At 38.1% G+C, this 144179-nt stretch overlaps 4 protein-coding genes across 8 annotated transcripts; 2 read left to right on the top strand and 2 right to left on the bottom strand.

Moving 5' to 3' along the window:
- The first annotated feature begins 637 nt into the window (after positions 1–637).
- LOC127809406 (uncharacterized) lies at positions 638–2551 on the top strand. Its single transcript, XM_052348168.1, has 3 exons — positions 638–790; positions 923–1594; positions 1706–2551. The coding sequence occupies exons 1-3, from the start codon at positions 638–640 to the stop codon at positions 2549–2551; spliced, it is 1671 nt and encodes a 556-aa protein (XP_052204128.1).
- A 2101-nt stretch (positions 2552–4652) lies between these two features.
- LOC127809891 (oligopeptide transporter 4) lies at positions 4653–14314 on the bottom strand. Its single transcript, XM_052349048.1, has 6 exons — positions 13657–14314; positions 13364–13461; positions 11693–12256; positions 10615–10867; positions 5927–6109; positions 4653–5544 (listed from the first exon to the last, which is right to left on the bottom strand). Exons 1-6 carry the CDS (start codon positions 14212–14214, stop codon positions 4930–4932), a joined length of 2271 nt encoding a protein of 756 aa, XP_052205008.1. The 5' UTR covers positions 14215–14314; the 3' UTR covers positions 4653–4929.
- An 18552-nt stretch (positions 14315–32866) lies between these two features.
- LOC127809205 (phosphoglycerate mutase-like protein 1) lies at positions 32867–76565 on the top strand. 2 transcript variants are annotated; one of them, XM_052347965.1, is made up of 10 exons: positions 32867–33063; positions 34119–34186; positions 34347–34454; positions 34607–34686; positions 61124–61286; positions 63393–63467; positions 63585–63673; positions 70702–70821; positions 75841–75885; positions 75971–76565. In XM_052347965.1, exons 2-10 carry the CDS (start codon positions 34127–34129, stop codon positions 76125–76127), a joined length of 897 nt encoding a protein of 298 aa, XP_052203925.1. In that variant the 5' UTR covers positions 32867–33063; positions 34119–34126; the 3' UTR covers positions 76128–76565. The 2 variants fall into 2 exon arrangements, with proteins under 2 accessions (XP_052203925.1, XP_052203924.1); XM_052347964.1 differs by lacking the exons at positions 32867–33063; positions 34119–34186; positions 34347–34454; ... (3 more) ...; positions 63585–63673; positions 70702–70821 and adding an exon at positions 72619–73346.
- A 2782-nt stretch (positions 76566–79347) lies between these two features.
- On the bottom strand, positions 79348–142445 carry LOC127810135 (fatty acid amide hydrolase). Of its 4 annotated transcripts, XM_052349411.1 has the most exons (21): positions 142312–142445; positions 142127–142239; positions 141880–141989; positions 141681–141741; positions 140868–141058; positions 140668–140797; positions 140450–140527; positions 140229–140376; positions 119365–119477; positions 119198–119273; positions 117398–117469; positions 112156–112207; positions 109163–109243; positions 108994–109077; positions 108499–108602; positions 108154–108246; positions 85110–85178; positions 84657–84721; positions 81714–81775; positions 79745–79840; positions 79348–79654 (listed from the first exon to the last, which is right to left on the bottom strand). In XM_052349411.1, exons 2-21 carry the CDS (start codon positions 142203–142205, stop codon positions 79592–79594), a joined length of 1827 nt encoding a protein of 608 aa, XP_052205371.1. In that variant the 5' UTR covers positions 142206–142239; positions 142312–142445; the 3' UTR covers positions 79348–79591. The 4 variants fall into 4 exon arrangements, 2 of the variants coding, with proteins under 2 accessions (XP_052205371.1, XP_052205372.1); XR_008025371.1 differs by lacking the exons at positions 79348–79654; positions 79745–79840; positions 81714–81775 and adding an exon at positions 100041–100151 and having other exon boundaries at positions 84666–84721; XR_008025372.1 differs by lacking the exons at positions 79348–79654; positions 79745–79840; positions 81714–81775 and adding an exon at positions 86360–86479 and having other exon boundaries at positions 84673–84721.
- Positions 142446–144179: the final 1734 nt, after the last annotated feature.

Raw genomic sequence — 144179 nt, 5'->3', positions numbered from 1 at the left:
ATTTATATGAGAAAAAAATTATAGTATTTTCATGAAATTTAATAATTTAAAATAATTTTATCCAAAAAAAATAATTAATAATTGATGAGGAGAACGCCCTCGGTCCCATAATTACGCAAGACGAATATCTAACAGCGGTCAAAAGATACACAGCAGACAAGCATCGCCACGTCAATCAGATAAGCACCCAATAGAGAAACCCCCGAGACCTCAGGAACAGGCTAACCCACCGAAGATCACGGAGGTAACAGTTATCTCGAACTCCTCGGAGACGGAGGCTATCGCGAAACCCTTATCGGGAAAGTCCCGAAGAAGGCGGGAGGAAGATCCCGAAGATCCCTCATGATCCCTATCCCAAGAAAAGGTAAGAGAAGAAGGTGGGGGATTCTTCTCATTATCATCAATTAACATAGTTTAAAAGGGACAAGGAACCCTAGATCAAAGGACTAACTTAATCATCGGAGATCGACCGGGGAGCAAGCCCCGTCTCCATTGCAGGTACATTCAAGTGGCAAGAAGGGAACGTGCGGCTACCACTTCCGAAAATCCTTCATCAATTGGTGCCCACCGTGGGGCGACATTCTTCCCTTCTGTCTTTCCAGTGTAGCGGACAATCTTGCCTTTTTCTCAACCATGAATGGCAACCAGAAGACAGCCGTCTAGGGCCGCGGGGGGCAACCCCGTTCCAAAACCGAGTCAGCAGAACCCTCCCCGAAGCCCGCCGGGGAGGGCTCGGAGTCCGGAGGGCCCTCCGCCTCCTCCTGATCGAATAGCACTTCTGGAGGGTCAAGTACAACGATTGACGGAGTTACTCATGGGTTTTCTAGATGGCCAGCATCAGCAAGCCCAGCACTCTCGGGCGGAAGAAAGGCGCGAGCCCCCAAGAGAAGAGGAATCCTATTGACGGGACGAGAATCCGCAGAGGCCAGGGCCAGATGACGGCGAGGCGGCCGAGTCTCTTGACTTGTCGTTTGTGCAGCAACGGCAAGAAAGAAGATTGCGGCAGTTGGAGGAGGAGATGGCCGCCCTAAAGCCAAGGACCGGAGAGGCTCAGGGACCAAGGATAAATCAGCCCCTTGGCCCAGAGATCATGGCGGCCATACCACCAGAACGTCTCCGTATCCCGGCCATTAAGCCCTACGCAGGGACCTCCGACCCGATGGATCACCTGGATCTCTTTACCTCGCATATGATGGTACAGGACGCCTCAAACGCGATGTGGTGTAGAGTTTTCTTGGCCACTCTGGAGGGGCACGCACGGGCGTGGTACTCAAACCTGGCTCATCACTCCATCGTAAGTTTTGCGCAACTCCGGAGCAGCTTTCTGGCGCACTTTGCACCTCTCCGAAGACACCGAAGGTCCACCATGGCCTTGGTGAGTATGAAGCAAAACCAAGGAGAGCCCTTGAAGGATTTCGTTTCACGATTTAATATGGAAGCCCTGAGCATTGAGAACTTTGACCACAATGTTGCTATGGTGGCATTCCAGAACGCCCTGAGGCCCGGCCCTTTCGCCCAATCATTAGCCAAAACGCCTCCGAGCGCGTTCACGGACATATTGGGCCGAGCCACGAAGTACATAAATGCCGAGGAGGTCATGCAGGCTAAGAGGGCGGAGCATGTGGAGAAGAAGGATAAAAAGAAGCATCCTGAGGAAAGGAGGAGTGACGACCGAAGGGAAAAACATCGCCCTCGGTGGGATTAGGCGGGTTTCACTCCTCTGAACGCCCTGAGGGCAGAAATCCTGGCTACTATTGAGGGAAAAGATTATTTGAAAAAGCCTCGACCGATGAAGGCACCATCTGACAAAAGGAACAGAAGTAAATATTGCCGATTCCACCGAGATCATGGTCATGACACGGAGGAGTGTCACCAATTAAAGGAGGAGATTCAGGAACTTATCAATCGGGGTTTCCTGAGGAGCTACGTGGCAAAAACAGGTGATTCTCAGGGGAGAAAGGATCGACGGTCGCGATCGAGAAGCCCCCCCAAGAGAGACCGCATGGAGGATCGAAATCGGGCCCAGCGGGAGAGATCACAGCGAAGAGAAGATGATCATCCTCAGCCTTCGATATTCCACACACTCGCAGCAGGGGAGGTCCTAGTCATGAAGGACGAAAAAAGTAATGCGACCCGGCTGAAAAGATTGAGGAACGTGGATCCAATCTCTTTTTCAGATAGCGACCTCCCGGGGTACCCGACTCGAAATGACCCACTGGTGATAACAGCTGAACTCGGGAAGTGGGAACTTCGGCGGATCCTTGTGGATCCAGGAAGCTCTTCAGAAATCTTGTATCGGCAAGCCTTCTTAGGCATGGGGTATGAAATGACACAGTTAAGGGCAGCGAGGGTCCCTTTGGTGGGATTTGATGGTGAAGCCGTATATTCAGAAGGGATTATTCAACTCCCGTTGACGGTAGGGAGAGGTTCCCGAACTTCTCGTGTTATGCTAGATATCCTGGTAGCAGACGTGCCTTCGGCTTACAACATGATTCTGGGAAGATCGGGTCTCAATGCCCTTCGAGCCATCCCAAACACACATTATCTCTGACTGCGGATGTAGGCATCAAGACCGAACCGCGGAGACAAAATATGAACATTATTTCTAATTGCGGACGTAGGCATTTCGCCGAACCGCGAAAATAAAATATGGATATTCTTTAAAATCTTGTCATCAACTACAAATCCAAGCCAGCATGTGCAAACGAAGACCAAAGGGGACCACCCCTACTAATTAAGGCACCAGTTCGGAGGCTACGAACCTTCGCCAAATGAAGACCAAAAGGCATCAGTTCGGAGGCTACGAACCTCCGCCAAATGAAGACCAAAGGGGACCACCCCTACTAATTAAGGTACCAGTTCAGAGGCTACGAACCTCCGCCAAATGAAGACCAGAGAGGACCACCCCTACTAATTAAGGTACCAGTTCGGAGGCTACGAACCTCCGTCAAATGAAGACCAAAGGGGACCACCCCTACTAATTAAGGCACCAGTTCGAAGATTACGAACCTCCGCCAAACGAAGACCAAAGGGGACCATAGCCTCGGCCAATGGCCCCGAAGGCAAGGCACGCGGCCTCGACTAACACAGCTTCGGCCAATGGCCCCGAAGGCAAGGCACGCAGCCTCGAACAACACAGCTTCGGCCAAACGGCCCCGAAGATAAGGCAAGCGGCCTCGGCCCCCACAGCCTTAGCCAGCGGCCCCCGAAGATGAGGAATGCGGCCTCGACTAGCATAGCCTCGGTCCTAGGCCAAAAATAACAATAAAAATATATATATGTACTAATTTAAGAGCTGGCCCCTTTTCTACTACAGGAAAATTCTCGAACGTCACTATCACCTCGAGCGACCTAATCACCCTTTGCATGGGAAGACTGAAAAGGCATCGGGAGACTTAAGAAGCGAATTCAACATCCAAGACTGCTAACCCAAATTTTTAGCAGAATTTTTTTACAGAGGCTCAGAAAAACAATGATGACTACTCCTTCAGCTACTCAAACTCCTCGCTCGATCAGCTCAAGGAGTGAGGGGCAAGTGATGAGGGAATATTTATAGGGGGCAATTTTACTGTGCTACCCCTAGAGGTTACTATTAACTTGGAGCCATGTGTGCTAGTAAAGGCCAATGGGCGATCGCCACGTGTCAAGACTTAGGAGCTCCTCTTATCTTTATAATATTTATTATGATTTTGAACTGGAAAGAGATAAAGAGGAAGATTAAGTCAACCAATGATATCTTTAAATATCTCAAGAATTATCTCTATTAGGGAAGATTATCTTTTCTCCCCATGGAAAGGGGATCGACATCTCTTTTTGAAATATATCTTATCTCCTAAGGGAAAGGCTAACGGACATCTATAAATAGAGGACAACCTCTACAGGTATGGGATCTAACTCCGAAGGGACTCATATATTATTTTTCCATTACTATTATACTCCTCAAAAATCCTATGAACTGACTTGAGCGTCGGAGGGATCACGGGGAGCAAGTCCCCACCATTTTTGCAGGTACTTGGTTCAAGACAGAAGAAGGTGATCGGCTCCGCATCATCACATATAGCTTTCTTACTTTCTACTGTATTGGTTTCAAGGAATACAGTACAATCCACATGCCAAGGATGCATCTAATAATCTGTTGATGCATGCATCTAAGCATCTGCAAGAATGCAAAAGAGCTGAGCCAAGTTGGGCACATAAAAGTTCAGATTTGTTTACTAAGAATTTTATAGAATTCAAAATCAAGTCGAAGCTTGAGTTGAGTTCAAAAAATGAGGCTTGACCTTCTTTTTTTGAAAAACTTGTTGAGCTGGAGATCAAGTTCAAGGTCAACTTATTTACATTAAACAAGATTTAAATAAATTTCAAACAGAATTTAAGTGAGTTTCATATAAGTTTTTTTTATAAATTTTAAATTTAGAGGTCATTATACACTTCATTTTAAGCTTGTTTATATTGAACATATAAAATTAGTGTGTTTTAATATATCTTTAAACCTTGAATAATATATGTAATACAACAAAAAATTTTAATTATAAAAAATACACATTATTTTAAAATATATTCCAAACGAGCTTTTAAACGGGTTTGTAAACAAGCTTATAAGAGAGCTTATAAATAAGTTATGAATGAATTTGTTCACAAGTCCAAAGGCGTCAAGCATTTTGAAGTTTAACATATTAATTTAATTAAATAAGCAAGCTTAGAGTAGTCTAAGCTTTAAGCAGTTTCACTTGAAGACTTACCCACAAACAGTCATTTGTGGCAGCATTCATGACTGGAACGACGAGAAGCCTAAATCCCATTTGTGGTGAAATTCATATGAAATACACACCACTCTAATGCAGTGCCCTTTTTTCCAGCCGTCACATACTTGCTTCCTTGTCCTGTGCAAATTTTGAACTGGGGAATATATATCATACAATCATTTCATCATTCCACTGGGCAACTGTCTACGACTATGTCCTTGGCTATTGGACAGGTTGCTAAGTCACAATGTTCGCCATTTGTACCCCACCAAGTTAATCCTTTATTCTCCATGCCAAGTGAGAAATACAGCAATACAGCCGTGAAAGCCACCCCTGCATCAAGAGCTGCTGAGAGTATATAATTGTACCTCTGCCACCAGTGTTTCCGGTAACGGAAAATGAAAAAATTGAAAATTGTTCCGACTATGACCCAGGCATTGTAATTTAATGGGGTTGCTGCTGGCATGTAAGCTGTTGCTCCCAAAAGGACTGGAAGGTTAACAAGTGGAATCCAGTTCTGGTTGGGAAATGCCTTATGGAAAAGCCAAACTATAATTGGTCCCACAGCACCACCAAGAAAAAACCAATTCATAGCACCGTAGTTTCCCAGTCTTCCAAAAATCCGTTGAGGCCCTACCAGACCCCATATAACAGATGCATCAAAGAAGACCCGATCACCAGGGCACGTCCAAGGACTGTCGGGTGGAAGCAAAGTGTCCTGACATATGTTCTTAACAGAGTTGAGCAGCCACCATGCCACCGCGATGTTTATAGTACCGGCAATAATGGTTCCTATGAACTATAAATTAGATGTGCAAAACAAGAAATATCAGACCTGAACTGAAAGAAAAGTCAGGACTGGCTTTTGAAAGAACAATAGTAAAACAGACATGTTAAATTTGGCCAGTATGCATGCCTCTGCCATAATAACTTTTCAGGGGCAAAGTATTTCTGTTAGGCCCACACTATTTCTTGATCTAAGACTAAGAGGATGTCAATTATTATGTATCTATTTGGTCCTCTCTGGACACACATGAAGGTGAATTATGAACAAATAATTTGTACTTTGCTTTTTTTTTTTCCCTAGAAAAACATAGATATGGGTAGATCTCAGTTTTAGGAAAAATGTGTGCATTAACTGAATTCATACTTACCAAAGAATAAAAGGAAAATTAATTTACCTGAACCAAGAACATTGATCTTGGAGGGATCTTCATGTAATGTCCCAGCTTGAAATCACTGAGGAAAGAGACAGCCTGAGCCATGCTCATACAACCATAGGTTTTGAAGCATACGTTAGCTATTGGTCTTCCTGGATATATGATGCCCATAACATACTCGGTGACTATGTTCAGCCCTGGTGTCTGTATAGCACATTAGAGCAGAAGGGGATAGGACATCAAAGTTACATTGATGATAGGAAAACTCTGCTAAAGATTTGAAGGATAAAAGAAAATGGTGCGATAACATGAACTTCAAATTTTGAAGACAAATCACGGAGTTTTTGAAGAACAACCACCTAAAACAAATTAGGATTTAAGTTTATTTTACATTTTCCTGTATAAATATACGATGATGGAGAGAAATGCTCTTGGTTGATGATATTGATTGTACAAACATATTGATTTTGTCCTCTTCTCTCATGCAGTACCTGTCTGTTGTTTCTTTGCCTCTCCTTTGTCGCTCTTCTTTTTCTCTTCTCCCTTGGTTACTTTTTTTCCCTCATCATTTTCTTCTTCTTTTGTCAAATTTCAGAGAAGAAAGGGATTTAAATTTGCTTATGTACAAGTCAAGCATCTACATTAAGTCCCTGGTGCATGTTACTTGCAGATGATATTATTTTAATGGATAAGACAAAATAATACTTGAATATCAAGCTCAAATTATGGAAGGCTCCTTAGAATCTAAATGCTTTAAGTTGAGTAGGTCGAAAACTAAATATTTAGAATATAAATTTAGTAAAAATAGAAGTATGGGTGATATTGTTATGAGACTTAAAGATTAATTAATTATTTTTAAAATAAAATAAATATAGATATATCAAATCAATTTGTTTGAAAAAGAGGAGTTTATTCAGAATATTACACATAAATGATTAAATTGAAAAGTGCATAAGTATTTTACACAATCACAGAATTCCTTCAAAGCTAAAAGGCAGTTTAGCTTTTGCGCAATCATAAAATTCCTTCAGGGCAGTTTTATTGGATAACAATATGACTATCTTTGTGTACCTCTCAAAATGTTGCGAATTAAATATTAATAGATGCAAAATATAAATTTAAATAAGATGAAATGATGACTATAAGATCATATAAAAAAATAAAATTAGATACGAGATTATATGTAATAATATTATAGTGATACTCATAAATATAAGATATGCATGAAATGATTAAGATAGTTTATACATACGAAGAAAAGACTAATAAATGGACATGTGAGACAAGAGGATAGAATAAAAGCTATTTGTAATAGAAGAGGTCATGAAAAATAAATAACATGATGCCAAGCATTGCATGAATAATAGCTTTCTATTTATTTGATCTTCTATAAAGCCTATATGATTAATAACAAATATAAGCATCTCCCACTAAGTTATTTTGAGCCCCCAAATGATTTTTTTTTTATATGATCATACCATGTTAATCACATCTCACATGTCTTTTCTTTAATTAGAGTCATTCCTATCTTTTTACGAATAACATGATAATTAATTTTAACATGATAATTATGTCTCACATGTCTTTTCTTGTATTATCACATATCTATCTTAATATTATTGTCACAGTTACACTTATAGTTTGCACATATTAATGTTTCATTACACATCAATATGTACCATACAACAAAGTTGGCTTATAACCATTATAAATTTTTCTTTTAGATTTAGTGAAATCTTGGGATTTATGTCTCCTTGTAGACGTTCCACACCATCAAGCCCCAACGGAGGTTGCAGGAGGTAAATCAAAGAACTTGATAGTCCTTGGTTTCGATCCCAGAACAACACTCTAATCATGATAGAATAGAAAGAGAATCGCCAAGACCTCTAGGCTATGCCCTTGGGGGTAGCTTTAGTGAAATCTTACTACTACACAAAACGCCAAAAGCTATTTTTCATGTTAATCATCTTGCCTTTAGTTGATTAATCTAATATATTTAGACTGATTTTTTTCTTAGTATAACTTGATCTTCTAATTTTTCCATAAATTAGCCACACTTATATTTTTACTAAATATGCATTTCATATATTCATTTTTTACTCTTTTATTTAAAAACCTTTAAATTTTAAAGTATTCCTCTATATTTCAAACATTCATGTTTTCTTTTATCCCTTTCACCAGTAATATGTCATCTACAAATAACATATACTATGCCACATTTGCTTGATGAATCTGTTCAATGAGTTCATCATTTTTAGGGCTAATAGGTAAGAACTTAATGTAAATCTTTGATATAATCATAAGGAAAACGCCTCAATATCTCCCCACATTTTAACACATATTTACTCCACAATACATGTCATTAGTAACTTGTATATAAGCAATTCGACAATTCAAACTCATTTCTTCTCTAAAACTCTCTTTTAAGATTTCTTTAAAAACTTTGTTACAATGTCTTTCTAAGATCTACAAACATTATATGTAAATTATTTTTTTTATCTTTATATATTTCTGTAGGTGTTTCACACATATATAGCTTTTGTGGTTGACTTACCACACACATAATTATCAAAGGCGCACCTAAACGCAAGGTTCCAAAGAGGGCACCTCAGCATGGCTCGAGTGAGGCGCATGCCTCCACCATGTAGGTACCTTGTGAGCCTATATGCTGTCAGTTTTTTTTAAGTTTATTAATCAATTTTTTGTTATAATAAGGAAAAAATACTTAATATCAGAGAAGGTTAAATATAAAGTCTGAACATAAAACCCTAATATAAACCCAAATGCTAACCTCTTTCTCTTCTCATAAACTCCATTAAAATAATCACCCCAAATGTCATCTCATAACCTCTTCTCATAGAACCCTAAACCCAAAACTTGAGAAAAACACTGAAGGAGAAGGGAGAAATGGAAAAGGGATTGAAACCCCATCAAATATCAGCATACTTGGTGTATGCGCAGCACATCTAAAATTTTGAAAGAATGCTTTACGTTAAATATTACTTGTGATTTTGACATAGACTATGTTTTGTTATGTTGGACTATGATTTAACAATTCTTTATGTTAAGACTATGATTTGTTATGTTTGCAAATTCTCTCATTTTATTTGCTCGTCATTTTATAAATTTGTCTCTTGTTTTGAAGCTTGCATTTGACATGGTGCTCCATGTTGATGTTGACTGTCGATGTCTAGATTTGTAGTGCTTTTTTAAAATAATATTAGTTTTTTTTTTTAAAGAAAAATGCATTAGAAATGAAAAAAAAAATTAATGTGCAATTATAGTTATTAGTTTAGTTGTTATTATACTAATATAGTAGTAGTTATTTGTTATTTATGATTTTATTGATTTGTATTTATCTCTTTATAGGTAAATAGTGAAAAAAATGATGTATGAATATTTTTATACAAATTTGAAATTAACGTGCACCTCACATCTAAAAAGTCCATGCCTCACACCTCAGGCTCAAAGCCCCTTTGCACTAAGGTGCGCCTTGCACCTTTGACAGCCATGACCACAAATGAAACCAAATTGTTCTTCCAACGCCTTGATTTCTCTTCTCAATATTTGTTTAATCACTTGCACCCAAAATTTCATAATGTGACTCATTAATTTGATTTATTCATAATTTCTACAACTTTGAACATCTTTATCCTTGTAAATGGATACACACTAAAGTATTCATACTCCACTCGTATGTCATCCTATTTTATTTAAGTACCACATTAAATAGTTTTATTAACCAAGAAATACCCTCTTCTTCCATGCACCTCATGAGTTCTATTGTTATATTATCTAGTTTAGTTGTTTTATTATTTTTCAAGTTTTTTAATACTTATTTTATTTTGTTTGGACATATGTCTATGGATCATGTAATTTCTATTTTTTTAAAAGTTATTAAGATGACTCAACATAATACTTATTCTCTACCTACATTAAATAACTTTGAGAAATATTTTTTCCATCTCTTCTTGCTAGCCCCCACGTTTACTAGTACCTTTTGTTTTGGGTTTTTGTGCACTACACTTGACTTATATCCCTTGTTTTTCTCTCTATTGCTTTAGGTAGTTAATATACATCTCTTTCTTCATCTTTTATATATTGTTAGTATAAATTTTCTTCAACTTTTAGGTATGGTTATTTAGGTTTTCTTTATTGCCACATACATGTAAAGTCTTGTAGCAAACCTCTATTAGTTTCGATTTTCTATTACACCTCTTCATTTTGCCATCAAGGATCTTTTTGATTTGAGACTTCTCCTTTTGACTCTCTTCGAGCCATTTTTGTTGTATTTGAATGACAGCCATTTCAGCCTCTATTTGGTTAAGTCTCTCCCATACATATTTTGATTCTGTCCTCCTCTCTCAGAACCTGCCTGCCTCCCTTTTGTCACTCTTTGTTTCTCTTCTTCCTCCCTGTTTCTGTTTTTTTCCTTCCATATTCTCTCCAAATCTCTTCTTCTTCTTTGTCGATTTTCTTCTTGTCTCTTGTTTTAGTTTTACTGTTGGATTATTCCTACCTGGAATGGTAATTTTTAGTTCTTGACAAAGGTGCCTGGAATGTTCACTAATAGAAATGAGCTCATGTTCAGCTGCTGCATGTGAACATGGCGGTTCAAATGTTGACTAGTAAATGAGCCCACATGTACTTCTCATGCTGCAAAATAAGTATAGACAAGGAGGAGCAACAAATGCCTGCTCAAGGTATACCTGATTTGTTGTAGCAGTTATGATGCTAACTGGAAGTGTGAAGATAAGGGCGATAAGGCAAGCAAATAGGAGTCCCCACCATGGCATCTGAACCTGATTGTTCAAGAAAATGCAGAGGATGAGGGAGACCACAACTGTCACTCCTAGCATCATATAAAACCACCAGGAAGGTATGTCCTCGTATTTCCTCATCAATCTTGTATGGATATCCTCCTTACCCTTGTATGAAGCCCTGAATCGGTCACAGATCTCCCTGTAGAGAGTATGATTACCTGAGTGTATTTCTTATACAATTTGCAAGACATGCAGAAATTGGATATCAAGGTGCTCTTTTTCTTCAATGATGATATGTAGGCACAAATGCATTTGTGTATAAATAGATAAAGTTTTTCTAATTTTCTTGTTAGTTTAGAGAGCATTCTAAGCATGTTCCTTTTTAGTCAAAAATAAGTGACTAATGGAAGCCTCTGTTTGTTTTGACATAAAATATTTTACATTAAAAATGAGTTTAAACGCGATATATTTTACAGAATTATTTTTCATTTATTTTTTAGTGTCTGGTTTGCTGTAAAAATAATTTTTGTTATTTGCATAAATAAATATTGTTAAAAAATGAGCTATAATTATGTATGTATGTATGTATGTATGTATATGTGTGTGTGCGCGCGCGTGCGCGCGCATGTGCATATGTGATCGAGCATGTTTTGATGGAAGGAAAAAACATTTCAGTTTTGATGTTTAAAAAATAAAAAAAAAGTCAGTCTTACTGGAATTCATTTGGTCTCATTTTTCCTCTCTTTGTGTAAAACCTTATACTTTACATAGTTTTTGTCATCCAAACACCAGAAAACATGTAAAATATATGAATTGCACCAGACAGTACACAGACATTTTCTACGTTCTTATTATCATTTTTTTAAAAAGTAGATTTTGTGATAATAATAATAATAATAATAATAATAATAATAATAATAATAATAATAATAATATATTATTAATAATATATTATTATTATTATTATTATTATTATTATTATTATTATTATTATTATTATATCTTTGGGTAAGGAATATTTTACCTTCCATAGAAGAAGCCAACATGTGTAAGAGTAGCTGCGATTGTAGCAAAACCAAAACCATAAAAGAGAGCAAAAAACGTGCTTAGATGGATCCTCCCTTGCTCCACATACCGAACTAAATCTATCTCAAACTTGTCATTCACAATAGCTGATATGTTGTACGTCTGACCCTGAGCTGTGAACAAGTGGGAGGAGAAGATGGGAAACCTTTGAGCACCAAACAAATCTAGGCCCCAGTAGGCCATGGGTGTCACAATGTAGATGATCAAAGCATAGCCGATGAAAACATTGACAATGGCAAAGAAAGGGCATGTGAGGGGGCTGAGCAAGAAGGAAGCAACGGCAGTCCAGTCAAGTGTAATGGCTCCAAGTCCAAGACCCCTCATTCCTGATCCAATTTGCTGGGCCGTAACCGACTTGGAGAAAGCCCAGCAGACCCACGAGATGCTTGTGAGTGTTGAGAAGAGGTACCCCGGGACCAGATACCAGGAAAAGCTGCAAACGAGGGCAATTAGGAAGAACTTTGCTCTTGACATGCGCTCCTCATCTTTTTCATGCAAGGCCCTGCAAAATTCACGTAAAACATTTCTCTTTTTTGGTAAGTAACCGATAGTGAAGGTCGACATGTACCACCAGTACTACCTTGGTGCCGTAGTTATACCGCGATTCAGGAAGTTTGTTAATGGAAGGTTTGTCCTTAAGTGAATGATAGCCTCTGGTGCATGATGTTCTAATCTAATTGCTGTGATCTAAGGTTGTGATTTGTGAATATACCCGTTCCTTACTACTTAAGGTTAAGGCAGAGCAGGCCATAAAACAGAACGCACTGATTGGAAGAATTCTTAGCCCCACCGATCGACACAATTTTGGAATTAGGACTTATGGAAGGAAAGGAAAAAGATAATAAAATGAATGTTACTTTTATGAAATCCTAGTTCTAAAATGGAGGGTTAGTTGTTGGGCACGTAATCTGTACTTCTAGAAGAACTCTAACGCAAACATTTTAAGCCTTCAGGATTGAGTTTGTTGCCGTTAGAATTGCCTACCAATGTTCTTCACACTGCATAAATAAACAAAATTTGATGTAGTATGAAGAAATCAGTGGTTCAAACAAGGGCGGACTAAAGAATCTGTCGCTTTATTTTTGTCTAGGTAATAGGAGATAAAATTTCAAATAATTAATGAATTTTAAATAATTTACATCTCATACACAATTTAATATTTTTCATAAAAAAATTATATTTCATGCGCTAAAAACTATAATCACCTTAAAAAATGCTAAATATATAAACAAATATATATCTCATACTATAATCGTTGGAGTTTAAATTTGAAATATTAAGTAATTTTAATTTAATAATTTTTATCTATTTATAAAATTTAATATGACTTTTAAATGTGAAGTTGAAATTAAACTATTAAAAGTTTTAGTTTTTAAATTTTTAATAAAATTTTATTTTACAAGTGGAATTTACATATTTAAAAATATTTTTATATCTTAAATATTAATTAATTAAAATACTTTTAACGTCTAGATTCTATGTTTCTATGTAAGTCTCCTCCTCTTAAATCGGGTCTTCCGTCGAGGAAAAATCATATTAGGTGGGTGCCAAGCGCGCGCAGAGTACATGTGATACGTCATGTATTATCTCGGCGGAGATGGTGGCTTACCGGAAAAGAGAGACCTGAACAAGAGTGCTCGGCCACCACATGTGCGCCGGCTCCACCACAAACTTCCTCAACAGCCCCGCCCAGCCATATCCCAAGACCTACAAACGCAATATTGATATATTAAATTCCTAGTACTCACCTCGCTTAATTGCTGGATAGCTAGGTCATTAATTCAAAACAATTTCTTTCTTGCCAGTGCAGTGCCACAACAAATGATTTATTAAATTAAAACTTCAAATAATTAAGAATATATAATTTTTAACAAATTAAAAGGAGGCTCCTTGATTAATTACCTGGGTAGTGATGATGAGAAGCCAACCGGCCAGAAACGAGATGTTCCTGCGATAAAAAGCTTTGACGATGGTGACGATACCGACGGCATAGGCAGAGCCACCGCCAAAAGCACTTCCGGCATTAGCAAATACAGAGATGAGTACATGCTCCTTCATGTTAAAGGGTCCAGGGTTGAGAGTGAGAGAGGTGGATCCGAAGCCAGGTAGCCGGAACCTGGCTGCAGGAAGGACGGCGTGCAAGAAGTGGCCCACGGGGAGGGCGGCTACTTGGACGGTGATTTGGGTAATAATCAGTGGTTCCGTCCGGTAAAAGAAGAATTGGTTGAGGAAAGAAAGGAGGGCACAGGATAGGATGCCCAGGAACCACATCCGGAAGGTCCATACGGGTAGGCTGGGGTCGTCGGTGTTCGTCACAGTGAGCCGGACTTGTTCGATGGGCGACAAGTCTTGCTCCTCCTCCACCTCCACCTCCAAGTCGCCGCCGCAAGCGGTGGAGCATGGCCGAGTTTTTATGATCTCATTCTCTGGACCCATACCCATATGGGAGGGAGGGGGCATAGGAGAGACAAATTAAGGATAAGCTGATGAGAACTCAACTGAGTGTAGCGTACAGGGTGTAACTGGTACCATGGTCTTGATAGGTGAGAAAGATTCGACGGCCCCCCATCTCTCCGTCGTCTATATATGATTATGATTGTGATGATCTGTGCCTTTAGATTTCCTATCATTTTTTAATTGGCCAACCAGCCTCCCTGATGTGATGGGTTATCGGTGCGGTTGGATAGACCACACGAAAATATCCTTCAAATCTTAAAGTCTCTGCTTCGATGTAGTAAAGATATATAATTCATTAAAATAAATAATAGAAGAAATTATTTTTATGAATAAATATCTTCTTCTTGTAAGAAATAATTCAATGAAAAAATCTCAGAGCGTCTAAAACTTTATTTAGGGTATATATCAAGCATCACAAAAGAAACCCGAATAAAAAACAAACATCTTAATCTAAATTTCCAATTAAGATAATACATTCCTCTCAATGTAATGAATAAATAAACATGCTAGAGGAAACTTTCAATAAATTCACACTTTCAATCTTAAAATCATGAATCACACTTTGTCTCACCTCTCTTGGCATTATTAGGCTTTTTTACATTAATGTCAACATTTTATGATATATGAGCACAAGAAATTGGGTAGTCATCTCGACGGCAACATGCATGTCATTAGCGATGGCAGGTTAGGTGGGCTGATTTGTCAGAAGATAATGATAAGTTGTTGGAACAAGTTATGTGTCCTCAATCTCTCATGCTGAAGATTGATGTCAGTGTATAACTCCAAAAGTATGAGGCATGGACAAGTGATCTGCATGGACAAGTGATCTGTTCTCTTAAGTAGTGGGTGCAAATAATCGAGTCAATGCTCACCCTATCCCAAAAGGTGAATTGCTCACCCCAGGTAAGTCAATGCTCACCTTACTCAAGCAACAGGTTATCCTAGGCGAGTAAACTCCCAATTTGTTCCCTTGAATAGTTTGAGAAATAAATCAAACTACTCGAGCACTGAAAGATTACAGTCAAGGAAAAATGCAAAATGTTCATTCAAATGAAGACATTAGTCAGATGGACAAATGAAGACATTAATTAGATGGACATTCGTCAGATGTACATAAAGCATTTACAGAGCAAAACGAAGGAATCCCCCAAAACTCTTGGTCGATCGAGACACTCTCTCTTCTTCCTCTTTTACTCATCTGTCACTTCAATTCCCGATGTGAGAAATAAATAACAGATCTAGATGGCTGGGATTCAATTCCATAAAAGTAAGATGAGTGACCAAGATTTGGCCGTGCAACACGATTAATATTCCAATAGAAAGTCAACCAGGAACCTAATGGAGAAAGGGAATGGTTGTCGCGTTGCCATCTTGCAGGTGCCACATGGCAGCCTGTGGTTGCCAAACATGGCCATCCAATCCCTTAATCCAAACGGCTTCATTTGATGCTTCACCAAATAACAATCTCCACCAAGCATCAAACTACAGGTGAACTCACACTCTCATATTCGTGCAACATACTTCAATTCTCACATTCACTACTCGTGTTAGTTGTTTGATTAACCAACTTCGACATGCAGCAAGTCCAAGCAATGCTTGAACTTGGTTGCAGTCAGTACCTTTGTTCCCATATCAGTTGGGTTATCTTTTGTAGGCACCTTCTGAATATTCACAATGTCATTAGTTATCAAATCTCTTACATAATGATACCTTACATCTACATGTTTTGTTCATTCAAGATACGCCATATTCTTGGATAGATGAATTGCACTTTGGTTGTCTAAAAATACCACCACTTTGCTTTGAAGCAAATGGATCTCTTTTAAAAGGCCTTGAAGCCACACGATCTCTTTGAAAGCGTTAGTCACGACCACATATTTTGCCTCAGTGGAAGACAGAGTAATCAGAGGCTGCAACTGGGACTTTCAGCTAATATAATTTTCACCCAAGGTGAAAAAGAAGGCAGTAATAGACTTCCTTGAATCTTTATCCCTTGCAAAATTAGAGTCTATAAATCCCACAAGATCAAGTGTATCATGTCTCTTCTTATAACTCAAACCAATATTTACTAAACCATTAATATATCTTAGCAAATATTTCAATACATCCCAATGAAATATTTGACATAAACTTACTAAGTAAAGAAATTGAATATGCTAGATCAGGCCTGGTACTAATCATGAAGTACATAATGGTTCAAATTGCATTAGCATATGGGATATTTTTCATTTTGATAATTTCTAAGTTAGATGTGGAGCATTAAGATTTAGTCAAGACAAAATGTCCAACTAAGGGAATACTTACAAGTTTGCAGTTATGCATGCCAAATTTGTGAACAGCTTTTATAAGATAGTCATACTGTTGAATTTTCAAATTGAATTTACTTCTATCTCTTTTTATTGTCATTCATAAAATTTTCTTAACAGACTCTAAGTCTTTCATATCAAAGTTTATGTTTAGCTTTGATTTTAATTCACTATTTTTTTATTTAGACTTGCTAATTAACAGAATATCATCTACATACTATAATAGATAAACAAGAACATCAGAGAACATGAAATAAAAACAGTTATCATATTGACTTCTAATAAAACTGTTGGTCTCTTAAGGTATGGCCACTCAAGAAGGGGATGAATTGAGTGATTAAAATTTTTTTCAATTTTAATAAATATTTTTTATTAATGATATTATTAAAAAATATATATTTGATAAATATAATAAATTATATTTGAGATTAATAATAAATGTAAGCAACAAAATATAACAAAAATAAATACAATGAGGCACAAAATAATTTATAGTGATTCGGTGTCTTCACATACACCCAGTCCACTCTCTCAAGGTCTAACCACCATTGGGGTTCCACTAAATCAAAATAACCAAGATTTCCACACTAGCTCACCTTGAAAACTAGATATACACTTATATTACAATGGGTTCTAGGAAACCACTACACTAAGGTTTTCTCCCTAACTTACCTTGAAAACTAGATTTACCTAGATTTTAACGGATCTAGGAAACCTATACAATACTCAATAATTAGATGTTACAAATAATTTGTCCACACTTGGACACAAATAAACAATTAAGAACAAATTATATAAGGCAATAATATTGAAATAAATAAATAAATTTATAAACTCAAATGGAGAAGTTCGGATTTATCGTAGAAGACTTGAAGAACTTTTCTCCTCTTGTCTTGTGGCTCTTTGATGGATGAACAATGAATCTTTGAGAGTTTTGAAATGCTTGAAATTAGCTTGAGAGCTTTTGAGAACTTTAGATGTGCAATGGATACTCAAAAAATGAGTTTGAGGGTATTTATAAGTATTTTGGCTACTAAAGAAATGATTAATATGAAATTTAAAATTCAAAAAATATTTAGATTTTCTCAAACAATAACAAAACATGTCTCACATTTAATTCAAAATAAATTTACTTTTTACATAAGAAATTAAGATTTGAAAATTTAAAAATAAACTTTTGATACATAAATGATTAAAGTAAGAAAACATGTTTAAAACTAATCTCATTTAATTCAAAATAAATTTACTTTTTGCATGAGTAAGAGAAAACATGTTTAAAATCAATTCTCTTTAATTCAAAATAAATTTACTTTTTTGTATGGCAAAGATAAACACGTCTAAAAGTAATTCTCCTTTAATTCAAAATAAATATACTTTTTGCATAAGTAATAAAAGCATTTATCAATAAATAAAAATTCAAACATAAACTTTTGAGAGATAAATGATCAAAAGTAAGAAACATGTCTAAAAACAATCCACCTTTAATTCAAAATAAATTTACTCTTTGTACCCACTTTTAATTTAAAATAAATTTATTTTTTATATAAGAAAGAAATACATTTATATCATAAAAATATTTTTGTTAATCATCAAAACTTAATTAATATGAGCAAGTTGGCTCAACATTCTCCCCCTTTTTGATGATGACAAAAAAATGATTTATGAGGTGATTAATATGATAAAATATTTTTGAACTCCCCCTTAATTTTATACTATAAGCTCCCCCTTTCAAAAATACTAATAGCATAAAAATATTTTGGATATAGTTTAATAAATAATTTTTAAGAGTTTTAAAAATCAAACCTGATTGTCAAATCTGATTGTCTTAAGTGCACTTGCTTGATGTCCTATCTCTCAGATATACTATTTCCTCACATACACGAAAAAATATCATAATACATTTTTCTTACCTCATACAAAAATAATATACAATTCACACTCTCATACATACAATCTCTCATATTATAACATCTTATTCTTCTCCCCCTTTTTGTCATAATCAAAAAGACATTGTTAACGGAAAAAAATAAAGATATATAAACAATATAGCTCATGAGAGAAATATATTGAGCATAATCCACAATATCGAACATAATTCAAGATTACACAACATCAAATAAAGTAATCATAGTATAGTCAAGGGATATAGTAGCATTACAAAATTTACAAAGCAACAATCTAAGGTACCCACGTTGATAGCTTTGGATTTCGCCAATTGTAGCATCCCAAAAATTTGGAGATAAGTAAAAATAATTAATTTGGGTGTTTGAGGATATTTTAAAATATTTGGAGATTTTAAGAAAATACTTATTTATGATATTTTGAAGAAATAGGAAATTAAGGTGATTAATTAAATTAATTGAAAGTATTAATGAGAATAATCAAATAATGTATAGTAGCAATAATAATAATAATAATAGAAATAATAATAATAGTAATAATAATAAAGTAAATCAAATTAAATTAATTACTTAATATATATATATATGTATATTTATATGTATGTATGTGTGTGCGTGGCCTTATGTTGGCCATTACCTTTTTGTGGCTTAGAAGCCACTTGACTTTGGTATATATATATAATGCAATCTTGGGTTGGAAGCCATTAAAGGCTTCAATTGAAGCATGCTGCGCTCGCAGAAATATGGAAGAGAAGAGGGAGCTCGAGCAGCGCGAGGAATGAAGGAAAATGGGGAAGAAATTTAAGAATCTTGAGATTATTTCATGATTAAATTAGTCAGGTAAGTGGGTAAAATTATTATAAGTATCATATGTTTAAATCACGGATTTTATACGGTTAGATTTGATTAATATAGGCCGTAAACTTATTATTTTTTTTGTTAAACGTTTTACTTCGCAGTGGGAGTATGAGAGAAGCTATGATCGGCCATCTACAGGCAAGCTCCTAACCATCTCTTCGCGTTATTTATTTCCCTTGAAAGTCCTTGAGGTTTCTTGTACTCTAAACCCTCCCTCACCATGACTCGGTTCTACGCACAAATAATAATAATCTGCGTAGTAACCATTTTACGACTTTTATTTTATTAATGAGATTATTGTTAATGGGATAAGCTAAGTAAGGATGTCATGGCGTCTTTTATTTCCACCGTCACGGAGCTTCGTATCGCTCCGCTTCCCTTGGGAATGATGCCGAACCCGTTGGGGTTAGGTTCTTAGAGAAATTGGTTATGGTCAGAATTAGGAAAATGTGTCAAAGAGTCTATTATGTATGTTGAGATGGTTTTCTATGAATGAGGAAGAATGAGAATGACGTCATGATGCTATGTGATTATGTACATGAAAAGTTATGGAGAAATGTTGTGTAATGTTAAGTTTAGAGAATCTAAAGTTAATAGGGTCACTAAGTGTGTCTAAGGGTATGGATACAAAGCCACTGACTGTTGACCGTGGGTCGTGGCAGTTGATGGCTGGATGTATGGGCGCCAGTCATCGGTTGTTACGATAAGCGCTAGACGGCCAGAAGAGCTGGTACTCCAGATTCCCGCCTTGGTTTGTGCATTTCATGATGTGTGTGCTACAAAGGGCTGGGTTGCATTCACGTGGGGACATGCTTTGTGTGTGATGGGATGTATGAGCATTTGCATGACCCGGTTGGTCCAAGAGCCAATTTGGGTACCCTAGATGAGCATATGCATTTAGAGCATGTCGCATGTGTGAATTCTTATGTGTGGGCGTAGCAGGGCCTGATGTTTGGTTTATGGGGGCCTTGTCATCACGTTTATGCTACGGAAGCCCTTGCATTTCTTACGTGTTGCATCGCATGGTTCTAATGTTACTGTTATTCTGGACGGGAGTACCGTGCCAGGTGTCGGGAGTACCGACTCATGTGAGCTTCGGCTCGGCTTAGATATTAGCTCGGGGTTGGCCCGAGGGAAGACCAAGATCGCGGAAGTATATGATTATGTGATGTATGACATGATGAACACATGAGAATATGATGGGAATCAGGAAAAGTATGTAACAAGTATCAGGAAAAGACAAAAGTTGAATGTCAGGAAAAGCCGACCATGTCAGGAAAAGGCTGGTCTAAGAGAATGATGATATGGTAGCCTATGTTAGGCTACAACAGGTTTGTATGTGGGACCCGGGTGCCAATGTTTGACTTATGTGGGCCCCTGGTTCCTTATGTGCAGTTAATTTTATGTTATGCATGTAGAAGTAAAGTACGTATAGATCATGACATGGCGTGATTGCATTGACATGAATTGCATGGGGTGTCATGGGAAGAGTCCTATCCTAAGCCCTCAGCCTTTCTTTTCTAGAGCTTGCTGAGTCTCGCGACTCACGTTGTTTTTAACATCATTCCAGGTACGTTCATCGAGGTTGGGTTCAGATTGACATGTCATGGTAGCAAGTGCAGAGCTCTCCCGAACCTAGATCCTGGGTGTCATCGTGTCCTAATAAGGTTAATGTTTTCAGAATTTGTCGCATGTTATGTAAGCCCAGGTGGGCCCAAGTGATGAATGGTTTGTAAAGATTACGATGAGATGTTATAATAAAGAAAAATTATGATTTCAAAAAGGGTTATGTGTGTGTTGTAGGTGCGTCATTGTTCGATATCATTTTTATAATGACCCTCTCACGGATCCTCTTGATGCTCGGGGGCTCCGGGAGGCGGGCCGTTACACCAATGCTCAATGCTGATGATGGTTGCCGAACACGACGGATCCAAGTTCATCTATATCACATGCGAATGGTCATTGGTTGCTGCTAGTTTCGACTGTGTAAGGTTGTAAACTAGCCTCTTGAAAATAAGGAAACGATATATTTTCTTCTTGGATAACTGGATTTTCAAAATTCCAAAGAGAGTTTACATAAAAGTTTGCAAATAGTAATTTCTCCAATAAAGCTAAATGAAATTGAAGATCGACGACCTATTGTTGGAGGAAAAAAAATATAGGAGACACAACCGTAAATAGGATCTTGAAACCTAGCTTGAACTTCATACAAGAGTGTAGCAACAGTCCCATAACAGTCACTAATCAGAAGCTGGTCTAGTAGTTTTAAAATATTACTGGCACAAAAAACCTTATGAATAGCTACAAAATCAGTAGCTTCTTCTTCATGGCAGAAATAAGGGCCAAAGACGCATGATTGAGTACACTTTCTTCTTAATACTTTACAGGCACCGCATGGAGAACCGGGTTCTAACATGATCTTCTAGTTATTTATTTATTTATTTATTTATTTATTATTATTATTATTATTATTATTATTATTATTATTATTATTATTATTATTATTATTATTATTATTATTATTATTTTAAAACAGTGACATGTCACTATTTTTAGGGTTTCGATCAACATCTGCGAGAAGGTGAGGGCGAGAGAAAAAGGACGAGGGTGAGAACAAGACAAAGCAGAGAGAGTAACGGCGAGGTGCGAGAACGAGGGAGAAGCCAGGAGTGACAACGAGAGGCAGGGATTTTGGGGCTGATGAATAGGTCACGTGCGGTGGCGACAACAGCAAGGGTGCAAATGGCTGTAGACGCGATGGACGGCTATGGGCGACAGATTTGAAGGCCTGATCTGGCTAAAGGTGACACAATGAAGACGAAGGAGATGCTGGAGATTTGAGGAAGAGGGGTACCGAGAGTGAAGAGGGTTTTAAAGTGAGGAAAGAGATCGAGGCAAAGAAGGGTCAAGATATACGAATGAAAAACAGAAAATACGGTGAAAATAGAAAGGCGTTAACAAAAGAAAATGAAAACAGAGACTCACCGTGGATCTGATCGGTGGCACGACGGAGAGGCGTTGAAAATACGGTGAACCACTACAATGAATAGGATTGATCCAATCAAAGGGACAATAGAGACACAATAACACACACCGGAACAAAAAGAAAGAAGAGAAAAATGTATTTACCTGAGCTCAAAGAGGTAGATCGATGATGGAACGGCGTGGGAAGAATAGAGGTGATGATGGCAATGACAATTGGTGAAGACAACGCTGGCAACCAGAGAAGGAACGAAAGTATGAAAGAAAGAAAGGTATTCGAGTGAAAGAAGAGTGAGAGAACAACGACGACAATCGACGGGCTGATACTAGAGAAAATAGAGAGGGTTCGAATGAGAGATGAGGGTTTTGAAGGAAGAAGGCCAATGTAGGCAACAATCAGCAAATGTAGACGAAGAAGGGTCAACCTTATCTGGGTCGGTATTTTATTTTTATTTATTATTTTATTATTATTATTGATTTATTTTATTTTTTTTTAAGAATAGAAACAAAATTTGCATAAGAGATTTTTCCACTTCAATATTCTAAGCTACCTAAAGGGATTTATTATTCCTAATTCCCTTCTAATTTATTCTTGAAAATTCATTATGTTCCAAATATAGAAAAAATATTTTGGTATTGGAACTAATTTTCAATATTCATTTTTCTTGCACAACATTGATTCAGAATTCATCTTTTAAGGATTGATCCATGCAAGTTGACTCAATCATTAGATATGAAGGGCACATTGTTGCAATATTGATCCAAGGATGCTCTAGTCCTTACACCTTGACTAGGTTCTTCAATTATTTTATTTATTGGATGATTACAAATTTGTAATTCTTGGGAAGCATATCTAAATCCTCTTCGTCTTAGAGAGACAATTTTATCATCCTACCCTCTTTGAATTCTCTTAATTTTCTTTCTAAAGATTTAAAAAATTTCATCATTTGAAAACAAAAGCACAACCAAGTAATCCTAGAGAAATAATCTACTACAACATATACATAATATTTTCTACCAAAACTTCTAGTTTGTGGAGATCCAAATAAATTTAAGTGTAAGAGTTGTAGAGTGTTATTGGTTGATTTTTCATTCTTAAGAAGCCAAACAACTATATCAAAATTTCCTTGATTAGGTTTGGATTTGCATAACCTAATATATATTTTATGCCACAAAAAGAATATTATCATTCTTTACTATTAGGCATTATCTCAAGAAGGTGACATACATTTTTCTTGGGGAGTGAGATCTATAAATCTCTCTCAATAGTCATATTCGGTGAGTATCCACTATCCATATACAATTTGCTTCACATTGTGGTCCCCACGCATATTTACATATTTGATATGATCACGTTTTAGGTTTGGGTACCCATCTATAGACGGGTCCTTTGAATCTTTCTTCATTGAGATTAAATGATTTAATTATTCTTGATGTATGTGGATGAGGAGCAACATTTAAAATTTTATGATCTAATTCATTCATTATTTGTATTACCCCTTTGGATATCCACATTTGTACTATGTTGTTTCTCTTAGCTTAGGGTCTCTATCTAGGTTGTTTCCATTCTCTCTTAGGTGTTTTGTACCTTAGTTTGGGTTTTGAATTTTTCTTTGAAATTAATGTCGCTAAATTTTTCTCTATTACATTCTTTTCCACAAATAGTTTATTATTTTGAGTTTTTAATATTTTGTTTTCTTCTTCAAGATTAATTAATTGATATTTTCATTTATTTTCATTTTCTTTCTTGAGTTGTGATTTTTCTTTTAAGTTTTTTATTTTACTTTTTAATTTTTTATTTTCTTCTTTATGATTTTTCTTGATTGTTCTTACTTCTTTCTTAATAGATATATATATATATTTTATATATACTTCTTCGTATGTTTTTTGTAATTCTTCTAACTCTAAGTTATTTTCATCTTCTTCTATAGCCATAAAACATACATGTGTCTTTTCCTTGTTGGATTAGAATGACTCACTAGAATCATCCATATCCAATGTGAGAATGACATTTCTCTTTGATTTTTTGGCTCTTTTTTCTTTTCTTTTTTTCCTTTTCTTCGCACCTTTGAATGCTAATGTTTTCTTTTCATTATACTCTTTAGCATTTTCATTCATTTTCCTTAGCATTCTAAAAATATTTGAGACTTTTTTGAACCATCCATTCAAATTACTAATTGTCTCACTAAGTCATAACTTACATATTTGATATTGAAACATAAGAAAACTCATTTTAGAATTATTAGTTCTTTTATGAATTCTCTTTAATTCTTTCCATATTTCATGAGATGTGGAGCATGAAGATAATTTTCCACACTCACTAGACATTAAAGAACTAAGAATTAAATACCTTATCCTATGGTCAATTTCTATTTTTCTTAGGTTTTCCTTTGATCATTCTTCCTCATATTGAGAGGATACATCAAATCCATCCCTAACAAGTCTCTATAAAAGATAGCTTATGGAAATGATATAGGATTCTATCATAATCTTCCAAAAAGCATAATCCTTTCTAATGAGCATTGGAGGACTAGCGGGGATTGGGACATCACCTAGGGATTTGCTAAAATAAAAGGCCATTATAAGATCTTATCCTAAGATTTGAGATTTGAAATAAAAATATTTTAGGACCCGCTCTGATACCAATTGTTGGTCTCTTAGGGTATGGCCACTCAAGAAGGGGGGTGAATTGAGTGATTAAAATTTTTCTCAATTTTAATAAATATTCTTGATTAATGATATTATTGAAAAATATATATTTGATAAATATAATAAATTATATTTGAGATTAATAATAAATGCAAGCAACAAAATATAACAAAAATAAATATAATGAGGCACAAGATAATTTATTGTGGTTCGGTGTTTTCACATACACCTAGTCTACTCTCCCAAGGTCTAACTATCCTTGGGATTCCACTAAATCAAAATCACCAAGATTTTCACATTAGCTCACCTTAGAAATTAGAGACACCTGGATTACAATGGTTCTAGGTAACTACTACACCAAGGTTTTCTCCCTAATTTACCTTGAAAACTAAATTCACCTAGATTTTAACGGATCTAGGAAACCTATATAATACTCAATAATTAAATGTTACAAATAATTTGTCCACACTTGGACACAAATAAACAATTAAGAACAAATTATACAAGGCAATAATATTTAAATAAATAAATAAATAAATAAATTTGTAATCTCAAATGGAGAAGTTTGAATTTGTCATAAAAGACTTAAAGAACTTTCCTCCTCTTGTCTTGTGGCTCTTGGGTGGATGAAGGATGAATCTTTGAAAGACTTGGAATGCTTAAAAATTAGTTTGAGAGCTTTTGAGGGTTTTGGATATGCAATATGTGCAATGAATACTCAAAAAATGAGTTTGAGAGTATTTATAAGTATTTTGGCCACTAAAGAAAGGGTTAATATGAAATTTGAAATTAAAAAAATATTTAGGTTTTCTCAAACAATAACAAAACATGTCTTATATTTAATTCAAAATAAATTTACTTTTTGCATAAGAAATCAAGATTTGAAAATTCAAATATAAGCTTTTGAGACATAAATAATTAAAACAAGAAAACATGTCAAAAAATAATCTCCTTTAGTTCAAAATAAATTTACTTTTTGCATGAATAAGAGAAAACATGTTTAAAACCAATTCTTTTTAATTCAAAATAAATTTACTTTTTTGTATGGCAAAGAGAAAACATGTCTAAAAGTAATTCTCCTTTAATTCAAAATAAATATACTTTTTGCATAACTAATAAAAGCATTTATCAATAAATAAAAATTCAAACATAAACTTTTAAGACATAAATGATCAAAAGTATGAAACATGTCTAAAGACAATCCACCTTTAATTCAAAATAAATTTATCATTTGTATCCACTTTTAATTCAAAATAAATTTATGTTTTATATGAAAAAGAAATATATTTATATCATAAAAATATTTTTGTTAATCATCAAAACTTAATTAATATGAACAAGTTGGCTCAATAGAAACCAATCCCTAGAACAAAGCTATCAATTTTTTATACCATTGTCGTGGAGATTGTTTTAGACCATATAAAGATTTTTTTCCAAACATACTTGCTTAGACTTAACAAGATCAATATATTTAGTTCGTTATACCATATAAATACGCTATTTAAGGTCACAATGCAAGAATGTTGTTTTAACATCTAGTTGTTCTTGTTCCAAATCAAATTGAACAATAACAACAAGCATCATGCGAATTTTTTTGAACTTAACTACAGGTGAAATTTTTTTTATTGTAGTCTATACCCTCCCTGTAACATCCCGCATTGAGTGATAGGAATGATCAGAATAACTTACCTTGATGGGTCTACACGAATTTCCTAGGGGGGTCACCCATCCTTGGATTTCCCCAGGTCAAGTACACTTAATCTTGGAGTTCTTTGCCTGCATTTAGTCCAAAAGGTATCCAGTTGATGTTGTTTCCTTCCTTACTTATCCTTGATATATACTATCATTTTCTGTGCTCTCGAGATATTATATTCTCCCCCCTTGAGCACATGACGTTCTTGTCATGCGACCTTACAACTGGTCCCAGACCTTCTCCCCTTTGGAGGCTGCCATCCTAGAAGCCTGTCAGGAGCCGCTTCTTGATCAGGCCTCATGCCCCAGTGCCACTCCCCGCCCTCATTGGAACGTCTTCTCCAAGGGTCGGCTCTGATACCACTTATAACATTCCGTATCAAGTAATAAGAAGGATCGGAACAACTTACCCTGATGGACCCACACGAACTTCCCAGGGGGTCACCCATTCTTGGATTACCCCAGGTCAAGCATGCTTAACTTAGGAGTTATTTGCCAACATTCAGCCCAAAAGTTATCCAGCTAGTGTTGTTTCCTTCTTTACACTATCCTCGATATATACTAACTTCTCTGGGCTCTCGGGGTATTACACTCCAATTGTGTAAAACCATTTACCAATTAATCTGGCTTTATATCTAATTGGGTATAAGGGAGACATACATTCCTTAAGATTATATAGCCATTTGCACTGGATTAGTTTTTGCTTCTCAGGTCGAGAGACCAATTTCCAGGTACCATTTTCCATGAGAAAGGTCATTTCCTCATCCATGGCTTACTGTCACTTATTGTAATCTTGGGAGCTAACAGCCTCATCATGCGTGGATGACTTACTACTCCTTAATTATATTCTTGTAACTAATGCACAATAAACCAAATCTGAATAAGCATACCTTGTAGAAGGTCTTATAACCCTCCTACTTTTATCACGAGCTAATTGGTAGTCACTGAGGTTTTGTTGAAGGGAGTCATGAAGCTCCATCTCAACCTCAGGGTCATTTCCTTGTTCCTCTTTATCATCATCATGATCAGAGGTTCGATCCATATTGGACATATGTAAGGGAACTCCTTCTTGGTTAGGTTTTAATGAGGCATGAGCAATTGACAAGTTCTTACTTCCTGCAGGTTGCTCCACCTTAATCTGAGAGTCTCCTAAAATGACAAAATCATCTGGATTTTTGTGTGTGTTGATTTCTTCTGAATTTGATGATTTACAAGGGAAAATGGCCTCATTAAATATGACATATCTAATAATAAGTATTTTTACTCCACCTGAATGTTTATCCCATAATCTATAGCCTTTAGTCCCTTCTTGATAACCAATGAACACACATTTTTTGAACGTAGGTTCAGATTTTCCTTCAGATTGGTGAGCATAAGCTTCACAACTAAACACTCTTAGGTAATTTCGATTTAATTTCCTACCAGTTCACTTTTCTTCAGGGCATTTAAGGTTTAATGTAGTTAAAGGGCTTTTATTTGCTAGGTGAGTAACAATTGAGAGAGCCTCTCCCCAAAAAGACTTAGGCATATCAGAGGTGAATAAAAGGCACATAACTTTTTCAAGTAAGGTTTGATTTATTCTTTCAGCTACCCCATTTTGCTGAGGTTGTATTCCTAATTGTTTTATGCCTGGATCGTCCAAGCCCAATTTGGCCCCTCTCTCTCGGCCCATCTCATGACCCAATTGTAATACCCCAAGAGCCAGAGAAGGATAGTATATATCGATGATAAGTAAGGAAGAAAATAACACCAACTAGATATCTTTTGGGCTGAATGTAGGCAAAGAACTCTGGGGTTAAGTTTGCTTGAGCTGGGAAAGTTTAAGAATGGGTGACCCCCTAGAAAGTTCACGTAGGCCCATCAGGGTAAGTTATTTCGGTCTTTCCTATCGCTTGATACAGGATGTTACTGGTGGTATCAGAGCCGACCCTTGGTGAAGGCGGTCCGATGAGAGCGGGGAGTGGCGCTGGGGCTCGAGGGCTTGTACAAGAAGCGACTTTTAACAGGCTTTTAAGATGACAACCCTTAAAAGGGAAAAGATCTGAGACCAATTGTAAGATCGCATGACGAGAACATCATGAGCTTAAGGGGGGAAGAATGTAATGCCCCAATAGCCAGAGAATGATAGTATATATCGAGGATAAGTAAGGAAGAAAATAACACCAGTTGGATATCTTTTGGGTTGAATGTAGGAAAATAACTCTGGGTTAAGTGTGCTTGAGTTAGGGAAGTTCAAGGATGGGTGACCCCCTAGAAAGTTCACGTAGGCCCATCAGGGTAAGTTGTTTCGGTCTTTCCTATCGCTCGATGCAGGATGTTACACCAATCTTGGCCCACCCTCCGCGCCCAATCTGGCCCATCCCTTTAGGCCCAATCCGACCCATCTCATGGCCCTAATCTCGGCCCATCTCTCATTGCTCAATCTCGGCCCATCCCTCTAGGCCCAATTCGACCCATCTCATGGTCCAATCTCGACTCATCTCTCATGGTCCAATCTCAGCCCATCCCTCTAAGCCTAATCTGGCCCATCTCTCGGCCCATCCCTCATGGCCCGATCTCAGGCTTATCCTGGCCCTACGCCAGCCTACAGCAACATCATTGCAGCCTCTATTGGGTATCCGTCTGCCCGCTCTAAATCTCATCCTCATTAATAGCGGATCCCATCCACATTAATGAGGGTCCCGTCGACACCATGCCACCACCTAGGAACCTCCACTGGCATCGGATACTCAGTCCCATCACCTACAAACGCACGGCGTATGTAGGATGATATCTCATCCTCTTATATCAACTAGCTCTTTTTAAAGCCAAGGTATGCTCTGCCCTATGACCTACTAATACAACGTCATTTCTTTACTCTTTTACTCACTCGAGCGTCGGAATGCTTACAAGTGCTAGTCGCCCCCCAGACGGACCCATCGCCGCAGTCCGTTCCTTGCCGTTGTGATCCCGTCTCTGATTGCTCCCTTTGGTCAGGAAGGAACTGTTAGTGTTAATATCCTAATGCTAGATTTAGATAGCATCTGACATTTATATTTATAGGACTAATGATATAATACTTACAATATATAATAAAATATGTTTTCATATTTAAGGTCATATCTTCATTCATAGCTCTCTAATCATTAATATGAATGAGTTCTTAGATTTCCTGTTGAAGGTCTTATTCTTAAGTGTTGAGAATATATGACAATTAACCTTTGTAATAAGGATGTCTTAATGGTTATTCGTAGTCCTTAGACTTCTCAGATGAGGACTATGATTAGTCGAATATGGACTGACACATGAGATACTACATTTGATTAGTATGAGATACTAATGATAAAGAATGGTGAGTTGCATGTCATAATCCATGAGATGGATATAGTATACATGTGGGTAGGTGTTAGTAGAACACTTACTGAATGTGACACACGTGATAGATCACATGGCTCGAAGGATCTATGATCTATCACAGACTTCGATCGTGTTACTAGTCCTTAAACCAGAAGCAACACAGTTGTCTTGTATATCGGTGTCAGGAATTTGCTATTGCTAAATACCATTCGATTATCGGGTGGGAGATGCACTGCGTAGTTCATGTGTAGTGGCGTATGAAGATAGGTGATTGCTAATGGGATCCGTCGACCTCCGGCGTAAGGTGAACATCCTATGCGATTATTGGTGGTTATGGTTGTATAAATTCCTGACCAGGGTACACATGATTGAAAATTCTAATGTTGGAAGGTGTTTCGATGTGTCATCTCAATCACACCATACTAGATCTTGGCATAGTTATCGAGTTAGTGAGTTTGATCGATTCATGACTCTCACGAGATCGGATTGTTAATCGATGGAAGGATTATAGTACACAGGAATCGGAAGCCTAAATAGGTTCTCAAGAAGTATGACTTCATTACTAGTAGGATCGCTCTAACATAATGTTAGTTGTCACGCAGGGTCTTTCGAGTTACATCGGGAAAATGAAGAGATCCTCATTGTAGACCAAAATATTTGGTTGGCGTCAAAGGATTTGACGTGTCTTTATTGCTACTTAGTGGTGAACCTAGAAGATCACACACATATCCAAGTGTAGTGATTAATTAAGTGATGAAAGTTATAATCTTCATTAAGGGTTAATGATTTTTTTACCGGGATATTAATAATGAGAATGGTTCTCATTGAATAATTAATTCTTATATAATATTTATGTATAATAGTTATATATATTATATTATATTGAGAGAATTAATTTAAATTAAATATATGAAAATTAAAAGAGAATTTCCATTATCTATATAATATATATGATATATTATATGGAAAAAGAAAATAGCATTTTTATTATATATATAATATATATGATATATTATATGGAAAAGAAAAAGGCATTTTTAATATATAATATATAAGATATATTATATGATAAAAGAAAAGAGCACTTGAAATAATATATATGATATATTATTGAAAAGAAAAAAATGCACTTCCATTTTATATAATATATTTTATTAAAAATGGAAAGAGCATTTCAAATTATATATGATATATTATTAGAATAGAATGAGCACTTCAAATAATATATATGATATATTATAATGAAAAGAAAAGTGCACTTTTATTATATATAATATATGTGATATATTATATTGAAAATAATATGGTCATCTCCTTCTATAAATAGGTGATCATTGAGAGAAATAAAGGTATGAGAAATCATTTGGCCATAAGCTCTTATGCTTTTCATTCTTGTTGGAATTCTCTTAGCCATTACTCCCAATTTTTCTCTTGATTCCATTGTTGCTAGTGTAGCAAATCCAACCTAATAGAAAGTCTATTAATTTTTTGAATCTATTTATCTTTCATCTCCTACACTTAGCTTGGCTAGCACATAAGCTAAATTGTAGGATTTATTCCCTACTTGGAGTGTGGACTAACTAGGCCCCTCATGTTTTCGAGAGACGGTTCGGTCTAATCGGTTAACTGTTTGGAAGCTGTTAGTGTGCAACCGTTGCTATCTTGGAGAAAATTTCAACCTCTACACTAGACTACAAACTATCGTAAGGTATATATGGCATGGTTTAATTTTGTATTGCATATGGTCATGGGAAACCAAGTCTTACAAGGTGGTCTTAAACTTATTTTCGCTGCGTTCTTATTTATGTTTTTGAAAAAGTTTTAAAAACAATAAAACCCTTGCATCGATACACTAAGAGTTGGGGTTTCCCTTCAGGAACAATGCCTAAGTATATCCCGAGTATTACAAAATTCATTAAACTCTCTGCTGCAAAACTCTAGACCATTGTCTGTTATTATAATTTTAATTTTTCTATTAGCTTGATTTTTTACTATGGCATTTCAAGTTTTAAATTTTTTTAAAGTATGATCTTTAATTTTTAGTAGAAATACCCAAACCTTGCTAATAAAATCATCTACAATAAATAAGAAATACCTGTTACCACCATGAGTAAGAACCCGAGAAGGTTCCCACAGGTCTGCATGCAGGTATTCTAGGCATGCTTTTGCCAGGTGAATTCTTTTATGGAAGCTCATCCTGTGTTGCTTGTCCATAACATATGGCTCATAGAAATCAGGGGACCTTGCTAGCACTGATTCATGGTAGCCTTGGTTTGATAGTATTGTAGACCTTTCAGGCTCATTTGACCAAACCTCAAGTGCCATAGTTATGTCTTATCAGTATTAACAATATAGACAGAATTCATATTTATAGAGAGATAATAACAACCATTTAAAACATATAAATTATTTTTCTTACCACCAATTAGGATTAAATAATTTCCTACCAGGCACCGATGGCCAGATTTGGTTACTTGCTTAATTTTTATGAAATCTTCCATGCAATAATTAAGGGGCAAATTTAGGGAGCAAGTAGATTGTATGGAGTTAGCAAAGCAGTTACCACAGATATCGTTCTTTTTATATACATTAATGTTTGAGCGACTTAGACTTACACAAAGTGAACCCCAATCTAAACCCATCGAATTCAATTATGCAATTACTATTACTAGAATAATAGCATTGGAGTTATTTGTAGAAATTAAAAATTATTTGTGTACAGCATTAGTAAAGAAAAATGTTATTGATATATCTTTATGTATATCTTAAATTACATAAAGATATACTAATGATAAAAAAATTATGTATGGTGCATAAAAATGTACAAAATGTAACTGAGTACAAAAGCATGAGAAAAACTGCAGACAATATCTGGCATGGATTATATAAGATAATTGTACGCGTGTATATGTTCTATTTCAGGCCAGTCAACCCGTTCCAGAAGTCTCACGGGCACCGCAAAATAGATGACCATCCACCCCCTGCCCTATTCGCAACAGTGAGAGCAGACATGTACGCTCGACGCAACCTCCTTTCTTCGAGTTTTGAGCAGTAGCAGCAGCAGCAGATCGTCATCTACCATTGCATCCCTTCTCCTTCCCCTTCCTCTTCCCATTCTTCACTCTCCAGTACGCAATTTTTTTTAATCCCTAGAATCAGTACTCCACTTGACAAGTTGTTTCAAGTCGCACTATCTCTTAACCCTGAATTCATTTCATGCGATTCTTATCTGTTGATACGCAAACACCCGTTTGTGATTTTGGATTTGCCTTTTTATGGTTGGGATTGACATTTTAAATTAGGATTAACTGTTGCCAAGATCTCCGTAATGATGCGAAGTACTTTCAGCCCTCGACTGATTCATTTTTCTCAAATTAAATCAATCCATTTCTCCAATGTACGAGTTAAGCTGGTGTTCACTGAGACTTATTTTCGGGAGCTTAGAAGATGATATTGTATTTTGAATATTGATGATGACATCAATTTGTACAGCAAGCAAATTGTCGATGCTTTTCCTCTGAAGCCATGAGTCATTCCCTCTCTCTCTCTCTCTCTCTCGCTCTTGGCTTTTCCCTTCAACCGTTTTTCTATTAGTAACTCCTAGAAGGAAACATTGTCTAGTTTGGCCTAAATGATTTGTAGTCATTATGTCTTTGCAACAAAAAATAGCTATCCACCAATGTTGCTTTAGATCTTGATAAGAGACCAGGAAAACTGATATCAATGGGCTCTACAGTACAAGCCTCCATGTTGGCTGATTAGAGACAAGTAAAATGATATCTTGAGATGGAAACATTGTTTTAGCAAATTTAGCTGGAACTAAGGTGTAAGTTACTGATTCATGTATAGCAGATTAGCAGGTTTTTGACAATTTTTGAGGGAAACATCAAGTAAAGCGAATGTTATCCTAACATTTTTTGTTAGTTGCACGGTAGATTTTGCAATTCTAGCTACATATTTTTTGAGGTTATGCTTGTTCTTTGCTCAACTAATTTTGAAGTCAAAAAGTCTTTTGTCTAAATAAGGCGGTTGTCAGGTTGATTTGTTCTGCAATTAGGAGATGCCTTATCGTTATCCTTATGAGATACCTTTTAGAAATTTGAACAGTATTTGATATTCTCTTACAGTCTTATTCTATCTGCAAATGTTCTTTTGTTTTCTAAGTTGATTTTATTTAATGCAGTTTAAAGCATGGATGGTAATGGAGGTCCAAGTTTGTATCCGTTGCACCGTTGCAAAACTCTTCACTTTGTAGGTGTCAACATCCTTTTTTTATTTTTTTCCCACTTGAACATGCTGCACCTGTCTGAAGCTTCCATGTCTTATGGGTTAAAGCCATCCAAACCACCGTATTTCTTGACTTTCGTCATGCTTTGCAATCCATTGTCATCTTACAAAGCAATTCATCCAGGTAAGGCATGCACAAGGAATTCACAATGTTGAAGGGGATAAGAACTATAAAGCATATATGTCTCCTGATTACTTTGATGCACAGCTTACTCCATTGGGCTGGCAGCAGGTGGGTAGTTTATCATTTTTTTATTTTTTTTTATGTTGTAGCCTTGTTACATTTGGATAAAGAAAATCTTCTAAATAAGCCTCTTAAGATATATGATTATGACAAAAATATTGAGTGTAATGTTGTAAACAATTTTCTACACTGTTTAACAGGTTGATAACTTGCGGAAACATGTTCAATCAAGTGGGCTATTTAAGAGGATTGATTTAGTCATCGCGTCCCCGTTATTAAGGTATTGATGCTCTGTTCTATATAATTCTGTGGCAACCTTCTATAGATATTAAGGTATTAATACTCTGTTCTATATAATTCTGTGGCAACCTTCTATAGATATTAAGGTATTAATACTCTGTTCTATATAATTCTGTGGCAACCTTCTATAGATATTTTAATGCATGATTGTCTTCTAATTCTACATGGGTTTCATTCAGTTCTTTTTAAAAAAAAAAAAGAAATTGGAGCTAAAATCTAATGGTTAATTAAGCATTCTGCACTGGAATTTGGGATTTAGAAGACTTGGTGATTCTAGTCACTTGCGTGGAAATGCAAATGCTTCTTAGTTTTTGTGCTCAGAGGTGCAAGTATAGTGTAGATTGGGAATGTTCTTGAATGATATTCTTACACTTGCAAGGAATTCATTGTTCATGGATGGCAATGATCATCATGTAACAAATTGAGAGGGGATTTATAGTTCATGCATTACAAAATTCATTGTTTTGTAATTTCTCCTTTTTTTCTTAATTAGGTTTTCTTATTAGCATTGAGGTTTAATTGCTCTACTCTTCACATCTTCTAATTAATAATATTAGAGTATTCTCCAACTTTTGTCCAGTTTGGTATTGTTACCGAAGTCTTTAGTCTAGAATTATGTGTAAATCAATGTATTAGAATTGTTAGCACTTACCAGGATTAGCGTACACCAGTTATAATATTCAGATTTTTAATACCATTGGCATTTTGGTAAATTTTAGATAGTTACTCAAAACCATGAAAAAGGTAAAAGGAAACCCAAGCAAGGTCAAATCTTGACAAGTTGAACCCTAGAAAGTAATAAGAAATAAGGAAACCTAAGAACACCTTGAAAGGCACATGAGCGGCATTTTGGTGCTTTTGAGTTTTAGTAATTTTGACTTCATATTTTTGAAAATAGGAAAAGTTAGCTAAATATTTCCTTTTTCAGGTGTAATTAACCAAAAATGAGGATGGAAAATTTGGGTTAAAATGTGAATTTAGAGAACTTGAGAATGACCCAAAAATACAAAAGTCAATAAAAAACTAGTAGAAAATTCCTAAAAATTTGGAAAAATTCCAAAAAGGGCCTTTGAGTTAGAAAATACCTGAATATGAAAATTTGATTGTCATATACCAACTATGTAGGAAGGTACCTTAATTAGAGAAGCTATAGAGAATGAGTAGTTGTACTCAAGAAGTTACAACATTGAGAGGTTGTACCTTGTTAGTTACAGCTATAAGGACTTGTACTTAGTAAAATAGCTTAATTGCTTGTAATTCCCAGAGCGTGCAGGCCATTAGCCACACATGGGTGGTTGGAGCATGTATATAAGTTGTCCACACCTAGAAGAAGATATCGAATACTAGAATTCTGATATTCTTCGAATCTCTCTCTCTCTCTTCTCTCTTCCCTCTCCGTTCTTTGTTCTTCTAATTCCCCATAAACTTCTCTAATTCTCCCCCTTCTTCTAACATTCTCACCAGATTGGTGAGAGAATTGGTAAGATCCTTTGGGAGTTAACATTTTGGTATCAGAGCAACGCTCTTGGGCAGTGTTCTTTCCCACGAAGTTCGTCGCCATGGCCAATGGAATGAGGATGAAGCAAATGGAGTCTCAACTATAACAAGTCACATTGGCGATGACTGATATGTAGACATGGATGGGAACTGTAGAGTCATCGGTCAAAATGGTGGTGGAGACGAGGATTGATAGGGTGATGGAGAGATGGCAAGAGAAAAATTGTTAGAGAGTCCTAATTGAAATGGGAGTGCCACCGAGATTAAAGAGATAAAGAAGGGAATTCCAAACTGCTAAAGGAGTTGGTGCATAAGATAGAAAGATAAGTCTAAACCGGATAAAGACAGCAGAAAGTTTGAAGATTAAGCTCCTAGAAATCAAGAGAAATAATAGGAATAGATGTGATTATTATCTTTTATTATTTATTGCTTAAATTCTGTTGTATTTTATCTTCTTGTTGTATCTTATCTCCTAAATATTAGGATTAGATATCCTAGAAACTATATAAGTAGAATTCTCTTCATCGAATCAATTAACAAGTTTGATTTCCACAAACTTAGTTGAAGTTCTTGGGTGTTATACCCTTAGAACCAAATATGTTCATGGTATCAAAGCTCAGCTTTGTCTAGCCTAAAGATCCAAGACAGATGGATCCGCAAGGCTGTGGGAATGCAGCTCCAATTGTAGCGGAGTTATTCGATAGTTCGGCCCTTCAACAATCCTCAATTCCAACGACTATGGTGTCTCACAACACCCTGTCATTGGATAGTAATACCTTGCAAATCACTCAACATAGGTTAAACAGAAGAAACTTTAGAGAATGGTTTTAATCCGTAACCTTGGTGATAAAAGGCAAAGGGAAATATGGCTACCTAACTGGGGTAATTCCAACACCACCAGAAGATTCAGGAGATTATCAAAGATGGGAGGTAGAAAATTCAATCTTGATGGCTTGGATCATCAACTCTATGGAGCCAAAGATAAGTTGACCCTATCTGTTCTATAAAACGACAAAAGAAATTTGGGAGGCCGTTCAAGAGATTTACTTCGATCTTAAAAGTACAGCTCAATGCTTCGAGATTAGAGCTACAATTCGAACTACCAAGCAAGGCAGGCTCGGTGTGACAGAATACTATAACAATCTAATGGAATTGTGGCAAGAGATGGATTTGTTTTATGATCCTAAATGGAAGTGTGCAGAAGACAGCCAAAAGCATAGCAAGATGTTGGAAAAGGAGAGAATTTTTTACTTCCTCCAAGGGCTCAATCCAGATTTGGATGAGGTAAGAGGCAGACTTCTAGGCACTAAGCCATTACCATCCATTCGAGAAGCGTTTGCAGAGGTAAGGCGGGAGGAGAGCAGAAAAAGAGTTATGCTGCCTTCTACAACTGAACATAATTCAGGATCAACCCTTATTACTACAAAAAGGGAAGATAATCCTAAGGAGGAGAAGCAATGGTGTGAGCATTGTAACTGACCCTATCACACCAAGAGTACCTGCTAGAAGTTGCATGGAAAACCCCCAAACTAGAAACCTAGGCCTAAGAAGGAGAAAGAGAGATCAGCGTATGCAACAACAAGTGCTCCTACTAGTGAGAAAGGAACGAGTATGAGTTTAACTCATGATCAAATTGAGTTTCTACAGAAGCTGTTACAAAACTCTCATGTTACAAGGGAATCGGAGGATGCAACACTAAGTCACTCAGCATCTATGGCACAAAAAGGTAATCAGACTTTGTCTTTGACTACTAGGAAGATGAATAAGGATTGTTGGGTGGTAGATACCGGAGCATCCGATCGTATGACCGGATCTACTGCCACACTTGATATTTTTCAAATGGAAGAAAAGGAGCTAAATATTTTGATGGCTGATGGAACACAATCATTGGTAAAAGGAAAGTGAAGTGTTTATGTGGCTGGTTTATTGCTCAAATCAGTGTTATATGTGCCAAACCTGAAATATAGTTTGTTATCAGTGAGCAAGTTAACAAAAGACTTGGATTATGACATTTTTTCCTTCATATTGTGTTTTTCAAGATCGATTCTCAGGAAAGACAATTGGCAGTGCTGAGGAGAGGGATGAACTCTATTGGCTTTCCGATAACAAGAATTCTCTTAGTCAAGTTCCACATAGGTTTTCTCTTACAACTAGCTTGGATTTTGAAATTTTATTATGGTATAGATGTCTTGGTCATCCTAGTTTTCCATATTTGAAACGCTTGTACCCTAATTTATTTATCAATAAAGAAAAGTTGGTACTCAAGTATGATCATTGCATTCTTGCCAAGCAAACTCATAGCACTTATCAACCGAACCCATACACTCCTTCTAAACCATTCCATTTGATTCATAGTGATATATGGGGCTTAGCTAGAGTTCCAAACCTAAATGGTGCAAGATGGTTCATAACATTCATTGACGACCATACAAGAGTATGCTGGGTATACCTAATGAAAGAAAAATCCAAGGCATGTGCCATTTTTCAGATTTTCCATAAACTCATTTTGAATGTTTTTCAGTCCTCTATTTGCATTCTTAGGACTGACAATGGCCAATAATTCTTTTCTTATCCATTCACCCAATATCTAACTACCAATGGGATTTTCCATCAAAGTACTTGTCCTTACACCCCTCAGCAAAATAGAATAGCTGAAAGAAAAATTCGACACTTACTTGAAGTGTCTAGATCCCTTATGTTCCCTAGTTCTATTCCAAATAGATATTGGGGGGAGGTAGTCCTAATAGCTGCTTATCTCATCAATAGGCTGCCTTCCAAAGTCCTAAAATACCAAACCCCTTTGCACAACCTTACATCCATTTTTCCTCATGTTTGGACTCTAAACAATCTTCCTCCCAAAGTATTTGGATGTGTGGTACATGTCTACCAAACCAGTCCAAATCATCATAAACTTGAACCAAGAGCCTTAAAGTGTATATTCATTGGGTATCCTCCTACTCAAAAGGGTTATAAGTGCTTTTGCCCTACATCACAAAAAGTTCTTATCTCATGTGATGTAACCTTTGTGGAGAATGAGTTATACTACTCAAATACCACATCTCAAATGAAAGACAACCATTGGGATCCCACTATTCCTATGCCCATTCTATTCCCAATTCTTCAACCCATTCCTAATCATGGTTCAAATCCAACAGCATTCTCAGCTAGCCTCGTTTGAGCCTCACTATCTGAGCCTTCCTCCCTCTCATGAATCTCTAAACCCAGCCAAACCTATGGAAACTAATATAGGAGAAGACTTGGACGTGGAAAAACCAATAAAAGTCTATTCAAGGCAAGGTAAAAATCCGGCTCCTCAACTCAGCCAACTATTAGAACTGAGAGAAGGTCCAGAAACTGAGGGAGAAAATATTGCTGCTGATAGTGAGTTAGACCTTCCTATTGTTATAAGAAAGGGCATAAGATCATGTGTGAAACATCCAATCTCCAATTACTTGACATATTCTAGGTTATCTCCTAAATTCAGGACCTTCATTACTACTTTGGATGGAGTGGATATACCTCGAAATATCCAAGAAGCCCTAGTTGATTCTAAATGGAAGGAGGCAGTGATGGAGGAAATGAGGGCACTCAAAGACAATCACACATGGGAAGTTGTTGACATTCCAAAAAACAAGAAGATTATTGGCTGCAAATGGGTGTTCACAATTAAATACATCTCAGATGGAAGTGTGGACAAATATAAGGTTAGGCTTGTTGCCCAAGGTTACTTTCAAACCTATGGAATAGATTACGAAGAAACCTTTGCTCCAATTGCTACATTAACCTCCATTAGAGTATTATTGTCTATTGTTGTGAATTTGGATTGGGAGTTATTTCAATTTGATATCAAGAATGCATTCCTAAATGGAGAATTAGAAGAAGAAGTATATATGAAGATTCCACCCGAGTTTGAGAAAGAAGAGAGGATTGGCAAGGTATGTAAGCTTCATAAATCTCTTTATGGTTTAAAGCAATCTCCTAGAGCATGGTTTAAGAAATTCAGCTCTAGTTTGACACAATTCGGATACACACAAGGGAAGGTCAACCACACTTTATTTATCAAACATACCAATGAAAAAAGATGCATTTTGATTGTGTATGTAGATGATATAATTGTTACGGGGGATGATGTTTAAGAAATTGTAGCCTTAAAACAGAAGCTAAAGGCAAAATTTGTGCTAAAGGACTTGGGAACAATGAAGTATTTTTTGGGGATGGAAATTGCAAGAAGTAAAGAAGGTATGATAATATCTCAAAGAAAATATACTCTTGATCTTCTAAGAGATATATGAATGATTGGATGCAAACCAAGATACACCCCTCTAGAAAGAAATTGGAAATATGATATGTTAAGAGAGAGAATGATCCTCAGGTGGATAAGGAAAGGTATCAATAGCTAGTTGGAAGGCTAATCTATTTGTCTTTAACTCGTCCAGACATAGCCTATCCTGTGAACATCATAAGCCAATTTATGCATGCTCCAATTCAACAACATATGGCAGTTGTATACCATATTTTGAGGTACTTGAAAAGAACACCAGGTAAGGGATTATTGTTTCAAAAGAGTAATGAAAGGGGGACTGAAGGATATTCTAATGCAGATTGGGCAGGATTAGTGATGGGCAGCCGGTCTACATCGGGTTTTTGCACAAAATTGTGGGGGCAACCTAGTCACATGGAGAAGTAAAAAGCAATCTGTAGTGGCAAGAAACAGTGCTAAGGCAGAATTCAGGGCCATTGCCCAAGGTATTTGTGAGCTAATTTGGTTGGTAAGATTAATGGAGGATCTACAACTACCACTAACAAATCTGACAAAGCTTTACAGTGATAGTAAATCAGCTATAAGTATTGTTAACAATCCAGTACAACATGATAGAATGAAACATGTCAGGATTGACTGGAGTTTCATCCAACGGGAGATTGAAGAAGAAGATATCAAATTGATATATATTCCTACAACAGAACAGGTAGTGGATGTGCTCACCAAATCCATGACAAGATCAAGTTTTGAGACTCTCATCAACAAGCTAGGAATGAAAGATATCTATTCCTTAGCTTGGGGGGGGGGGGGGTGTTAGAGAGTCCTAAGTGAAATAGGAGTGCCACCGAGGTTAAAGAGATAAAGAAGGGAATTCCAAATTGCTAAAGGAGTTGGTAGATAAGATAGAAAGATAAGTCTAAACCGGATAAAGGCAGCAGAAAGTTTGAAGATTAAGCTCCTAAAAATTAGGAGAAATAATAGGAATAGATGTGATTATTATCTTTTATTATTTATTGCTTAAATTCTATTGTATTTTATCTTCTTGTTGTATCTTGTCTCCTAAATATTAGGATTAGATAGCCTAGAAACTGTATAAGTAGAATTCTCTTCATCGAATCAATTAACAAGTTTGATTTCCACCAACTTAGTTGAAGTTCTCGGGTGTTATACCCTTAGAACCAAATCTGTTCAAAAATCGAGAACAGAGTAATTTGTTATGCAATTAGATGAGGAAGCAGATGCAACAATTTATGAGAATGTTCTCTAGTCAATAGCCAGTAAGGCTTTCTGTTGAATTTCCTCCTAGGGAGAGGTCAAAACCCATCCTTCCTGGAGTGGGAATGGGACATCAACCAGTAGGGACATTGGAGTTTGAGATAGAATCAGAGATTATGGGGGAGAACACTTTGGAGAGGAGACAAGAGACTCAAGCTAATTGGAATTAGCCGAGTTTCCCTGCACCAAAGTTAATGATACCATTATTTGATGGGGAGAACCCAAGGTGGTGGGTGAGGCATTGTGAATGGATGTTCACTATGTACACGCCCAATTAGTAGAAAATTACATTAGCTTCTGCCTATTTGAATGACATAGGAGATGCTTGGTTCCAAGGATGGATCCAAGTGAAGGAGGGTTGTCCCTGGAATGAGTCTGCAAATGACTTGTGTGAGAGGTTTGGGGATGGGAGTATGATGGATGTAGTCAAAGAATTCAATAAATTTAAACAAGAAGGGACAATATAGACCTACTAGCTCAAGTTTGAGAAGCAAAGCTCACTAATGATGATCCATAACCCCCATCTAATAGAAGATTATTTTGTATCAAATTTCATTAGTGGTTTAAGTGATGAGGTGAGGCCAATGGTGAAGATGCTGCAACCCCACACCATCAAACGAGCAGTTGAAAGTTCTCGGTTGCAAGAATTAATAATAGAGGCCTTGATGAAGAAACTGAGGGTGCATATGAGAGGGGTCAATTCCCATGTTTGGCAAGTAGGAAACAAAGGAGTGGGTAAGGAGGCACGTCAGGTGGGCCAAGGTCACAAAGGGCTCCTTGCCTTATCGATGGCTAACTTGGTGCAAACATGAGGAAGGATGATGGAGCTAAGGCGACAAGCAGGACTATGCTACCATTGTGGGGATAAATATTTCCCAGAACATCGGTGTAAGAGGCAATTACTTTTGTTGGAAGGAGAAGAGGATGAAGAGGTGGAAGTAAGAGAATCAAGTAGACCTATGGAAGGCAAAGGAGAGGACAAGGGAGAGATTTCCCTACACGCTCTAAAGGGGTTAGCAAACAACAAAATTATCAAGGTGGAAGGAAAGGTACAAAATGTCAATTGATGGTGCTTATTGATAGTGCTAGTACTCATAGCTTTTTGGATAAGACCATAGCTAGAAAGCTCAATTGTGTGCTCACTGACATTCATCCCCTTTCAGTGACAGTTGCAAATGGTAACAAGGTTCTTAGCCACTCGGCTGGCATGGGATTTTGTTAGGAGATGCATGGAGAAGAATTTGTGGCTGATTTAAGATTGTTAAAATTGGGAGGGTGTAAAATTGTGCTTGTGGTGGATTGGATGAAGGAGGTAAACCCCACTTGTTTTGATTTCAACAAGATGGAGGTAACCTTTGAAAAGGATGGCCATAGAAGAACCCTCACTGATAGCTCAAAGACAGGGGTTTGCAAAATGATATCAGGAAGGAAGTTGCAAAGATTGTTCAAGAGATAGGGGTTTTCCATTCATGCTATTGAGCAATCAGGAGAGAATCAGGAGCATGAAGGACAATTGATGGTGATTGTTACTAGCTAATTGCAAGATCAATGGGAGGTACATGAGATTGACTTGCTTAACATACTTTTATTTGAGTTTAGGGACCTCTTTGTTGAGCCAAATTCCTTACCTCCCGAAAGACCTTATGATCGTGCCATCAACCTTAAATCTAATGTGGAACCAGCCAATGTGAGATCTTGCCGTTATCCACTTAGACAGAAAACAAAAATTGAAAAACTAATCAAAGGTATGCTGAAAAAAGCTATCACCCAACCAAGTCGTGGCCCTTTTGCTTCTCCCGTGCTACTTGTCAAAAAGAACAATGGGACATGGCAACTTTGTGCTGACTATTGTCAACTAAATGCCATCACCATCAAAGACAAGTTTCCCATACCCATTGTGGAAGATTTACTTGATGAACTCAAACATGCTTCAGTTTTTACCAAGTTAGACCTTAGGTTTGGCTATCACCAAATAAGAATGAGGTCTGAAGACATACTTAAGACAACTTTTAAAACCCATCAAGGGCACTATGAGTTCATTGTAATGCCCTTTGGACTCACCAACGCCCCAGTCACCTTTCAAGTATTGATGAACCAAATTTTTGAACCTTACTTGCGTAAATTCATCCTAATATTTTTTTATGACATTCTTGTCTACAGTCCCTCTTTTGCCAAGTACCTAAACATCCTGAAAATCACTTTTGAGGTCATTAGATTCAACAAATTGTATGTTAAGGAGTCAAAGTGTGCCTTTGCACAAAGGCTGGTAGAGTACTTAGAGCACATTATATCAAATGCAGGGGTAAGCACTAATCCCAGTAAGGTGGCAGCCATGGTTGCTTGGCCTAGGCTTACCAATGTTAAGGGCCTTGGGGGTTTCCTGGGGTTGATTGGCTATTACCAAAGGTTTGTAAAGGATTATGGGGTAATTAGCCGTCCCCTCACTGAGTTGTTGAAAAAAGAAGGGTTCAAATGGAGTTCTAGGGCTGGGGAAGCATTGGACAAACTCAAAAAGGCAATGAATAAGTGCCAACCCTTGGATTACTGAATTTCAGTAAACCTTTCATTTTGGAAACAGATGGCTAGCCTCAGTGGTGGTATAACTCTAACCACCATAGTTCTATAAAGATGTCTCCCTTTGAGGCTCTTTATGGTTACAAGCCACCTCTGTTGCCAATCTTGAGCAATTCATCTGCAATGGCAGCTGTAGACACCTATCTGCAATAGAGGCAGCAAGCCTTACAACTGTTGAAAGCTGAATTGGCTATATCCAAGAACCTAATGAAGCAAATTGCAGACAAAAGGAGGAGTGAAAGGGAGTTTTAGATTGGGGATGCTGTCTACCTAAAGCTCAAACCAGGCCACCTAACGGCTCTAATGTAGAGGCCCATTTCGAAATTGAACCCTAAATTCTATGGTCCTTTTCCAATTACTACTCGAATTGGAAATGTTGCTTATAGCCTGCAACTGCTCGAAGGCTCCAACATTCATTCGGTGTCTTATGTTTCTTTCCTTAAGAAATCAGTGGGAACACAGCCGGTGAGTTCTTCCTTACCTACTCTCCCTAACACCGACAACAGCACCATGGAACTAGTAACCATAGTGGGCAGAAGAATCATCTATAAACAGGGTGCACCTATCACTCAAGTCCTTATCCGATGGTCCATCTTTCATCCGGACAATAACACATGGGAATACCTTTTGGATTTACTTAAGCAATTTCCTTAGGCTGCTAACCTCCTTTGCATTTCTAGAGGACAAGAAATTTCTGAAGGGGTTAGCAATTGTCATATACTAGCTATGTAGGAAGGTACCTTAATTAGAGAAGCTATAGAGAATGAGTAGTTGTACTTGGGAAGTTACAGCATTGAGAGGTTGTACGTTGTTAGTTACAGCTGTAAGGACTTGTACTTAGTAAAATAGCTTAATTACTTGTAATGCCTAGAACGTGCAGGCCGTTGGCCGCACATGGGTGGTTGGATCAGCATGTATATGTCACACGTCACCAGCTCTTATACCTTTTATTATTGTCGATTTTTATTTTTTGCATTCGCTATGTTGCTGTAACTTCTTATTTCAGTATTTTCTTGTTAGCATAAGTGGACAAGTGGAATATTCTGTGCATGGGCCAGCTGGCTGATTGGTTGCAACGGCCGGGTTGGGAATTTGCCCTTGGGCAGCCTACTTATAGTTAGTTATCTGGCTATGGATGGCATGAATGAGAATTACCAAATTCTGTTTCTCCCTATCGTTCTTCTCTCTCTCTCTATTTTCTCTCTTCCTCTCTCTCAAATTCGTTTCTGTAACTGCTCGGATTGAGAAGCTACTAATCCAATCCTACTCGGGTTGGAATTCTCACTATTGTTACGCGAGGATCGTGACAACTTGGTATCAGAGCACCGATTCTCGGCTGATAATATTGAACCAATGGCGGATGGAACTAGGATGAAAGGATTGGAGACGCAGCTGCAACAGGTCAGCTCGTCACTGGTTGATTTCCACAATCGAGTTGATCAGTTGGAGTTGGGAGCTACGAGGGAGCACGAAGCAATCGTAGCATTGGACCGTAAGGTCGAGAGTTCAATGGAAGGAATGGAACGCAGGCTGGATGGTTCCATTGCGAGAGTGAGGGATGAGTTGGGAGCCCAGATGCAACGATTTATGTTGATGTTCACCGGACAGCATGTAGTAAGGCTCTCGCCTGATTTTCCTCACAAGGGAAGAACGAAACCTATTCTGGGGGACCATATAATGAACCAAAGAAGCAACCACCGGGAAAATGAGATGGAACCTGAAGAGGAAATGGAAGGATCAGTGAGGAGAAGGAGAGATGACCAAGTTCATCACCAACCGCCTGGGTTTCCTATGCCCCGAATGGAGATACCAACCTTCGAGGGAGCCAATCCCCGATGGTGGGTTAGGAGGTGTGAGAGAGTATTTGAATGGTATAATATACCTGAGAGGCAGAGGATCACGTTGGCGTCAGCCTACTTTAACGAGGTGGTGGACGCATGGTATCAAGGATGTGTGGGAATGGGAAGGACTCACACTTGGGAGGAATTTGCAGAAAGATTGAATGAACGCTTTGGAGAAAGAAGTATGGTGGATGTGGTAGAAGAGTTTAATAAGCTGAAGCAGGTTGGGAGTGTCGAATCCTACCAAAAATGGTTTGAGGAGCTTAAGTCCCTTATGATCCACCATAATCCGCACCTATCTAAAGCTTATTTCGTGTCCAGTTATTTAAGTGGGTTGAATGATGAACTGAGACCTATGGTGAAAGTATTGAAGCCCAAAACGGTCGAGCACATAGTTCTGAAAGGCGTGAGGCGCAAAAGGTCCTGGAGCCTGAGGCACGAGGCGAGGCGCACCTTTTAGGAAAAAAACTCAAAATCTTGTAAAATCATAAATAACTATCAAATTATCAATAATAACACATTCATATCATTCATGATTCATTATCTTCAAATTCTATAAACTAACAACATCAAAGTTAATGTGATGGTATTCTAAAACCGCCTACAAGATGTTGTTTCGCCCGAAATATACCACCTTTTGTTACTTTACGATAAAATTTACATGTGGTGGTATTTCTATCATTAGGATCAGCTTCAAAATAATTCCATGCCGGGTTCGTTTTGGAAGTGGTTGACGACATTTATTGGGCTGTTGCAACACAGTTCCAATTTCCCCAAAATTCTCCTAATGATAGAAATAAACTATAAAGACTTAAAGCAAATTTCAGCAACCAGCTGCCAGCAAAATAAATTAGGCAAAAATGCAAGAAATAAACAAATAAAATACAAGTAAAGAACTTACAATATGAAATTATGAATATAGGAGAAGACGTGGGCAACCTTAGGCCCTTAGCAGCTTCAACTTGAAGAGCTCAAGAGCAGATGAGAAGAGAGGCGAGGAAGAGAGGAGAAGACTGTGGGCAGACTCGGCAGAGGAGAATAGAAGAAGAGGGCGCGGCTGGAGACTGGAGAGGAAAGGAAGAGGAAGATCAAGGGGTCGCGGCTAGAGAGGAGAGGAAGCTGGAGAGGAGAGGAAGAGAGGAGGCAGGCGCGGCTGGGGCTAGAGAGGAAGAGGAAGATCGAGCGAGCGAGCAGCGAGCTGGAAAGGAGAGGCAAGCGATGCAGATGCTATAATCGGGAGGAGCGAGGAGCGAGGAGCGAGCAGCGAGCTGGAGAGGAGAGGCAAGCGCGGCTGGATGCAGTCGGGAGGAGAGGCAAGCGCGATTAGGCTGCAAGATTTAGTAGAAGACCTCAGTTTCATGAGGCGCGCCTCATGCCCCAGCGCCTTGGCGCGCAAGGCGAGGGCCTTGCCAAAACCGCCTCGCCTCGGCCCAGGCGAGGCGCCAAACTAGCGCCTTAAGGCACCTCGCGCCTAGGCGCGCCTTTGATAACTATGGTCGAGCAGGCGTCAGAAAGCGCGCGACTATAGGAGATGGTGGTTGAAGCTCTAGTGAAGAAGCAGAAACAGCAACAGAGAAGCATGGGACCAGGAACGTTTCCTCTGGGAAATAGGAACTCCACTAGGGAAGCAGCCAAGGAGAATGCTGGAACAAAGAATATGGCTGGAGGAGGATTCCCATCATATGGTGGTCGGTTGGGAGATCAAAGGAGACTGTCGGGGTTGTGCTATAAGTGTGGGGATAAGTACTTCCCTGGACACCAATGTAAGAGACCAATTTTGTTGTTAGAAGGCGATGAGGAAGGGATACAAGAAGGAGAAGAAGAAGCTGCTGAAGAAGAGAGTGAAGGGGAGCACGATGGAGAGATTTCCATACATGCACTCAAGGGAGTCCCTAACAATAAAATAATTAAGGTTGAAGGGAAGGTGAATGACTGCAGTTTGATGATCCTGATTGATAGTGGAAGCACTCATAACTTCCTTGATGAAGGAATGGCGGGAAAGCTTAAGTGCAAATTGGCGAGTACACTACCATTGAGTGTAACTGTAGCTAACGGAAGCAGGATAATAAGTAAGTCAACATGCCGAGGGTTCTGCTGGGAGATGCAGGGGGAACCATTTGAGGCTGACTTGAGGTTGTTGGGCTTAGGGGGATGTGATGTCGTTTTGGGCGTAGATTGGATGAAAGAAGTTAGTCCTATTAGTTTCGATTTTAATAGGATGGAAGTCTCCTTTGAGAAAGGAGGGAGGAGACTGACTCTTTCAGGAGGAAGGGAAGCAAGGGTATGCAAGATGATAACTGGAAAAAGGCTCCACAAGGTATTTAAGAACAAGTGGGGAAGGTTAACGCAGTTGTTTTCAATTGTGTCAATAGAAGAGGAGTCGGGCAGTGCTGAGCCAGGAGAAGCCTATTTCAGCATCAAGGCTCCGGACACCCCTGAGAAACAGGTACAAAACACTGCCTTACTTGATAAATTGCTGATTGAGTTTAATGATCTATTCCAAGAACCAAAAGGCTTACCCCCCAACCGAGAGTTTGACCATGTTATCCATCTTAAACCCAACTCAGAGCCTGTTAATGTGAGATCCTACAGATACCCACCCATTCAAAAATCTGTTATAGAAACTATGGTTAGGGAAATGTTGCAACAGTCTATTGTTAAACCCAACCATAGCCCCTTTGCTTCTCCGATTTTATTGGTGAGGAAAAAGATGGTTCATGGCGTTTTTGTGTGGATTATTGCCAACTTAACGCCATAACTATCAAAGACAAATTCCCTATACCTTGGGTGGAAGATCTCTTGGATGAGCTAAGTCAATCCAAATTCTTTTCCAAGCTTGATCTTCGTTCGGGTTATCATCAAATTAGGATGAAACCCGAAGACACCCCTAAAACAGTCTTTAGAACCCATCATGGACATTTTGAGTTTTTAGTGATGCCATTTAGGCTCACTAATGCCCCTGCCACATTTCAATCAATAATGAACTGAATTTTTGAGCCTTACCTAAGAACATTTATATTAGTTTTCTTCGATGACATACTTATCTATAGCCCCTCTTTTGAAACTCACCTACAACACCTTAAAACCACCTTTGAGATCCTTAAATCCAATCAGCTCTATATCAAGAAGTCTAAATGTGCTTTTAATCAAAGCCAAGTAAAGTACCTGGGGCATGTGATATCGGAAAATGGGGTTAGCACCGATCAAAGCAAGATAGAGGCAATGTTGAATTGGCCAAAACCCAAATTGGTCAGAGCTTTAAGGGGATTCTTGGGCCTCACAAGTCACTACTGCAGATTTATCAAGGGATATGGGGTCATTAGCAAGCCATTAACTGAACTCTTGAAGAAGGAAGGATTTAAGTGGGGTGAAGAGGCTGACATGGCCTTTGAAAGGGTGAAGGAGGCGGTGAGTAGGGTGCCTACTTTGGGGTTACCAGATTTTGACAAACCTTTTGTATTGGAGACAGATGCAAGTGAAATCGGCATTGGGGCCGTGTTGATGCGAGACGGGAGACCACTGGCCTTTCTCAGCCGTGCACTGGGACCAAGGCATGTGGGGTTAAGTATTTATGAAAAGGAGTTCCTAGCTGTGTTGATGGCCGTTGATAAATGGCGGCATTATTTTGAAGGAGGGACGTTTATAATTAAAACTGACCATGAGAGTTTGAAGTTCTTACTACAACAGAAATTGCACACTCAGCTGCAAAAGAAGGGAATGTCCAAGCTTATGGGGCTGGACTATGTGATCCAGTACCGAAGAGGGAAAGAAAATGTGGCTGCTGATGCTTTGTCCAGGTGTCATGAGGTTGGGGAAGTGTCCCTTATTACTACGGTAATTCTTGAGTGGTGCAAGGAAATTAGTGACAGCTACGAAGGAAATGCAAGGATTAAACAGATACTGGAAAGAGTTGCTACAGGCAGCCAGGAGAGAGATGGGTATAGCTTGAGTGGAGGAGTGCTGAGATACCAGGGGAGGATAGTGGTTGGAGATGATGATGCTCTCAAAGAGAGGATACTACGGTCCCTTCATGAGTCAGCTCTAGGAGGGCATTCGGGAGTGCAGAACACCTACCTAAGGGTAAAACAACTGTTTTATTGGCAAGGTCTTAAGGCAGAGGTGAAGAAATTTGTCATGGCTTGTGAGGTGTGCAAGCGGTGCAAGAGTGAGACGGTGGCTTATCTTGGGCTTCTACAACCTTTACCAATTTCGGACCAAGCTTGGGAAAGCATATCTATGGACTTCATTGAAGGGCTGCTGAAGTCCGAAGGGAGGGACAGCATTTTAGTAGTGGTTGACAGGCTCACAAAGTTTGCATACTTCATAGGGCTGACACATCCGTTCACAACCCAAGATGTGGCTTGTGCCTTCCTGGACCAGGTAGTTAAGGTTCATGGGGTCCCAAAGGTTATAATTTCCGACCGAGACAAAGTGTTCACTAGTATTCTATGGCAAGATCTCATGAAAGCCTTGGGGACGAGGTTGAACATGTCCACAGCTTATCACCCTCAAACGGATGGCCAAACCGAGAGGGTGAATCAAAGCTTGGAATCTTATCTACAATGCATGAGTTTCCTGCACCCTAAAGAGTGGAATAAGTGGTTGCCAATGGCTCAGTGGTGGTACAATTCTAACCATCACTCATCACTCAAAATGTCTCCATTCGAGGCTCTTTTTGGGTACCTACCGCCCTTACTACTGGCTGTGGGAAATTACTCAGCAATGGCTAAAGTGGAAGACTATCTACAACAAAGGAAAAGGGTATTGCAACAGATAAAAAGGGAGTTGGCATCCGCTCAAAATAGGATGAAACAGATGTCCGACCGCAGAAGGAGTGACCGAGAGTTCGAAGTGGGTGAGGAAGTCTTCCTAAGGCTGGGATATCCTCATCTTAAATCCATTTCGTCCGGGCCTGTATCTAAGCTTAGCCCAAAGTATTTCAGGCCATTTCCCATAATTGCCAGAGTTGGTCGGGTGGCTTATCGACTGAAACTTCCAGAGGAGTCGCGCATCCGGTGTATTCCATGTTTCGCTATTGAAGAAGTTAGCTGGATCACAGCTGGTGAGTCCTTTGCTGCCACAACTACCGAAGGAGGTAAGGAGATTGGTGGAGCCAGAGGTGACATTGGATCGTCGAGTCATCTACAGGCAGGGGGCCCCTATCATACAAGTGTTGGTTAAATGGCAAGGCGCAGGAGAGGAAGAGAGCACATGGGAATACCTACCGCAACTGCTGCAGCAGTTTCCCAGGTCCGCCAGCCTCCTCAGCCTTCCTTGAGGACAAGAAAGGGCTAACGGGGGAGGAATTGTCACATGTCACCAGCTCTTATACCCTTTATTACTGTCGATTTTTATTTTTTTGCATTCGCTATGTTGCTCTAACTTCTTATTTCAGTATTTTCTTGTTAGCATAAGTGGACAAGTGGAATATTCTGTGCATGGGCCAGCTGGCTGATTGGTTGCAACGGCCAGGCTGGGAATCTGCCCTTAGGCAACCTACTTATAGTCAATTATCTGGCTATGGATGGCATGAATGAGAATTACCAAATTCTGTTTCTCCCTATCGTTCTTCTCTCTCTCTCTCTCTATTTTCTCTCTTCCTCCCTCTCAAATTCGTTTCTGCAACTGCTCGGATTGAGCAGCTACTAATCCAATCCTACCCGGGTTGGAATTCTCACTATTGTTATGCGAGGATCGTGACAGTATATAAGCTATCCACACCTAGAAGAAGATATCGAATACCAAAATTCTGATATTCTTTGAATCTCTCTTTGTAGAAAAGGAGGACGGGAAGCGGTATTCTCGTGTATTTTATTGATACGAATGAAAATATTTATACAAGAGTTTCCTAAGAATTCTCCTAGATTTTAGAGATTACATTCCTATTTTATAGGACTAGATTGCAACAAAGAAAAATACAAATAAACCTAATCAAGAAAGAAATAAGATAAAGATAAAGTACAAGATAGATAAAATACAAGATAAATAAGGAGAATAAAGAATATATTTTATCACTCCCCCTCAAGCTGGGGAATGGATATCAACTGTCCCTAGCTTGCACACCAAGTCTTCAAATCGTTTAGGAGGCAGCCCTTTGGTCAAACAATCAACCAACTGTTCTTCCGAAGACACATACGGAATGCAAATCAATCTGGCTTCCAATTTTTCCTTAATAAAATGTTTATCTATCTCCACATGTTTTGTGTGATCATGTTGCATAGGATTATGTGTTATACTTATAGCCGACTTATTATCACAACACAACTTGATTGAACCATGGCTGAAAATCCTCAAATCTTCCAAAATAATTCGCAACCACAGCAACTCACATAGGCCCATTGCTAGTGCCTGAAATTCAGCTTCAGTACTTGATTGCGCTACTACCCCTTGCTTTTTACTCCTCTAAGAAACCAAATTTCCACCTAAGAAGACACAATAACCTGTGGTAGAACGTTTATCAACCAAAGACCCTCCATAGTCTGCATTAGTGTATCCTGTGATATCCAAATTTGTCCTAGCTTTAAAGAAGATTCTTTTACCTAGAGTTGTCTTTAAATAGCACAGAATTCGCCGTACAGCTTGCATATGATCTTCTGTAGGACAATGCATGAACTGACTAACCAAACTTACTGCGAAGGCAATATCTGGTCTGGTGTGAAATAAGTAGATTAGTTTGCTAACCAATCGTTGATACCTCCCTTTATCCACCGATTAACCTTGATCACATAGTTTAACATTAAATTCCACCGGAGTACTTGCACCTTTACCACCTAGTAAACCTGTCTCATGTAATAGATCAAGAATATATTTTCTTTGGGATAAGAAGATACCTGCTTTAGAATAAGCTACCTTTATACCCAAAAAATACTTCAAAATGCCAAGATCTTTAATTTCAAAAGTCTTGGACAGATTATCCTTAAGTTGTACTTGCTCCTCATAGTCATTTCCAGTGACAATAATATCATCCACATAAACCAAAAAGAGCTGTTACCCTTCCCCCATAAGAATGCTTAAAGAAAAGAGTATGAACACCTCTTCCTCTAAATCTCCATGCAATAAGGCATTATTTACATCAAATTGGTGTAACTTCCAGCCATAATGCGCTGCCAGGGCTAATAGGATAAGCATAGTTGACATTTTGGCTACCGGAGCAAAAGTTTCTAGTTAATCAATACCATAAGTTTGTGTGCATCCCTTAGCAACTAGTCTTGCCTTATACCTTTCTAGGGACCCATCTGCATTATATTTGAGGTTAAAAACCCACTGGCAGCCTACGAGCTTGACTCCCTTTGGCTTAGGGACAATGTCCCATGTCTGATTTTTTTCTAAGGCCCTCATCTCCTCCTACATTGCTTGAACCCAATTCTGATCTTAGAAAGCCTCATTAACTGTCTTAGGAATAGGAATTGTGTCTGAGGAAGTCAGAAAAGCCTTATGATTTGGGGATAAGCAGTGATAGGACATATAATTGGCCAAAGGGTGTTGGGTCCAACTTCTACTCCCTTTGCGAAGGGCAATTGGTAGATCAAGATCATTAGTAATTGATGCAAATAGTGAATTAGATGTGGCAGAATTGGGCTAAGAATTAGATGGACAACAACGTGAGGTTTCATTACCTAGATTAGGAGAGGAAACTGGTGCTAGAAGAGGTTCTGGAATGGGCTATTGCTGTTGTGTTCTCCTCTTAAATACATAGGGAGATCCTTTGAATCGAATTGGAGTGAATGGCAGTTGTTCTTCTGGAGGTTTCGGCTGGTTCTGTTCATCTAAGGAAGAGTTAGATGGAGCATGAATTTGCAAATCTTGAGATGTTTCCAAAATGGGAAGATCATTATTTATATCAGCCCAAGATATATGTGTATTTTGAATATCAGCACTAGGAGGACCAAAGAATGACTGATTTTCAACAAATGTAACATCTTTGGTCACATAAAATTTTCTAGTAGCAGGGTGATAACACTTGCACCCTTTTTGAGTGGGCGAATAACCAAGAAACACACATTTGAGGGCTTGAGGGTCCAGTTTATCCCTATGATGTTTAGATACATGGACAAAAGCAACACAACCAAAGACTCTCAAAGGAAGAGGAGTATGTGAAAACACTGTTGGAAAATAGGAGGACAAGCATTGAATTGGGCTTTGGTGTTTTAGAAGAGTAGAAGGAACTCGGTTAATTAGGTAGGTAGCAATCAAAACTGCCTCCCCCCAGAAAGACTTAGGGATAGAATGATGTAGTAAGAGAGCTCTAGTAACATTGAGCAAATGTCTCATTTTTCTTTCTGCTACACCATTTTGTTGAGGAGTATCAACACATGAAGACTCATGAATTATACCTTCTTGCTAGAAAAAGTTATGCAAGTGATGATTGAAGTAATCTCTTGCATTATTAGTTTGGAATTTTTTAATTTGAGACCCAAATTGAGTAGGTATCATCTTATAGAAAATAGGCAAGATAGAACTAATAGCAACCTTATTTTTTAAGAGATAAACCCAAGTTATTCTTGAACAATCATCAATAAAGGTAATAAACCACCTAGCCCCAGAACAATTAGGAATTTTAGATGGTCCCCACACATCCAAATGAATCAAAGTAAATGGAAGAGAAGATAAATTGTTACTCACAGGATATGAAACTCTATGATGTTTAGAAAGTTCACACACATCACAATGAAGATTAGAAATATCCAAATTTCTAAGCATAGTTGGAAACATAGATTGCATAGTGCTAATGGCAAGGTGCCCTAAACGACAATGTTGAAGTCAAAAATCATGAATCGAAACAGTTGGTTGAATAGGAATCAAAGAAGCTGAAGTTGGATGAGAAGAGTAGGCTAAAGGTTTCTCCCCCTTAAGATCAGCACTGCATGTCTTCAGAAAATACAACCCATTCCATTCCTCACCAACTCCAATCTTCTTCCCCGTGTCCAGTGCCTGAAATTCACATTTGTTTTGGGAAAAAGACAACACAACAATTTAGATCCTTGGTTAGCTTATGAACAGAAATCAAGTTGCTAGAAAGATTTGGGACATGAAGAATATGTTGCATAGGCAATGAGAAATTAAGATTTACATTACCATGTCCAGCTATAGGAATTGTATTACCATTGGCCACCGTTATCTTTTTGGAGCTACTTAGTGGGGTATAGGAATCGAAAACATTTATATCAAAGGCCATATGATTAGTAGCCCCCGAATCCAGAATCCATAGATTATTCCTAATAGTATGTGAGACAATGCTAGATTTAGAATTCAAGCAAATACCTATTTGGGCCATGGAACAAGAACCACCTTGAATAGTCTTTAGGAAGCTTTTAAGCTTGCTGATTTCTTCAGCATTAAGTTGTTCGGTCATGATAGATGAATCGGTTGTAATTGAATCTGTCTTCTCCAATGCAGTCTCTTCCTCTTTGGCAGCTTGATAGGCTTGAACTTGCTGTCAGGGTTGAAAATTCTTAAAATTCTTCATTCCTCCTACCTTACTCAGTACTGCTTCTTTCCCATGGAGTCTAAAACAGGTCTCCCTGGTATGCCTGGGTTTCTTACAAAAAGAACACCATAAACCATCTTTATTTTGAGCTTTAGGATTAAAAACATTCCCACCTTGTTGTGACCTAAACCAAGAAGCATCTTTCTTGTTAGTTTCCATTGCAGATCCCTCAAGAGAAGTCTCATTTAGCATAACTATTCTCCTATACTCCTCACTACGAACAATAGCAAAGACTTCATTTAAAGAAGGAATTTTGTCTTTCCCTAGGACTTGCACTCTTACTTGATCAAAATCAGCATTAAGGCCTGCTAAAAATTCAACTACCCTATCTCTTTCAAATATTACAGTTATGGTGGCAGCATCTTCACTACATTTCATCTTGATATCTTGATAATGATCCAACTCAAGCCAATATCCATTCATTTTATTATAGTATTCGGTGACAGTTAGAGAACTTTGTTTAGTACCACTTATTTTCATCTTGATATAAAAAATAACTGAGGCATCTTGCATTTTAGAATAAGTACGCTTTGCAGTATCCCAAATCTCCTTAGCTGTAGACAAGAACATGCAATTTTTACTTATCTCAGGGTGCATTGAGCCCCACAACCAAGACATTATCATGGAATTCTCTACTTCCCATGCAGCAAAATTAGGGTATTTAGAATCTGGACTAGGCTCGGTCAAATGTGCCATCTTTTCTCTTCCTTTCAAGAAAGTCCGCACAAGCTGCACCCATTGTAAGTAGTTCCTTCCATCAAGCCTATAAGACTGATGTAACCTTGGAAGGTCACCGTTAGACAAACTCCCCTTTGGCATATCAGATGAAGCACCATTCTTTGTCTCAGAAGTGTCTGTCATGGTGAAGACTCAGCAACAGTAACAAAAAGAAAAAATAAGACAACAACAGTATTAGCAGTTTGAGACAGCAATGGAAGATTTTGACACCAGGGATGGGCTAGAGAGACGCTGGAGATTTGGAGCAGCCAGAGGCAAAAGGGCTGCGGACGCTCCTTCACGTGTGGAGTCGGAAGCAAACTGACAGCGGCACGTGAGGAGGCACGTGTCGACTTTGATGGCAATGGTTCTCCGGTGGTCAGCCGATCTGATGATGGTGAACCTAATAGTGGTGGCGGTTCTGGAAAGCGGTGGCCGGACAAAGGCGTTTCTACGTGAACAGTGACGGTGACGGTGAACAGTGACTGTGCAATGAAGGCACTTGAAGCTATGCAATGAAGGCACTAGGGTTTACTGTATCAACCTATTAACGAGGCTCTGATACTATGTAGAAAAGGAGGAAAGGAAGCGGTATTTCCATGTATTTTATTAATACGAATAAAAAATATTTATACAAGAGTTTCCTAAGAATTCTCCTAGATTTTAGAGATTACATTCCTATTTTATAGGACTAGATTACAACAAAGAAAAATACAAATAAACCTAATCAAGAAAGAAATAAGATAAAGATAGGGTTTAATGTATCAACCTATTAACGAGGCTCTAATACTATGTAGAAAAGGAGGAAAGGAAGCGGTATTTCCATGTATTTTATTGATACGAATGAAAAATATTTATACAAGAGTTTCTTAAGAATTCTCTAGAGAATTCTCCTAGATTTTAGAGATTACATTCCTATTTTATAGGGACTAGATTACAACAAAGAAAAATACAAATAAACCTAATCAAGAAAGAAATAAGATAAAGATAAAGTACAAGATAGATAAAATACAAGATAAATAAAGAGAATAGAGAATATATTTTATCACTCTTCTCTCTTCCCACTCCTTGCTGTTCGCCGGATTGGTGAGAGAACTGGTCCGATCCTTTGGGAGCTGACAGTGATTTCTTAGAAAATTTTGAAAATTAAGAAAAATGGGGTTTAAAATTATGGAAATTTTTTTGAAATTTTCAATAAAAAAATGTATTGGGGCATTAGTCCTTTTGGAGTTGATACGTGCACTGGGTTGGGTTGGTATTGGCTATGCAATGTTCAGATTAGGCTAGTAAAGTTGCTTTCCATGCCTAGATGAGTTAGATTTTGACATGCTAGAGAAGATGTGTTTCTTCCATGATTTTCTGGTGTGGTTTTAAGTGTGTTGATTTTTTCTATAAGGCATGAGCTTCAATATGGTGCTTGGTCTTGATGCTTGTATGCATACATGGAGATTGTATTGACCTTGTGAAGTTAATTCACTAGTTGAAGCATTGGCAATATTGAGAAGATGGGTTTGGTTTTAATTTTTTTATGAAAAGGTTGATCCATGCTGTATTGGAGACGGCTTTTGGCACCCTCTCCCTTGTTTAACGACGTCACATTTACTCTTCTAAAAGTTTATTGCAAATGATGTATTAGGTTTGTTATTAAGCATTTGTGGCAACGATAAGGTTACAGGTTCAAATTTTGTATACAGTTTTTTGGGGGAAAAAAAAAGTGAGAAGAAGGCTTTGTACAAATTTGGCTCTCGCCAACCCTCACAAAGTGATGAGCCTCTTGCAGCAAGGATGCCCTTTGATATATTAGTTTTGGTATGCTCAAGTGTTAGTTGCTTTTGAACAAGTATATGAGTTGGAGTTTTATTGGAAGAGTTGTATTATTTGAATATTTGTGCTTACTTGGTCTTAAATTTTAAATGTTTGGAGATTACTATGAAGGATTATTTGCATCATTTTTTGAGATGTATCTGGCACTTAACTCAAATCATGATATTGAGGTGATCATGTTTCAAATACTTTTAATTAGAGAATTTTATGTTAAATTGGTCTAATTGTGTAACTAGTTTGGACAGTGACCCAAAAGCCAAAACACGAACCAGGTATTATGGAACATTTGGCAGATTAGGGATTCTGGAAAAAAATGGAAAAGACCACTCTAGATATGAGATAAGTTCCAGAAACTTTATCACAGTTTTTTTAATGTGTTAGTTTGATGCATGTAAAATTTGGGTTTGAAATAAATTCATGTGACGGGTGGCATTAATTTTAGGAAAAGATTGTACAAATATGTAAAGTGTCCTGAATTGTCCAAAGTTTGAATTTGTGAAATGAGAGGTCAAGGTAAAACCATTTAAGAGGTGAAATAGGGTTTGAATTAAATTCTCTTGGGGTCTAAACGTGACTATAAAAATCCCCTAAAAAATTGGGGGAGGATGATTAAGATTCTAAGGAGTGTGCTAGTAAAATTGTGTAAAACTAAAATCATTTGATCCATGAAAAACTTATTGTTCTGGAGACTAACAGATTTATCCACTTTTGTTACAGATGTTTAATTTTGCCTTTCCTAAATTATATGAGATTCAGGTTTTGTTAGGTGAGTAAATTGGAATTTGTAAGGGTTCTTGGATTGGGTTTACATTCCATTTTCCAATTTTTTTAAAAAAAATTATAGTATAATTTTAGTAGGATTCTACATTTGATTTTGGTCGAATGATGCTTGATTTTTTTGTCTAAGTAGATTAACAAGAGGAAAGACAGTTTTAGATAATATTGAATTACAGGGATTTTCGAGTTTTCTCCCTTGGTTTCTTCTTCTCTACTCCTTCACTTACTGCTTTTCTTCTCCTCCTTTGTTTCTTCTTCTTCTTCTTATTTTTCTGCCCTTTTCTCTCCAGATTTCTTCTTTCTCACCTATTTTTTTTCTGTCCCATTGATTATCTTCTCACATTCCAAACAAAATTTGGTATCATGGACGTTTTTCTCTTTCAATGGGGGAGAATTGGTAGGAATCAAGAAAGAAGTGTTATGATAGGAGGAAGCATTACCTTGCACAGCCCAAAACAAATTAGGAGGTCTAGAATTCATGTAGCTGACATTTCCTAGTGAGATTGAGGTTTGTGATTTTTGTCGTTGTTGTATAATTGTAAGAGATTTCTAGTATTTGATTTTAGTAGAATTATGTTTGTGTTTCTTATTAATAGAAGAACAGGCAAGAGGAAAAATAAATGTTTTGATGATATTGAATTAGAGATTTTTGAGTTTTTTCCCCTCTTGGTTTTTTCTCCTTCTCTGCTTCTCTTCCACTTATCTGTTTCTTCTTCTTCTCTCTTCTGTTCAGGGGTCTTTTTTTCTTTCTTGTATCTTTCTTCTTCGTTTACTGTCAATCATCTTCTCAGACCCTCAGTTCAGCGCCTTATAACAATGATATTTTGTTCCTGTGTTACACCAGCAATTGCAACAATCTGTATGCAGTTTGGAAAAAAATTGAAAATAAAAAGGAGAAGAAAATTGGAAATTTGGAACCTATTACACTTGGATTGGATGTGAAAATGTGTTCATGGCTACCTTACAGAATACGTTCAAATTTGTGTTTAAAAAGTTGACTAGCTAGTGTATTTAATTCAAACCACTGACGTAAACTCTCTGCAAAGTTGAGGGTGCATACAACTAAATAGACTAATTGGGGGGGGGGGGGGGGGGGGGGGGGGGGGGGGCACAGACCTATTGGCCTTTATGGTTCAGGCCAGCCGGCGGGCCCATTTTTTGTAGAAAATTTTTAAATATTCAAATTTAAATTTTTAGAGTTTATACCTATTTAAATTTATATTGTAAACATTAAGCATTTATATTCAAATATCATATTTAAATATTTGAAATTTATCTTAATAATCAAATTCAAACCTTTGTATCTATTTCAAAATTTCAAATGTTTATCTCATTTGAAATTTAAATATTTATATCTATCTTGTATTTACAAATATATAGAAAATTCAAATTTCAAATGTTACATCTTAAAATTTAAATATGGAATTAAAATTCAAATTTAATTAAAGTGAACGAGAGATTCACTTTAATTGGCGGAGACAACCCAATTTGGTGACTCTTTGTTTTGTTTTAATATTATTTAATTTACATATTTGGACTTATTTAAAATTTTGGGTTTCTAAAATTAAAATGTTAAGAAATTTATAAAAATAAATTAACCGCTCTGAGCAATGCTGGGCCCTTAACTGGACCAGGCCAGGCCCAGACCATGCCAGGCACTACCCTAGTGTATCCAATTTATAGATTGGTAAAATCTTGTAAAACAAATTATTTGAACCCTTAAATAGGTGTAGCTTTTTGACAATGAGAAGGTTGATTTTAGGATAGGGCATCTGGGGTATGAGATAGTTGATAATGAAATGATGTTTTATTATATTTGGTCTTAAATAAAACAAATGGTTTTATGACAGGTGGTGGAAATGCTGTTAATTGGCCATAAATTTGTTGCAGAATACAAAGGCCACTTATAAATCGTTAATTAGAATAATGAGTTTCAGAAAAATGAACTTGCTATATTTCTGTGTTGATATATGGAACAGTCATTTTAGATGAACAACAGGGGTTAATTTGAGTATACCTGCTTATACCTCTTTTCCAGATCATGGATATTGTGTGTGTTTTTTATTTGTATTTGGCCCTTTTCTTTTTCCCTAATTCTTAACATAAGGCATATTTTGGGGATTAATTTCTCACATTGGTTATTATTATTTACAATGGATTGCAGAACCATTCAAACAGCTGTTGGAGTATTTGGTGGTGAAGGCTACACAGACAGGATGGATCCACTACCACTAATGGTGGCAAATGCAGGAAATAGTGACCGTCCTGCAATTTCAAGTCTAGATTGTCCACCTATTGTTGCAGTAGAACTGTGTCGTGAACATTTGGTAGGTCTCCTGTACAAAAGTAGTTGTGGTGTAACTTAGTAGCTTTGTTATGGTTCTCATACCTATAATTTGAGAACCACATATAATCAAATCCCCTGCAGCTTAACACCCTGCAGCATTCAGCAACTGTAATACTCTCATAGTTTTGAAAGGCGTGAGGCGCAACAAGGCGCAAAGGATTCTGGAGCCTGAGGGGCGAGACGCACAAGGCGAGGCGCGTCTTTGCGAAGCGAGGCGCACCTTTTAGAAAAAAAACTCAAAATCTTGTAAAATCATAAAAAATTATCAAATTATCAATAATAATATATGCATATCATTAATGATTCATTATCTTCAAATTCTAAACTAACATCATCAAAGTTGATTTATTCATCATGCAAATTATAAACTAGAAATATCATCAAAGTTCAAACTTAAAGTCTCAAACTCAAACAAGTACCAATCACATGCAAAGTTCTAAACAAACATATAAACACTACAAGTCCACAATCAATAAAGAAGTTTTAATCAATCATCATCAAGGAGATCATCAACATCAAGGTCAATATCTTCATCATCCCCTTCAATCACCCCTTCATCTTCTTCTTCCTATCCCAATTCTTCTCCCTCTTCCAAGTCTTCATCATCTTCAGTCTCTGTCTCACTTTCCTCCTCCTCTTCAATCACCTAAGTTACTTGCCGCTTTGAAGTCGAAGCCGAAGTTGAACCCGATTGTGATCGAGTTTGTTTAATACATTGGGTCTTTTTCTACTTTGAGGCAGCTCCTCCTCCTCATCATCATACCATTCACCAAATTGAAAATCATCATCTAACGGTACCATATTTCGCTCATCCCTGTTATTCTTCTTCTTTTGCGTGTACTCTCCAATCTCTTGTTTTACTAATGGAGGACATTTTGGACAAGTTTTAGTACTCTCCACAATCAATAAACACTACAAGTCCACAATCAAGAAAATGTTTTCATTTTGAAAAATGCTATTTTTCTAAGTCTGGAAGATTAGCGCATTATAAGGAGACATATAAGAAAATATTTTCATTTTGAAAAACTATCTCTCGGTATTTTGATAGCTAATATTCATTGTTGTTAAAATGATTTTTAATGAATTTTTCAAGAAATAGTAGGTATGTATTTTGGGGGTGGTAAAATTGTTAAATCCTGAGTTTGTACTAAAATTAAAATTCTATTTTCTTATTATTATGGATTTTGATTTTTTAGATATTTTTATTGAATTCAAATGAGGGGTACATTCTTATTTACATTTATGTATTAAAGTAAATGGAAGGTAAAATATAAATAAAAGAAAATATGGACATTTTCTTAAACTAAAGAAATGTAAATATGTTGTAATGTATACATGCTGTAACTGAGAAGAGGGGAGGAATTGGGCTGCCTAGGTTTTAATTAAAACCTAGGTTTCATGAGGCGCGCCTCTCGTCTCGGCGCCTCACCATGCAAGGCAAGCGCCTCACTGAAATCGCCTCGCCTCGGCCCAGGCGAGGCGCTGAACTGGCGCCTTGCGCTTAGGCGCGTCTTTAACAACTATGAATACTCTTTTACATGCGTATACCTGTAAGAATTCATTAGCTCTAGGTCTCATTATGAGTTTCTTGCAATAGTCAACTGGGATAAAGAAATTATTTGATTATAGAGTCAGCTGGAGTAAAGAAGTTTCATGTCCCAACAAGAGTGGGCAACCCCCCCCCCCCCCCCCCCCCCCCCCCAAAAAAAAAAAAAGGAAATCAAAAACAAGTTCTGCCTTTTCTGCAGTTGCAGTAAATTCCATCTGTTTGCACATGAGGTTGTTGACATGTTGAAACCTATACTAGTACCTAGCAAGGGTTGGTGATTCTTTGATTGGGCATTGTCATAAATACCTAAATTTTTTTACTACAAAGGCAGTTTTCCCTCCATCTTTATTGATTCTATTCTATGAAGTTAAGCCTGTAGTTACTTGAACTCCTAAACATGGCATGTTATATCTGAAGTGTGTGTCTGTAGTCATAAAAATATTATCTATAACCAATCAATATAAATTTCTTTATTCCATTTACGTTCACATTGATATCTGAAGCTTGCCAATTTCTCCTATTTGGTTCTTGTTACAGGGTGTTCATCCTTGTGATAGGAGGAGAAGTATCAGTGAATATCAATTCCTTTTTCCAGCTGTTGATTTTTCACTGGCAAGTACTCAGGGTTTTAAAGAATTAATACACATTTGCCTTCAATGGTTATGGTTATTTCTTCTGTTTAACATACTGAAGCCAGGTCCTAGAGAATTCAAAATTCTTTTTGTTTAGATAGAAAGTGATAAAGATATACAATGGAAGGCCAATGTAAGAGAGACAAAGGAAGAACTTGCAGCTAGGGGAATGAAGTTCATGAACTGGTAATTATGATCCATGTTTTTGCTATTGAACTGGATTCATTCATTCTTTATAGATCCATGCATGCATGCAAGAGTGCTTAGTTATATCATGGGGGTGGCAAGTGTGTGGGTACAGGTGGGTGGTTTGGTCCAAATGGGTTGTGGGTTTGAACAAGTTGCCCAAGCCCTGCCCACTTCTGGTGGGTTCTTTTTTGAGTCAAAGTAGGTTGGAGTGGGTATGGGTAATCAGTAATCCGAATTGACCCATTTATCTTTTGAAAGTGTACATGTAGGTGTACATATACTTATTTTTTCTGTTTGAATTCCTTTCTGGCCAATGTGTTTTATTTGTTTTCTTTCTAATACCACCTAAACAGATTAAATGAAGAGTTTCAACCAAAAGAAAAAAAAACCGTCAATTCAAACAGGCATTACCAATTTAAACCTATAAAATAAGTAGAATCAGAAGACTTTATTAGGCCCTATTCGGTTGCTCAAGAATTGTAAGAAAATCTTGAAACATCCAAGAAGCTGAGGATTTCTTAACAACAATGGACATATTGATTTTCTTTTCTTTTTTTTCACAAAAAAATAGATTAAAAAATATGCAGACCACTTTTCTCTTTCTTGAAAATTCTGAAAATCCTGATAGAGAAAATGAGAAGAGAAAATTGGGAAAGATGCCATAGGAAAATGAAGGTTTAGGGAAGTTGGGTTGGATATGAACAGATCCTGTACTTAAATGTAGGAATAAAATGGGTCGGGTACGATATGGACAGATCAGGTACTTATGTATCAGAACTTGCCTCGAGAACTTTCATTACTGTGTTAGAAGATGGGGAGAATGAAAAGACTCCTGTCCTCCAGGAACACACATTGAATGACGTCTTCATGAGGATAATAACTATTTCAAATTGAAATTATGTGAAATTGAAGCCAAAAGAGATTTTGTTAGGCCTAGATGTTCTATATCTAAGCAGCACAATCAAAATTAACCCATTTAAAATGCCCTAGGGGCTTTTGGCTACTTTCAAGATCAACTGTCTGCCCGTATTCAGTTTTTGGCTGGCATAAACCATTTAAACAGTTCTCTTTATTTTATGCAATTGCAACTCATTTACAAGTTTGGAGGGTCTGAACCTGTTATGAGCAATCAGAATTGTTTTTACCACAATCATCTTATCATGTTTCTATGTTACCTTACTATGAAAAGAGCTTCTAAAAAGTAATATTGTATACAAAAAATTAACAAACCTGGTGGATCTTAGTATTAGTTTCCATTCAGTGGTAGTTTGTTAATTTTGTGTATAAATGTCTTTATTTTTAAGAAAACTCTGCTGAATGTCTGGGTTTGGACATTTGAAAATATTCCATTAGATTGTGTATGACTTCATATCATAATATTATCATTGCACCTAAATGCATAATGAAACAAGCAGAAAAAGAATGCTTGAATTAATTCAAAGATGCTGAAAAACAAGAAGTTAAATACTCTACCCATCCTTATCTTTTCTTCTACAAAATAGGAGATGAGATAGGATGTTCTATCTCCTAAAATTTAGGAAATACTATCTCCTAAATTATAGAGATAACCTAAAAACTAAACAATCACATTCAAACTTTAAATTATAAGATACACTAATTCAATCTATATGGCTGGATGGCCTTATCAATATTTAACTTTGAATTTCGTCCAACACTCCCCCTCAAGCTGTGGAGTAGATGCACGTCATTCCCAGCTTGCCAATTAGAAATTCAAATCCTGGTCTCACCATAGCTTTTGTGAACACATCTGCTACTTGATCTTTGGTGGAAATATAAGACAAGACTATCCCTCCTTCTTCAATTTCTCGTTTTATAAAACTTCTGTCTATCCTTACATGCTTCATGCGATCATGTTGAACAGGATTTTTAACTATGCATATTGCTGACTTACTATCACTGTAGACCCTTGTAGGTTGAGCCAAGGGTATCTTTAGGTCCTTCAATAGCCTCTCTAACCATATCACTTCACATATTCCTTGAGCTATTGCTCGAAATTCTGCCTCAGCACTGCTACGGGCCACCACAGATTGTTTTTTGCTTCTCCATGTCACAACATTTCCCCATACCTTGGTACAATATCCTGTTGTTGACCTACTGTCCTCATTTGAGCCTGCCCAATCTGCATCCATAAATCCTTCGATTCCCTTTTCTTTTGTTTTTCGAAACATTAATCCTTTTCCAGGTGTTCCTTTAAGATACCTTAGTACATGAAATACTGCATCCATATGTCTTTGTGTGGGAGAGTGCATATATTGACTTATTTTACTTACTGCATAGGCAATGTCAGGCCGAGTCAAAGACAAATAAATTAGCCTTCCCACCAAGCGTTGGTACCTTTCCTTGTCTACGGGAGTATCACCCTCTTCTTCTCTAGATTTCCAGCCCTTGTCTGGTGGAGTGCCAGTTGGTCTGCATGCCAACATTCCGGTGTCCTTTAGTAAATCCAAGGTGTATTTTCTCTGTGATATAAATAACCCTTCTTGACTTCTAGCCACTTCCATACCCAAGAAGTATTTCATAAATCCGAGATCTTTGACTTCAAATTCTGCCTTCAACTGCCCCTTTAAAGTTTCAATTTCTTGTACATCATCACCTGTTACAATGATATCATCAACATAAACAATTAGAATAGATTTCTTCCCATATTCTGTGGTTTTCACAAACAACGTATGATCAGCTTGTCCTTATTGATACCCAAATTGGATTAAGGTCATACTGAATTTTTTGAACCATGCCCTAGGTGACTGCTTTAATCCATATAGAGATTTTCTCAGCTTGCACACATTTCCTATGCCAGCCTCCTCTTCAAAACCAGGTGGGATCCTCATATATATTTCCTCATCTAAGTCTCCATTAAGAAATGCATTCTTAATATCAAACTGAAACAGTGGCCAATCTAAATTTACTACAATAGAAAGAATTACCCGGATAGAATTCAATTTAGCCACAGGTGCAAAAGTCTCCTCATAATCTATCCCATATGTTTGAGTGAATCCTTGGGCCACCAACCGGGCTTTATATCTTTCAATACTACCATCAGCATTGTGCTTCACAGTAAATACCCATCGGCATCCAACTATCTTCTTGTCTAAAGGTCTCCTTGCTATTTCCCAAGTGCCATTTTTCACTAGGGCCTTCATTTCCTCCATAACCGCTGCTTTCCATTTAGGATCCTGCATTGCTCCTTGGATATCTTTTGGAATAATTACACAGTCAACTTTAGCAATAAACCCTCTGAATTTAGGAGACAACTTAGCATAGGTCAAATGATTTTTTAGTGGGTATTTTGCACAGGATCTTACCCCCTTTCGTAGAGCTATGGGCATTGTCCAATCCAGTCTGTCCTCTGGTGCTGCATCACTGCTAGTGTCATGCTCCTTGCTGAGAGTTTCCCTTGCTTCAGGGCTGTCTTTTAGACATTCTTCTTCAGTCCTGTATGCATCTTCTGAAGGACCAGCAGCTGTTGGTAGAGATGATTGACACTGCTGTAGCTTAGTTTGGTCTTTTGGTCGTCGGGAATAAACAAGCAGAGGGTCAGCTGGTGGTGTGGTATTGTGCTGACCAGAACAATGGTCAGCTGGTGGTGTGGTATTGTGCTGACCAGAACAATGGCCAGCTGCTGTGTTAGAATCAGTTGTTAATTTATGGGCTGCTGGAGCTGTATCTGCTGTTGTAGAAGTCACTGTTAGTGTGTTATCAGAGGTTTTAATCATTTCTCCCCCTTGAGAATACACTGGCAGTGAAAGAGTGGGAGGAGAAAGTGGATTATTGGGAGTATCCATAGGTGATTTGGACTGATAGTAGGGAATAGCCTCATAGAATGTAACATCGGAGGAAATATAGTATTGTCGATTCATAGGGCTGTAACATTTGTATCCTTTTTGGGTAGGAGAATATCCAATAAAAAGGCATTTTAAAGCCTTGGGATCAAGCTTAGTACGAGAGGGACTGTGATTGTGAACATAAGCAACACAGCCAAATACTTTAGGCGGAAGGGAGTGGAGAAAAGGAGCATGAGGATATAAGGCACAAAGGGTATCAATGGGGGTTTTGAAGCTCAAGGTCTTGGAGGGTAGGCGGTTTATAAGAAAAGCTGCTGTAAGAACCGCTTCCCCCCAATAGGAATGAGGGACATGGGTTGTGAACATCATTGCTCTTGCAACTTCTAAGAGATGCCTATTTTTCCGTTCGGCCACACCATTTTGTTGTGGTGTGTAAGGGCAAGAGCTTTGATGTAAAATCCCATGGTCAAGCAAGTAATTGGTTAGATCATGAGAAAAATATTCCCTTCCATTGTCAGTCCGAAGGATGTGAATTGAAGCTTGGAACATATTCACAACAAATTGATGAAATCATTTGAAGATACCACTAGCTTCGGATTTCTCCTTCATAAGGTACACCCAACATGTTCTAGAGTGGTCATCTATGAAAGTTATGAACCACCTAGAACCTGAAATATTTGGCAGTTTAGAGGGGCCCCAAATATCACTATGGATTAGATGGAATGGAGATGAGGGTTTGTAATATTGGATGGAATGATGGGCCTTAGACTGTTTTGCAAGAGTGCAGTTTTCACATGAAAAAATGTGATCTTTATTAATGAAGAATTGGGGATACAAAAATTTAAGGTAAGGGAAACTAGGATGTCCTAACCGCTTATGCCATAACATAGCTTTGGCATTGGCGTTAACATTGAAAACAAATTTATTTGGATGAGTAGCTTCCAAAGAGTTCCCGGGCAACCAATAGAGACCATCCCTAGCTTCAGCACTGCCAATCATCATCCCCGAGGCTTGGTCCTGAAATAAACAGTAGGATGGAAAGAATATCACTTTGCAATTCATGTCACTTGTAATCCTACTTACAGATAACAAGTTGTGACTTAATCCTGGAACATATAGAACTGAATTAAGTTTTAACTTTGAAATACACACTTTACCAAGACCCAAAGCAGGAGAGGTAGAACCATCAGCCATAGAAATCTCAATCTGCTTTCTACATGGTCTATATTTAGTCATACCTTCCATGGAACTTGACATATGATCAGATGCTCCTGTATCTATTATCCATACATCCTTAGGAATCTGTTTTGACACTAAAGAGCAGTGAGGGTTACCTTGCAAAGCAATAGAGGCTGTAGATTGAGGATTAGAAGAATCAGCCAAACTTGTTCCTTGACTAAGCAGCCTGTACAATGTCTTTATCTGTTCTTCTGTTAGATTTAAGTCTGATTTTACCCCTTTTCTCCACCTGATTTCGGCCCATCTTCACCAGATGCAGCAGTCACATATGCTGATCTGCTGCCTTCTCATTTATTCCTTGGTTTCCAATCAGCTGGTTTGCCATGGATCTTCCAACAAGTCTCTCGGGTGTGGTATGGTCTTTTGCAATGATCACACCATTGCTTTTCTCTCCCAGAAAATTTTTGACCAAAATCTCCTTGCTTAACAGTAACAAGGGCTGAATGTTGGTTAGTCAAATCAGCAGTTGATTGAAGCATAACCTTTCAGCGGCTTTCTTCTCTTCTAACTTCTGCAAAAACTTCCCTTAAATTGGGTAGAGGTTTAGTGCCTAAGATCCTGCCACGTACCTCATCTAGATCACTGTTAAGTCCATGGAGAAAATCGAAAATTCGATCTTTTTCGATCATCTTATTATATTTAACACTATCAGTAGCACTTTCCCAAGTAATAGTATAAAACAAATCCATCTCATGCCATAACTCTACCAAAGTATTAAAATAATCTGTAACACTTAGATTACCTTGCTTGGTATTCCTTATGGCTGACCTTACCTCAAAGCTTTGAGATGAATTTTCCAAATCTGAATACATCTCTTGCACCGAATCCCAAATCTCCTTGGCTGTTTTATGGAAGAGGTATGTCCTTCCAATCCTAATTTCTATGGAATTTATCAACCATGCCATTATGGTTGAATTTTCGGCCTCCCATATGCCATAGGAAGCATCTGTTGGCGAAGGAGCTGGAGCCGCACCAGTCAAGTATCCAGCTTTCCCTTTACCTTTGATCACCAATAAAACTGATTGAAACCACTCCCTAAAATTACTCCCATTTAACTTATGGTGAGTAATTTGTAGTGGGTGATTGTCGATAGACTGATTGGACATGTTAGGAACGGCTTGTGAAGGAGTCGAATGGTGAACAGCACTTGGAGAACTGGTGACTGAAGTTTCTGTGAAGATAGGGTTTTGGGTTGAATCGGCCATGATCTGTTTTTCGGAAAAACTGAAGAAACAAACAAATGGCAGAGAAACAGAATTTTCTTGCGGCCTAACCTAGGCGCTCTGATACCATGAAACAAGCAGAAAAAGAATGCTTGAATTAATTCAAAGATGCTGAAAAACAAGAAGTTAAATACTCTACCCATCCTTATCTTTTCTTCTACAAAATAGGAGATGAGATAGGATGTTCTATCTCCTAAAATTTAGAAAATACTATCTCCTAAATTATAGAGATAACCTAAAAACTAAACAATCACATTCAAACTTTAAATTATAAGATACACTAATTCAATCTATATGGCTGGATGGCCTTATCAATATTTAACTTTGAATTTCGTCCAACACATAATTCTCAATTTCTGTTTTAGTAATTCTTTGTAACCACCTGGAGAACATGCATTTCTGTTCCTTGGTCACTAACTTAGCTAGACCTTTATTTTTCTCAGCTACATGCTAGTCTGGTTTATATTTTGACTTCACTAGATGATGTACACCTCACTCTATTCCTGTCTGAACTTGTAATGGGCATGTATTAATTGGCCATTTAATCCCAAGAAATGGAAATAGTTTCAAAATTTTTGCTGATTTGACAGGCGGAGTTCCCCCTTGGTTCTTCTATGTCTTCAAGAGTAACTTCTGAAAGTTGGTACATCCCAAGGATTTTTATTTGTAGTGGCAACTTTTCGAGAACTTGAAGGTTTTTATTATGAAAAAATTGAGAGCTTAAATGTTCTTGTTGATAATATTTTTTTTATTTTTACAGGTTGTGGACAAGGAAAGAGAAAGAGATAGCAATTGTTACACACAGTGGATTCTTGTTTCACACGCTAAGTGCATTTGGCCATGATTGCCATCCATTGGTTAAAAAAGAAATTTGTAAACAGTAAGTGTCCATGATATATCTTTTGTCTGCAATTCCAATAACCTCTGGGCATTCATGCTTGCAAGATTTTCTAGGTTCTTTGTAGGTGTTTTAACTTTTTTGGTGTTAGAATGTATTTGTAGGGTTTTTCTTCCTCCTTTTTTTTTATTATTATTATTATCATCATCATCATCGTTTGTTTTGGAGGGAGGGTGTTGATTACATTTAGAACGTCTTTTCTAAAATGGGTAAATTACATGCAACACGTTTGAGGTATGATGAAAATACAGGCAATATTCTGCAGTTTATAAAATTGAGACAACCTTCTTAATCCAATTTTTTTTGACAAATAACCCTTGCCCTTAGAAAATCATTAGTCAACTAACAAAAATTATCTTGTCAAAGTCCAGTTTTATGTTATGTTCTAATCTATTTTTCATTACTTGATCAAACAGAATTTTTAAATTATGTTAGTAATCTTTGTCAAAACTCCCACCCACTGGCTAATCATATTCTCTGATCAAAACTTGGTTGGGCATCATTACCACTACCCCAACCAAAATCCCTTCACCACTAGTGAACCAGATCCACCCAAAGTCGTCTGCAAAATCTGTCCCACTCCTTTGCTTCTTCTTGTCTGGAGAATCCCACCTCTTTCCAAAACAATCATCCTCTTTTCTTTTTCTTCTTCTGGCAACAAGCTTAGATGCAGCTGAAATTGGTCAAACAGTTGGAGAAGTCTCTCTCTCCCCGTCCCTCAAAACAGTGGGTGACCTTTTTCTATGGTTCTGTGCATACACTGTTAAGAAGAGAAAAGTTGTTAAATCAGTTTCTGATTATTGTTAATTAGCTAAACTAATTTCGGTTAGTTAGATTGGTTAGAAACAGAATTTTTGTTTCTGTTTTCTTTTCTTTCTTTCTTCTGTATATAAGTTCTATTTTTCCTTCATCAATGAGATTGAGGCATTCATTTCATAACATGGTATCAGAGCTATGGGTGCTCGTCTCTTCCCTCCGTGATACGACTATTGCAGCTTTGATTGTTCTATAAAGCTTTGTTTCTTTCTTTCCGAAATTTTCCGCTATTTTTCCTTTCCTTCGTCAATAGCGACCATGGCCTCCAGACTCAATCCTATTGAAGATCCTTCCTCACCGTATTATCTTCATCATTCTGAGAATCATAGCTCTGTGATTGTTACTCCAGAGCTTACATCCACAAATTTCACCTCTTGGAAACACTCGTTCTTGCTTGCTGTTTCTATTAGGAATAAGCAAGGGTTCCTAGATGGTTCTATAGCTAAACCAGATCCAGAAGGTCCTCTCTACTTGCCGTGGATACGATGCAACAATCTGATTGTGGCATGGTTGCTGCGTTCTATTTCACCGTCGATTGCTTCAATCGTGTTTTACATGGAGGATGCACATCTCATTTGGAATACATTACTTCAAAGGTTTTCTCAACCTGATGAATCTAGAATGTCATCTACAGCATCTATTATGCACTATTAATCAAGGTATGAAGTCCGTTGATTCTTATTTTACTGAACTCAATGGAGTATGGGAAGAATTATGGAATTTTAGACCTTTGCCACATTGTGTGTGTGGTTCATGTAACAAAGCATGTTTTCAGAAGTTTGCTGATGCTCAATTCAAAGATTATGTTTTTAGGTTTCTTAACAGACTAAATGAGTCATATCAGGCTCTGCGCACTCAAATAATTCTTATGCAACCTTTTCCTCACTAGATCAGGTCTATAATATGGAGCTCAGAGAAGAAACACAAAGGGGTGTATGTATTCAAACATAGAATTTGAGTGAAATGTCTACAATGGCTGTTAAGAGAGGGGATAAGCCTGAGGTTGTATGCTCATATTGTGGTAAACCTAGGCATACGAGAGATAAATGCTACAAATTGAATGGTTTTCCACCTGGTTTTAAGTTTACAAAATCAAAGACTTCTGGTGCTAATTCAAATCATGGATCAGTTAATCAAGTTTTCATTGAACAGCCTAAGGTGAATGTTGATCAGGAGCCTGTGGATCAATCTGTACAGTTAAGTTTCTCTAAAGAACAAGTTCAAAAACTTATGGCATTGCTCAATGATCATTCCTTTCTTGATTCACAGCCTAAATCAACCAATTCCCCTACACATTTGGCCAACTTTGCAGGTATACATTCAATTTTTTCTGCAGTAAATTCCACCACATTTCATAATCTGTTGCGAACAAAGTTTGTTGCTTCCCCATGGATCATTGATACCGGAGCAACAGATCACATTATTTGTTCTTTGACTCTTTTTGATTCATATGTTCCACTTCAAAATGCCTTTGTTCATTTGCCTAATGGTATGAAAGTTCAAGTTACACATATTGGCACAGTTATCTTGAACTCTCACATCGTTTTACACAATGTCCTTCTAGTTCCAACCTTTACATTCAATCTCTTGTCAGCTAGTAAACTCACTTCAACCAAGAAAGATTGCCTCAATCTCAAAAAGAGGGCTTTGACTATCACGAGACATTTAGTCCTGTTGCCAAACACACAACTGTAAGAGTATTTCTTGCTCTTGTTGCTGCTCATAACTGGTACCTTTCTCAACTTGATGTTAATAATGCGTTTCTTAATGGGAATCTTCTTGAAGAAGTTTATATGGATCTTCCCCTTGGCTATCAACTTCCGGGGGAGATTGGTATTGCATCTGATAGCTCACAGTCTAAAGACATTAAGCTTGTGTGCAAATTACAGAAATCATTATATGGTTTAAAATAGGCTTCTAGACAGTGGAATGCCAAGTTTACTGAGTATTTACTTCACTGTGGATTTATTCAATCAAAGTCAGATTACTCTTTATTCACTAAACAACAACAACATATCAAGCCTTTATCCCACTATGTGGGGTCGGCTACATAAATTCAAGACTTTCATATATTTCTGTCTTTTGTCATATCTTCATTTAGATCCATACACTTCATATCAAACTTTAATGTCTCTCCCAAAGTCTTCTTGGGTTTGCCTCTACCTCTTTTTTTTGACTAATTGTTCTCTTTATTCACTAAACATATGGGAGAAAATATTGTTGCTTTATTAGTTTATGTTGATGACATTATTATAGCAAGCAACAAAACTATGCTTATTGAAGATCTGAAGAAATACTTGAGCTCCCACTTTAAGCTTAAAGATTTAGGTGAACTTAAATATTTCCTTGGGCTTGAAATAGCCAGATCCAAACATGGAATATCACTATCTCAAAGAAAGTATACTCTTGGGTTGCTGGAAGACTGGTCATTTGGGAGCAAAACCAAGTAATACACCTATGGAGGTAAATCATAGGCTGTTTCATACTGATATTGACTTGCTGCAAGAGCCAACAATATATAGGCAGCTTGTAGGGAAGTTGTTATACTTAACTCTAACAAGACCTGATATTAGCTATGCTGTTCACATTTTAACTCAGTTCATGGACAAACCAGCAACAATACATTTGAATGCTGCATACAAAGTTTTGAGATATCTTAAGTCAGCACCAGGACAGGGTATACTTATGTCATCATCTTCTGATTTAGTCCTAAAAGCATATTCAGATAGTGATTGGGGAGGGTGCAATAAAACAAGAAAATCCTTGACAGGATTTTGTATTTTTCTTGGAGATGCTTTGGTTAGTTGGAAGTCAAAGAAACAGCAGACTGTGGCAAGAAGTTCTGCTGAAGCAGAGTATAGGGCAATGGCTGTGACTACATGTGAGGTTATGTGGCTGATTTATCTGTTAAATGACTTCAAAATTCGTCATGAGGGATCAGTGCACTTGTACTGTGACAATGTTTCAGCATTGCATATCTCCAAGAATCCAGTGTTTCACGAAAGAACAAAGCATATTGAGCTGGATTATCATTTTGTTAGAGAAAAGGTTCTTGCAAGAGTAATAAAGCCATTGCATTTGAAGACTAATCTCCAGCTAACAGACATGTTCACAAAGGCATTGCATCCATCTCAATTTCACAGTTTGCTGGTCAAGATGAGCATTCATAACATATATGCTCGTCTTGAGGGGCAGTGTTAAGAAGAGAAAAGTTATTAAATCAGTTTCTGATTATTGTTAATTAGCTAAACTAATTTCGGTTAGTTAGATTGGTTAGAAACAGAATTTTTGTTTCTGTTTTCTTTTCTTTCTTTCTTCTGCATATAAGTTCTATTTTTCCTTCATCAATGAGATTGAGGCATTCATTTCATAACATTTACAACAAAATTTTCACTTTAAACCATATAAAATTTGGTATGCTCTGGATAATTCTTTCATTAAGGTTGGTGCAGTTGGTTAGTGCTGAGAGAGAGGGAGGTTGGAGCTTCAGCGGTTGGTTGGAACTAAGAGAGAGGAGGCTGGAGCTTTGGCTTGGCCTGAGACAGTTTAATTTTTTTATATTATTTTATCTTTATCTTCTAATATATAAATGTAAAGCTTAAAACTATTTATTGGTTTGATTTGTTATTTTCTATTTTTTTTAATCATATGCTATTTTATTTTTAGCTTATAATGTATAGATGTAAGGTTTATAACCAAAATAGAATTTTTAAAGATTAGGGCAAACTAGTCCTTTGACATTCATTATTAAATCCATCAGATACCTTGACAGGGAATTGTCGTGATTTTTGAAAATGGAGAATTCATGTCCTTATGAAATGCAGGAACACTTTGACAAGGAACATTAATATGGTGATAGTGGGATTAGGGCTTCTCATATGTTGTTTGTTTATCAGATTTGTTGAAAGATTAATTGTGTTCAAGAATGGAGCCAATTGACAATTAAATTGTTCCCTCAAAGCAAATGTCAATTTTTTTTTTAATGTGCTCGGTTGCTTTTAAGCTTCTATATTTGGTGCAAACTACTTAACTTACTGCTGTTTGGGATCAGAAAATGAAAAAGTAAAAAATAAACTTATACAGTCTGCTAACTATTGCCCTAAATGAAAACTAGCATTTACATGTACACAGTCTCCTCTATATGCTTTATATATAATTTATAATTTGTTAAATTTTTTTATGTAGTTTTACAAATTGTGAGCTCCGTTCTATGGCTATTATGGACAGAAGGTAAACTTCTAAATTCATGGCCTACTATTGAACTGCTCTTGGTCATCCAAAGGTTCTTGCTTATTATTACTGTTTGGTCCTACAGCATGTTAGGATTAGATTCCTCGACAACTAACTATCCAGGAAGGCTCCCTCCTGGGCCTGACCTCCCTAGTGAGGCTGTGGATGATGATGCTGTGAATGATGAGAATACAGAGAAAAAAATACCCAATTCTGGATTATCTTGGACAAAAAATGTCTAGTCCAGTAAGCTTTACAGGAAGCATATTGCTACATTGAATTGAAGCTCTCCTCACATGACAACATGATCCTTTCCCGGGAAGACGCTTGTAATGTATGCATTTTTGGATTTACAAGATTCTGCAGTCAATTTTACAGAAGGCGCTGGAGTTTTCCTGGTAAAAGAACAGAGGTGTGCATATTGAGCAGCCAGCTCTTTTTCTAGTCCAGAAGTGGGTTGCATGGAATTTAAAGCTGAGATGAAGATTGTACTGTACCTTCTCAAAATTTTCTTGTGTATCTGAAACTGAAAATTGCTACTGCTGTCCTTATATTTCTTATATATATATTCAGATGCATTCTTGCAACTTTTGTATAATTGAGGGCACTCCAGAATGACATTGTTTCACTTCCCCCTTGCATCCCGACTATATTAATAAAGCCATCAACTTCTGTCCCCACTTTCCATGGATTGTGGCCAACTGTAATGGCTTGCTTTCTCACAATGGCCTGCATTGCATTTTACTTCTGCGTGGCAATGTGCTTGTAATCCCTGGAACTCATGCTAAGCTAAGATGCGCTCTGGTGTGTGACCGTTGCATTGGTTGATTTGTGCTGTGTGTTGGCATGCAATTGCAGTGGCGCAAGGGATGTAAGGATAGGATCATATGGTCATAAACAAGCTGGACAAGAGTTGCAAGGTGCTTAGCTTGCAGCTGAGAAGCAGCTGGAAGGGCTTCATCTGTACAGCAGCCTAATCTCAGCTTCGATTAGGGCAGGGTCTGCATGGTGATAGTAGGCCTCTTAGCAGTCAAAAATGAGGTCCATAAGGGAGCTAAAGAAGGATTAGATTAATCGACAGTTAATGGAGATCTCACTAACGCCATGGATTTCTCCTCTCTTCATCTAAGCTACTGAAACCCCACATGCATGGCTGCCATGCTTTCTCTACAGGCTTTGGCTCTTTTTAAGTGTGAAAAATCTGTATATCTCGTACTTCGTTCTTAAGCTAGAGACGAGAGGAAAAAGGATCTACTGGTATGAGGACGGCAGCAAGGGTCAACCGTTGCCTCGACAACATGGCCTGAGACTGAGAAGGTGAAGGAGATCATTCTGTTCTAAAGATGGTTAACCTGAGTAGTTGAAGGAGAAAGGTATTCCATGCCTTAATGTTTCCCTGTGTGCAGTCATACTTCCTGCAAATGGCAACTCTGCTTATTAAATTGCATATGCTGTGATCTTGTAACTCTGTTGCTTGGTTGTGAAAATGTGTTTATGTTGATCAGTACAAGAGTGTCAAGGTACGAGGTCATGCTATTACTTATCAAGGCACAAGGCGGCGCTTAAGGTACAAGGACAGCGATCCTTCATGCTAAACATGGGATAAATCATTGGTGCTGGATGGTGAGCCTTGATGATGATGTTTTTCAGCTGCACAAATATGTTCATGCTACGATACTTTGAACCTCATGTAAGCATGTGTTTGTCTGTTTGTGGAGATGAACTGATGGAGAGAGGGGGCTACAAATATGCTTGAAGTGCAAAATGTATGAAGTCTTTAGATATATATATATGGCTTGGGTATGACACTGATCATATAGAACACTTTCATGTCTTTGTGATAGATGTACGAGAACTGAAATTTAGACTGTTGTAAGCTATGTAAATGCGACCTTTTGAGGAAATTGAGTTGCGGTCGGAAGCAATGTGGGCACAGCTTAGGTAAGTTGGGTTATTCAGTCAATTACCATAAGTTCCTGAAGAATTGATAATTGTACAAGTATGCATACCTGCTTAAAATTTATACTGAGCATCCCTGGATACAAGATACGGTTGGATCCTTTTTGTGGTTTATAGAAGAACCAGAAGCTGGGGTTATGGTCATGGGTAGGGTTGGCAATGGTTCAGTTTGGTTTCGATTTTTGCCAAAACCATAACCAAACCAAACTTAAATTACTAAAACCAAAACCAAACCATTACCCATTTAGTTTTAAAAATTTAAAACCATAATCAAACCATTCGGTTTCGGTTCGGTTTCGGTTTAACCATGATTTTTTAGTTTAATCCATATCAACAAACAAAAATAAATAGCATTCATAAATTTTTTTGATAATTTCACAACAAACAAAGATAAATTCTAATAAAGTTACCTTATTCTTGCATAAAGTTACAAAACTTATTGGATATAAAATCACATTTCCAAACCTACAATTGTTAAGATCAATAAATTAATATGTGCATAATTAAATTGTAATTTAAGCTAAAAAAAATTAACTACAAAAGTTAATACCTTCATCAACAACATTAATATATTCTTCGTAAATTGATGCATATCCATCTGAAATGAATGAACCAACTCCATCTAACAAAATTATATATATAAAAAATAAATTAATATGAAGAGAGATGAGGCAGAGAGCAAGAGACAGCGAGGGTGAGAGAGATCGAGGGCAAGCGAGAGCAAGAGGGGCTGAGCCCTAGCGAGAACAAGAGAGATCTACTGAGGGCGAGTGAGAGCAAGAGAGATGCAGAGAGAGAGGGCGATTGGCGAGCTCGTGCGGAGGAGCAAGAGAAATGAGGCAGAAAGGGTGAGAGAGATTGAGGGCAAGCAAGAGTAACGGCCGAGCCCTAGCGAGAGCAAGAGAGATCCAGCGAGGGCAAGCGAGAGCAAGAGACATATGCAGAGAGCAAAGGCGGGGGCAGGCAGACGAGCGAGAGGCAACGAGGGTGAGAGAAAGTCATAGCGAGGCTAAGAGAGGAAAGAGAAGAGAAAAGGGGAAAAGGATTTGCAAGCAAGGCAATTGAGCTGTGGTGGGTTAGCCTCAAGTGGGCTAGGCTCAGGTGGACGGCATTATATATAATATATATTATATATACATATTATACATATTATATTATATATATATAACATATTATATATATTCGGTTCGGTTCAGTTCGGATTTTGGTTTGGTTTTAGTGAAAACCATAACCAAACCATACCTATTGAAACAGTGTTCAGTTTTTCCTCGAACCAAACCATTACCCAATCAAACGGTTTTTAACCGCGTTGACCGGTTCAATTTCGATTCGGTTCTTCACGGTTTCGATTGCAATTGCCATCCCTAATCATGGGTCACGTTGAGAAAGCAGCTGTTTCAGGTTTGATTGGGTTCAATTTTCTTGTAGTAGGTCACTAATTAAGCGGCAGGACAGCGTCTGTTACAGGAGTTGGGCATTGGATTCTTACACTGGTAACAAGAATAATAAAATAGTGCCGTCTAGCTTTTCACCGGTGATGGGCTGGGTAGCAAATAGGAACCATGTGGATTTTATTCAATTACACTTCCAATATATTATTCTGAATATACTTCCTCTGCCAAGATTGAAAGTTTAAGTTATGACAAAACAAACATTAGTTTCGAACTTAAGTTGGAATACAATGCGGGCAGGCTCAGATGCTTTTCAACAATCAAAGAGAATAGAGGCACGACAGAGAGCGGTTTCCTTAGTTCCCCTTCAAAATGTCATAAAACGACACCGGCCTCTTCCTAGATTCAGCACATAGGTCCTGGAAATGCAAAATGGCATCATTTCTGTTGGAACTCCACTTTCACGTTAGGATGATCGTTTGAATATTATTACTATTAGTGGTCGATACCTCTACTGCAACAGCCAAGCGCAGAATTGTAGCTTCAGCCCAGGGTCGGCCTATTATTTGTAAACCTATTGGCAGTCCTTGCTTATCATATCCAACCTGTGCCAAAAGATGAATGAGAAATTGACCATAGGAACTGTTCAAAAAAGAGGATGACCAAATAAAAAACTCATATTTGGTTCAGTTTTGAACCTTTATTGAAATTGAATTTAAAGTAAATGAACACATTCACCTAATTGTTAGGATATCAAAACCGTGTAGATGAATCTGCAGCAAGAGACTAGGAACAGGATACATCTAAATGTATGATACGAGAATAAACACTAATCTGCTGACGGAGATGACAGAAAGGACACCTCCATTCTAACTGCTTTACAAGGAATATATATATACATATATATATATATAGGAGATCATATGCAACAAATTCAATTAGCAAGGAGTAATATCCCAGATCGTGAATGAGGGGCAATATAATGTTCATTGGGAAGTACAAGTGTCATTAGAGACCACTAATATTGCAATTTATTCTAGGTAACCTAATTATGGACAAAATAGACAACAATATGTCCCTAAGAGGGGATGACGAAATTTACCTCCTTTAATAGGTACATAAAAAAGATTTTTATAGAAGTATTAAGGATAGTTTTGTCCATACATTATAAAACATTTTCCACCCATTTCTTTTTCATCCATTCTCCCTCAATTTGGGGGAGACCAAAATTGGTGATTTGAAGATTAGATGGAAAGGGTTAATTTCCACCCAATTCCATTTCATTCCAGGACTAATACCTCTCCCAAACAAAGAACCCCTTCCCATCCTTTTCCATTCCATACCCCTCTCCCAAACGCACTGTAAGAGAAGAAGAAATAAAGTTGGATTTAAATTGGGCTTGAATTTATTAAGGAAGTTGAATTGAACTGAAATTAGGTGCAATGTCATTCAAGTAAATTGTCTTAAGGCATGCCCTAAAAGCTTAACTGATTCTAATGGGCTTAAGTTAGTGGATTACGTCCAAAATGTTTCAAAGAGATAAGTTGGTGAGATAAAACTTACAAACTTGCGTCCAACATGAGGATCTACTAAAAGATCAAATGTAAGAGATGTCTAATTGAATTTTATATGATCTAAAACCCAAAATAGCTGAATTTTATACGATTGAAAAAATAATCTAAATCCCAAAATAGTTTAATTTTATATGGATGAAGGTACTGGGACATCTAGTTGCCAACAGCACAAATAGTACTTCATTCGGAGTTTTCTGGAAGGACTGATGGCCAATTTTCTGGGACGGGTTTATGCAGTTCACAGAAAAGATAAAGTGGTAATTAGGAGCCCCTAACCAATAGTGGCTTTAAAAGATCGAAGTGCTTGAAAATTAATGGCTAGCTAGAAGGAGGAATTTCGGCTTTTGCAATAAAATATTCGAGCGGAAGAGAAGCAATTAATAAATAAATAAAATGACTTAATATTTAGAGTAGATTGCACCACCCCAAGTGGTTTGGGCCAAATGTACGAAGATATCTTGTAGTTCAAAAATGTCTCTAGAGGTCCTTGTGATTTTACTTTTTTCTTTTTCTTTTTCCTAATTAGACACCCTATCGAGAGGCATTTTTAAACTAATGAAGGGATTGTCCAAGCAAAAATGGTAAATCATGAGAATCTTTAGAGACATTATTAAATCACAGTGGGTCTCCATGCAAATGGCCCAACTATAAGCGGCCTAGGTGCAATTTACCCTTATATTTACCTCACATTAATTAAATTGATCACTAGTGAACCAAAAAAAGACAGGAGGGTGTTAATTGGAACCAAATGATAGTTGATATAGAACTGATAGCAAGAAAATACATTAGAAAGTGTGAAGGTTGACAGATTTACTTGCTCTCATTAACAAATATGCAGCAAGTTTTTCATGTAGAATTTGAAATCTTTATTTGCATATAAAAATAAAAGATGCATGTAACTTACAGGTACAGAAATAGCTGGGAGACCAAGAAGATTTGCTGCTATAATAAAACGCATAAGATTACCTAAAATCAGACCACACACAGAAACATGTTAGAAGAAAATAAGCCACATCAATAACAAGAATCAATCAAACCTAGCTCAGCTACAAAACTGGAAGTTCCACAAAGATAATTGAGATGATTTTAGAGTAACAGGTCAGACTGGTTCTTAAAATATGAAATGTCAGCCTTTCATCATGCACCGGAGTAGAATAACATACCCAAGGATGTTTTTAAAGAAAATTGCAATGTAAATTACAACACTTATTTGGTAATAATATTGGACTTGGATCCCATCCACTTCTGTAGCAAAAGGTTATAACAAGCACGTGTTTTATCCATACCTGAGGTGGATGGATGGCTGGCCCAACATGTTTCAGCTTATGAAACAATAACGTACTGTATTCAAAGGGGATACAAGGTCATACATTCATAAGCCAAAACTGCATAATATAACATATTCCAGTGTAATTTCAGACTTTCCACAAGACCACCTTCATTAGAAGGAAGCACACCTGAGACAAGAGACCATGCCTCAGGCATGTGGTTATCTCATCAAATGACTGAAATCTAGGATGGTGGATATTAGTAAATTTGATACAAACCTGTACATAATTTTTATTTTTCATTTTTTTTTTTGTTATTTTGGTAATTTTCAGCTTTTGAGGTATATTTTGATGCAAGTTAGTTTTTGGGGCGTCTTTTTGTAAGAGCAAGTGTTTTGTTGGGGTTCCTAAAAGATTAGTGAATTTTAGGGCTTATTTGTTAAATAGTTGGCTTCTCTTAGAAGCTTGAGGACTGGTATAAATAGAGTTTCTTAGCCACGTTTAAAGGACTTTTCAGCATTTTGAAGACAGAAATCTCTACAGAGAGTTTTGTCATGTACCTAGGGCTGTGAGGGGTTGTACATTGTATTGGCAGTTACAAACCAATTGTTCTAGAAGATAGCTTAAGTCGTTGTACTTCAAAGGCAGCTACATTCAGTTGTACTCCATTTTAAATTTGGCAGCCTCGTTGGCCCCAATACCCAGCTGGGATCAGTATGTAATAATTGATCCAGCTTAACTCAATCATGGAAGAATCAATTGAAGAAATTCTGATTCTCTGCTCAATTTCTCTCTCCTCTCTCAATCTTTCCCTCCCTCATTCTCTGTTCTTCCCTTTCCCCCTGCCTTTCTCCCCAATTCCACCTCCTAATTTCCTGCCCCAATTCTCACCAATTAAGTGAGAATCCTCCGTCAGATTCAAAGATCTGACAAGGTTCAACTCCAAACCAGTGATTTTGAAGATTTGGAGGCTTGGGTTTTGAGGGTTCAACCCTGCAGCACCTACCCTCCACCGCTGCCATAGGTGTGAGAGACTAGCAAGAAGCTAATGCTAACTTTGCTCTTCTAGGTCTGAAAAGGTGTGATTTCAGTTGTTTCAGTGTGTTGTTTGCTATCCATTGTTTCACGACTGCATCCTTGTGTTTTTTCTATTTTTCTGTTCTTATTTGCATCAAATTGGTAACAGAGTAAGTTGATCTTGAGAGTTAATGGTTGCAAGAGGTGGAAGAGGAAATAGAGGTGTAGAGGTAGATATGTCATTGTTGAGATGTTGAAGAACTGCAGGAACAATTTAGAAAACTTACTAAGCTTTTTACATGAGTTATGAATCTTCAAAATCAGAGACATGACAGTGATGATGAATCTGATTGTCCTGGGGGGGTAAGAAATGAAATTAATCAGCTATCTCAAGATGAAAATGATAGTTCGAGTAATGAAGAAAGACTTGGTAATGAAAGGCGTGTGCAGCGAATGAAAGGCCTCAAAGATTGGAAGATCGAATTGTGCATGCCCTACAAAATTCCAAAGATAGTGGTGTCCAAGTTATTTTGAAGGTGATATGGAAGCTTAAGATTTTAGGATTGGGTGAACAGCATTGAAAGTTATTTTGAGTTGAAAGATGTGCTGGAAGAGAAGAAAGTGAAGCTTGTTGAAGCAAAGCTGCGAGGACCAGCTTCTACTTGGTGGAAGCGTTATCAAAATGATCATGAGAAAAGAGAAAAAGGGGAAGTTAGAAGATAGAATAAGATGAAAGAGAAGCAGAAGGGTCAAATTTCCCCCAAGATTATGAGCAAACATTATATTAAAGGGTTCAGAACTTCAGGCAGTGTGAGAAATCGGTGAAGAAGTATACCCAAGAGTTCCCTAGGCTGTCACTAAGGTGGTGTAACCTTGCTGAAACTGAAGCCCAAAGGGTTAGTTGTATGTGAATGGGGCTTAAAATGGCCATCCAAGATCAAGTAAGTTTGCAGCAGCCTTATAAAATGAGTGATGCCTATCAACTTGCACGAAACAGTCCCAGAAAGCTGATAACTGATTGTAACAGTGGTGCATCAACAGGTATGATGGAGTGGGTGCTAAGGGAAAGGAAATAGCTGCAACCATACACTCCAGCCAACCAAACAGTTATAATATTGGAAAAACAACCAAAGAACAGCCTAATAATCAAGGGAAGATGGTGATTATGTGCCATAGGCACGAGAGGCTAGCCAGAAGCTGCTGCTAATTTTCTGTTCTAGGTCTAAAAAGGTGTGATTTTACTTGTTTAAGTGTGTTAGTTGCTATCCATTTTTTCAGGACTGCATCCTTCTTGTTGTTTTTGCTATTTTGCTTTCCCTATTTGCATAAAAATATGGAGGACGTTAGTGGCAGCAGCAATAGAGTACAACTAATCCTAAACAAGGCATGTATATTGAAGAGCTAGTGCCAGTGGTCTGAAGCCTCCTTTTGGATTGAAACACCCTACTATTACAGGCTGCAGTTTGACTTCAGGATCAACCTGTCTAATAATGATGCCAGAAAACTAGGAGTGACATAAAATTATCAGAGAAATATCAAGTTGAGAATGATAGCCAACTTACCTGAGACCTGCATGTCTGTCTCGCCAAATTTAAGAGCCTTAGGAGGTATTACAGGTGCTGTCATGCTGGTAAGACACAGCACATCATCTTGATTATAATTTTTATACTTCGTAATGGGAGCTAAAATTTGATGCTGAGACCAAAAAATAGTATTATATGAATACTGACAAGTGAAATCATTCATATGATAGTTGAAATAATAGCACCTAGACCTAGCTCCCACGCCCATTTTTTTTTTTTGGGGGGGGGGGGGGGGGGGAGATAAAATAAAGAGAGAGCACAAAAAAATTAAAAGCAAAATCAGAATAGCAAAAACCTCAAAAGGTCTAAATAGAGTGAAAAAACTAAAAGAACTACCTGAGGAATAAGAACACCTATTAGTATAGATTGTAAAGCTCATTAACTCAATAACAAACTACTGCCCGAAGAAGAAGGGGGGGGAGCATCTCTTACCCAGTTGTTGGGGTCACTATGACATCAACCTTTTTAAAGATCTCCATATGGTGGTACATTATCCTTCGCCTACGATAAACAATATCAAAGTGAAATAGGTTGTCTATTAAATAAACCACATAACAAGGAATCTTATTTATTGCCATTAAACAAGATTCTAGACACAACGTACTGCCAAGAATCTTTGAACAAAGGAAGTTGATAGTAAGTAGAAAATATTCTGCAGAAAATATATCTGGGTGATTGAAAGGCAAATAAGTATTAATGACCACATACATTCCCTTCGTTACAAATTGTTTGGTTTTATAATATTGCCATACAGAGTTTTACAACACATAAATTTCACAAGTAGCTATCACTTCCAGTTTCATTTAGCCAACTTCTCAATTCAAATACCATAAGCAAGATACAAGAACAAGTTTGGATCAAGCATTCATGAGCTGAAAAATTACACAACCATGAAAACTACACCAAACTTAATTCCACCATCTTTTCTGGAAGTTTATTCAGCTGCACTAACAACAGATATGGAATTGCATTTGCTTATACTAATGATATCTAGATTATTCTGAACCTTGTCTTGAAAAAGTAGTGTCCTGTCGGAAAATGATTTAAATTAAGTACATTAGTTTAAATTAGTAAGTTGGAGACAAGGCTTGGCCAACCAAGAGACAATTATTAACTAGAAGAGACATAGATTAACTAGGATCTCCAAAAGACATGTAAATTAGGAAGGCATCCCAAAAGACATTCATAAATTAGGAAGTCGAAAAAATATGCCTTCAATACTAGAACATTCATAATGAAAATATCTGGAAATAAAATATTCAAATATTGGGCATCTAGATATGAGGTTGGGGATTACTCGGTTCCCATCAGTTAGTGCAAAACCACGAGGGAACAGGATTGAATTCGTGCTAAGTTGAATCCTGGAGGTAGAGTTTCTGGGTCCCTTGCTCAATGGAAGGTATCTTCAAGAAGTGTCATAGCGCCTCTTAGCAAGAGATTTGACCTTAGTTTCAATTCTGGTATCCTCTAACAACTCTAGTTACTCTTCTAGTTTATGAACACATCCCACACTGAAAAGTAATCCATTGACTCTTCCCTTCCCAACTTAATAGCATAATATTCATTAGCAATCATGTTTGAAATGACAAGAATTTACTCAAAGACCATTCACGCTATTAAGTTAAACCTCAAGATAACAATGGTTATCTTGTAGAGCATAATAGTGAAAAGATAAAACTCACCTTAGGCCAAAAATGTTGAAGGTGCAGCTTCACTCATACCATAAACACTATTTAGATTGACCATTTGCAATAATCAATCCACTTTCCTTGGCGAGGTAGAAATTTCAGGATTAATTTAAACTGTGAGAATTTAGAGAGGGAGAGAGAAATGATTTGAAGAATATCTCTATTAGTTACAAACTAAGAGATGGAACACATATATATACAACTATCATGACATCATCTTGATATAAGCCATGACATCATGCTAACTATCTCTATATACAACTCAACATTCCTTCTCAAGCTAGAGTATAGATATCATAAGCACTAAGTTTGTTACAAATATATTCTACCCGAGGACCCTTTAGAAACTTAGTGAAGACATCTGCAAGTTGATCATTAGAATTAACAAACTCTGTAACAATAACACCTTCAACCAATTTTTCTCTAATAAAGTGACAGTCGATTTCAATGTGCTTGGTCTATTCATGGAACACTGGATTTGAAGCAATGTATAAGGCAGCCTAATTATCACAAACAAGTTTCATAGGAGACACTTCACAAAACTTAAGTTTCTGCAGGAGTTGCTTAAGCCAGATGAGCTCATAAGTTGCATTAGCCATAGCCTGACACTCTGTCTCTTCATTTGATCTAGCTACTACATTTTGTTTCTTACTTTTCCAAGAAACTAGATTTCCTCCCATAAGAACACAATACCTAGAGGTTGACCTACGATCAGAAGGAGATCATGCCCAATCCGCATCTACATAACAGCAAATATTTGTGTGTTCCTTATCCTCATAGAATAGCCCTTTTATCTAGTGCTCTTTTGATGTATCTCAGAATTCGGATAACAACATTCTAGTGAGAATTACATGGAGAACTGACGAACTGACTAACTACACTCACAACAAAAGCAATGTCAGGACGAGTGACGGTGAGATAGTTCAGTTTGCCTACCAGTCTTCAATACCTTTCAGGATCTAAAAAGGGCTCCCCCTATCCTGGCAAGAGTTTGATATTCGGGTCCATTGAAGTGTCAGCCGATTTGCAATTCACCATGCTAGTTTCTTCTAAAATGTCAAGGGCATACTTCCTCTAAGAAATTGAGATACCATATCTTGATTGTGCAACCTCGATACCCAAGAAATACCAAAGTTTGCCTAGGTATTTGGTCTGAAAGTGTTGATGTAGATGTTCTTTCGACTGTTGTATACCAACTTGATCATTTCATGCAATAACAATGTCATTCACATAAACAACAAAGTAAATGCATAAAGAAGAGGAGTGTTGATAGAAAACCGAATGATCAGCTTCACTCCGGGTAAGACCAAAGGCTTGAAGCACAGTGTCGAACCTTTCGAACCACGCTTGTGGAGATTGTTTTAGACCATAGAGAGACTTCTTGAGCTTGCAAACTACATTGAACTCCCTCTGAGCAACAAAACCAGGCGATTGCCCCATATAGACCTCCTCTTGTAGATCACCATAGAGGAATGCGTTTTTAATATCCAACTGATAGAGCGGCCAATGATGCATAGCAGCCACAGAGAGAAATAGGCAAACTTAGACCATTTTAGCAATAGGAGAGAATGTATCACTGTAATCCAGCCCATAGATCTGTGTAAAACCTTTAACAACCAAGTGAGTCTTAAGACGATCCACCTGTCCGTCGAGGCCCACTTTCGGGGTGAACATCCACCGACAACCAACGAGAGTCTTTCCTAGTGGTAGAGGCACCAAATCCCGAGCACCATTTGAGTGTAAGGCTTTAATCTCATCAAACATGGCCTGACACCAACCTGGATGCGACAGGGCTTCACCCATGGTTTTAGGAACAAAAACAGAAAGAAAGACTTCCACCAAAAGCAAGTGACAAACGCTCATAGCATAAGAAATTATAAAGAGGGTAAGGATTACGAGTGGATCATGTACCTTTGCGAAGAGCAACAATAAGGTTAGATGGCACATGATCTGTGGCAGGAGGAACCACTGATGGAGAGAGTGCGTCAGGAGAGTCTTGTTCTGGAGGAATGTTGGCTCCAGCAATAAGTTGAGGACGACGATGATATGTAAGAAGTGGAGGATCCATGGATGATGGTGTTGGCTGCCATGTGGCGCCTACTGGATGGTAACACGCGGCAACCATCTGTTGCTCCTTGAAGGCACCTGATTGCTCTTATGCCCGATTGTCCTTTCACCCGTTTGCTCTCCCTGCCCGTTTGCCTTTCTGTTGGAATAATCGATCGTGTTGCACGATCTTATCTCAGCCGTTCATCCAAGCTTTATGAGATGCAATCCCAGTCATCCATCATCGCTTTTAATCTCGCTCCTCGGGATGTAAACCATTAGACGAAAAGAAAAGGGGAGAAAGTCGGAGAGGGTTTTCGCTTGGCTTCGGGCTAGGGTTTTCTGGTGGGTTTCTTCATCTGGTTCTCTGTAAATGCTCTGTGCAGATTTATTTTGTTCTCTGGTTCGATAGGTTTAGCCTCCAATCTGTATTAGTGATTTTGGGGCATTTTGTTAGTGAAGCATTGTTATACAGAGAGTATTTGAGAGGGTTTAGAGAGGGTGTAATCTCTAATTCTTTACTTAGTGTAGTGAGCTCTTCTCTCCAAAGCTCAAGGTGGTCGTAGCCCTATTTTTGGGTGAACCACGGTAAAAATCCTTGTCTCCCTTTGTTTTCATTTTTGTTTTTATTTCATTTTTGTGTATGTTTGTTATCGCGTTTCCTGTCTTTGCTATCTTCAATCTATGATTGAACGTATTTGGTGAATACCCTAAGGCTTGTGTTGTCTGTTCGCAACAATGGAGTGTCGACCTGAAGATAGCAGTAGGGGGTCCACAGAGGAGGAGACAGACGAACCCGAAGAGGGCAACAAAAGAGAAGAAAAATGAATAGGAAGTACCTAGTCAAGACTCTGTGAATCGGGCTGAGCAACCGAGAAAAAAGACTTGTTCAAAGAAAGTGACATTAGTAGATATAAGATAGCGATTCAACTCAAGAGAGTAACACTTATAGCCTTTCTGCAATCGGGAGTAGTCTAGAAAGATACACTTAAAAGATTTGGCAGCATGTTTATCCTGGCTAAGTAAAAAAGAATGCACAAAATAGATACATCCAAATACACGAAAGGGAACAGAATAAAGTGACTATGTAAGGAACAAAAGAGAATGAGAAATTTGGTCCTATAGCATGGAAGATGGCATGCGATTGATCAAATAACAAGCAAGAAGAACATTACCCCAAAATTTGGTGGGAAGATTAGCACATAAAAGTAGTGTTCTTACAGTTTCAATGAGATGGCGATTTTTACGCTCAGTAACACCATTTTATTAAGATGTGTAAAGACAAGAAGATTCATGTAAAATGCCATTAACAATCAAGATGTAGTAAACTGAGAGGAAAAATACTCGAGGGTATTACCACTACAAAAGGCACGTATAGAAAGTTCAAACTGTGTTTTTATTTCAACAGTAAATGTTTGAAAGACAAAATAATTAGGACCGACTTTTCATGAGAAACAAATAAGTGCAACGAGAAAAGTCATCAATAAAAGTAACAGAATATGAAAAATCTAGAGTAGAGTTGACTCGACTAGGCCCCCATATATCAAAGTGCACAAAGGAAAATGGAGTCTTAGCCCTATTATGGACGCGACTAGGAAAATAACTACGAGCGTGTTTACCACGCTAACATGACTCACAGTTAAAAGTGGATAATGATAACAAACTAGGAACTAACTTTTTTAGTTTGGAAATGTTGGGATAACCGAGATGAGAGTGGAAGAGATCTAGGGAAGCCGGACTAGTGCAGGCTACCTGCGAATTAGGCACAACACACCCAACACCTCATCCACCCTGTACCCCGATCCTGCACACAAACAAAAGTAAAGGTAAAGGTTACTGAACAGTTTAATTCTCTAGTAAACTGACTAACAAAAAGCAAATTAAAAGGACTATATGGGACATAGAGGACAGAATTTAAAGGGAAAGAGGAGGTAGGAGAGGTTTTCCCTATCCCGTTTTGGTGACAAAAGTGATGGTTGGTAAATGTTCAGAAAAGATAAGGATAGAGAAAAGATCCTTATTACCACAAATGTGATTAGTGGCGCCAGAGTCCAAAATCCAAGGCCCAATAGAAAGGCTTGGAGTAACACAAAGCCATGGGATGACCAGTAGATGGCTGAGATGCCTAGAATTTCAAGAAAGCCTCATAATCAGTAGCAGGTAGGGTTACCATCGGAGGGCCTGATGTTGGACTAGGGGCACTCTAGGAAATATGGGCTGCTCGAGATGTCTGAGATGCAGGAGGGGCAGCTGGTTGACCATGCTTCTTCCAACACTTATCTTCCTCATGCCCCTTCTTTTTGCAAAAGTTGCAGTGAGGGCAATAGCAGTTACTAGATCGGCCCTAATTACCACCTAAAGTTTGAGACACAAGAGCAAAGGCCTCGGGATGGGTACCTGTAGAAGTACCAATAGAGGAAGAACTGCTAGCCATATTGAGCAATCTTTTGTATGTATCTTTCATAATAAAGTTAGTGGACCCAATCAAGATCTAAAGGCGAACAGGCTCGAACTCAGGCTTGAGACCGAATAAAGTAAGGACCATGAACAATTTTCCCCGCTGAGAATCATGAGCAGCTTTGGAATCAAAGTATGGAAGAAGAGCTTCAAACTCCTACATGAGAGAACGCATCTGACCCAAATAGGATTCCATAGAGTGACCCTATTGGATGTTCTTGATAGTGTGGAAAACTATGTAGAGACAATGAATGTTGTTGGTATAACATTCAGTTGCTTCCATCCAAACCTCATAATAGGTTTCAAACGGCCGAAATAGCTACAAAACAGAGCGATCAATGGAATTCCACAAAATATTACACAATTGAGCATCAAGCTATCTCCATCTAGCTTTGTTGGTTGGGTCTACATCCTCTGCCTTTGTGGTGAGATGATCTGCTTGTCTCTACCCCTTGAACCATAGTTTGATAGAGGTTGCCCATAAGAGATAGTTAGCAGACCCTATTAACTTGTCGAAGGTGATAATAGGGGTCCCTATGTTGGAAAGGGTAAAGGGTTGAGAAGCAGCAGATGTTGAAATGGACTCGCAGATGTTGAAATGGACTCGCCACGTTTAGGAGTGATGTGACTGAGGTAACATGTTGAGGATTGCAAATTAGATCTGGAAGTAGTAGTGAGTAGCGATAGAGGCTTGCTGGAGCACTGACAAAGATGGACGACGACGACAGGCGGCGGCGAAACCATTGGGAACTGGAGGGACTTACGGAGACGAGTCCAATGGTGGTGATGGTGTCACGATCAGAGCACCAGAGAGAGAGATTGGGGAAAAAATGTCTAAACACACAGATTTGTTAGGCGGCGTGTGGCGACGCATGAGGCGGCTGGCGGTGATGGGGCTTCAGGGCTAGGCCGATTTGAGGCCAGCAATGCAATAGTGGCAGGAAAAGTGGGTGTGACGATGAAAAAATGGGTGCACATGTCAATGGTTCAAATCTGGCAGATCTATTGGGAGGCGCATGGAAGCACGTTGGGTGGCCGGTGGCAATGGGGCTTTGAGGCTAGGCCGATCCGAGACCAGCGATGCAACAGCGGTGGTGGCACAAACAGATGGTGGCCAGAAAGTGAGTTGAGAGGTTACGCATGGAAGATGGGCAAAAAACTCATGGCGGCACGTGGCAACGACGACGGCGATGGATCTCCAGGATTGGGCTGATTTGATGACGGCAAGCACTATGGTGGCAGTGGTGCTGGCAAATGATGGCCAGACAGTGGAGGTTTGGTCTTGACAGAGACGGCGAGGAGAGAGAAAAGAAGTGTAGAAAGGGAAAAAGGGAAATGGTGTAACATCCCGTATCGAGTGATAAGAATGATCGGAACAACTTACTCTAATGGGCCTACGCGAACTTCCTAGGGGGTTACCCATCCTTGAGCTTCCCCAGCTCAAGCACACTTAACTTAGGAGTTTTTTATCTACATTCAACCCAAAAGATATATAGCTAGTGTTATTTCCTTCCTTACTTATCCTCGATATATACTACCATTCTCTAGGCTCTTGGGGTATTACAAGTGATATTCCCACACACTTTATTGATATGAATCAGAAATATTTATACAAAAAGTTTCCTAAGAATTCTCCTAAGATTTAGGATTAGATTACAACCCTATTATCTAGGACTAGATGTTATCTTACTAAATTACAACACTAAAAGATAATATAAAGATAATCTAAGAAATAATATAAGATAATACAAAGCAAAATAAATCAAGCAAAATAACAAAAATAAATAGAAAGATGATGATGGATAATCTTCAAGGCCCGGCCCAATCTTATTTTATTTCTTCAACACTCCCTCTCAAGCTGGGGAGTGGATGTCAATCATCCCCAGCTTACTCACTAAGGCTTCAAACTGAGTACCATGAAGACCTTTGGTGAGAACATCCGCCACCTGTTGAGTAGATAGAACATAGGAAATCTACAAGAGACCTGTATCCAATTTTTCTTTTAAGAAATGCCTATCAATCTCAAAATGCTTTGTATTTTCATGTTGCACCGGATTGTGGGCTATGCTTATAGCAAATTGATTATCTCCCAAAAGTTCAATTGGCCTTGGCACTGAAATTTTTAAATCTTCTAGAATGATCATGACCCACAAGAGTTCGCACACACCTAGAGGCATAGCTCTAAACTCAACCTCAGCACTTGATCTAGCCACCACCCCTTGTTTTTTACTCCTCCAAGATATCAAACTCCCTCATAGGAATACACAATACCTAGTTGTGGATCTTCAGTCAACCAGAGAACCACCATAATCAGCATCTGTATAGCCTTGAAGCCTCAAGTCTTTCCCAGGAGTAAATAGAATCCCTTTTCCAGGTGCAGCTTTGAGATAACAAAGAATCTTCCTAACTGCTGCCATATGTTCCTCATTAGGATCATGCATGAACTAACTGACTAGGCTGACAACAAAGGATATGTCAGGCTTAGTGTGTGCTAGATATATTAATCGCCCTACCAAGCACTTTAATCTCCCCTTGTCTACCTCTTGACCACCCTTATTTGTTTGCAGTTTTGTATTGGGATCTACTGGTATCCGTCCCCCTTTTCCTCCTTGAACAGATTTAGTCCCTAGAGTAGGGAACTTGAAATCAAGTCGAGTTTAGATCAAAGAACTCGCTTACTTTGATTCAATAGATAGGAAACCTATTTATACAAGATTCTATTGCTATCTAATCCTATAAATTAGGAGCTAATATACAACAGAAAAATAAGATAAGAATATTTCTATCTTCTCCTATTATTTTTCCTAAATTTTAGGAACTTATCTAGCTGCTTCTTTATCTTCTTTCTTTTGAACTGCTGGTGGCTTATCTACTGAATCAGCCTCTTTATCTTGCTTCCCGTGACTTCTTCATGGGCTATGACTCTCTTCAACACCCCCCCTCAAGCTAAGGAATAGATATTTCTCATTCCTAGCTTGTCGATGAGAGTTTCAAACCCTGGTTTAGCCATGGATTTAGTGAATATATCTGCCTCTTAATCTAACTCCGCCTGGGGATGTTATCCACTGTCGGTCCCAAGCCCGGATAAAGGAGGAGGGTTGTGTTAGGTAGCCGACAGCCAACGTAAAACTTAGTTGGATCCAAAACATGAACTCTAGACAAATTATGAAAAATCGTTTGGGCGTGGGCGTAACCCTTCATAGCGACGCGCTACACTGCCCCCGTGTAGTGACAAGTGAGCTAGGGCCACTGCATCGGCGCCTGGATGTAGTGATAAATGAGCAAGGGTTCCCGCATTTGCTTGGACAGATGTGGGTAAAGACGCTAGTCCAAAATCAAAATCAAAACCAAAATCAAAATCAAAACCAAAATCAAAATCAAAAACAAAATCAAATTCAAAGTCAAGGCCAAAAACAAAATCAAATCCAAAGTCAAGGCCAAAAACAAAATCATAGATTAAGGATTGGGTCATGGAACATAGGAACATTAACAGGCAAAGCTATGGAAGTGGTGGATGTGATGATTAGGAGAAAAATTAATATTATGTGCCTTCAAGAGACGAGATGGGTAGGGAAAAAAGCAAAAACTTTATCAGAAGCTGGATATAAAATATGGTACACAGGAACTGATCGAGCGAAAAATGGAGTGGGGATTATTATGGATAAAAGCTTAATAGATGAGGTAGTGGATGTAAAGAGAATAGGGGATAGGATTATTATGGTGAAGATTAGTCTAGGAAAAATGACTATGGATATCTTTAGTACATATGCACCACAAGCGGGGTTAGGTGATGAGATAAAAGCAAAATTCTGGGAGGACCTAGAGGGACTCATACAAATGATACCAAGAAGAGAGAAAGTGATTATAGGAGGTGACTTAAATGGGCATGTGGGTAGAGACGGAAACGGATATAGAGAGGTACATGGAGGGTATGGATTTGGGGAAATTAATAATGAGGGTAAATCTATCCTAGATTTTGCTATGGCATATGGGCTCATTATAACCAATACTAGGTTCAAAAAACGGGACGAACACTTAATTACATATAAAAATATCACCTCAAGCACCCAAATAGATTACTTCCTCATGAGACAAGAGGATCGGTTATGTTGTAGGGATTGTAAGGTGATACCGGGAGAGTGTTTGACTACTCAACATAGACTTCTAGTACTTGACGTCCAAGTAAGAAATTGGAAGAGAAAAAATCACATAAAACAAAATCAAAGAATCAGGTGGTGGAATTTAAAAGGGGAGAAACAACTAATCTTCAAAGAAAAATTAAGGGGTAGAAGGGAATGGAATGGAGAAAGACAGACAAACCAAATGTGGAAAGAAATGGCTAATGCTCTGAGAAGCACGGCAAAGGTAGTCCTTGGAGAGACAAATGGTAGAGCCCCTAACCTTAAGGAGTCTTGGTGGTGGAATGAAGAGGTACAATTGAAAATTAAAAATAAGAAAACTTGCTATAAGGCGGTATATCAATGCAACAATGAAGAAAATCAAAAAAAATTATAAAGAAGCAAAAAAGGCAGCAAAAAGAGCTGTTAGTGAAGCAAGGTCAAAAGCATATGAGAATTTATATAAACGACTTGATACAAAAGATGGAGAAAGGGATATATATAAATTAGCTAAAGCAAGAGAAAGAAAAACACGGGATTTAAATCAAGTGAAATGCATAAAAGATGACAATCAAAATGTTTTAGTAAATGAGGGAGCGATTAAGGAGAGATGGAAGGAGTATTTCACAAAATTATTCAATGATGGTGGTGACACAAGAGTTAGGTTGGGACATCTTAGTAACTCCGAAGGGAATGTGAGCTATACATTCTATCGACGCATAAGTTCAAATGAAATAAGGCAAGCATTAAAAAAGATGAAAAATCATAAGGCAGTGGGACCAGATAATATACCAATAGAAGCATGGAAATGCATGGGAGAAGAGGGCATCTCCTGGCTAACGCAACTATTTAACGCCATCCTTAAATCAAAAAAGATGCCAGATGAGTGGAGGAAGAGTACTTTGGTTCCTATATACAAGAACAAAGGAGATGTTCAAAACTGTGAAAATTATAGAGGAATTAAGTTAATGAGTCATACCATGAAACTCTGGGAGAGAGTAATAGAGCAGAGGCTCAGAAAGGAAACAAAGGTGTCAGAAAATCAGTTTGGTTTCATGCCTGGTAGGTCAACAATGGAATCTATATATTTACTGAGGCGTCTAATGGAAAGGTATCGAGATCATCAGAAGGACCTACATATGGTGTTTATAGATCTAGAAAAGGCCTATGATAGGGTCCCTAGAGAAGTATTATGGAGGGTTTTAGAGAAGAAAGGAGTCAAAATAGCCTATATACAAGCCCTTAAGGACATGTATCATGGTGTAGAGACAAGGGTCAGAACATGCGGAGGGGATACTGAACCATTTACAACTACAATAGGACTGCATCAAGGTTCTGCACTAAGTCCATACTTATTTGCCCTAGTAATGGATGAACTCACTAAAGATATTCAGACAGATGTGCCATGGTGTATGTTATTCGCAGACGACATAGTGTTGGTGGATGAAACAAAAGAAGGAGTGAACACTAAGCTTGAGTTGTGGAGAAACAATTTAGAATCTAAGGGATTTAAATTAAGTAGAAAGAAAACAGAATATATGGAATGCAAATTTAGTAAAAATGCAAGAGTGGATGATGTTATAATAAAATTAGAAGACCAAATCTTACAAAGAAAAGACCATTTTCGATATTTGGGATCAGTGATTCAAAAAGATGGAGAAATCCACGAGGATGTCGAACATAGAATTAAGGCAGGTTGGCTAAAATGGAGAAATGCATCGGGGGTGTTATGTGATGGTAAAATCCCATTAAAATTGAAAGGAAAATTTTATAGGACAGCTATAAGACCAGTCTTGCTGTATGGCTCAGAATGTTGGGCAGTCAAATACCAGCATGAGCAACAGACGAGTGTAGCGGAGATGAGGATGTTAAGATGGATGTGCGGACATACAAGAAATGATAAAATTAGAAATGAAGTTATTCGTAATAAGGTAGGAGTAGTGCCAATCGAGGAGAAGATGAGAGAGACTAGACTAAGATGGTTTGGTCATGTGAGAAGGAGACTAAGAGACGCTCCTGTGAGGAGAGTTGATGAAATGGAACAATTAGTCACAAAAAGAGGTAGAGGTAGACCCAAGAAGACTTTGGGAGAGACATTAAAATTTGATATGAAATATATGGATCTAAATGAGAATATGACAAAAGATAGAAATATATGGAAGTCTAGAATTCATGTAGCCGACCCCACATAGTGGGATAAAGGCTGGATATGTTGTTGTTGTTGTATCTGCCTCTTAATCTACCGTGGGAACATAGGTAAGTTTTATACCTCCATCTTCTATCTCTCTTTGGATGAAGTGTCGATCAATCCTGACATGTTTCATTCTATCATGCTGTATGGGGTTGTTAACAATACTTATAGCTGACTTGCTATCACTGTAGAGCCGTGTTGATTTAGTTAGTGGCATTTGTAAATCTTCCATCAATCTTGCTACCCAAATTAGTTCACAAACTCCTTGGGGAATTGCCCTAAATTCTGCTTCAGCACTACTTCTTGCTACAACAGACTGTTTTTTACTTCTCCAGGTGACTAAGTTACCCCATAGCTTTGTGCAAAAGCCTGATGTAGACCTACTATCAATCACTGACCCTGCCCAATCTGCATCAGAAAAACCTTCTGCCCCTCGTTCATCAGTCTTTCTAAACAACAGTCCCTTACCTGGTGTGCCCTTTAGGTATCCTAGAATGTGATATACGACATTCAAATGTTGTTGAGTTGGGGCATGCATAAATTGACTTATGATGCTCACCGAATAGGCTATGTCTAGGCATGTTAAAGACAGATAAATCAATCTCCCAACTAACCTTTGATACCTCTCTCTGTCTACTGGTGGATCATCATCCTTCTTTATATACTTCCAATTCCTCTCAAGTGGAGTTTGTTTTGGTTTGCACGCAAGCATTCCTGTTTCTTTTAGAAGATCAAGAGTATATTTTCGTTGAGATATTAGAATACCTTCTTTACTTCTTGCTACTTCCATTCCCAAAAAATACTTAATATTTCCCAAGTCTTTTACCAAAAACTCTTCTTTCAATCTTTGCTTTAGAGCTATAATTTCATTGGCATCATCCCCTGTAACAATTATATCATCCACGTACACGATCAATATGCACCTTTTTCCATTTGAGTGTTTAATAAATAGAGTATGATCAGCCTCACCTTGCTTGTAACCAAATTTTGTTAAAGTTGAGCTAAACCTTTTAAACCATGCTCTAGGGGATTGTTTCAAACCATAAAGAGATTTGTGTAGTTTGCATACCTTCCTAATTTTTTCTTCATTTTCAAATCCGGGTGGAATCTTCATATATACCTCTTCTTCCAGCTCTCCATTTAGAAAAACATTCTTGATGTCAAACTGAAGTAGCTCCCAATCTAAATTAACGGCAATGGATAGAAGTACTCTAATGGAATTTAACTTTGCAACCGGAACAAATGTCTCTTCATAATCTATACCATAGGTTTGAGAGTACCCTTGGGCTACCAACCTGGCTTTATACCGATCTATACTTCCATCTGATTTATATTTAACAGTAAAAATCCATTTGCAGCCTACTACCTTTTTGTTCTTCGGTCTGTCCACCAGTTCCCATGTATTGTTGCTGTCCAAAGCCTTCATTTCTTCCATCACAGCATTCTTCCAGTTTGTATCACCCAAAGCTTCATGTATATTGCTGGGAATGGAAGCTTCATCCATAGTTACAGTGAACGCCCTAAACTGTAGGGATAATTTAGAGTAATTTAGATAATTCGATATGGGATATTTCACACAAGACCTTACTCCTTTTCTGACTGCAATAGGTAGATCCAAATCATCTTTAGCTGCTGCACTGTTTTCTTCATTTTCTGGATCGATCTCAGGTTCCAACAACTAGCTGATATGAGGAGCAAGGTTTTTTTGCTTTCTTGAGTACACTTTAAGTTGTTTTTCTAGACTCAATTCTTCCCTTAGGTTAGTCTCTCCTAGTTCGTTTGGACTGTGATCAAATTTTGGGCTTGTAGCAGCTGATGGTTGGATATTACTAGGTTCAATCATTGCAGGCTGTGAACAAACAGCTGCAGGATCATCACAAGTAGTAGTGGGAGACATAGGCAGTGTAATAGGCATTGAAATTGTGGGATCCCAATGACTTTCTTCCACTTGAGATGCAGTACCGGTGTGATAAAAGGCTGTTTCATTAAATATTACATCACAAGAAACAAAGAATTTTTGTGATGTGGGACAATAACATTTATATCCTTTTTGGGTAGGAGAGTAACCAATGAAAATACACTTGAATGACTTTGGTTCTAGTTTGTGACGGTTTGGGCTGGTTTGATAGACATAGGCTACACATCCAAACACCTTTGGGGTAAGAGTATTGAGAATCCGAACATAAGGAAATGTAGTCATCAGGTTGTTCAAGGGTGTTTGGTATTTCAGAACTTTGGTTGGGAGCCTATTAATCAAGTAAGCAGCTGTTAGAATTGCCTCCCCCCAATACCTATTAGGAGTAGAACCTGTGAACATCAGGGATCTAGCCACTTCAAGTAAATGGCGATTTTTTCTTTCAGCTATCCCATTTTGTTGGGGAGTGTAGGGGCATATGCTTTGATGAAATATTCCATTTGTAGTGAGATATTGGGTAAATGGGTAAGAGAAGTATTCTCGGCCATTATCAGTCCTAAGGATGCAAAAAGAGGACTGAAAGACATTTAGAACAAGCTTATGGAAATTCTGAAAAATTGCACATACCTCAGATTTTTCTTTCATTAGATAGACCCAACATACCCTTGTGTGATCATCAATGAATGTCACAAACCATCTGGTACCATTCAAGTTTGAAACCCTAACTAGTCCCCATATATCACTATGGATCAAATGAAATGGTTTGGAAGGATTATATGCCATTTGAGAATAGGAACTGTGAGTTTGTTTGGCAAGAATGCAATGGTCACATTTGAGCTTCAAATTAGCTTTATTGATGAATAACTCGGGAAACAAATGTTTCAAATACTGAAAACTAGGATGACCAAGACGTTTATGCCATAACAAAATTTCTGAATTCACACTAACCGAAAAAGAAAAACTACGAGTCAACTGACTAAGAAAAGCCTTGTTGTCCAATACCCAATAAAGCCCATCCTTCTCCTCAGCACTGCCAATCATCTTCCCTGTGGACCGATCCTGAAAAATACAATGTGAAGAAGAGAATGTCATGGTGCAATTCAGGTCATTAGTGAGTTTACTCACAGATAACAAGCTACACTTCAAATTTGGCACATATAAGACAGATTCAAGTACTAAACCAGCCACACATACTTTCCCTTTTCTTTTAACTGAAGATATTGTTCCATCTGCCATTAACACAGTTAGATCCCTATTTTCCAACTGAAAATTTTCGAACATAGCCATGGAACCGGTCATATGATCAGATGCTCCTGTATCCACAACCCAACTGCTGTTGCTTATCCTCCAAGTAGTTAAGGAAAAAACTATATTACCTCTTTGGATGAAAGATGGTGCTGGAGTTGTTGCTGCTGTTCCATCTAATTCCTTTTGAATATGTGCTCCATTCAGTAATTTCTGCAAGAAATCTACTTGATCTGCTGTTAGATTCAATCCCATACCTCTTTCGTTGTTAGGTGGACTTGCAGTTGCAGGCATACTTGTAGCTGTATAGGCTGGTCTTTCCCTCTCCTTCTCCTTCTTATTTCTTGGTTGCCAATTTGGTGGCTTTCCATGGAGTTTCCAGCAGTTGTTCTTTGTGTGGTAGGGCTTATTACAGTGTTCGCACCACTGTTTAGCCTTCAGATTTTCTTCTTTTCTTGTTGCAGCAAGGGCAGATCCAGTGTTGGGTTCTGCTGAAACAAGCATGACTCTCCTCCAGCTCTCCTCACGTCTAACTTCCGCGAATGTTTCTCTAAGTGTTGGTGGAGGCTTGATGCCTAAGAGGCGTCCTCGAACCTCATCCAAGTCTGAATTAAGGCCTTGAAGAAAGTCGAAAACTCGCTCCTTCTCCTGCATCTTGTTATATTTCTGGCTCACTTGAGCATTCCCACTTTGGGTCATAGTACAAATCCATTTCTTGCCACAGCTCTACTAGATTGTTGTAATATTCAATAACCGAGAGTCCACCTTGTTTTGTAGTTTGAATGGCTGCTCTAATCTCGAAACATTGAGCAGTATTCTCAAGGTCAGAATATAGCTCATGGACTGCACTCCACACTTCTTTTGCAGTTTTATAAAACAGATAGGTTCGGCCAACCTTTGCTTCCATCGAGTTGATTAGCCATGCCATGAGAATAGAGTTTTCTACTTCCCATCGCTGGTAATCCTCGAACTCTTCTTGAGGTGTTGGGACGGTTCCAGAAAGGTAGCCGAATTTTCCTTTGCCCTTAATCACCAAAGCCACGGACTGAGACCATTCCCGAAAATTTCTGTCGTTTAACTTGTGCTATGTGATTTGCAGAGTTTGGCTATCCATGGAGAAGGTGCTGGTGGGCTACATGCTAGACTACCAAGACGCTGATCCGAGGGAAGACTCCTCAGTCGCTGGAATGGCTGTCGGATTAGGGCTAGCCATCTTGATCGAGATGCTCAGCTATAAAGACCGAGCTCTGATACCATGAACAGATTTAGTCCCTAGAGTAGGGAACTTGAAATCAAGTCGAGTTTAGATCAAAGAACTCGCTTACTTTGATTCAATAGATAGGAAACCTATTTATACAAGATTCTATTGCTATCTAATCCTATAAATTAGGAGCTAATATACAACAGAAAAATAAGATAAGAATATTTCTATCTTCTCCTATTATTTTTCCTAAATTTTAGGAACTTATCTAGCTGCTTCTTTATCTTCTTTCTTTTGAACTGCTGGTGGCTTATCTACTGAATCAGCCTCTTTATCTTGCTTCCCGTGACTTCTTCATGGGCTATGACTCTCTCCAACACTCCTAATAAACCGATTTCATCAAGCAAATCCAAAACATATTTTCTTTGTGACAAAAAAATGTCTTCCTTTGAGTGAGCTACTTCAATGCCTAGGAAGTACCTTAATTGGCCAAGGTCTTTAATTCCAAATTCTTAAGCTAAGTTGTGCTTTAGACAACCCTGTTCAACTGTATCATTCCCTGTTACCACAATATCATCCACATATACAAGTAAAGTTGTTACCTTCTCTCCTTGATGCTTGATAAATAGAATATGATCCCCTCGACTTTGATGATATCCCAAAGATAACATGGCCTTTGAAAATCTGTCAAACCACGCACGTGGGGACTACTTGAGCCCATATAGGGCTTTTTTAAGTTTACAAACCTGATTTTTTCCATCTCCTTTATGTTGAAAACCTAGAGGTATTTCCATAAAGACATTTTCTTCTAAATCCCCGTGTAAGAAGGCATTCTTGACATCAAATTGCTGTAATTTCCAACCAAATTTAGTTGCCAATGTTATAAGAATTCTAGCAGTAGTCATTCTGGCCATAGGAGCAAATGTTTCTAAATAATCAATACCATAAGATTTGAGTGTAGCCTTTGACAACTAGGCGTGCCTTGTACCTGTCAAGTGTTCCATCTGCCTTGTATTTGACATTAAAAATCCACCTTCACCCCACTGGTTTTGCATCCCTTGGTCTAGGAACTAGCTCCCAAGTATGGTTTCTTTCTAGGGCATTCATTTCTTCCATCATGGCTTTTTTCCAGTTGTGGTCTTTTACAGCCTCTTCCACTGATTTAGGAATAGCAATTGTATCCAATGATGCTAGAAAGCTTCGATGGTTAGGGGATAAGCGCTGGTAGGATAAGAAGTTGGACAAAGGGTGCTTGGTGCAAGTTCTAACACCTTTTAGGATGGCAATTGATATGCCTAGATTTGTATATTTCGATTGAGCGTGAGATGGGCTAGAAGTGTTGGTAGAGTCCTTACCATGTGAAATTTTCAAACTAGTGCCAGGGACTGATGATGGGTTTGGCTCCAGGTCTTCAATGGGCTGCCTTCTCTTGTAAACATAGGGAAAGCCTTTGTATCTTATAGGAGAACTAAGCCTCGAGTGAGCTTGTTCAATAGGAAAAACAAATGACAGAGGTTGAGATGACAAAGGGAGACTCTGACTGGATATTACTGTTTCAAGACTAGGATTGAGAAATTCCCAATCCATATCAGCTTGTCCAATGACATCTGGCCTATCTGGAATTGGAGTAAAGTATGGTTGTGATTCACTGAATGTGACATCTTTATAGACATAAAATTCCCGAGTGATAGGATGATAGCATTTATACCCCTTTTGTGTTGGAGAATATCAAAGGAAGATACACTTAAGGGCCCTAGGGTCCAATTTGTCTATGTGGATTTGGAGTATGTGAACAAAACACACACATCCAAACACTTTTAAGGGTAAATGAGTATGAAGATTAAAGTCTAGAAAGAAGCGGACTAGACATTGGAAAGGACTTTGACCATTAAGAATCCTAGATGACACCCTATTAATGACATAGGTGGTTGTCAACACTGCCTCCCCCAAAAAATATTTTGGTACATGATGATGGTGAAGGAGGGTTCAAGTGACATTGAGAAGATGTCGCATCTTTCTCTCTACCACCTCATTTTGTTGGGGTGTATCAATGCAAGATGACACATGGATGATTCCTTCTTGTTGAAAATAAGTATGCAAGTTAGTATTGAAATAATCCCTTGCATTGTTTGTTCTAAACTGTTTTATAGGAGTACCAAATTGGGTTTGAATCATTTTGCAAAATGTGATTTAACACTGACCCAATGTCAGCCTTATCTTTTAGAAGAAATACCAAACATATGCGAGTACAATCATCGATAAATGAGATGAACCATTTTGCCCTAGAACAATTGGATATTTTGAATGGTCCCCATACTTCAGAGTGAATCAAATTAAATGGTTTTGAAGATAATTTGTTACTAATTGGAAATGAGACTCGATGATATTTAGCAACAATACATTCATCACACCTAAAGCTACTAGGATCTAAAGACTTAAACAAATATGGGAATAATTGTTTTAACACTCCAAATGGAGGATGGCCTAACCTAAAATGGTGTAACCAAATAGAAGACAGATTAGAGGCTGACTGAGAGGAGAAGGCCATAAGTTGTTGTTGTCTCTTTGTAGAACAATCACTCTCCCCGTCCAAGAGATAGAGCTTATTCCAAACCTTAGCCACACCAATCATCTTCCCCCGTTTCCTTGTCCTGGAACTTACACATTGAAGGTGAAAAAACAGCCAAACAATTAAGATCTTTGGTTAGTTTATGTATAGAGATCAAACTGGTAGCTAAGGTTGGGACATGAAGAACCTGTTCAAGGTGAAGCTGTGGGTTTAATGACACTCTACCTCTTCTAGAGATAGAGACAGTTGTTCCATTTGCAATGGTGATATATTTGGTAGGTTCAACGGTTTCATAGGTTTCAAAACAATGGATATTAGGGGTCATATGATCCGTAGCTCCTAAATCAAGGACCCAAATGCTATCCTTATCAGATTAGGTGAAGAGATAAAAGCAAAATTCCGGGAGGACCTAGAGGGACTCATACAAATGATACCAAGAGGAGAGAAAGTGATTATAGGAGGTGAGTTAAATGGTCACGTGGGTAGAGACGAAAACGGCTATAGAGAGGTACATGGAGGGTGTAGATTCGGGAAAATTAATAATGAGGGTAAGTCTATTCTAGATTTTGCAATGGCATATGGGCTCATCATAACCAATACTAGGTTCAAAAAACGGGACGAACACTTAATCACATATAAAAATGTCACATCAAGCACCCAAATAGATTACTTCCTCATGAGACAAGAGGACCGGGTATGTTGTAGGGATTGGTGATACCTGGAGAGTGTTTGACTACTCAACATAGACTTCTAATACTTGACGTCCAAGTAAGAAATTGGAAGAGAAAAAATCACATAAAACAAAATCCAAGAATCAAGTGGTGGGATTTAAAAGGGGAGAAACAACTAATTTTCAAAGAAAAATTAAGGGGTAGAAGAGAATGGAATGGAGAATGACAGACAAACCAAATATGGAGAGAAATGACTAATGCCCTGAGAAACACAGCAAAGGTAATGCTTGGAGAGACAAATGGTAAAGCCCCTAATCTTAAGGAGTCTTAGTGGTGGAATGAAGAAGTGCAATTGAAAATTAAAAATAAGAAAAATTGCTATAAGGCTGTATATCAGTGCAACAATGAAGAAAATCAAAAAAATTATAAAGAATCAAAAAGGCAGCAAAAAAAGATGTTAGTGAAGCAAGGTCAAAAGCATACGAGAATCTATATAAACGACTTGATACAAAAGATGGAGAAAGGGATATATATAAATTAGCTAAAGCAAGAGAAAGAAAAACAAGGGATTTAAATCAAGTGAAATGCATAAAAGATGAAAATCAAAATGTATTAGTGAATGAGGAAGCGATTAAGGAGAGATGGAAGGAGTATTTTACAAAATTATTCAATGATGATGGCGACACAAGAGTTAGGTTGGGACATCTTAGTAACTCCGAAGGGAACGTGAGCTATACATTTTATCGACACATAAGTCCAAATGAAATAAGACAAGCATTAAAAAAAATGAAAAATCATAAGGCGGTGGGACCGGATAATATACCAATAGAAGCATGGAAATGCATGGGAGAAGAGGGTATCTCCTGGCTAACGAAATTTTTAACGCGATTCTTAAATTAAAAAAGATGCCAAATGAGTGGAGGAATAGTACTTTGGTCCCTATATATAAGAACAAAGGAGATGTTCAAAACTGTGAAAATTATAGAGGAATTAAGTTAATGAGCCATATCATGAAACTCTGGGAGAGAGTAATAGAGCAGAGGCTCAGAAAAGAAACAGAGATCTCAAAAAATCAGTTTGGTTTCATGCCCGGTAGGTCAACAATGGAAGCTATATACCTACTGAGGCGCCTAATGGAAAGGTATCGGGATCATCAGAAGGACCTACATATGGTGTTTATAGATCTAGAAAAGGCCTATGATAGGGTTCCTAGAGAAGTATTATGGAGGGTTTTAGAGAAGAAATGAGTCCGAATAGCCTATATACAAACCCTTAAGGACATGCATCATGGTGCAGAGATAAGGGTCAGAACATGCGGAGGGGATACTGAACCATTTAAAATTATAATAGGATTGCATCAAAGTTCTGCACTAAGTCCATACTTATTTGCTTTAATAATGGATGAACTCACTAAAGATATTCAGACAGAGGTGCCATGGTGTATGCTATTTGCAGACGACATAGTGTTGGTGGATGAAACAAAAGAATGAGTGAACACTAAACTTGAGTTATGGAGAAACAATTTAGAATCTAAGGGATTTAAATTAAACAGAAAGAAAACAAAATATATGGAATGTAAATTTAACAAGAATGCAAGAGTGGAGGATGTTATAATAAAATTGGAAGACCAAATCTTACAAAGAAAATACCATTTTCGATATTTGGGATCAGTGATTCAAAAAGATGGAGAAATTCACGAGGATGTCACACATAGAATTAAGGCAGGTTGGCTAAAATGGAGAAATGCATCGGGGGTGTAATGTGATGGTAAAATCCCATTAAAATTGAAAGGAAAATTCTATAGGACAGCTATAAGACCAGTTTTGTTGTACGGCTCAGAATGTTGGGCAATCAAATACCAACATGAGCAAAAGACGAGTGTAACAGAGATGAGAATGTTAAGATGGATGTGCAGCCATACAAGAAAAGATAAAATTAAAAATGAAGTTATTCGTAATAAGATAGGAGTAGTGCCAATAGAGGAGAAGATGAGAGAGACTAGACTAAGATGGTTTGGTCATGTGAGAAGGAGACCAAGAGACGCTCATGTGAGGAGAGTTGATGAAATGAAACAATTAATCAAAAAAAGAGGTAGAGGCAGACCTAAGAAGACTTTGGGGAAGACATTAAAGTTTGATATGAAGTGTATGGATCTCAATGAAGATATGACAAAAGATAGAAATACATGGAAGTCTAGAATTCATGTAGCCAACCCCACATAGTGGGATAAAGGCTGGATATGTTGTTGTTGTAACAAAAAAAAATAGAAAGATGATAATGGATAATTTTCAAGGCCCGATCCGGTCTTATTTTATTTCTTCAACAAGAAATAAAGAAGTTTAGGGTTTGAAGGCCGCTGGAGAAGGATACACAGCGGCGGCTTATGATTTTCTCACCGGTGGCTCTGATACCATGCAAGAATTTAGAGAGAGAGGGAGAGATGATTTTATGAGTATCTCTATTAGTTATAAGCAAGAGATGGAACGCATATATATACAACTATCATGACATAAGCCATGACATCATGCTAACTATCTCTATATACAATTCAACATAAACCATAGTTGACCTGGTACTTTTCTACTGCCTATGAACTGAAAACTCCCACTTTCCTTCATGAAACTCTCTTTATAGGAGGAAACAGTGTTTCTAATGTCAGGTGCACATTTCAATCCCAGACCTGAAATGTAGCAGAACAGAATAGGAAACTTGGCTTTGAAGAAAAGTCAAAAGCTTTAGAAACTTCAATGCTATTATTATGCTCATTGTCATCCAAATTTTGTAGATTCTCCTTTTCATGCTGCTTGAGACATAAATATCTTTAGAAATCCTAACATCACTAGTTTGAGGTTAACTGCGAGATTGTATTGTCTAAATCATCCCATCAAAGCAACCACCATGATTTGTTCATCAACTTTGTAATCCAGTCAAACTAAGGGCTAATAAGAAAAGAACTGTAGCAGGGTGACTACCAATATTAGAGAAGCGTAGTATGTTTAATGCTTAAAACTGTGAAGCACCTATATCCTACTCCAAATAGTTTACCCATAACTACACTGCTCAACTGTAACTAACATCCGGTACACCTAAAGAAGGAATTGCCATCTTCCATTTGTTTGTTAGCTTCCAAATCCTGTATTCCTACTAAATACTTCTATGATTTGTATTCCTACTAAATACTTCTGAAGAAAAGAACAGGAAGACAGTAAGTAATCTGAATTAATACGCGCAATGTTTTAAAGTTGGAAAACTGTTTTGTTTTCATATCCTTTTCCAAACAGCTCAAGTATGAATGGGATACAGGAAGATCCAATGTCACCTGCAAATTATCAAGGTTCCTGTTAATGCTCTATTAAGTGATAAAAACTGCCTCACCTAAGACGTGCAGCAGCAACATAGTCTGAAGCTGTGAATGAACGAAAGAGTGCTAGATTAGTACGGGTGTCATATGTGAGTTTCACATCCTTCCTGTACAAAAGAGGAAACAAGAGCAAACCATGTAATTCAATTAACATATACAGGGAGAAAACATAATTAAATTATCATAGAATGCCTTAAAGAGCAATAGAATTTTGGACATAAATCTTGACAGCCCTTTTAGGCTTGCACCCCAAGTCTGTCTAGACAAGGGCTACTTCCCTTTCCCTAGGAGACTCTGGAGCAGAAAAGGGGTTGTAATTGGACGTGCAAACAATTTGATGTTCAAAATGTAACGCATACCCATCCTCACACTCAGGATAAAGCGAACATATTGATTCAGAGCCAATTGAAATGAGATGAGCCAAGCGCATCTCGTGCAGCTCAGGTATTACAATCTCCATTGTCTGTAGCAGTAAACAGTGAATAGTTGAAGTTAGAGCAGAGTAAATATAAATGTGTTATACTCTAGCCAGTGTTATGCAGAAGCATATTCTCTAATTTATTAGTGCTATTATTTTTCTCATTTGTTTGGCTTATGGTTAGCATTTATATTATTATCTTCAGTAATTAGCCATGCAATTAGCATGTGACTTTTTGAAATGGATGGCTTCCTTTTTTATCAACGCCTAAGATTCATGACTGCTGTAACCCTAGAATAAATAGTCTTTTAAGACATTTTGTAGACAGCTTTGTTATTCTAATTCAACCTTTGAGGTTTTCTTGAACCCTATATTCATATTATCATTTCATGAACAGGAAAGACAAAACAAGCACATATGAGGGTGATGAAGTTACTTTGCACCCATGCTTTTCTGATAGCAGATTGAGAATGTTGTCACACTTTTCAGAAATATCGGCCGAGAATACATCATTAAACCACTGCATGAGAGATAGCACATGTACCATGTTAATCCCAGAACATAAATACATTGAGCAAGCTTTAACAAATGGAGAAAATAATCACCTCCGTATACTTTCCCAATCGCAGCGATGCCAAAGCATTTGAACTCTCGTACGATGATAAATTTGGCAAACAGGGAAGGGACTGCATACAAAGTACGAACAGTGATGTATGGTAAAATTATAAACTCAGCCATAATCATGTGGAAGGCAGTACTAAGAATTCAATAATATATTTTTGAACTTACCTTTCTTAAACAAAGAAAAAGGAAAACTTGAGTCTTATCAATAGAATGACTCTTGAACAGAAGATGAAAACTTCAATATGCATATCAAGTGGCAAATCAGGAGTTTGACTGGCAGCCATGATTCTTTTGCTTAAGGCCAGCATTTCTTACAGTTCAAAGCGCATGCTTTGAGACTTGAAGCTGTAGCTTTTGACTACAGGAGTACTATATTTTCATTGTCCTCAAATTTTCAACCAAATTTTCAACTTAGTAGCATCCATATTCTGAATTCCCTAATCTCATAAAACTTCAAAAATAAACTTACAGGAGAAATCAGATTATTACTATTCACCTTTCAAGATTTATTTAGAAATTTTCTAACTTACATTTTAAGGTTCTCATTACCATTACATCTGATGGCTAGTGAATGCTCTGCTCCATTTACCTAGTTTAGTGAGTACATTAACTGATTATTGTCATAAAATAGCCATACAAAATCAATGGAGCAGGTATGAATTCACAACTAAGCCTCTTGTGTGGGCTTAAAGTTGCAAGGGGAATGTTGCATATGACAAACCATAGTTACCTGGTTCATGGAACGCCCGGTACACAAAACGCAGTACAGGGACGTGGTACGCCACTTTTCCCGGGGTGCGGTACGTGGGGAGTAGGCTTCTTTGGTTAGCCATTTTAGTTCATGGTACGCTTTGGTGCGCCAAAGTGGAACGCCTATGAAATATATAAATTTTTGAAAAAATATTTTAAATGTTTTACTATATAAATTACGAAATAGAAACTAATACAAATAATCAAAATTTTAAGATAGAGAAATGATGAAACTTACATGGGAATTGGGATTAGGACTTAGGAGTTAAGGATTGAAAACAATGAAGACATCAAGATCAATAAGATTCATGAACAAAATATTGAATCTTGATAATGATAAAAATATCAAATAAATAAATATTAATATAATAATTATAAATTTTGAAAAAATAGAATGGGATTTGGAGTCCCAATAAAAAGCTTTAACCAAAAACATGAAATCACAACTCATGAGAGAGAGGCTAGGTTGTCTCTCTCTGTAGACCCACCTATTCTCTCCACCAACTGATGCAACTTGAAGTCTCCATCAATTGATGCGACGGAGCGAGAGAGCCAAGGAGGCAGCAAGCGAGAGACCAAGGGGAGAGCTGATGGCCGGCGAGGGCCAGGGGAGCAAGCCAGCGAGTGACGGAGCTAGAGAGAGGCAGCAAGGAAGAGCGACTGAGTGGGGCGAGCGAGCGAGGAGGGCAAGCGAGTCAGCGACCTCAGTGATGATCCAAATCGTCCGACGGAGGCACGAAGGCCGGAGCTAGTGAGAGCGAGAGACAGCAGCCCGAAGCCGACAACGAGCAAAGCAAGAGATGGAGAAGGGCAGGGGGGTGGGCGGCGGGCATGAGTGTAGGCCGTCATTGCTTCACCTTCTAGTTCTTGACAAAGACCATGAACTGTTCCAGAGAGAAAGGAAGAAGACAACATCACTGTAGAGAGGAAGAAGACGGCATCAAAGATCCAGGTCTTTATTACAGGAGAACTGGGACGCGTCCCCAAGCATTCCAAGACGAAAACGCACTGCGTTCCAGTGCGCATGTGCTGGAACGTGGTTCCTGGGGGGTGGGGCATATTAGGTAACTATGTGACGAACTAAGCTTCACCTTGGAACCAGAGAGAAATGTTTGGATTTTATGCTAGGTCTCTCTTCTGGGCTTAAAATTGCTATCCTAATATAGAAGAAATGTCTACAGTTTTACCCTGTTCATAACATTTACTTCCCCTTCTTGCATTATAAGGAAACGGTCAAGAGGTACAAGGATCTTCTGATTTGTGTTCAGTCACCTTTCCATACCGTCTTCAAGAAATCAAGATTTTTGATCAATGACTCTTCCAAAAAATCTAGGACGGTGCAGAGGCCAAGTCACCTCTCTATGAAGGCCACACGCTTAAGACTAAAGAAATGTGTTGAACCACTAGACAACTTCGTGATTCTCAAGGGAATATATATCGCTTATCAACCTCTGGTGAAGTAAATTGTTGTAGACATCAAGAAATTCCATGATATCAATTATCAGCCTTAAGTTAAGCAATTTGTTAAAGATGACTTTTCTAGAATCTCTATTGAAGTATTGGAAGCAACAGTAACACAATATCTTAAAAATCGGCCAGGAACCAAGGAAACTTGAAATTTCAAAATGAACTTGTCTATAAGGAATGTGAATTGATGGCAATAGGTGAAAGCAAGGATAACATAATTTCAACTATTTTATGGAAATGAAACCTAGGTTTAGGAAAGATATAAAATTACGTCCTCCTTCCTCACGCATAAGCAATGTGAGAGGAACTTCTATAACAGGTCCAAACACATGCCACTATTTAAATATTGGGTTAGCAACAAGACTTAACTCAAGACCTATGTCTACTTTGATACCATGTTAAATTTTTTACCACCACCTCATCTAAAAGCTTAGATGTGATGGTGGTTAACAATTTAACCAAAAGAATTTAGTTCTTTTGTGGCGTAGTTCCGTATTCCAGTTTGAGTTTTCCGGTGCAGGACACTAAGTCAGAATCTCATATCACAAGGTGACTATTACCATAATGCATAATTAAAAGAATCTAGTAAAACCTCAAGATTTCTGATTGAGCAAGTCATAAAGAATACTTGATAATTTTGACTGTATTCAGAAAGATCAGTACATAATTGATTATCATGAGAACAGAGCTCTGGCCTTAAGAGGGCATAAAAAACAAATTTTATTCAGCAAAAAATTAATATCAGTGAATTGGTTACCGGTCTTATATTGATTCTATCAGCAGGAAAGGATCCCAAAATTGCTGAATACCTGAATAAATAAATCATGACAAATTAATTCAGTATTGAAACAAGAGTTTGAGGTGCATTTGCCACTTGACTTCAAACAAAATAATAAACAAAAGAAAATTTTAAGCAAATACAAATAGCTGCATGAATGCCTTACAGAAGCCACCAAGCATTTTAAATATTCATGACAGATAGTAGCCAGATGCAGACAACACAGATTGTCTGCTTTATAGGTAATTCCTTAAACCACCTCTATATTTCAGTCCATGGAGGTAGCAAGTGCACTACAGCCAACTGAATGCCCAATTACAAAACTGTCATGACCCAAGGAATAATAGAAGGGTATTATTGTAATAGGGTTGCAATAGTTTGTTAGGATATTTTTCTCTTTTTCTCTTTTCCCTTTTGTCTTGTAGCTTAGGTGGTTGGAGAGCTTTGTTTGGTAGTTAAATGAGGCTATATATATATTGTCTTAGCTATAGGAAGTAGGCATGATGAAAATGAATTGAAAACTCTATTTCTCTCTAATATTTTTCTCTCTTTCTCTCTTTCTCGGTGATCTCCTCCCTTACCTCTTGTTGTTCTCTCCCTTCCAACTGATTTCTCCCCCAAGTTCTTCTCTTAATATTCTCGATCTTCCTCTCATACCCTAGCTCATCCCCAAGGTTCATGACAAATTGGTATCAGAGCCACCGTTTCTCGGTGACTTTCCTTGTTGATTCTCGAAATTAGAAGGCAACTATGGAATCCAGTAGTAGCAGGCGAGTGCAGGCAGTTTAGGCCAACACCTCGACACTGGCAAAAGATTGTGGAACCGAACGAATGCAGTAGGCGTTTCCGTAAAGCAGTAGTAGAATTGATCGAACAATTGAGTCGATCAATTACAGAGGTATGAGTTTCAAGGGAAGCGAACTGAATTCCATTCCAGTGATTCTGATAGCCATTGGTAGTAGATTTGGGAAGAAGCAGTGACTGAATTCGAAAGGCAAAGAGGAGCAAAGCAAGCTTCGGCTCAGAATTGCAAACGAGCAGGCCAGAAGATCTGAATTGGAAGGCGTCACAAAGTGAGGTTCCTTGTAAGAGGCCGAGCTGAGCCGATTAGATCACAAGAAGTTGTGAATTCCAGCAATTGCGGTGACAAAACAAGGCTAGGCGACTTCAGCGATACAGAATTCAACCTCGGCCCAGAAGGTCGTGACTGGAGTGGGTGACCAGAGGTGAAGCGAACGGCCCAGAGGGTTGCGATTGTCCAAGGCGAGTGTGAGTCTGTCGGAGGTGGAGCGGACGGCCCAGCGAGTTCCGACTAGACCGATAAGTTTCCTACAGGTGCAGCTGTGTGCTACGGTTTTGGTTGCCTTCCGACTCGTGTTGGTGAAGCGACTAAGGGGGGTTCACTGCCGCTATCCATTGCAATTGTTGATTGTGGCGCATGCGATTCTCTTGGGCTGGGAGCCTTGGACGGTGATTGGGTTGAGAAGAGCCACCATTAATTTCTGTGGGGGTTCAACTGTTTGATTTGGATTGAGGAGACGAAAGTGGCAGAATAGGTTTGGGTGTTACAACAAGCCTTCCACCTTGATCCGAAGGAGATTCTGACCATTCTGCAGAGCCAATTCAGAGCAGAACTGGATTCGAGGCCAGGCAAATGCGAAGGCGTAGCAGGCCGGTGTTTCCAACGGTGATTCTAGCAAATATTGGGTATTATTGCAGCAAGCGAGACAAAATATTCGGTAGCCCTATGCGACTCTTGAAGGCTGATCAAGTTGCTGTAACGTGCAATTTATTCCGGCCCTAAAAGAAGACTGACTCTGAAGCAGAACACAGACTGCAATTTGGCACTTCTTGGATCAGCTATAGGGTGACTGTTGAGAGGTACATACTGAAGAGAAGTGAGGGATTTAGGATGTACAAAACTCCTGTTTATTGGCCTTTGAGTTGTCCTGCTCGTGAGAAATTTGCTAGGGGCAATAGTGCAAGCACGAGGACATTGGAGTCTCAGTCGCAGCAGAAGGGTGCTGCATTTTCAGGGGGACGACCTGATCATAAGGCCATTGGTAGCAGTGCATACATGGAGCAGATGGGCCCTAAATTGTAGCAAAATAATGCTTCATTTTCAGCTGGAATGGAGCTTCAATGGCAGCCAAAGAATGCTGCATTTTCAGTTGACCAGAAGCATCAAATTTGGGAAAAGAAGTTTGAGAATGAGACTAGCCGAAGGGACAAAGGAGCCAGCAGAGGGTTTGATGAAGAGAGCAAGGAATTTGGCCTTATGATACGCGAGAAGCTGCAAGAGTTCGCGATGATACTTATTAAGAAGTATCATTACAACTTTCCGGTGGAATATTTTGATGATTATCACGGAAGCTTTAACAAGGAGGAATTCCTTGGAATGGAGCAGCAAGAGGAGAAGCTAAAAGAAAGAGCAAACAAGGAAGCAAGGAACATTGATCATTTTATGGAAGAGTTGGAGCATGAATCAGAAATGAAGGAAAGGCGGAACCAGAAGCAGAACTGCTATGAAGATGGCCTACTTGTAGCTGAAATATCTTCCAATGTTGTGAAGGTGTGTAGAACTGATCCTAAAATGTGCCACAATGTTGCTGTAAATTTTGAGGTTGAGGAGCAACAACAATTGAAGGCTGAAGGACTACAAGTTTCAGCTGTTGCCTGTGACCAGAAACAGCTAAATTCAATGAAGGCACTAGATGAGGATATATTGACTAGATTTGGCATCATATTGGATCCTCAATCTATGGGTACAATCTATCTTAATTTGATAGCTATCACCAACCCACGGGAAATGGTATGCCGCTCCTTGGAGGAAGATGCAGCTTTGATTGCACTAATTATCATTTTTGTTTCAGCTAAAGAGTATCCAAGGACAAAGAAGAAGCGGCCTAGAAAGGGAATGATAAAAGAAAGAACAACCAAGCTAGAGAGAGTTGGTATTGGTTGAGGAGCAAAGGCTCAATTGTTGTAAATTCCTGGGGACAAGAACTCTTTCAAGGAGGGAGAAATTGTCATGACCCAAGGAATAATAGAAGGGTATTATTGTAATAGGGTTGCAATAGTTTGTTAGGATATTTTTCTCTTTTTCTCTTTTCCCTTTTGTCTTGTAGCTTAGGTGGTTGGAGAGCTTTGTTTGGTAGCTAAATGAGGCTATATATATATTGTCTTAGCTATAGGAAGTAGGCATGATGAAAATGAATTGAAAACTCTATTTCTCTCTAATATTTTTCTCTCTTTCTCTCTTTCTCGGTGATCTCCTCCCTTACCTCTTGCTGTTCTCTCCCTTCCAACTGATTTCTCCCCCAAGTTCTTCTCTTAATATTCTCGATCTTCCTCTCATACCCTAGCTCATCCCCAAGGTTCATGACAAACAAATCACCCTAATATAGAAGCCTGTCCAAGGGGAAGCTGCTGGGCTGCTAGCATGTCATTATGGAGATGCTTATTTATTAGTGCCATTCCAGATCAGGAATATGCCAGTCACCTGGGCAAATATGGCCAGTATGTAGTACCCCTTCCATCTTGTGGGAGCCAGTCATCCTCTGGGACTCTCCTGCTAATTAGTAGACTAGAAGGAAACCCCTTTAGATTAACTACAAGACACGAAGGAAATAAAATTGGCAGAAAATGAAAGCCACTCAGACGTTCAGTCCATGAATACACAAGGCATTTGCCAAAGGAGACAGATCAAGGCAATAGCCCCATGCTATGGAACCTTGAAATCATGCAAACAAGATGACATATTGTCAAGGTTATTAAGAATTAAAACTAGAGTCACTAATGGAAACGGATAATATGAAATATCTTTGTGATGCAAACCTGTACATAGTTTTCTATTTTCATGTGTTTTCTTTAATTGGATAGGTGTATTTTGGTAATTTTCAGCTTTTGGGGGCATATTTTGGTGTAAGTTAATTTTGGGGTGTCTTTTTGTAAGATCAAGTGTTTTGTTGGGGGTTCCTAAAGATTAGTGACTTTTAAGGGGAGTTATTTGCAAAATGGGAGTTGGCTTCTCTTGGAAGCTTGAAGAGATAGAAGTTGACTTCCCTTGGAAGCTTGAGGTCTGGTATAAATACAGAGTCTCCCAGCCACTTTGGGGACGTTTCAGCATTTTGAAGACAGAAGCCTCTGCAGGGAGTTTCAGCTCCAAACCAGCTAGGGTTTTGAAGATTTGGAGGCTTGGGTTTTAAGAAGTCGACCTTGCAGCGCCTACCAATCCCTCCCCCGCTGCCATAGGTGCTAGACGCTAGGAAGAAGCTGCTGCTACTCAGCTGTTCTAGGACTGAAGAGGTGTGATCTCAGTTATTTAAGTGTGTTATTTGCTGTCCATTGTTTCAACACCACATCCTTGTTGTGTTTGTGCTATTTTTCTGTCCTTATTTGCATCACTTTGGATAGAGATTTATCTTGCACTTAAAGGCTTAAACAGGAATTACTGGACGACCTCTGTTATGAATACTGGAAAATGGTAATCAGTTCCAAGAATGTTGTACCCTTCTTATGATTCTTTATCAGCCTTATATACATCATATTGTCAAGTTATACTTCAGTACCCTGAGTTCAATTTTTTATTTCTTGGCTCCCAACTAGTGTCATATTCAGACTGATATCACATCTGATTTACCGTTTTCCAATTAGTTCTCTTTTTGACCAATATTTTGCTTAGATTCTTTTTCTCCAACCTCATCCAAGCAACCAGTGCATCACAACAATAGCTAGTTTCCTCATCTCTTCCCCCTCTATTACTCTGCCTACCCAAACCAAACAACTGCCACATCACCTTCACCGCCATGGGAGCTCAAGAACATGTATATCATTTGACTTCCATACAAATTCACTCTTTGACAAGTTATTGGACGTTTTCTGAACCCTTCCTTCGACATTTTATTTATTTATTTTTCAAAAAGAATGCATGTCTAAAATTGTTGACAAATAAACTGTATGTTACTAAGAACTTAAATATCTTTACCATAGAAGCCAAAACAAAAATTACTGCAGGAACGGACAGGCACAAAATGGTAATGCACAATAATGGCCAAAAGTACTTGGAAGCTGGGCATAGCTTAGCTACTAAGACAAGAAATAAATTTTTAACACAATCTATCTACTATGCCATGGGACTGAGGGCATAATAGAGTAGAAACTTCTGCAAACAACAGTTCATTATAGCAAAAATGACCAGGTATGTACCCAGATCACTTACACAAGTATCACATCCTCCACATTTGCTGCAATTGGGCCTATAATTTCCACAGTCCCTGCATCACATAATGACCTACAAGAATGGACAACTTGAAGATAGTAGTAGAACGGTACACCCATCCAAAAATCTTTTAACACCAACATGGAATATTTGCTATAAAGGAACTGCCACATTAAAGATTAGACAAATCCCCCTACCTTATCATAACGTATACTGAACAAATCCATTGCATTGTTCCAGAAAAAGGTTAGGAAGGTATTATAATGTTTGCTTTACAAACACAAAATTATTACACTAGATCTCAAATATCATCAACTTTGGCCTGCATCTTTCTGAAAATTATTCCATTAACTGAATAAGAAATTCATTAACCAAATCTTAGTAATGCATTTTTGCCAAAAATATTGGTACAAAAGGTAGCAGAGTATATGAATCCCAAATACGATTGCAGTATTATGAGCATACAAAAAGCTAATGTTGCCATGATCAGAACAACTGACAGAGGGCTAATCTGGTTGGTAGTTACAGGTCCAATAAAAGATTAGTTCATCAGTCCAGGGAATATATCTCTTTTGAATGGTTATGGGCGAAAAAACTTTTCATCCATAAGATGGAGTTCCATGATATCATATTGTGCTGATGAACTACAGTAGAGACAACTTACTGAGAAAAAAGAATTATAGAAGATTACTTTAGAATCAAAGGGCCTTGACATAAGTTGCAAAATAACAAACAAAATGCAACTCAATATTAGCATGAACATGTTAGAAAAGTTAACTGCAATTGAAACAGATTCCATATATTGTGGTTCAAGTAGATGCTACTTGTATAGTTAATTGTTGAAGTTTACATTGTTGTTATTATTTCATTTGTGTGGGTGCTATTTCCCTTTATGTATTCTATATCTCATTGTTTTTGTTATATACTCATCAATAGTTCATAAAAATCCTGAGTGATGTTTTGACTTTAAATTGAAGTACAAAAGAGCAGCATTTTAATAGCATACACACAATTCAGGTACCTTTATCTAACGAATTGGCCAACAAATGTGATGTTTATCTCATTTCAAACTGTTAAAACAGCCCCAAAAAGATCTACACTCAAGTCGGTCAGTATTGTTCCAGAACCAGATCAGCTTATCTTTTACCAATCAGAAAGCAAGCCTAAACTATTTGCTGTTTAAATCCAAATTGACCAGATGAAAGCAAGTACCTAAATTAATAATCTTACTGATGCCATAGGTTTCCTGTTTCTTCCCACTTCATTAATCTGAGCAATATGAAGTGGTATGTGTATCCATAAACATTAATAACTACCCAACACTACAGCAGCATGTGAAATGTCCATTTCTCAGTAAAAATGAAAAATAAAAATAAAAGAGATCTATAATAAAGATATCCACATGTATCAGTTCATCACTGTTATCAATAGAAACTATATATATAGAAACTAGACAACTAGAGAATTCAGTGTTGTAAGAATAGAATGTGTAGGATAGTCAACTATGTAAATATAGAAAGTAGAATATCCTAAGCACAATCCTAGGATCTAGAATGTATATATAATAGTGTAATGTGTCTGCAAGAATCAGAAAATACAGAATATTTTTCTCTTTTTACAATCATTAAACTTAGTAAACAATAAAGCTCCCCCCAAGAACACAAAGGAGATTGACTTCCAAAGGTAAGATGTAATAGGGAACTGAGGTAAATCTTGTTATTTAACATGACATCATAGCAAGGAAAACAGTAAACTAAAATGCATAATGGTATTTCATGTTTTATAATTCCAAGAATTTACCCACTCATGTCAGTTCGTCCATATGTTGTTTTCAAGCCCACTACACCACATAGAGAAGAAGGAATACGTACTGAACCTGTTTTTTGCAATAATAAAGTCATATTGTGACGATTATGTTGAAAAATAATAACAATCAGTTGAATGGAAGCATGTTAGGTTTGTTTAACCTCCACCATCTGTTCCAAGTGCAGCTGAGCAAAGTCCAGAAGCTATAATTGCTGCTGGGCCCGAGGATGATCCTCCTGTATACCTTTCTGGAGCATGTGGATTTCTTGTTGTTCTGTCATTGCAAAGAATATTAACTTTTGTCATTTGTCTATTTAGCAATTCATAGGTCAAATAAGAATAAATAGTCACCAAGCAAAAAACTATAATGGATGCATATTGACTTTCATATTTCAAAAAGAATTAACAGACAAAGATAAAACAGTATGAGATCTTTCAAATTCATGCATCAAGCAAGCAACTACACCAACTGGATAAACTTGAGTAGTGAGAATGTCTAGCCGGGAAATTGAGAAAACAAAAAAACAGGAAGTGTACGTATTCAGAGTTTGCATTATATAAGATAAGCGTAAAAATTTCCCATCTGTCTAATATATATTGCTGATGGTCTAAAATATATATTATTTTGTTAAAAGAGGTTTGTCAATAACTCACACTCACAAGGGTAAAATATATATCTAAATAATTTGAGCAGTATATGAAGCATCGAACTATATGCATAGTTTATTTGTAACTTAAACACTTTACTTGGAAGGTATGATTTGAGAGAGGGGTGGGAGAGGTACATAATGGAAATGAATGGAAGGGGACAGGAAATTATATAAAGTTTGTTACTCTCCCTTGTGTTTAGGAAGGAAGGAATATAAAGGACCTCACTTCGTTTGGATAGAGAATGGAACGGGAGGGAATGGTAAAGCAGTAAACATAAAATGACTATTGTACCCTCCACATACAACAAAATACATACATCTATAAACTGATAAGATACAAGAAGTTATAAATTTAATTATAAAGTATTGTGGTTTATTATCAAGTTGTTATAATCCAAAAATTGAATTCAATGTCTCAGTAAATGGAGCTTTAGCATCATAAATAGTTTCCTCACTCCCTGAGACAATAAGTGAAGTTGGGAGATTGCATCCATCCCTGAAATGGTGCATTACTATCTCTTATTATAAACGCAATGTGCAATAATTTATCTCCAACCTCTTATTGGATGAACCATTACCAGTAGAGTTTACAAATATAAAACTCTAGTATAGCACCAGATACAATACGTGTTACAACAAGGTTTCAGTCAAGCTAACAGACCATCAGTAGGTAATAACTTGAGACTGCAACATGATCAAAAGTTATGCTAGCCAAGGGGCTTTTTTTGGATCATCTACTTAATCATCTGCAATCCATCTAAATGAACATCTTTTTCTCTTTTTTCTTTTACCTTTATGTTAGAAATCCCTAATTTCTCTCTTCTTTTATCTTTCCTAATTTTTTTCTTGTGATTTGGGATCTGATTTCCAAATCCCTTTTATTTAGGAGTTAATTCCCTTATTTTAGGATCTTAGTCTTTTCCCTAGAAAGCAATCCTTTGTATATATATATACCAGAAAGCTGTATATGAATAAAAATATAGAAGATTATTCCATTAACATGGTATTAGAGCCAACATTTTCTAGGGTCCTCTGTTAGTCGGAGAAATCAGCTATTCTTCATTGTTGAACTACCAGCCTTCATTACTGGTGATTTAACTCGTCAGCCTTCATTGCTTATTGTTAATCCCTTTTTTCTGTTTGTTCAAGCCTTCATTGCCATCAACCGTTAATCAGATTGAGCCCTCATCCACCCCTCATAGAACAGAGATGTCAGATTCCTTACAGATGGTGACTAGTCCTGCTACACCACCCTTTGATGCCCCTCTGGCTCAGCCCTTGAATGGGGAACTTCAGAATATGAATTCCTCATACCATTTGGATGGAAAGAACTAGCTTCAATTGTCACAGATAGTGAAGACATTCTTGAAAGGACGAGGTGAAATTGGCCATCACAATAGTAGTGGACCTAGTAGTGATGATTCAAAATTCCAAGATTGGGATGAAGAAGACTCAATGATAATGTCATGGCTTCAGAATTCGATGCAACTGGAAATAAGCAAACATTACATGTTTCTTCCTCCTGCCAAGGATATTTGAGATACTATTCAGAAGACTACTCAAAAATGCAAGATGCAGCAGCCTTGTATGAGATCAAAGCTACGATTTCAGGTGTGAAACAAAATAATCTCTCAGTCGCTATGTGCTATAATGTGATGAACGGTTTATGGCTGGAGTTAGATTTATCAAAACCTCAAAATGAAATGTAGTAAGGATGCCAAGATCCTCCTAGAAGTTATGGAAAGTGATCGAATTTTTCAATTTTTTGCTGAATCGATTGTGGAGTTCGATCAAATTCAAGTCCAAATCCTGGGAAGGGAGAAGTTGCCTTCTTTCAATAAGGTATATTCCATGATCCAAGGAGAAGAAAGTCAAAGGGTAGTCGTGTTGGATTCTCATCTAATTTCTGGATCAGCTATGGTTTCTACTAAGGCTAATGACAGACACAGACCCTCACAAGGACTGAATGAAAAGAACCATGAAGGGAGGCAAGAATCAACAAAATCTGACAGAGATGGACTTTGGTGTTCCTATTGTAAGAAGTCAAGAAACACTAGGGACACATGCTTCAAACTGCATGGCAAGGAGCAGGTCCTGAGTTGGATTAAAAACCAGAGGAGTAAAGTAAATTGTACCACAAAAGAAGAAGGTAGCCAAGATGCCACTGAATTCAAGGCTTTCAATAAAGAGGAGATAGAAAAGTTGAGAGGATTTCTTGATATCCTTTCCTCTAGTTCTTGTTCTCTTGCTCGATCAAGTAAGGGCCTAATTCCAGCTACTTTAAATGCCAATAGCAATTCTTACCCTAACTCTTTGGTCATTAACTCAGGAATGACTGATCATATAACCTATAATTCAGATATCCTTGAATCTTATAAGCCCAGTTCAGAAAACAGGAAGATTACAGTTGTTGATGGTAAACCTGTTGAAATGACTGGATTTGTCCATACCCACTTAACACCTTCAGTCTTTCTTAATAATGTTTCACATGTTCCCAACCTCTCCAAAAATCTCAAAACCATCTATCAATTAACCAACACTTTGAATTGTTTAGCTATTTTTTATTCCACACATTGTATATTTCAGGAATGGGATTCAGGGAAGATGATTGGATATAAGGACAAGGATGGGCTGTGCTACCTTGAGAAGGCATGTGGATTTATGGACGATGGTGTTAAGCTCTCCCTAGTTGCACCTCTCAAGGTTCTTGTAAAGTCATGTGCCTTCCAATGTCTCAAAGATTCGGTTAAGAGCATTGTAGACTTTGGCAATCCACCATTTTCCTTAAACAAATGTTCATAATTTTTTTTTTAAATGTTGCGGTTAGTTCTTTTCGTTGTGACTCGTGAATTTGCCTAACACCATAGGGTCTCATTTCCAGCCCGAACTAAAATGATTTCTCAACCCTTTTCCTTGATTCATACTGATGTATGGGGTCTTTCTAGAGTTCCAAATGTTAATGGCTCTCATTGGTTCATTTCTCTTATTGATGATTGTTGGAGAGATAAAGAGGAAGAATTCAAGTTTCACATGAGAAGATAAAGAAGAGAAGACTTCGAGATAAAGAGATAAGGATATTCCTTAAAACAAATAAGGAAATCCAATAATAATTCTAATTCTAATATGAAAATATGTTGTTGTAATTTAGACCTAAATTTTAGGAGATTTTCTAGGAACTTTTGTGTATATATTTACATCTCTTAGATTAATGAAATTCATGGAAGTTATTTCCTCCCATTAGAACTTCCACTCAATTTATTTTTCATGGTATCAGAGCTACGGTTCCGTGGCAAGTTTTCCTATCTTTTCTCCTCCTCCTACAGTCTTTAGACCCCATTCAGCTTACAATATGGCTGAAAATCAAGCAGTAAGCAATGCTTCAACCAATTTACCTCCTCCAGCAAAGAATACTCAACTTCTATCATCTCCAATCACTCTAGACAGCCATTCCCTTCAGATCACTCAACATAAACTGAATGGAACCAAATTTAGAAAATGGTTCTAGTTAGTTTTACTGGTGATCTAGGAAAAAGGCAAAGTTGGTTACCCAACAAGGACACTCTCTAAGCCAAGCACAAATTCAACTAACTATGATGTGTGGGAGGTTGAAAACTAATAGTGATGGCATGGCTAGTCGATTCTATGGAATCAAGGATTGGAAGGACTTATCTATTATATAAGACAGCTCAAGAGATATGGGAAACCGTGCAAGAGATCTACTCAGATATGGAGAATACAGCCCAAAGTTTTCAAATTCAGTCTACAATTCGAACAAGAAAGCAAGGTAATAGCTCAATCACTGAATATTACAATGCTTTAACTAAGTTGTGGCAAGAGTGTCATAACCCTGAGGATATGATTGTAATTGGGGTGGAAATCCATAGTGTATAAGTTGTAGACCTAATTGCAGAAGTTTAGAGGTTAGGCGAGAATAACTAACTCTTGTATAAACAATTAGCAAGGATGTTATAGTAGTTAGTTGGTTGTATTTTCTATTATTTCCCTCAATTGTAAGCCTATAAAGAGGCTGACATAGTTAGAGAAAGGCATGATTTGAATAACAATTGAATTCCATTTCCCTCTCTCAATTCTCCTAGCTTTCCCTCAGTTTTCTCTCCTCCTCCCATTCTTTTTGTTATGTTCTCTCTTTCCCTGCCTTTCTGCTCTTTCTTCCTCTAATTCTTACCAATTTACTTCCTAAACCCTAGCCAAACCCTAGGGTCGTATCATTTGGTATTAGAGCCTCATTCCTCGGTAACTTTCTTGTTGATTCTTGGAATTAGAAGGCGACTTTAATAGCTGAATTCAGCAACATAAGGCCACGAAATTGATCGAGCAGTGACTTGTGTGATTCTGTGCAACAAATTCCGACAAAGGTGGATTCGCAGAATTTGAAGGCCACTACAGAATTAGGTAACAACCGCAGGTGTGGCCGGAAGTGTCAGTAAAACTGATCGAACAACTGAGTCGATCAATTATAGAGAGGTTTGGGATTTAAAGCAGTGAAATCTGACAATCCAGGCTTGAGGTGAACGTAGGTCCAAGCGATCTTGAATCTGTAGCAATCATGAGCAAATCGCGTGCAAGATGGAGGTTGTTTATCCATTGCGATTGTTGGCTCTGATCAGCAATTCAACTGCAGATCAGAGGCACGGAACTCAGGTGAATTCCAACAAACCAGTGGCCATCGATAATTGCTTCCAATTACGAACTCAAATCAAGTAGGAAGAGGAGTCACGTAGTGGAAGTTGCTTCAAAAGCGAGACAATGGACGATGATTGGGTGGCAACTCCGCTGGCGAATTTGATTCGCATTGATCGGGGTAGAAAGCGACCAGTTGCAAGGCAGAATTGAACTCAAATTTGAATGGAGAAGCCAAGCAAAGCAAACATCAGTAGGAATTTAATCAGATTTGAAAGGTGAAGCTGAAAGCGAATTGAAGCAGAGCCGATCCAATTAATCAAGGTCCATCGTCGATTCAATTAATTGGAATTGAATAGAATTTGGAAGGCGAAGCCGAGCAAGGCCAACTTCGGCTCGGAGTTGAAGACGTGTGAAGGTGACGCTGACCCAGGCATCTTCAATTGTTGTTCCAAAGCAATTGGATCTAGGTCACTGCATGTGACCAAGGCGAGAAGGAAGGCACAACTGAGGCAGAACCTTGGGCTATTCAGGGAAATTCCAAGTAGAGGTCGATGATTGGGTGAGGCTGGGGCAATCCTGGAATCACTTTGATTCCGGCACATCTTCGCTGCAAGACTTAGAATTGTAGAAGATGCAATCAATCGACTGCATCTAGTTAGCTACTTTGGAAGCTAAGAGAATTAGGATAGGGCTGATCGAGGCTGCTTTGTGAGGTTATAGTGATGGAATTCTAGTGAAGTTGGAAGCTGTGAGTAGGTGAACTGGAAGGCCGAACAAATTCAATCTTCGGTTGCGGAATTGAAGTTAAGGAGAGAAGGAACCTGCAGTCGGAAACGGTCCATAAGGGAATTCCAAGCAGCTGGATCAGGGTGATTCTCCTAAGCGACTATTGTGAGGTGATTTTGGATGGAATTTCGGTGACTTGGGAAAGTGAGAGTCGGCGATTCACAAGAAGTTGCAACGAGAGCTAATCAAACTCTTAAGAAGTTGGAATTTGGAAGGCAACAGTCCTTAGCTACTCCATCGTAACTAAGGCGGTGGTTAAGGGTGAGTTGGAAGCTGATAGTAGGCTCACTTGAAGGCCGAACAAACTCGATCAGATTTTAGAAATTGATTTGGCGGCCATTCAGTAGCAGCTAAAAAGATGATTCAGATCTAGGCAATTGCTAGGGCAATGTCTGAAGCACATTAAGGTTGCTGAATTGGAAGCAGCAATTGCATTGGTCAGAATAAATTTTCGAAGAGATCCTTAGAAGTTGAGCAAGAGGTTGTTACAGCAGTGAATTTTCAAGGAATTGAACAAAGGAGATGGCTGAAGGACCATGTGTTGCAACAAGGGAAGGAATCAGGGACCTCAGTAGACAATTGGACGACTTTTTGATTCTATTTTCACATAAATTTTAGGTTAGTATTCCGATAGAATGCTTTTCTAGGGAATAACTCTGCTTCCTTCAATCAGATCGGAGATGAGAGCTATAAAGAGGAGCTCAACAAGCTGAAACAAGAGGGCTCGGTTATGGAATACCTGCTCAGGTCTGAGAAATTGAAAGCACTTGTGCTCAATTTCCATCCAACTTTGACCGAGTCTTATTTTTTATCAAGATTCATTAATGGCCTTAACGATACGCTGAGGCCTATGGAGAATGATGTTTCCGGCCACGGTACAGCTAGTAGCCGAGAAGGTTAGGCTGCAAGAGTTGGCGCTGGAAGCCATATACCAAAAGCATGGGTTGTTACCTAAAGGTTACCCTAAGAGCAGCCAACAGATCAAAGGAACTTCTAAGACTGCTAATCAAGTAGTGTAAGAAGCTAATGAAGTAGTAGTGGAAGAGGAAGATGGAGTTCATGTAGGTGATGAGAAGTATTGAGGCTGAAGAGGTCCTAAAAATGGGAATGGTAGCTGCAAAGAATGAGGAAAAACTTGAATTGGATCAGGCAATTCAGAATGACAAGAAAGGAAAGGCAATTGCTGAAAAAGAGATTGAGGTTCCACTTGAGGAAAAATCTGTTGAAAGTGAGCCTTTGGTGTACTTCAGCAATCAGCAAGTAAAAGTCTCTCCACTTGAGGAGGTCCCTACTGAAGATGAGGAAGGAGCTTCGAAGGTTGGATTTGGTGTTGCAGCAAGTAATAGTACTATTACTGTTGAGGAGTCACATGTCAAGGAAATTCTAGCCGAAGAAACTAACCTTTCCGTTTTGAGGTATTTTGATCCCGAGCCGTATGACAATATTGTTGTCATTTCACCTAGTGTGGACCAGATTCAGATGATGAAGGAAGAATAGGTTGCAGCCATTTGGTACGAGAGTTTTGATATTGTGGAAGAGGAGGTTATTACCATCTGGTTTGGGAGATGTGACATTAGAGAAAAAGACGTGGAAAGGCAAAAGAAAAGGATACGAGATAAGCACAAGAAAAGGCGAAGAAGAAATCAGATTGTTAAGGCTGATATTGGATGAAGAACAGGTTAACAGCTGTCAATTCTTGGGGACAAGAATTGTTTGAAGGGGTGGGGATTGTCATGACCCTGAGGATATGATTGTAATTGGGGGGGGGGGGGGAATCCATGGTGTATAAGTTGTAGACCTAATTGTAGAAGTTTAGAGATTAGGCGAGAATAACTAACTCTTGTATAAATAGTTAGCAAGGCTGTTATAGTAGTTAGTTGGTTGTATTTTCTGTTATTTCCTTCAATTGTAAGCCTATAAAGAGGTTGGCATAGTTAGAGAAAGACATGATTTGAATAACAATTGAATTCCATTTCCCTCTCTCAATTCTCCTAGCTTTCCCTCGATTTTCTCTCTTCTCCTACCATTCTTTCTGTTATGTTCTCTCTTTCCCTCCCTTTCTGCTCTTTCTTCCTCTAATTCTTACCAATTTACTTCCTAAACCCTAGCCAAACCCTAGGGTCGTACCAAAGAGATGGATTTATTCCATGAGATTAAATGGGGATGCGTTGAAGATGGGAAGAAATATGAAAAGATGGTAGAAAAAGAAAGAGTGTTTGATTTTTTGCATGGCATTAATGCTGATCTTGATGAAGTAAGACGGTTGTTGCTTGGAACCAAACCCTTTCCATCAAAGAATGACATCTTTGCAGAAGTTAGAAGAGAAGATAGCAGAAGAAGGGTGATGATGAGTCCTTCAGGGATGACCAATTCTGATGCAAATTCTCAGGCATCAGCCTTGGTCTCCTCTAGGATAAAACCATCTAATCCACCCACGGGAGAGCCCCAGAAAAAGACGCTATAGTGTGAGCACTACAACAAGCCATATCACACCAAGGATATTTGCTAGAAAATATATGGAAAACTAGCAAATTGAAAGCCAAGAAATCAGAGAAAAGGAAATCAAATAGCTTATGGAGGAGAAGTGGAAACAGGGAAATCAACAAATCTGACTTTATCTACAAATCAGTTGGAGATCCTACAGTAACTATTGAGTCAAACAAAGGTGACCAAATCCAAGGCAATAGAAGGCCCTAACCTGATAGTATCTCTTACTAAACAAGGTACACATAGACTCTTTCTAATCTCCTTCAAATTTCCTATAGATTGTTGGATAATCAACACCGGTGCCTCAGATCACGTGACTGGATCTCCTAAGGTATTATCAGCCTAACGATCTCAATGGTTGATGGTACTACTGCCATAACTCAAAGGAAAGGTATAACAAGCATGGCAGGTTTAAAGTTGAAGTCAGTCCTATATGTTCCTAATTTAAAGTGCAATCTATTGACAGTGAGTAAATTAACAAGGGAAGAGAAGTATTCGGTGACATTTTTTCCTTCTAATTGTGAATTTCAGGACCTATCTTCAGGGATGACAATTGGCAGTGTTGAGGAAAAGGGAGGCCTCTATTATATAACAAAGCATGGACAACCCTTTTGATCTGGGTCACACATCAAATCTTCTTTGTCTACAATTTTAGTTTTTGAACCTATGTTATGGTATCAGCATTTAGGGCACCCTAGTTTTAGTTATCTCAAAGTTTTGTATCCTCATCTTTTCATTAATAAAAGAAGCCATTTGTTTCATTGTGAACAATGCATTCTTGCTAAACAAACCAAAAGCTCTCACCCTTCCCATGAATATAAACCTACAAAACCTTTCTATCTTATTCATAGTGACATTTGGGGACCAACTAGGACTCTCAATTTGACTAACACTCGATGGTTCATCACATTTATAGATGACTATACAAGGGTTAGTTGGGTGTTCCTAATAAAAGACAAATCTGAAGCCTATGTTGTGCTTAAGAGGTTTCACCAAATGATAAGCAATGGTTTTCAAGCCTCGATCCATGTTTTAAGATCTAATAATGACAAGGAATATTTCTCCAATGATTTTAGTCATTATCTAGCTAAACATGGCATTATTCATCAAAGTTCATGCCCTTACAATCCTCAACAAAAAGGGGTGGCAGAAAGAAAAAACCGACACCTCCTTGAAATTGCAAGGGCACTTATGTTTACAAGCTTGGTTCCTAATTCATATGAGGGGGAAGCTGTTCTTACATCCTCCTACCTTATTAACCGACTCCCATACAAAGTTCTTGGCTTCGAAACCCCTTTGAGTGTCCTCCTTGATTTCTATCCCCACTAGGGTGCTAAACTCTTTCTCTCCTAAAGTGTTTGGATGCACTGTGTTTGATCATAAACATCAGCCTTCTCAATCCAAACTTGAACCTAAAACTCTCAACTGCATATTCATTGGCTATTCTCCTACTCAACAAGGATACAAATGCTACCACCCTTCAACCCAAAAATTTATCATATCTTGTGATGTATCCTTCATAGAAAATCAACCATTTTTTCACACCACTTCTCTGCATGGGCAAGTACCTAATGCAAAGGAATAGTGGGACTCCACTTTGTCTCCACCTATGATCTCAAATTTAGAAACTCCTCTTGCTAATGAGTCAGTTCTTGAACCTCTTGCTAATAAGTCAGCTCTTGAACCTCAACCTTTAATTCAAACTTCAGTACCTAATTTAGGGGGAGATCAAGAAAATCAAAATCAGGACAATTCAGCTTCTAATAAACCTCTTTTGGTGTATTCCAAGACCTCGTGCTCCTCAACCAAACCTATTGTCAAATCTAGAGGTATGTCCAGAAGCTAATGACAATGGCATCATGGAAAGGATTGAAAACAAGGCTGATGATCTTGATGTTCCAATAGCTCTAAGGAAAGGGGTGAGATCATGTACTAAGCATCCTATTTCAAATTATGTGGGTTATTCAAAGCTATCCCCACAATTCAAGACCTTCACAGCAAGCATTGGACGATATAGTGATCCCTAAGGATATATATCATGCATTGCAAGATGAAAAATCGAAGGCAGCAGTAATGGAAGAGATGCATGCCCTAGAAGCTAATAAAACCTAGGATATTATCTATCTACCAGAAGGGAGCCTAGGCACCGCCGAGGCACTAGGTGATCGCTGGCCGCTACAATGATACTTCTTAGTTAGTATCTGTTGGAGAGCCCTAGCTTATGAGGAAGTCACAGGAAGCAGATAAGAAGCCGATGCAACGGATAAGCCTCTAAGCAGATCAGGAAAAGGAGATAAAGATGCAGATAGATAAGTTGCTAAAATCCAGGAAAAATAACAAGAGTAGATAGAAGTTTTCTTATGTTATTGTATTCTAAAATTCTGTTGTATATTAGCTCATAAATTCTAGAATTAGATAACATAGAAACTTGTATAAGTAGGATTCCGATCTATTGAATCAATTAATCGAGTTCATTGATCAAAACTCGACTTGAATTTTGAGTTCCCTACTCTAGGGACCGAATCTGTTCATGGTATCAAAGCTCGATTTTCATAGCTGAGTATCTCGATCAATATGGCTAGCCCTAATCCAGAAGTCATTCCTGCAACAGAGGAATCTTCTCTTGAATCAGCATCCCAACAGTGGAGCATGCAGCCTACTGTTATTCCTGTCAGCACCTTCTCCATGGATAGCCAAACTCTGCAAATCACACAACACAAGCTAAATGGCAGAAATTTCAGGGAATGGTCTCAGTCCATGACTTTGGTGATTAAAGGCAAAGGAAAATTTTGCTACCTCATTGGGACTGTCCCAACACCTCAAGAAGAGTCCAGGGATTACTAGCGATGGGAAGTAGAGAACTCTATTCTCATGGCATGGCTAATCAACTCGATGGAAGCAAAGATAGGTAGGCCGAACCTATCTATTTTAGAAGATTGCAAAAGAAGTATGGGATGCAGTTGAGAATACTACCCAATGTTTTGAGATTAGAGTAGCCATTCGGATTACAAAACAAAGTGGACTCTCTATTACTAAATACTACAACAATTTAGTAGAGTTGTGGCAAGAGATGGATTTATATTATGATCCAAAGTGGGAATGCTCAAGTGACAGCCAGAAATATAACAAGATGCAGAAAAAGAGCGAGTTTTCAACTTTCTTCAAGGCCTCAATTCGGACATGGATGAGGTTCGGGGATGCCTCTTAGGCATCAAGCCACTGCCAACACTTAGAGAAGCATTCGTGGAAGTTAGACGTGAGGAAAGCAGAAGGAGAGTCATGCTTGTTTCGGCAGAACCCAACAGTAGATCTGCCCTTGCTGTAACAAGAAAAGAAGAAAATCTAAGGGCTAAACAGTGGTGTGAACACAGTAATAAGCCCTACCATACAAAAAAGCAACTGTTGGAAACTTCATGGAAAGCCACCGAATTGGCAACCAAGAAACAAGAAGGAGAAGGAAAGACCAGCTTATACAGCTATGAGTATGCCTGCAACTGCAAGTGCTCCTAACAACGAAAGAAGTATGGGATTGAATTTAACAACAGATCAGGTAGATTTCTTGCAGAAATTACTGAATGGTGCACGTATTTCAAAGGAGTTAGATGGACCAGCAATAGCTACTCCAGCACCGTCTTTGGCCCAAAGAGGTAACTCAATTTTTTCCCTAACTACTAGAGACGTAAGCAACAGCAGCTGGGTTGTGGATACAAGAGCATCTAATCATATGACTGGATCCATGGCTATGTTTGAAAATTTTCAGTTGGAAAATAGAGATCTAACTGTGTTAATGGCAGATGGAACAATATCTCCAGTTAAGGGAAAAGGAAAAGTGTGTGTGGCTGGTTTAATACTTGAATCTGTCTTATATGTGCCAAATTTAAAGTGTAGCTTGTTATATGTGAGTAAACTCACTAACGACCCGAATTGCATTGTGACATTCTTCTCCTCACATTGTATTTTTCATGATCGATTCACGGGAAAGATAATTGGCAGTGCTGAGGAAAAAGATGGGCTCTATTAGGTATTGGACAACAAAGCTTTTCTTAGTCAGTTGACTCATACTTTTTCTTTTTCGGTTAGTTTGAATTCAAAAATTTTGTTATGGCATAAACGTCTTGGTCATCCTAGTTTTCAATATTTGAAACATTTGTTTTCTGATTTATTCATCAATAAAGCTAATTTGGAGCTCAAGTGTGACCATTGCATTCTTGCCAAACAAACTCACAGTTCCTATTCTCAAAAAGCATATAATCCTTCCAAGCTATTCCATTTTATCCATAGTGATATATGCGGTCCAGCTAGCATTTCAAACTTGAATGGTACCAAATGGTTTGTGACGTTCATTGATGATCACACAAGGGTATGTTGGGTGTATCTAATGAAAGAAAAATCTGAGGTATGTGCAATTTTTTAGAATTTCCATAAACTTGTTCTAAACGTATTTCAGTCCTCTATTTGCATCCTTATGACTGATAATGGCCGAGAATATTTCTCTTACCCATTTACCCAATATCTCACTACGAATGGAATATTTTATCAAAGCACATGCCCCTACACTCCCCAACAAAATGGAGAAGCTGAGAGAAAAAACCGTCATTTACTTAAAGTGGCTAGATCCTTGATGTTCACAAGTTCCACTTCTAATAGGTATTGGGGGGAGGCCATTCTAACAACCGCTTACTTGATTAATAGGCTCCCAACCAAAGTTCTAAAATACCAAACACCCTTGAACAACCTGATGACTACCTTTCCTTGTGTTCGGATTCTCAATACTCTTACCCCAAAGGTGTTTGGATGTGTGGTCTATGTCTATCAAACCAGCCCAAATCGTCACAAACTAGAACCAAAGTCATTCAAGTGCATTTTCATTGGTTACTCTCCTACCCAAAAAGGATATAAATGTTTTTGTCCTACATCACAAAAATTCTTTGTTTCTTGTGATGTATATTTGATGAAACAATCTTTTATCAAACCGGTACAGCATCACGAGTGGAAGAAAGCCATTGGGATCCCACAATCTCAATGCCTATTACACTGCCTATATCTCCCTCTATTACTGGTGATGATTCTGTAGCTGGTTATTCACAGCCTGCAACGATTGAACCCAGCAATCTCCAATCATCAGCTGCTACAAGCCCAAAATCTGATCACAGTCCAGATGAACTAGAGGAGACTGACCTAAGGGAAGAATTGAGTCCAGAAAAACAACTTAAAGTATACTCAAGAAAGCCAAAAAATCTTGCTCCTCAAATTAGCCAATTGTTGGAACCTGAGATCGATCCAGCAAATGAGGAAAGCAGTGCAGCAGCTAGCAGTGATCTGGATCTACCTATTGCAGTCAAAAAAGGGGTAAGATCCTATGTGAAATATCCCATATCAAAGTATCTAAATTACTCTAAATTGTCCCCACAGTTCAGGGCATTCACTATAACTATGGACAAAGCTTCTACTCCCAGCAATATACATGAAGCTTTGGGTGATACAAACTGGAAGAATGTTGTGATGGAAGAAATGAAGGCTTTGGACAGCAGCAACACATGGGAACTAGTGGACAGACCGAAGAATAAAAAGGTTGTGGACTGCAAGTGGGTATTTACTGTCAAATATAAATCAGATGGAAGTATAGAACGTTATAAAGCCAAATTGGTAGTTCAAGGGTACTCTCAAACCTATGGAATAGATTATGAAGAGACGTTTGCTCCGGTTGCAAAGTTAAATTCCATTAGAGTACTTCTATCCATTGCTGTTAACTTAGATTGGAAGCTATTTTAGTTTGACATCAAGAATGTTTTTTTAAATGAAGAGCTGGAAGAAGATGTATATATGAAGATTCCACCCGGATTTGAAAACGAAGAAAGGATTGGGAAGGTATGCAAACTACACAAATCTCTCTATGGTTTGAAACAATCCCCTACAGCATGGTTTAAAAAGTTTAGCTCAACCTTAACAAAATTTGGTTACAAGCAAGGTGAGGCCAACCATACTCTATTTATTAAATACTCAAATGGAAAAAGGTGTATATTGATTATGTACATGGATGATATAATTGTTACAGGGGATGATACTAATGAAATTGCAGCTCTAAAACAAAGATTGAAAGAAGAGTTTGTGGTAAAAGACTTGGGAAATATGAAGTATTTTTTGGGAATGGAAGTGGCAAGAAGTAAAGAAGGTATTGTAATATCTCAACGAAAATATACTCTTGATCTTCTAAAAGATACAAGAATGCTTGCATGCAAACCAAGACAAACTCCACTTGAGAGGAATTGGAAGTATATGAAGAAGGATGATGATCCACCAATAGATAAAGAGAGGTATCAAAGGTTAGTTCAGAGATTGATTTATCTGTGTTTAACACGGCCCGGATATAGCCTATTCAGTGAGCACCATAAGTCAATTTATGCATGCCCCAACTCAACAACATTTGAAAGCCGTATATCACATTCTAGGATACCTAAAGGGCACGCCAGGTAAGGGACTACTGTTTAGAAAGACAGATGAAAGAGGGGCAGAGGGATTTTCTGATGTAGATTGGGCAGGGTCAGTGGTTGATAATCGATCTACATCAGGTTTTTGTACAAAGTTATGGGGTAACTTAGCCACGTGGAGAAGTAAAAAACTATCTGTTGTAGCAAGAAGTAGTGCTGAAGCAGAATTTAGGGCGATTGCCCAAGGAGTTTGCGAATTAATTTGGGTGGCAAGATTAATGGAAGATCTACAAATATCGTTAACTAAACCAACACGGCTTTCCAATGATAGCAAGTCAGCTATAAGCATCGTTAACAACCCCGTACAGCATGATAGAATGAAACATGTCAGGATTGATCGACACTTCATCCAAAGAGAAGTAGAAGACGAAGGTATAAAACTTACCTACATTCCCACAGCAGACCAAGAGGAAGATATATTAACTAAATCCATGGCTGGACTAGGTTTTAAAACTCTCATCAACAAGCTAGGAATGAGAGATATCTATATTCCTTAACTTGAGAGGGGTGTTGGAGAGTCCTAGCTTATGAGGAAGTCACGGGAAGCAGATAAGAAGCCGATGCAGCAGATAAGCCTCCAGCAGATCAAGGAAATGAGATAAAGATGCAGATAGATAAGTTGCTAAAATCCAAGAAAAATAATAAGAGTAGATAGAAGTTTTCTTATCTTATTGTATTCTAAAATTCTGTTGTATATTAGCTCCTAAATTTGAGGATTAGATAACATAGAAACTTGTATAAGTAGGATTCCTATCTATTAAATCAATTAATCAAGTTCATTGATCAAAACTCAACTTGAATTCTGGGTTCCCTACTCTAGGGACCGAATCTGTTTAGTATCATCGCAAACTCCTACAACTGTTCATGTAGCATCCGGTCGAATTCATGTACCACACTTCTTGTTTCCTTGTCTAATTGGCTAATCCCCTTCTCATGTTTCATGTTGTTTCCAGCTGAAAATGCAACATTCTTCTGCTGCCATTGAGACTCCATTTGTCTCATGCATGAACTGCTCCACATGGTCGACTTCTCACCAACATAACACTGCAAAGACCAAGGAGTAGAAGTCCTATACATTGAATCCCTCATCTCCCTTCGATATTTGGGATAAACGATTGCCTCTCAACACTCCACGGCCTTCAATTTCTCAGCAAGATGAGCCACCTACCTTCCAATTCGACTCAGACTCCATGCTAAGGTCGCTTATGTCAACAGTCACCAAAGAAACTGCTGTAAACTCACCTATGTCGGCCTCAATTCAACAAAATAATCAGACTCCAGATCCTTCTCACTTAATTTACCGGAATTCCGCCGAAATTGCTGGAATTCACCACAAGAATTGCCTGTATTTGCTTCCCATTCGATCACTGTGGGTAGTTATCGGAACTTCCAGTTCCATTGAGTTCATCGGACTCCGAAATTCGCTGCTCAATCAATTCATCGAAGTTACCAAAAACACCGTCGGACCCACCAGGCCAAGTAGCCTTCAAGCCTTCTCAACCTAGATCTTAACTACGGAAACTGATTTCTCTGCCTTCAACTCAAATTAAAATTGCAACCAAGAAACAGCTAATGCCCAATCACCGTCCAAGGCTTCCAACCCAATTTGCGATCAATTCTAATTCCAAAATCACCAAAACTCCCTACTAGTTCAATCGCTACAATGGTCACCTTCACAACCGAGATCACCGGAGTTAAGGAACTGATCTAGATCACCTGCTGCTCCCGATTTCCATAATCACCTTCAATTTTCAAGAGTTAAGCTCCATGCATCAAAATCCATTGGCCAAGTCGTCTTCCAATTCCAAGCCTCAAATATCAACCGACCTCACATCCTTGTGCGTTGAACTCAATTTCTGAGATTCAACCAGAAATTAATCAACAAAAAACAGCAGAGAATTGACGCGGGTAGGGAGTTCGCCTAGTTGTCGGAAATCACAACCAAGGACCTTGCTCTTGTCAGTCCTCCTGAAGATTGAACAGCCAACGCCAGGTTACCAATTCAACTCACTGAAGCACCTCCTGAAAGTTCGATTAAATTCGTTGCCGCTAGGGATCGCCTAACAATTGGTCGATTAACTCCTACTCACTAAAATCGCAGTCGCGGGTCAACCTCCTGCTCGCCTCTAAGAAAATCGATCAACTCTTCCACTTATATGAGTTGTTTGACTTCCCTTCAAAAACGTCTTATTTGCTCGTCCTCAATTTATGTCCAACCTTACTGGATTTCAAACCGAGTCTCAACTATCGACTTCGTCTTCAAGACTCGGACTCAAATATGTTAGAATCACCGAAGTTCACTGGGACTGCTCTGTGCCTTCTTCGATCGCGCCTTCCTTCTGGCTATCTACTCACAATCAAAATGAATTCAAGATCGCCAGTGGAGTCCCCACCCGATCACCGACCACTAGTTGGAATTCACCTAAATTCTTGAATCGATCTTAATTCCTTTTGGACGCTTGCACTTGCCTATCACACTGTAACCAATGGGAGTCGTCATAGTCCTTGTACTCACTGGAGTCACCTGAAGTCTCTACTCTATCGATTAAGCTGAAAGTCGTTGGAATCAATTGCTACCAATTGCAGGAATTACAACCAAGGAACGTTGGCTCTGATACCATTTGTCATAAACCTAGGATTCATAACATGGTTGGAATTGACAATCGGAAGGGTCCGATTGAATAAAACTGAAACATAATGATTCAAGAGGGAAATGGGGGAAGAAATTAAGAGAAATGAGGGAGAGTAGTAGAGAGAAACTAGAGGGAGATTGGGAGAGAAATCTAGAAAGAGAAATGAGATGTTTGTTTATCAATTCAAGCATGTCCTCCAATCTCTTACAAGTAGCCTTTATATAGGCCTTAGCTAGTTGTTAACTGATTCCTAACAGCACCCATGTCTTTTAACAACTTATAAAATATCTCTTAACCATAGTTGTTAAATTGAGATTCGAATCGAGAATCGAAATCCTTGTTTTATAAATCGTGAATCGAGAATCGAATCGAATCGTAAGATTCGGTACACATTCTCAATTTCAACTATAAATAATATATATTCGTAGAAAATAAATAATGTGCCCACCACGATCAATTCTTTTAAATATAAATAGATAAATAAACTTCTAAATATATTTATTAAGTTTAAAATTATACCAAAAGGAAGAAGTATACTCATGTTGCCTTTAAATTCAAATTGCACCAAACCAAACCACTTTCAAAATAGCAAGTTAGAAAAAAAAAAAACCTACAACTATAAGGTTACTAATAAACTCCATTGTCCATAATCTTCACTAGTTATCAATCATCTTCATCTTTATCATTTCCATCATCTTCTTTGTTTTCAAAGATAGCCAAATCGAACGAATATTTGATTAAAGCGCACATGCAGACGAAGTGGCACGAATTGGACGAATCGTGCTATTCATGCGATTCACGGTCGATTCGTCCGATTCATAGTTGATTCTAAGGGATTTTCAATTCACCCTATAAATTCGACTCGATTTCTATATGAATCGAATTGAATCGTACGATTCGAATCGTGAATCGTACGATTCTAAAAGATTTTAGATTCACCCTATAGATTCGACTCGATTTTTATATGAATCGAGTCGAATCGTATGATTCGAATCGTGAATCGTATGATTCTAACAACAGTGCTCTTAACAACTATTATAAACATAATACCATATTACCCCTTTATTGCTCCTAGTGTCATGACACCTTCTTCTTCCTCTTCTTCTATCACAACCATCTCCTCTTCTTCTTCCCCTTTTTCTCCTTCCAGTAAAAGCAATTGCTTCTTGCATTGGTGCTTGATGGTGTATTTATCCCCACATTTAAAACATAATCCAGCAGCCTTCTTTTGCTCAATGAGCTTGTCCCTCTATGGTAAACTCAGATTAGGGACTAAATTGGCCATATATCTCACCTCAGTTCCTCCTCTAAAATTCTCCTTGTTCTGTATCCTCCCTCCTATGGTGCCATTCCCGAGTTAACCCCTCTCATTTGGCCTCTTTGTTTCTTCATCAATGCTTCTACAATTAATTCTTGTAGCAAAGCATCCTCTACTGCTTCTTACACCGATCTAAGCCTCATCATTTTTACCATGGATCTGAGATCATCATTCAATCCACTGATGAAACTCGATACAAAGTACTCCACATTCATATAGGGATTCCTGTTAAGTATGAGTGATTTCAGCACTTCAAATTGAAGCCAGTACTCATGTACAGTCCCCATTTGTCTAAACTTATTGAACTCTCTACAATGTCCACCGTTCTCCGCTCTCCAAATCTCTCACACATTCCTTGGGCAAACTCCTCCCAACTACAATTATCCCTCACTCTTGCCCATCCTTGGAACCATACGTCGCCTACATCATTCAAGTATGTTGCTACCAAAGTCACCTTCTGGTCATCAGCCACCTGGTGATTATTGAACAGTTTCTCGCACCTCCTGATCCACCACCGGGGATTCATCTCCTCAAACACCGGTTATTCTAACTTAGGCACCGAGAAATTCATATGATTAGAATTCACCAGAGCCTCAGCCCTCCTGCCTGTCACATTATCTCTGGTAGCTACCGGATCCATCCCCAATTCCCCAAATCCAGCCCCTCCATGACTCATACCAATACTTGGTAGTATGGGGTCCATTCTTGCGCGAGGTGGAAAATCAGGGGATAGCCTTGCTGGTGCCTAATCAACGAACATCATCGTAAATTGTTGCATCTAGTCTCGCACCATGTTGCTATGTTCTCGCATATCCTCCCTGATCTGGTCTCGCATCTCCCCTCATAGCTGATTTGAGATGGCTTCTAACTTTCGATCAACAGCAACTCCGATTATATCTTCCATCGATCCTACCCGAGTCTGTACCCCCCTCATCGCCGCAGTTACTTGTTGTAACTACATCTCCATCTGTTTCATCCGCGTGCCATCGGCCATAGCCAGAATTCGTCGGTCAAGACTCTGCTCTGATACCAATTTGTCAGACCTCCAATCTGACAAAAAAGAACCCTTGGTGTTTCGAGAAGAAAGAATAGAGAATTTAGGGGGAAGAAGGGGGTAAGAGAGAATTCAAAAATGAGGGGGAAGCGAGTTTGGAGGGAAACTAATTTCCAATTCAATCATCATATGGACTTAGGCGTAGATCAGTGTAATATATACTGATCTGTGTCCAATTTTAGGTGCCAAAAACGATTAGCCCTTGGTCTACTTGCCTTTACATCCTTCACACTGCATGCAGGAACATTCCTCCAGCTATGCCTGAACGCAACTTATTTTCTAACAAAGGCAACAATATCTAACTAGGCCCCAAAAACCCATTAATCAGTCTACTAACGTAACACTTAGGTGAGAAAAACCCCAATGTCTGAATGGTGAAACACAAGATTGGATTGAATATTGTAGAGTGGATGTAAGTGCAAGTGGCACCAAACCAGTATAAAAGACTTGTGCATAATGTGATTGTTTGGTTTGCTTATTCATTTCATATTCTGCACTTAACGAGATAAACAATGTAAAAAAGATTTAAAATTTAAAAAAAAAATTATTGACTCAATTCACCCCTCATCTCAAGTCAAGCCATCATGACCTTCAGGCACCAGTAGTTGTATCTTTTGGATACATATAGCAATTATATGAGAGATTGCAAGGGGACAAGAAGGTGGAAGCTAAACATATCACAAGAACCACACCCGAGAAGTACAACTGAAATTTAAAAAACATGCCAAACAAAAAGGTATGAATTTTGTGAACTGCAAGTGCAAATACAGTAAAGCAATTTAGCAAAGCAAGCTCAAATGCATAGGTGTTGATTCAAACAGTGCCCGTCACAGTCAAGTGTGTAACTACTGAAATAATTTTATCTGTGAATTGATCACTGAGATAACATTGTCATGCATTTTTTAATACTTGAATACAGATACTATATTTAGCTATTTGTTTATGACCATTACATGATAACTTACCCATAATTTGGATTGTTTCCAGTCGTTCCCAGGCCCAGCTCATGCATATTTGCCTTTCCAACAAAAATCACACCACAGCTACGTAATCTTGATACAGAAACTGCATCCTTTTTAACAGGGCGCACCTCATGAAACCATGTTGTTGCACCTATTGCCATGGCATAGTGACAAAAATTATTACTTTATTTAGAAAAAGTGCAACGATGAAAATTTATATATACCCTTTGATGGATGTGGATAACAGTCTATATCATCTTTGATTGCCACGAAAATCCCATCCAGGATTGACAATGGTTTTCCTGCACAACCAACAGCCATTTGGCAAGTGCGTAAAATAACTCAGCATAACTTAAACGCACTCATAAACAGGGTAGCCATTATAAATCAATACCCATTCAATAGGTAAGAAAATGGGAGTTGAAATATAAAATCATTGTACCTTCCTCGAACCTCTGAGTAGAAGCAGCAGCTTGCTTTCTTACTTCTTCGCCATCAAAAGAAATCAATAATGGTGCCGGGGGCTTCTTATTGCTGAACTCTTCCATGGCTGAAATCACACGTTCTGCAACCTATATTTGACAGAAATTATTCCTGCGGTAGTTAAAGAGGATAATGAAACCTGGCAAAAGAGTAGGATACCATGGATGGAGTGGCCAGCCTAGACCGGTAAGCATAAGCAAAATCACGTATCTTCCAATAGTGAAAGGATGGAGTTGAATCACCAGTCCAGCACCAACCAGCATCATACTGAGGAAGACTCTTCAAGGCTAATTCAACACGACCTTCAGGTTTTCCATCTTCTTCCAAACTGACAACAGCAGGCTCTGGATCTAAATTCACGTTGACAACTTCTCAATAAATTTCATGTATAGTGGCCGATGCCTTATCCACAAAGCAGAGCAATGTATGTTTTAAGCTCTTTTCAGCACTACAAGTATGAAATATCTATATCCTTAATGATTCCCTGCACCTCAGTTACTTTATTTGAGCAATAAAGCTAATGCAAACCTCTTAAAATGATAAAGAGCAGAAAGATCCTTGCCCCAAGTCAAAAGGCCAAGAAAGGTACAACAACATCATCTCGTCTAATTACTAGCAATTGGATCTGATTAATTCTAGGAAGGGTAGTGCTATATAAACATAAAAACTAACCATCATGTTTCGTTCGAATGCTATGAAATTTTGAATGCTATTTCAGAGATCTGACATATTTTAGAAACCGCCATTACCTTCTTAATGACATATGATTAAATTTTCTAGTAGAGTATAATTTTCGTTCCAAACATGGCGAAATGTCTGGTCAGGTTAAATGGTATAAACATTTTCGTGCAAAACAGGCCCATACTTTTTCCCAGTTAAATAATTAGATTAACACGAGGCCACTGACTCCATCAAATGCAAACTTTGTCTTTTCAAGGGGGGAAGCTATTTTTAAGAATTTTGAGAGCATACCTTGGGGAGGAAACTCGGGCTTAAACATGGGTGTCTCTGGTATCACAGTATTCTGCAACGTCTGTCAATTATTCACAATTCTATCAATTAGGCTTTTGCTTTGGCTATCACAAGTGGAAATATCAGCTGATCAGTTTACAAGAATACAGAATGTGGACATCCAATTGAACGGGAGAATTTGCACGCGATCAGTTCAGACCTCGGCCATTCTGTTGTGCTTTTTCAAGCTGGACATGATGGAAGGACCGATGAATGGAGTTTCAAGTAACTTAACAAATAGCTTGAGCCACAACCCAGTCAAATGAGGAGCTGCGATCAGAAACAACAACTTAGAAACAAGCGAACAGACACAGTGGTACATTCTCGTCTTGCCAAACCACAGTGAATTGCACAAACGGGGAGGAGGCGCCGAAAAGAAGGGGAAAATGCAATAGAGAGGCGAACACCTTGAATAACTTCGGGCTCGTACTTCACTGCGCTTAAGTCGAGTTCCTTGGCCGGCACCATCACGCGCTTCTTTCCCATCCTCACTCAGCCCCCGAAACCAGACCGTAGGAAACTGAAAAAACGCGAGAAAATATTAGAGAGAGACAGGGAGGGAGGGAGGGAGATCAAAGTCAAAGAAACGAACATGAAAGGCTGAGAGAGAGTTCTCGAGTTCCAAGTACAGAGAGACGACCGAAAGGAGGGGGGGGGGGGGGGGGAGCGGTGAATTTGAGGAGGCGAAGACGAAGAAGAATAGTGAGGACGTTTGCTTTGCGCCTCTCTCCGTATACAGACAAATACAAATACGGATGAATTATTAGTAAAAAGAAAAATAAACAAAATACGGGTGGTGTTGATGGTTAGCTGCCATTTGGAATTTTTTTTTTTTTTTATCATGAACGATAAAAATATAATAGATCAAAAAATATGTACAAGAATCACTAGGCATACTTCGGTAAAAATAAGGTAGGACTGTCAACAAATTATCTTAAAACTAGGTCCTGAACTAAAACATAAAAATATATAGTAAACATTACTGTATATATAAAGATTTTAATTTTTCTAATTATAAACTTTATTTAGAGCTCAACGTTCTCGAACACCTTATGATTTTTAGCAACTCAAATTTGATAAATGGAGCACACAAGCACAATCCTTTTAACATTACTTTGTCAGCTCGTGCCTTTAGCCTACATTTTCATCCATCTAATAGAAATTGAGATTAAGCCGTAAGAGATGTCCACTCAGCACCTAATCTGCCTCCAAATCTCTATCGAGAAAGGGCACTGAAAAAATAAATGTCGAATAGTCTTCTCCTCCCCAAGGCATAAAGGGCATTCTCCGTTAATATTAAAAAATGTCAGCTTATCTCTAATTAAGATACCTCGTATAACACACAGTTATAGCATGAACGCGTGTTTTAGAATAATGCATGGATTCCAAACAATTGAGGGGTGTTCTTGCATCCTTTTGACCTAAAGAACTCATAAGCATCCGACAAGCAAATGCGAGCATTCCTAACCCGACACGATAATAGGCTAGCAGTAGTTTTCCGACGATCCATGTGTTTGGATGAAGTAATCCCTAATCAACAAAATCCTCTTCATCAGTGAGGAATCATCTTTTTTACAAGGATGCTCCCAGATAGATGAATAAGCCAAGTACTAATTGTGGACCCACTTTACCCATTGCAAGTCCTTCTTATAATGGATGTCCCATAGGGTTTTCATCGGGAAGGCGAGTTCCAACTTCGAAGATCCTTAAGGCCTAGACCACTCTCCTCTTTCGCCAAGCACACATCTTTTTAGGCCACGAGAGACATCTTACAATTCTACAAAATAGCCTACAAAATCTGTTGATTTTATCGATAACAATCGCTAGAATAGGAAGGATACCAAGCCAAAAGCACTCCAAGCCTTAAAGGACAGCCCTGGTTAGTTCAAACCGCCTAGCATACGAGAGCGAATAACCTTTCCAAGCCTTAGTATGCTCCGATCCACAAGAAAGCCAAAATAGTTTACCCTAAGCTTAGCTACAGCCAAGGGAAGCCCAAGATATCTGAATGGGATAACCCCAACAGAAAAGCTTGACAGCTCGAGGATCTACTAAAGGTCCTAATCATAAATACCAGCAGTGAAAATGCAAGACTTAAGGCTATTAGCATGCAAACCCAACTTGGCACTGAAATCCTTCAAGCAATCCACAAGAATCCTCACGGGAGGCACATCACCCCTAGCTAAAAACATCAAGTCATCGGCAAAGACAAGATGCGTAAGCTTTCGCTTACCACACTTAGGGTGGAAATTGAAGTTCAAATTCGACATGATCATTTTAAGAAAACAAGCCAAATACTCCATACAGATAACAAACAAAAACGAGGACAATGGGTCACCCTACCTCATGCCTTTGAAGAACCCATGCATGCTGCCATTAATCACCAGTGAAAAAGACGGTGTGGACACACATTCAAGCACCCACTACACACACACATGAGGGAAGCCCAACCCTTGCAAA

The sequence above is a fragment of the Diospyros lotus genome, chromosome 9 (assembly GCF_014633365.1).
Source record: "Diospyros lotus cultivar Yz01 chromosome 9, ASM1463336v1, whole genome shotgun sequence".
In the NCBI taxonomy this organism is placed as follows: Eukaryota; Viridiplantae; Streptophyta; class Magnoliopsida; order Ericales; family Ebenaceae; genus Diospyros; species Diospyros lotus.
Note: the sequence above shows the minus strand (reverse complement) of the source record. Positions and strands in the feature narration are given on the sequence as shown.

What these genes read in the sequence shown, in the direction of transcription:
- LOC127809406 (XM_052348168.1), top strand. Translation starts at nt 638, where the DNA reads ATGGCAACCAGAAGACAGCCGTCTAGGGCCGCGGGGGGCAACCCCGTT. An exon ending in TAGCACTTCTGGAGGGTCAA is followed by an intron (nt 791 to 922) that starts GTACAACGATTG and finishes GAGAATCCGCAG; the next exon opens with AGGCCAGGGCCAGATGACGG. An exon ending in AGTACATAAATGCCGAGGAG is followed by an intron (nt 1,595 to 1,705) that starts GTCATGCAGGCT and finishes CGGTGGGATTAG; the next exon opens with GCGGGTTTCACTCCTCTGAA.
- LOC127809891 (XM_052349048.1), bottom strand. Translation starts at nt 14,214, where the DNA reads ATGCCCCCTCCCTCCCATATGGGTATGGGTCCAGAGAATGAGATCATA. An exon ending in TTCTCATCATCACTACCCAG is followed by an intron (nt 13,462 to 13,656) that starts GTAATTAATCAA and finishes TTGCGTTTGTAG; the next exon opens with GTCTTGGGATATGGCTGGGC. An exon ending in TAACTGCTACAACAAATCAG is followed by an intron (nt 6,110 to 10,614) that starts GTATACCTTGAG and finishes TGTGCTATACAG; the next exon opens with ACACCAGGGCTGAACATAGT.
- LOC127809205 (XM_052347964.1), top strand. Translation starts at nt 72,619, where the DNA reads ATGTCTACAATGGCTGTTAAGAGAGGGGATAAGCCTGAGGTTGTATGC. An exon ending in CTGTTGCCAAACACACAACT is followed by an intron (nt 73,347 to 75,840) that starts GTAAGAGTATTT and finishes TTTTTTATGTAG; the next exon opens with TTTTACAAATTGTGAGCTCC. An exon ending in ATGGCTATTATGGACAGAAG is followed by an intron (nt 75,886 to 75,970) that starts GTAAACTTCTAA and finishes TTGGTCCTACAG; the next exon opens with CATGTTAGGATTAGATTCCT.
- LOC127810135 (XM_052349411.1), bottom strand. Translation starts at nt 142,205, where the DNA reads ATGGGAAAGAAGCGCGTGATGGTGCCGGCCAAGGAACTCGACTTAAGC. An exon ending in ACTTGGAACAGATGGTGGAG is followed by an intron (nt 119,274 to 119,364) that starts GTTAAACAAACC and finishes TGCAAAAAACAG; the next exon opens with GTTCAGTACGTATTCCTTCT. An exon ending in TCCCAGCTATTTCTGTACCT is followed by an intron (nt 79,841 to 81,713) that starts GTAAGTTACATG and finishes CTTTTGGCACAG; the next exon opens with GTTGGATATGATAAGCAAGG.